Below are 128,919 nucleotides of genomic sequence, written 5' to 3'. Positions count from 1 at the left end.
ATGTATTTGGCAAATTCTAATGGAGATCACTTTTTAACTTTTTTTCTTTTGTCTTTTTCTTTTCAATTTTCACAGATTAGCTATAAATGTTACTATGTTTGATTGAGCTGAGGCAGTCTAAGGTTTACCATTTTTTTTTTCTTTTTTTTTCTAGTGGCCCCCAGTGGAAACAATCCACTAACTATAGGTTTTTGTGATTTTCTGGGCTAGCCACTTTAAATATTTATTATTATTATTTACCCTAACTGTAAGCTTAGTTAGCTATAACTTAAAAATCTTTGTTTGCACTTGCATTATCAAAATTCAGATATCGTTTTTGAAAAACTGTCATGTTTATCACTTAAAACGCAGTTATACTACCTCCCAGTATTTTAGAACAACCCTTACTCCCTTCTCCAAAAATCAACTGCAAAATACTGAGCCTGTTGCGAAAACCACAACTTCCCTAAAAAGTTGTTCATGTATGTCCAGGACGGTTTGTTGACATGTACCGTGTGCTCATTTAAACTAGAATCAATGAAATAAAATTTTTACAACTACATGAACCTAGAACATCTCCAGGAAAGTGAAGAGTATCCTAGAAATTTAATTAGAGGTACATCAGATGTAAATAGACAACTTCATGTTTCTTGCGACATATTTTTTTTTGTAAGATTTCAGGACTAAATTAGCCCAAACATTGCCCTTGCTCCCACAATGCAAACAAACACGGGCGTTTGTTAAGGTATAGCTATAAATTTATATCAAAATGTGTTATAAATTTTTAATGCAGACGTTTTTCTACACACAACTAGCGATTTCAAAACCTTTCTTCAGACACATAGTTTTTATATGGAACCTTTATCATTTTACTAAAATCTGTACAATATTATAATGCTACACCCCTAAATTTGGTCTCACTCCGGGATAAAATCGAAGACTCCGTCCCAAAACGCTCGCAGTAAGACTGTCTCCAGTAAATAATGGAGAATATCTTATACTATGGAGATAAAGGATTCTGCAACTTAGTTGATTATAGTAAAAAAATAAATTGGATACCATCTCCACAGTCGTTAGCCAATAGCGTTTTCGGCAGCCATTTCAACATGAATGAAAAATATGATTTGGAACACGAAGAGGGATTTGCAATTAAGTTTTATTTACTCTTTGAGCAATTCATACTACTGGTATAACTAATCATCTAATATTGTATGTTCATCTGAACTCCTTCCTTCATTAACATAAGGTTTCTTTGCTTTATCCCGCCAGGAAGTAGCAAAATTTGCCAAGAGTTAGTTGCTCTCCAAAATCCAAGAAAATATACTGTTGTTTGCACAATACTTAGCTGCAATGTATGTTTAGATGTTTACTTTAATAATTACATTTTAATTTTTCTTTCTTGAAATCTTAAAGAAAAAGGTTATTAGGATTATCATGTTTAAAACAAATAAAAATGGGTTGATAGGGGTGAGTATGGTAGTAATCAGAAGTAATAAAATAGTTGATAGTATGCAGAAAATTGTGCAAAGGAGTCTCTCAAAAAGGGTATATTCTTTACCTTGCCCTCCTATAACAAATATGAAAGAGGCCAAGAGGTTTTTTGTGTGTGGCATATTCTCTGAGCGGTAAACTTTAATAAGTAGTTAAGAATTTGAAAATCGAAATGCAAATCAATTTGCATAAGAGGATAGATAGACGTGTGCATATTCTACATGACTAGCCTCAGATAGAAGGATATAACCTGTCTTTTATTTCTAGGAGGGGCCATGGCTTAGATGAGGAGTCTTGGGTGTATAATTATCATATTAAGCTACACAGACCTAATTAGGATCCAGGCTCTACCAGACAACTACCTGTAACATCCAACAGACCACACAGTGTACCATCTTTCCCATTTCCCTATAACCCGGGGCAATGGTAACTCACTTGCCCATGTTGAATTGATGCTAAGTTCATGAATGGATTATATATATTCCACTGTAATGGAATGTTGGAATATATCTATAATTTTTACTCAAATTGGCATAAGCCCTTTCCAAACGTTTTTTCTGATTGAGTGGACAAAAATATGTTTAACCATAATTTGACTTTGTTCCCTGAAAGTCTGCACTTAATTGCCTGTTGATTTTATTAATTACTTATACACTACAGACCATATTGTGAAAGGTGTGTGATAAGTTTAGCGGTTAAAGTTCTCGCACCTTGTGCGGGAGACCTGAGTTCAATTCCTTTTGATAGGAATTCAATATGGGCACGTGAATGTTACCATAGCCCCAGGTTAAGCCAAGCCATGTGAGGGAAATTGGGGAGATGGCACACTGTGTGAGCCGTTAGATGTTGCAGGGAGTTGTCTGGTAGAGCGTGGACCCTAATTAGGTGTGCTTTATATTTTATAATTATATTTATTACAGGATCTGTGTTATAAAACACTAATTGTTAGTATTAACTTCTTATACCATAGTAACATGTGAAAGAAAGAAAGAAAAATAGTATTTATAAACCCAACTTAAAATGCTTAAATATAGAACTTATGTTTTCAGATGTTGAAGAGAGACAACCATTGACCGTGAGGCTTATTCACGAATGTGGGCATATTTTTACTGTACTATTGCTTTACCCGAATCCGCTGAAATGATCATACTTAAAGGGTGAGTGTGTGAGCCAAATATCCATATTCCCAAAAATGATAAAGTAGCAGGTGGGCATGGAAAAAATCTCAGGCTGTGTTTGTCTTGCACAAAATTCAAACCTGACTGGGCACTTAACATTGTTCACTCCATTAAACTTGATTATACTACACGTAATCGTCCTTTACTGCTTTTTTAGAAACATGGGGAAATAAACTTAAATAAATCTCCAAAACAAGATGTTTTAAAGCTTCGTTATGTTTTCTGTTCTATAGCTTTCAAAATGGGATAAAGCAAGCTTGAGCACTATTATGAGTACTTTGCGATTCAGTTAAAAAACACCTTTTACACTGCCTTAAATCTTACTGCTGACAGTGACCAGTATACCTCATTATTACATGGTGCTGTATGTATTTATTTTAAGGTTTCTATGTGTGAAAGTTTGTTTATAATCAAGATGTGTTATTGACATAGCAGTTAGACACACTAATTTTCTTTTTTGTTCCGTGTAAAATATGTGTAATTTTAAATTGTAATCTTAACTAGTGTACTTATATGAGGAAATCGAGTAAAAAATCAAGTCAACAACCGTGAAAATTTGTGGTGAACACTTGTAGCCATATAATGCTATACGATGGGAAAAAATTGCCATTACAAGAAAATTGAAAATTAAAAAAAGTTTACGCGTTGCAAAAAGAATTTAAAAAAATCACCAAAAATCATAATAAATAAAAAATTTTTTATTTGTTGATCTTTTTATACTTCACTATTCGGCGATTCGGTTTGATGTCATAACAATTTTTTTGGAGGTGAAAAAGAGTGCAGAGCTAAACACATATTGGAGTTTTAAGAACGATGTTAGGAAGTTTTAGCAAAGATAATTTTTTGGAGCAGAATCTGAAAATTAGTATTAAATGTTAGTTACCTTGAACAGAAAACAATTTCTCCAGTCAAATAATCCAAGTGAAAACAAACAATTAATTAACTCTCAATAACACCACTATTAATATCATTAACACGACGATTAGCAATTAACAATGTTCTCCAATGTAACCATTAAACAATATCACTGGTATAACTCAAGCTCCTCCACAGCTATGATTTGTTATTACTTTAATTAGTTAATATCTTGTCTAAAGGGAAAAGTATCAATCTCCCTTCTTTTCTTCTTTTCGTTGATTGTAAATTCGTATCAATTGCATTCACAGTATCAGGCCATAGTCTCATGGTTAGCTATCTCCCGAAAATGAATGTCAATCTCAATGTCCCTTTTACAACAATCTATCAACGAGATGTCTATCAACGAAAATCAACGTCTTTTCAATAACAAATTTCTATGAGCAATTATAACATAAATTTGCAATTTGCCCTTTTTTTTTTTTTTTTTTTTTTTTTTTTTAACACAAACAATGGTGAAATGTCTATTTTTCACCATCAATGACCGATGTTAAATCCCCTGACTTGAGAACTTCCATCAGGGAAAAAGGAGATGCCCCTTTCTTTGTCAGCACATCGGCCATTTGATGTTTTCCATCGATCCATCGTAGGGTGACTTCATCGTTGTTGATCATCTGCCTTAAGGCATTTATTTCCACTCGGAGTAGTTTGTCTGATACTGTCTTGGTTGAACCAGCACATTCGAAGAGTGATCTACTATCAGTTAAACATACAACTTCAGGTTTTTCGGCTAAAGACTCTTCAATCATTTTAGCCAAGAAGAATGCTGTGTCAGCTCCATTTACAGAAGCTAGTGACTCCGCTGAAAGAGTTGAACGTACTACATGACGAACTTTATTTGAGCTCCAGGAAATTGGTGATGATTTTCCTGAACCATCAGTTAAGAAGGCGATATGACCACCTTGACTTTGACCTCCTTCGAGATTGTTGAAGCTGGCATCAGTGAAAACCTTGATGCTTAGGTTATTCAAGGTAAGTTTTGGCACAGTAATGTGGCAATCTTGAGATTTCAAGAACTTTATCGTCTTATTGATGAGTTTAATATCAGCTAGAGTAGCTGTTGTTACTCTTGATGACACATCGCTTACGGTGAAGCTAATTTCTGGTCTTGACATACATGCCAACCAATTGAGCTTCCCAATTGATTGTCTCATTTTAGATCTTTCAACTTCATTGATTGGTTCATCCTTAGAGCATTTTATTCTCTCCATACTGAGAGTGATTGGCTCTAGCTCATTGATATAATCGGCTTGTTTGATGGTGATTGTTCCATCTTCATTTTGATCGAGGTCAATACCAATATATTTGAAGTGTCGTATATGTTCACTACTGGTCTTGAAGATACTCTTCAACTTTGATACCACATTAACGAAGGTAGAACTTCCTGCCCAAATCACGTCATCAACGAAACATACCAATATTCCGAAAATCAATGTATTTGAAGACCAGATGAATATTCCTTGATCTAGTTCAATAGGCTTTCCACCGAGTTGAATTAATTCACTTCGCAGTTTTAGGTACCAGCTACGACTTGCGTCAGCAAGACCATACACCGTTTTTGACAACTTCCAAAGGTTTTTGGTATTAGCCTCCTTCGGCGGCAGAACAATGACTTCTCTGTCAATCTTCTTTCCTTGAAGGAATGCTGTTTTGATGTCCAGAGAATTCAACATCCAATTTTTGGATGAGATTATCGTCAATGCTAATCTCAATCCTTCCTTAGAGCACGTTGGACTGTCTGTTTTAAAATTTTGGACTTCTTCAAAACCACGTGCCACAAGTCGTGCCTTAACTGAAGGTTGGCCATCAATAATCTTTGGTGTTACAACCCATTGTAGACTCATAGTTTCTTGTCCTTCATTAGGTATCTCGATGTAGACTGAATTGTTAATCCATGACTGTAGTTCTTTTGACTTTGCTGACAGTACTTCACTGCTGTTGGTGATCAGAGTGACTTCTGAAGGGTCATCATTGATTTCAATATCCTTGATGTTTGCAAAGTTTACTGCTCTCTTCATACCAGTTTCTGTTTCTACATTAAACCAGCCATCATGCTTGCCTCCAACTTTCCCTGCTCTTGATATGATTTTAGCCTTTTTCCATTCCCCACCTTTGTCCTTATACTTTAGACAAAGATTCGGTCTTAATTTCGGCTTCTCCCTCGGCAGCATGCTATGTGCTTCAGCAGAAATTGGCTGTGTCTGATGAGCTGGTGCATCATTGTTTAAAGGCTCTGATTTTTCAGACGATTGATCTTCATTTTCTGATTTTTCAGACGAATGATCTTCATTTTCATTGCCAGATCCTGATTCTGATTCTGATTCTTGAAATCTAGGTGGTTGTTCCTCAGTGAAGGTGTTGTCCCCTGCCTCTGTCGTTTTTTCTGATGAACCACAGCCGCCGTCATGTACCAATTTTACACGACAAGGATGGACCCGAACGTAATAGCTTCCATGTCTGATCAAAATTTGTTGGCCGTCCTGACCAAGCACAGTACCAGAACCTTTCCATTCGTTGCTATCGTTCCGTTTATAGTAAACATTATCACCTGTAAGATATTTGGTTTCTCCTGAAGATCTAATGTTGTGAGATAGTGCCCTTCTGATTCTTTCTGAGTGCTCACTTGCAATAAATGCTTCTCGAGCCTTGTGAAGGGCTTCCAGATTCTCTCTCATTAACTGCGTTGCTGGTTTTCCTGACAAGGCTGGTGGTTTGTCATCCATTAGTGATGGTAGACGTGGATTCGTTCCAATTGCTAATTGATATGGTGTAAAACCGTGTGCATTATGTAGTGAATTCTTTGCATTTACACACCAATAAAGAGCAATATTCAAGCTGCAACTTGTATCATTGAGCACCTTGTCTAGCATGTTGGATAGTGTTTGGTTGTGTCTCTCAACAATACCATTTGACCAAGGGGATTCCGCGGCAGTTGTCTTAATTGTGATGCCAAATTGTTCTGCTAGATTGATGAGCTCTTCGTTAGCAAATTCACCGCCATTGTCGACTAAAAATTTATCACACAAGCCATAAACAGATATCCATGTCTTTAGTATTGCTTCAATAACAGTTGTCGGGTTTTTGTCCTTTATTATTGTTGCAGCAGATAGGCGAGTACAGAGATCGATTAGGTGAAGGATGATTTTCTTGTCGTAGAATTTTTGATCCATCGCAACGGTTTCAAGGAACTTAGATCCCATGGGTAATCCTACTACAGGGCGAGGTGGTGATCGTCGGTAGATTTGGCATGTTGTACATTCTTTATCAATTCTTTTTACTTCTGATATCAATTCTTTATTGTTGTTCCATGGTGGTCCTGCCTTATTGATCAATGACATGAGTTGATTGAGAGATGGGTGAGCAAACTGTCGGTGAAGTTTTTCAGCGATTACAGTCATGTTGTTATCTTCCCTTGAGATAAAAACAAAATTGCATTTATAAGGTTTGTCGATTGATGCAATTACTTGACGCGGTCGAGTCAAAGGAATGGTATAATGTCCACTTGAGGTTGTGGCCAAGTGAACAGTTTCTCCCAATGCTTTTGCAGTGTCACTCTGGAAGTCAAGAATCATATCGGCCCTTTTCATAAATGATTTTGATAGTAACAGGGGTAGGACTTTTGGTATCACATCTGTATTTATTTTTACCTTTGTGTTGCCAATGATAGCAGAAATAGATGCTCTTCCACAAGCTTGGACTTGTTCACCGTCTCCGAAGCGATATAAACTTTTGCTATGGTGATGTTTTACTTCCCTCTTTTCTTCATCAGATAGAGAGCTTATGTATTGATCTAACCAAACATCCCCACAAACGGTTTTACTGGCACCGCAATCGAGTAGGCCACAATTCCATGTTTCTGATACTAGATGTTTGAGTTGACCTGGTTTATCGCTTTCGTTGAGAAGGACGATTTCATGAACCATGTATGTATCATTTTGCTTTTCCGGACAGTCTTGTTGCCAATGAAAAACACTTTCGCATATCGCACATCGAGATACACGACCATTCCTGTCAAGTGGGTTTTTAGTAGGTTTTCTTGTGCCATCTGCTTTGGGTCGAGAAGCATGTTTATCTTGGCGCCATGTATTCCCTTTTTTGTTGTATCTTGATGATGATGCAAATCTTTGATTTAGATTACGTTTGGTGTAATATATCCCTTCTTCATCTGATGATGATTGTTGACACTCGTCTGGGTATGCTTCATTAGCATAAAACGATGGTTCTGCTTTGATTTTGATGGAGGACATACTACTGTCTAAGTCACCATCAATTGATTCTTCGGCAAATACTTTTATCAATTTCTGTCTCACATCATCATAAACTAAGTTTGTTATTGTTGCTTTTATGAGTCTTTCATGAGAACTGTCAAGATTAGCAGCCTTTAATAATCTATAGGCTAGCAGGTCATCTGGGTAATTGATGTAAGCCTTTATCTTATAGTACCTCTTTTCAAACTCTGTTAAGAAATCTCGAATCTTCTTCTCTTTTGTTCGTTTATAAGTCTCAAATTTTTCAATTGCATCAAATTTTTCTGTCAGTTTATCCTTTGCATATATCTTATCGAGCCTCTTTAAGATATTCTTAACTCCGTCTTCAGATGATATTTGTTCAGATGGAAGTTCCAATGCAGCTTCCTGTGATTTCCAATCAAGAGTAAGTACAAGGGACGGTCCTTGTTTCTTTTTATCTAGTGTTGTAAGCTCCGTCCAAATTCCAATTAATTTCTTCCAATCCTCATATTTCTTACTTTGGGATAGCAGAGGAGGAGCTTTATTGTATGACACCGACGTTGCCATTTTCCTCTGCTACCATGAAAATTAGTATTAAATGTTAGTTACCTTGAACAGAAAACAATTTCTCCAGTCAAATAATCCAAGTGAAAACAAACAATTAATTAACTCTCAATAACACCACTATTAATATCATTAACACGACGATTAGCAATTAACAATGTTCTCCAATGTAACCATTAAACAATATCACTGGTATAACTCAAGCTCCTCCACAGCTATGATTTGTTATTACTTTAATTAGTTAATATCTTGTCTAAAGGGAAAAGTATCAAAATCTACACACAGATTTTTATTGTGGTTACTTTTTGTTAGCTAATTATTCTTCCATTTCCACATTTTTAGCATACTTCCTCTTACGAACTAGGTTTGTTTTCACTCAGGGAAATTTTAGAAATGGTTGCTGTAGCACAAAGTTAAGCAAAGTTTCAATCATCACTACGGCAACAAAGCTGAATCGAATCGCCAAATATGCAGGTCTGGTCAGGAATTGGCATGTGTGTTCTAACTGACATTAGTACATGTTTGAATTAATTTTGGTGTGCTATCTTTCACTTGCCTCGTCAAAAATGGAAACATGTGAATAAAAGTTGTGCCAACGTTTGTTTGAAAAGATCGCATCATGTTTCCTCATACATACAATGTTTCTTCATGGGCTTACCATAATTGCTTTTAGCGTATGCACGTCTCATTCTTCTGAATTAACAAAAATGTTTGACAGCAAAATTTTCCAGGGGTTCAGGTGAGCTTTGACAACAAAACAAAAATCTTGATGACAAAATTGTATCTCATGCAAGAAAGAAGGAAAAATACAATGAAAAAAAATTGGTTCTTTTTAGAGAATAGTTCAGTTACCTCCTACGGAAATGCATTAAACATTAAAAACATTAAAAACTCTTGACAAAAATAAAGTAAAGTATTTTTCCGCTTAATCTTCATCTTTTGCACTTCAACTACATCATTAAAAAACAGTTTATAACCATTTTTTGTTAGGCAATGGTGTGGTTATAAAATAACTCGAAAATAAAGGAATTAAAGGAATTTTGATACTCACGTTTTTGAATTTTTTTTGGAATATTTTTATTTTAGGGTTGTTCACGCTTTTAAAATTATTGAAGCTTGAAACGTACGATTTATCGCACACCATAGAAATCTCTATGGTGCGTGATAAATCGCCCTGATCACTCACCATTAAGGTTTTGACATGCAAAGGGCTGCACACAAGGACATTTTTACTTCTGTTCAAACCTGAGTAATTTTTCCTTGATGGAAAACGAAGATATACGCACTTAAATATGGATTTTTTTCTCAATCAATCAACTGAAATGCAGGATTTTTTGTTTGAAAATGTGAATACAGCAATTGATGATAAAGTCAACAAGTGCTGAGTGCCGACGTAAATTAAAAAGGTTATATAATCTAAAAAGTCAATGAAAATAAGGATAGCACCACAACAACATGCTTTTAATTCATACATACATTCTTATTTTATTTTAAGTAGTCGAAAATGCCAAATAAATGGAAAAGGAAAGAAAGTATAGATAAATAAACCTGCTTTTTTAAAGGCTTGTTACAAATGTACATGCCTGATAAGTCTGTTGTTTAAATTTTATTTTAGAGTATAATATATGCATAAGTACACAATTATAATTTGCGGAACGAATAATAACTGGTCGTATTATGGTATTAGAAGAAAAAGGGTCTAAAAACTATACAACAGGTATGCTTGCATGTATTTTTAATCACCAAACCTTTTTCTGGGTATGACAAAAAAAAACAACAAGTTTTGAACTGATGTTCCCATGTTTCCAAGAGTCATATACTGAACTCTGATGCAGCTACAAAACATCATGGAAGTTTGTTATAATTTGTTTTGATGTCCTGACTTTAAATCAAGGCAACTCACATGTTCATGTTTTACAGAATTAGGTACAACACAATGTTTTTACTGTTTAGGCAAATAAATATCAACATGCCAGCCCATGGTCCACCTCCAGCACCTGGAGCCAACAAGGATGCTGGTGGAGCTGTTGATCCATTTACTAGGAAATCTTCTGTAAAGAAAATAGTTAAAGGCCAGAAAAAACAACAGGGCTCTTCACGATTTCGTAACAAACCGAATGTAGAAATACAGCCATTAGCGTTACTAAAAGGTTGGTTCTTTATTTTTAAAATTTATTTATGTGTCTCTTAAAAAAAATTAGGCATGTAGAAACGTCCTGTAACTAAATAATGGATGCTTTGTATAAAAAATGATTTTCATACTTATGTAGCAACTCTGGTGAAACTTTTTAAGGGACTGCAGGGCTTGAAATCTAATGTGAGTCCTTGACTCTAAATTGAGCTGAGACTTACCTAGTTTAGTCATGCAAGTTCATTTTAAATTGCGTCAAAAGTTTAAATTTACTTGCGTAAAAAGGAAGCCAAAAAACAACCAAGGTAAAAAATTGTCAGGCCATTTCGCACGCCCCCACACACGTGCAGATTTGTTTAGGCGTGCGATTCATCGCACGCGCAAAACGTTGCTGTAATTAAAAATTATTGTATTTAGAACAAAGAAAATTTATTAAATAAACCTTAAAAATAAACGATCATTCTTTTACTGAACTCTAAAAATAAACGATCAGTCTTTTACTGAACTCACAATAGATCGCACGTAGGCAGTCTTTACCAAATGTTGATAATGTGAATTTAATTGCTACCATTTGCTTTCATTCTTTCTTTTTGCCAACCAAGGGGTATTATGCAGAACAGATATAGGTCGCTAACGACCTAGTGTGTGGCCGCTATCTTTTGAAGAATTTGTTTCTTTTTCCTTTCAAATTTTGCGAACCAATGAAAACATTGAGTTAATGATGGGATCGTCGATATTTTATTTTGTTTGTTCAGTTTGGGTTAATGTGGAGATTATATCAGCGCTATAATTTTTTTTTAAAAAATGTCTGAAAAAAGAACGAAAGGAAATAAAGTTGAATTAAAAACTTTTGAAAGTTGGGGTAAATCAGATATTCTTGGTTGGAAAACAGAGGAAAAAGATGGAAAGGTTTTGGTGAACTATATTTGGTGTAAAGTTTATGCGAGGTATAAAACGGAGAATACTTCTCGATTAAAATGAAATGCGAAGACAGCTGCGTTCGCGTTATAAACGGTACAAATGTGGTAACAAAATACCAGGTGAGAGATTTTAACAGTAAAAGGTTGTTTTGATTTATTTTTATTTTTCCTAATATTTTAATTGATTTTATAAAAAAAATGCAACAATATTTTAATTTTTGTAAGGTCGCCTTTTAGAGAATTTAAAAGAAATTCAGCATTATTTAAGTTGAAATAATATAACTAATAAGAAAAAAAAACTTAATAATTTTAATTGATAATAATTTTTTTGATTCATCGAACATAAGGTTTATTAAATATTATTATTAGCGGCCGTTCGACTTTCCGTAATTTAATTTAATTTAAATATCTGTTTGCCCCACAAGTAATAAGAAAGTTTAATTAACGAGTCTGCTTACGACTTCTTCGTATATGGGTTGAAATTCCTTGCCGTACATTGTTGGAACTTGCACTTTGTTTGTTCCTTACGCTAAAACAGCAGCCCCTGTGTGGTGTACAGGGGTAAAGGAAATGTTTTTGTAAAGTTTTTTTTTGATAGCACACGCATCGCACGCGCAGAATGTATGAGGCGTGTGATCTACCGCACACCTGCCTAAAATCTTACAAAATGGCCTGGTAATGCACAAAGCATTTAACTATTAAAGAAGCTCAAGTCAAACCGATTGTCATATATTTTACGCTTCGCTTTGCTGTTTTCGCTTTAGAATTAAGAGTAGCCAAAACATAGAAACCTGTATTTCACAAAAAATATAAACATTACACCAAAGCAATATAAAAATCTATTTTCTGAGTCAAATATTTTTTTATACTAGAACTAAAATCATGATACATTTAGACAATGTAAAATAGGTTTTGTAACATTCCTTAAATCTCAAAACAAACTCGCAATTTTGAAAGAATTAGACTCCTGAGTTATTTTTAGACTCGCCCAACTCAAATATTAGCTTTTCCTTTGCTCTATCCTCTAATTCAGGATTAGGGATTTTGTTTCATTGTGATACAACATTGCCCTGCTGTTTTAGATGCTGCACAGCAAGAAAGACAAGAGTTGTTTATTAAAAAATTACAACAATGTTGTAATGTGTTCGACTTCATGGACCCTGTTAGTGATTTAAGGGGGAAAGAAGTAAAACGTGGAACCCTAAACGAATTAGTTGACTACATCACGTCTGAAAGAGGTGTGCTGACGGAACCAGTATATCCAGAAATAGTTCGAATGGTAAGCTAAACTTTATTGACAACTTAAACATTTTTTTGAACAGTTACTATTCTAAAATATTCTAAAAATACCTCTGCAGGAACAGTTTTCATTCTATTCAGGATAAGAGAGGAGACCTGGTAAACATTTTTCCATAATTTACTTCTCAGATTTCTGTACATTATTTTTACATTCTATATCATTGGCAAAAATCTGAATATGTAAAATATGTTTAATCTACCTAGTATAAAAGACTGCGGGATAACTTTATTCATTTTATTGTTTTTGTACTTTCTTTAAGGTTGCGAATAACTGTTTTCGGACACTTCCGCCCTCAGATAATCCAGACTTTGATCCAGAAGAGGATGAGCCAACATTAGAGGCGTCCTGGCCTCATCTTCAAGTATTTATTTATTTTTTAAATTTAACATTCTTATTACTTTCAAATGTTTTAAAAAAATGCATAATTTTTTGTTTAGCTGGTTTTTGAGTTCTTCTTACGTGTATTGGAATCACCAGAGTTCCAACCAACGATAGCCAAAAAGTATATTGACCAAAAATTTGTGTTGCAGGTGAGTGATTGCAACAGCATACCTGTACTTGTCTTCACCTTCTAAAAAAGGGATCTTGATATGTATGCATCATATATAATTTGCTACAGAGGTAAAAAAGACGACAAAAATTTTGTCTATGTCAGTTTCATAAATGTAGTATGGTCAAGAAGGATCAAAGAAACTAACTGTCAATCAACATGTAAAACAAACTGTCAACAAAAACTAGCAAAATATTACTTAGAGCACAAGCATGATTCTAAAATACACCACACGCCCCACGCCCCCTAAATTCCCCCAAACTCAACATAATTATAATGAAATGAAGTGTTGATAGGTTAAGTGTTCTGACACCTGATCCGTCAGAAATTTAAAGTTCTGTTAAGTATATAGTGGCCACTCACGGCATGGATGAATAGCTAAGAAACGCCTTATACACTGTACCAGGTAAACTGTGCTGTTAGTTGCACCAATCATATTCTGACAACTAAAACAGAATGGATCTATCTTGGACAGCCAGATATGCTTGAACATGGCATAATTATTTGTAGAAATGTCTATATCCCAGGGTGTTAGCTAGCGTAAATATAGGCTGGTAAACTGCCTCTTCCCAATCGAAAGTAGCTTACTTCTTCCCAAAGAAAGATTTTGAAAAAGCTACAATGTTCTTAAAGAGCATGTATAATTTGAAATTTCTAATGTTGATAAATGCCAGGAAACACCAAAACTACACTATTCACTCTTTTGGGATAGATACTTTACAAGATTTCTATCAATATCTATTTCTATCTCAGAACATGGAATTTTAAATTTTCCCTATGGATGCCACCATGAAGATCCTCAGGAAACTCCCAATTGAGGCATAGCGGCCTCAAGTAAGAATTTCTAGCTAACACACTGTATCCCTAAATGATAAATTGTTGAATCGGTTGAAGAGCAATTGGATTAAGAAGTTTGTCACGCTTTGTGCCCTTGTTTAATGGCCAAGGGACTAACCATAACAAAATGCTGATATGAGGCAAGACCAGCCACATGTGGGTGCTAAAAGCTTGGGATTGAAAGTATTGTGACTGAAGGCTGAAGGTATTGTTTGAAGCGACAAACCTGTAGTTGAGAGAGAAAGTCAGTTGCAACATCGGGTGTCCTTGAATAGGTTAAAGCATAATAATAATGTGCATTTAGGACACGCATATATGCCATGATGTGCTTGAGCGCCACACCTGAATTATAGAAACATTGTATGCAACATGATATGCAACAGGCCAAGGAGCACAAAAGACTGCACCAAAGCCCATTCCAGAGGCATTTGTAGAAAAACTGAGTGCCACTGCTTGGTCACTTAGTATAAAACAAACGCTATTTCACCGGGTAAAAAATCCACCATGTCTCAATGTAATATGATGACTGAGTGAGGCTGATAAATAAACCTATGGAGTAACATCCTGCCATGCTTTTTCACTTTGGCAGGAAAAGATAGTGAGGCAATCAAGGAGAGCGATTCCTATTTAGTGCACTTCAGACCGATTATTATTTTAGTTGCCTATACTTCGTCACTGGCAAAGGAATGATTTTATGATGAGAGTCAATCTCGACACCCAGGTAAGTTACATGTGTGAGGGTCTTGAGATTTTTTCCTGAGCAATGGTGACATCTAATTCGATGCATAGTAATTGAATGGATTCCATGTAATTATCGCAGACCTCTAACAGATAAAAGAATCTTCTAAATAATTAAGCAAAAATAGAATAGCTAGCACATTAAGGAAAACACAACATAAATCTGCAAAACAGTTTAACAAGAAAGGCAATAGACAGCTTCCAAATGGTAGGTGAGTGTCAACAAAATAATAACCACATCAAAAATAGCCTAGTAAACCCCATTAGGCTGGTTTAACATGTCAAAGTTAAGTGTGGCCAAGAAGTCAGTAAGCATCAAACCAGATATTAGTTTTAGGGCATCATCAGAAGTGGAATATCACACTGAAAACTTTTTTCACATATGCCTTTGTTAATAGCATTAATATTATCCTGTAAGAACCATCCTTTTTTAATACTAAACCTAAAGTGATCGATGCATAATGTAATCAGAGGACTGAGCAGTGGCCATGTTTTATTTCTTTAGCAATTTCCTCCCGGACTGGCCATGAATTTAAGTGCGTTGATAATAGAGTTAGATGGTCAGGTTGCTTGCTGTACACGGGCCATGAACATCTAAATGATTTCATGAAAAACCTGAGTTCAAACCGTTTAATACCCAAAGTTACTATCATAGTTGACCATGTTGTAAATGTGAACTGAGAGTCAAAGTCACACATGTTGGACTGATAGTGCAAGACCTCGATAAGGAGAGAAAAAGATGAGACACCAAATATAATTATTCCATGCTAACATCCAAGATGAGAAATCACTAGGGTAGTTGGATTGCTTGGGTACTAATGCAATCGATGGACTAGACCCTCGGGGCAAACTTGGCAGAAGAGGAGGCGGAAGCAGGCAATAAGAGATAAAAACAACACACCTTTTTTATTATGTCTAAAACAGACTAAGGGAGTGCAGGAAAGGAGGCAGGGTGTGCTGTGGTTGTGACAAAAATCCAACCTGGGCTGGACAAGGAATACCCTAATTAAACACCCTTGAAAAAAGGATTAGACATAATTATTTCCAGCTAGTAAATTATCAGTAAAAGTGGAGTTTGTATTATACACATTACCTGCCACTTGTCTGTTTGCAATATCTGCACATATTTTACCAAAGTGTTTATTATGCGCATTAAGAAATCAACAGATACGGCAAGTTTTCAAGAAGGTTTCTATAAATTGTTTTTATTAAAATCATGTTTAACAGTAATTTACACATGAGATATATTGCTGTCTAAACAATTTTGTATACGTGTGACGTTTCGGCGTAAAGCCTTCTTCAAAATATCTTTTCTTATGTACACTTCTTGTCTCTATAACTATACAATTTTTAATTTTTTTTTAATTATCATAAATTAAACACCCTCCTCCTTGTTAAGCTCGTCCGGGTGAAGAGTCTTAAGTTGGTACATTCAAAACTGCTCTCTCCTCAACAGCGAAGCTCCGTCAGTTTTATCGATTAACGTAATTTCACCGTCGGTTTCAATACCAGAATGACTCTACCTTAAATAATGTGCATGTAAATACGCTTGTGAATGCTTTTCTCCTTGGAAAGCTTTACGGAGCCTTATAATTATTCCATCGGAAGCGAAAACGCTCTGTGGTTTGACCACATATTGAATTTTACAAATTCTACAAGTGATGACATAAACAATACAATTCCAATAACAATTAAATAAGTGGTTGATATAAAATATATCACCTGTTTTACTGCCAGAAAAAGAATTCGTAACCATTATGTTGTTGCAGGTTTTACACCGTGAATATCCGCAACGTTTAACCCTTCTCAGTCTCTCCAAGGGATATGCTTAAGCTCTAACAAGATGACTACGAATATTCCTTACACTGCGAAATGATACAAACAGCTTAGGGGTGAACACTTTTTTAACCGCTGGATCAGCATAAAGAAGAGGTAAGAGTTTATTGGTAACAAAGGATGGAAAGTCACCACTAGTGGAACTCCATCCTCCTTTTTAGCTCCATTCTTAACCTCCAGAGTTTCATTCTGGCCTACTGCAGCACACCTACTGATCTGAGATTCTACAACTCCCCTAGGATAACCTCGTTTAAAAAACCATTCAGATAATTCGCTCATTCTTTCCTCACATACCTTATCATCCGAACATAATCTAATACGTAATGCCTAACTATAAATACAAAATGTTTTCATATGGAAAGGATGACAGGAATCGAAATGTAATTACTGATATCCGTCAATATCTTTACAATACAAGTCTGTTTTAAAATATCCATTTTTAAGTTTCACGTTAACATCTAAGAAGTTAATACTGTCCGAAGACCTTTCGTGGGTAAACTTAAGATTAGGGTGAAACCGATTATTCAAAAACCCGTCAAGTTCTTCACTACTGCCGGTTCAGATGAAAAAAATGTCATCTATGTCCCGTAAGCAGGGGTTTAAGTAATTCCTTTTCAAAAAGTGGGTTTCAGCCTTAACCATAAATATACACGCGTAAGGTGGGGGCAAACTTAGTCCTATAACAGTACCAGAAAGCTGATGAAACCTTTCCGAGTTAAATTCAAAAAAATTGTTCCAGAGAACAAACTCTGCCATTTTCGCTAAGTCGTCGCTTGGGACAGCTTCAAATTCTCACAATTCCAGCCTTTCTCTAAGAGCTTTGAGACCTATGTCATGTGGGGTACTGGGATATAGGCCTACAACATCTGCAGTTACCATAATATATATATACTAGTCGTTAGCCCGTGGAAAATCCACGGTTTCGCCCGTCCTTTTTATACCGCATTGCGTGCTTCTCGCTATTGCGCAGCTAAGCTACCATTTTGCGTGATAGACAGACAGACAGACAGACGTATACAGGTATTATAATATAGATACTTTATAAATTTTTCCTTTGCTCTTGCTTTAGTTACTAGAATTATTTGATAGTGAAGATCCAAGGGAACGAGAATTCCTGAAGACGGTACTACATCGTATTTACGGCAAATTTCTTGGACTTAGGGCGTATATCAGAAAACAGATAAATCACATATTTTTAAAGTAAGTTCCCATATTTTTTTAAGAAAAGCTCACACCTGTTAATCATAATATTCTTTCAGACATACTGATTGTTTAAGAGATCTTAATTTACTTTTACAAGTTTTAATCGCCTAAATGATTTGAATGAGAATTTTAACACTTTTTATTCAGCTTTTACAAAAGTGATATTTATCTGTTAAGTACTTTTCTTCAACACACAGTGGCCACTTTCAAAGAGATTAAAAACTTTTTTTGCTCCCGTCCATTTTAACTAGTGCTGTTTGTTGCATGCTACTTAAAGCTGGCCTCTTATTCTCTAAATACTTTTAACATTACATTCACTAGAAAATTCTTTATGATAAAAACAAGCTTACAAGCTTTTTTTCCTTTATTTGTTTATTCTTTATTCTTTATTCTTTATTATTTGTTTGTAAATTTAAGACATATCAGTTAGCTCTCAAAAGTTGGAACCAAAAAATAAAAGCAATCGCAAAGGTCTGAATTAAAGAAATAAAGTCCAATATACAACTGTATTAAGCAAAACACATGTTTAAAAAGTTCTGTATGAGTTGGATGCAAATGTTTATTGTGCAGAAGGATGCCTAAACCCCTTTAAATTCTTTATAAAATTTTCACTTTTTTTGCATGTGGATGCTAAGACATGGCTCTTTTGAAAAAGTTTTTTCTAAATCATTTTAAAGTTGATTATTGTAATTGGGTTTATTTAGGTTTATATATGAAACTGAACATTTCAATGGTGTTGGAGAGCTATTAGAAATATTAGGGAGGTGAGTGAAAAAGAGCTTGAGAATTATTCACATATTATGTTTAAATGTACACAGGCAATATATTTGATCATGTGCAAATTTGCTTTATCATTTCAGTCTGACAAATTTATTAATTTCTAATCTTAAGTGGACCGCCAAAAAATTAAATGAATTAAGGATATCTTTCTGGTAGCCAACATATATCTTGAACAGAAATTTGTTTTTATGCTTTTTCACATGACAATTCTCCTTTTTTAGTATTATCAATGGTTTTGCATTGCCATTAAAAGCCGAACATAAACAATTTTTATTAAAAGTTCTTATACCACTGCATAAAGTTAGATGTCTATCTCTATATCATGCACAGGTAATGTTTAATTTTTATGTGCCACTTCTCTTTGTATTTTGTATTAATAAGGCAGGTAAACTGTTTGTCTCTAAGATTTTAAAGTCATGCCAAGGACAAATAACAAAGCATAAAGGATGATTGACCTCATTGATTTATCCATGGGCTACCAACTGGTCTATATTATAATTACCCGTTGTGTTGCGAGTAGCGAAGAATTTTTATGGATTTTTTTGAAGATCAATTTTGAAGAATAATTAAAGAAGTTTGCTGTTATTGCCTCCCCTACCCAAAGAACTCTTTTAAAGTATGTAATCTGCTCAATGGGTGAAAACTTACCGCACGTCACTCTTACCATGAAATAGTTTTCTAAAAATGGATAAATTTTATAGCTTATTTCATTTCGAAATGATAAAAATAAATTAACTTGTCATTTCCTTATAAAAAAACCCAACATGTTTTATAGAATAAGCTTTTTACCATTAGTACAAAAAATAATAAACTTTTATAGAATTACTGGTAATTTTCTTGTTTTAGCTTCAAATAACAACAAATGTAAAAAAACCTTAATTTTTTATAATGTCATCAAGCTGTACAACTAAAGCTAAAGGATAAATAAAATAAACATCGTGTCAATTGCCTTATCAACACAGTTGATAACAATCGTGAAATAATTCCATTGAAAAAAAACCGAATAATTCCAGCAACACAACTAAACTTTGAATATATAAACCCCTAAGATGCTTTCTTTATCCCATTTGCTTTTTCCTTTTAACTGGTTATGTTAAATTGCAAAACACAGTGATTTTCTTATTTCCATTGCTGATGGGGGTAGCATTGTGTTTGAAAAGATTTTGATGTATACTAATATTTTCTTAGCTGGCATACTGTGTTGTACAATTCTTAGAAAAAGATTCCACATTGACCGAACCTGTAAGTACTGTTGCTCCACTCAGTTTATACATTTGTTAGTTTGATCTATTTGATATACTCTACCAATCTGTTTTGTGTGTAAAAAAGGGATGTTCTTTAATTTTTTTGTGGGAAAGTTAAAGAAAATATAACAATGTGGTATATCAATTTCGCTTTGCTATTGATACTAAATCAGTCAATAGCTGTTTATTTTAATGCATGCTTACCTTCACTTTTTTAGGTTATCATGGGTCTTTTGAAGTATTGGCCTAAAACAAGTAGTCAAAAAGAGGTTCAATTATTATTATTATTTATATTTTTTTTTATTTTTTCTGGTCTACTATGAATTGCCCTAGGACCTTTTGTTGTTTGATTTTACTGTACTGATATTAAGGGTGTATCAGTGATAATGAAGGCTGCCTTTCTACTTAGGTTATGTTTCTTGGCGAGGTTGAAGAAATTTTGGACGCCATTGAAGCATCACAGTTTCAGAAAGTTATGGAGCCTCTATTCAAAAAGATAGCGAAATGTGTTTCAAGTCCTCATTTTCAGGTAACATTGTTTGACTTTAATTTGTTTTCGTCATTCAGTTTACGTCAAAAGATGTAGTAAATTTACTATTGTATTAATAACCTAAAAATTAAAATCAAGTATGCATTAAAATAAGCAGCCATTGATTAATTTAGTATCAACAGGAAAGCTTAATTGGTAGCATTGTATAATTGTAGCGCATTCAGCTTGTAATCGTATGGTTTCAGGTCCAAATCACCACCATGGCGCACTTTAAATGTAGTGTTGTCAGCCTATTTTGTAACATCTACTGACCACTAACTGGCTTGTGTGGCAGGCAAGCAAGTTATACGTATCTCTGACAGTAGTGTAACATAGTTACAGTCAGAGGAGAAAAAAGAGCCAGCCATAAGGATGGAATCCCTAAGAACATTTTAACTTTCCTTAAGTTAGTTACTATTAACATTTTGTTGTTTATGTATAGGTGGCCGAACGGGCATTATATTTTTGGAATAACGAATATATTATGAGTCTTATCGATGAAAACTCAAATGTAATCCTTCCCATCATGTTTTCATGCTTATATCGAATATCAAAAGATCACTGGAATCAGTAAGTTTTGACCTCATATTATTCTTCCTAACTTTTAATTTGTACGCCCTGTAATTCAAGCCAAGGCTAAATTCTTGACATATCCAATGTTTAAGCTTTTTTGCGTCCGGAACGGATGAAAGAGAAAGAAATTCGCACTGTTTGCAATTTTTAAAAATTTGATTTTAAAGTTCCTGAGTAAACATTTTAGGTCATCTAAGATCATCAATTAAAAGGAATCTAAATAAAAGTTTTAAAGTTATCAGAGATTCTACGTTACAGGTTTTTTTTCAGGAAAATACAATATACATCCGTTAAGTGAGGCCTTCAGGGGAACTACCCAATTGTTTCACTGAGCAGATGAGAAATTGTCCAAAATAAGAAAATAACCTATGAAAATAAAAATTTGCTCAGAGGGACACGAAAAAGTGGTCGATCGTCCGAGCGTCTTAAAGCAAATGAAAACCAGTAAATATTTTCTTCGATGTAATTTTTGAATAATAATAGTTCTACTTGGTGTCTATGTTACAATAGTATTTATTACAAGTTATTTCTATTCCATATTTGTGAATTAATAAGCATATGTTCACAATGGGTTTTGTTAAAAAATTGAAGATGGACTTTCAAAAACTATGGGCAGTGTTTATAAAAAAAAGCTTTGTTTTTAATGTTGAAATCTCTGTGTTAAATCCTCTAAGAGTGAGAGCTGTGAGTCTTCGTATTACCATGTGTTATGCCATGCATTTGTTGCTTTAGGACGATCGTGGCTTTAGTTTACAATGTGTTGAAGTCGTTTATGGAAATGAACAGCAAACTATTTGATGAACTGACATCTTCATATAAAGCAGAAAGACAAAAGTATGTTCTATTTTTACTTTCTCAACATGTTACCTATTTGTAACTTAATTTTGAGGTCAGTGCCTTAGCTGATGTGTCTTAAGCACGGGATAGGCACTCTAAAACAATAGACGACAACAAAAGACGTAATATAGTATTTAATTATCTCTAAATTTATTTTTGTATTTTAGGGAGAAAAAGAAAGAGAAGGAGCGAGAAGAATTATGGAAGAAATTGGAAAAACTTGAAATGGACAAAAAAGTCAACGATGGTAGTAATATAGCCGAGCCGCAATGATAAAATAAAGTTTTTTCGAGCCTCATGAAACACGCAGCTGTTAATAACAACAACAACGACAACAACAGAAACAATTATTGGCGTAGTGTAAACTTGCCCTGCTTGTGGTTTTTTTCAATCAGCGTATAATATAAACATTAATTAAAACTCACTTAAATCATGACTTTGGTGCCATTTTGAAATAAAAAATAAATAAACAAATATACAAGGTGTCACATTAGTAAATTCAAATCTTTTTCAGAAATCTCTGTTCGGTATGCTTTTTCATAATTATTTTTATTTTGTTGTTTGTTTTTGTGCCTCCCGCTGAGAATTCTACAAAATTATGTGACAAGATCTCGTGACTTTTCATGAATTTGCGTATTTTTAATTTGACTGTTTTGCTACCATTGTTGCGATGTAAAGTCAACGTCGGTCTTATCTAATAGCAACAGAAAACTCTCTTTTTGTCGGTCAGCAGGTTTGCAAAGCGAGGAAACCGCGGGAGGTATTTTTGAATTACGAAACTCTTCCTTAAAATAGAGAACGAACGAAGGATTAAGCTCCTTTTTGTTTGTATCGAATATGTGATTTAATCAGTTCAACATGTAAATATAATACCATTTGCGTAACATGTCGGTTTTTTTCTCGCGAACACCCAAATAACACCGTGAATTACGATAACGCAGCGGCAGATGTCACGGAATGTATTAATTTATTTTTGTGATTATGCTGCTCGTAAGGTTTTTAGTATTTAATTATTTTTCAGTGGTATGTATGGTTTTTTTCTTGCAGAAAATCTCTAAGTTTTGTGACGTGCATAGCAAACGTAATTGCTGAGTTAGGTTCACGACTGGTAGCCTTGTGATAGAGCGTTCGCTTCCAGTGCGGGAGGTCTTGGATTCAAACCCTGGCCGAGTCATGCCAGAGACTATAAAAATGTGAATCTATCCTTTTCGCTTAGCGTTCAGCATGAGAATAGGATTGATATATTTGGCGTTTGTCTAGTTGAGTGGTTGTTGTGTTTGAAAGACTTTCGTACTTTAAATGGGAACTTTAAATGCACCAGGACACCAGAACATCTCTTTATTCCAAAATATATATTCTTTTTTTCAAAAATAGATGTTTTATGGCTCAAAGTATTTCAACGTCAAAGGATTTACCTGTGGAAAGAGAGGGTTATTGCAAAACCTGGACAATTGTTTAGTGCTAATTTTAAGGAAACTTGAAATAATCAGGGATTTGTCGAATACATAATTCCCCGTCATAAAATCGTTACCTTATCCGCAAAAATAAGTCAACAAAATATAGCAAATTTTGGCTCATTGTTTATTACGTTGTGCCGTTGTGTATGCTTGCAGAAATTTCAAAAAATTAGCAGACAAAACTGAGCATGTTGGCAGATTTTAGGTGAAAAGTGACTAAATTTTCTGCAACGATTATTTCTGTCAACGATTTTTCTTTTTCGCCGACTTTTTTTTCCGATATGGTAGTTACTTTTAAAACCAATAACAGTTTTGATCGGAGTTTTTCGATAAATTTCAATAAAAAAATAACTTTGAAAGTAATCGATTACTTATCAAAGTTATTTTTTTTGCATGCATGAAGAGTAAAACACGCACGATACAAATCTATTTTACAATCGCCAAATTAAATCCACGATACATTTTCTCTAAAAAAGGCAAACAGAGCCATGTAGATATTAAGGCTAAAAAGCTTTTTTTTAATTTTGCGAGCATAATTTTTTAAGAGGCTTTAATCGTGGGATTTTTTCAAAACAACACTATTTCTTGAAATGACCAAAATAATTTAAAAAAAATAAAAGATTAAAAAACTTCTTTATTAAAGTAAAACGAATCCTTTATTTCTTCGTGGTGTTTCTTCGAAAATAAATGGAAGAATCTAAAAAATGTTTTAGTAAATCTAAAAAATTCGCGAGCATTTTACCGCGTATTTGCCATAAGATCTGTTTTCCAGGCCTTTTGTGAATTTTACGATATGTACACATAAAACCTGGTTTACATCATTTATATTTTTTTCAAATCAAATCACGTGTGATCTATATTCAAGCTATATCACGAAAAAAAGTAGCAAATTTATTAAGTTTGCTTTGCGCCGCAATTTTTATACAGCGCAACTTTTGATTTGTTATCAATCACTACTACTACAGACAGGCGGACGTTTTGGTGGAGATCATTCAGAAATAATTTAATTTATATTTTTGTTTGTTTCAAAAAAAGTTGTTAAAACGCGCGTTGTTAAAACGTTTCGGGAAATCGCAGTGAGTTGAAAAAATAAATGCGTGGTTTCGAGGGGAAGTCAAAATCTAGAAAACGAAAGGCAATTAAACTTGCACGTTATCAAAAACTCGCGCAAGTGCACAAGTCTGAAATGTGTTTCTTTGCATGATTTATCCAGGAGTCAAGAAATATTTTTATAACATTAATTAACGTTGGCGAATGTTATAAATGTACATATATTTAATGTTATTTTTCTTTAACTAACAATATTCATTTTTCATTCTGTAAAAAAATGTCATATCTTTTGTCAGGTGGCATGCTTTTGACCACACTTAGCAACACCTGTGTTTATATGTTACCCCCGTCATGCAAACAATTATGCTATTAAACTGATTCATAATGGAAAAACTAGAGCTCGAAGAATTCCCGGTCAACGTTTTGTACCAAGTATACGGTGGCTGGTAAAAAAACAAGATTTCAAAATTTATTTTGGAACAACTAGCTGATAATTCTATGACTTGAAATGCAAAATTATTATTCTGATTATGGAAAGGACATTACATCCAGTAAAGATATTTATTTAAGAGGTGAGTCACAACTTTTTTCTTAAGTGTGCTTAGCTAGGTAGGCTGAAAAAACAAAAAAGTCACGTATTTGTATGCCTGAGTTTTTAGCTATCTAAAGTTTGAAAATCTCAGGGATTGCGTTAAAACTTACTATTTTAACTAATGTACCTTTAAGAGAATATAACTTAGCTCACTCTTTAAGCTTCTGTATCTAAAACAAAGCGTACATAAATTAAATCAGCTAAAAAACTGGCTAGCCATCTAGCTATAGCCTAGCTGGTTAAAAAAAATTTATAATAAACACCTAAAAAACCTCTTTTTTAATGTTTTTTATTGGTATGGTTTCTCCACTTAAATTAATATAGCTACATTAGCATTTTAAAACATGTTTAGTTCAACTAGCTTTGCTAGAAATAGCAAGGTGGAAATATTAGCTAGCTGGTGTAATTCTCAGCAATGTTGCTGCATAATTTTTGAGGTGGATAATCCACAGACCAGAATAAGTCTTCAGAATGGTTGTTTTATTCGGTCGTATTATAACGCGTAGTCAAGTCACAGTCTACGAAATTTAATATTTTTTCTGGTCTGTACAATGGAATGCCATCTTTCGTTTATTTGTTGTCTGCAGCTTAGCTTTATTTTTTTTAAAGAAAAGAAACTTTGCAATTATAATATATGCAGGAAATACTTTTTTTACTTAAAATGTTGTGCATCACAAGCTGTTAAATTAGCCTGATGTTTTGACCTGCACATGCAGCTTCTTCTGAATGAACAAATATAAGTTTTGAAGATCAGGGGGTCAGCTCAGGTACCGGGTGGATTTGCAAGCTGCAGATTTTAGAAAGCCTCAACATATGTTGAACTAACGTTTTGCTGAGGAAGTTACAGTTTGTGCATGCTGCATTTGTTAAACCATATTTTAATTTGTTAAAAAATCGTCTATTTTAAATGGTCATTATATATCCTGAGTATTTTTATTACAGTGACTTTTAACGGATTACTGTTCACATTTGTTACTTGTCTTATATCACATGGTTTTAACTAACTAGTTATTTGAATGGTTCTATAATATACTTGTGTAAAGAAAATGGCTGGAAATTTAAACAATGATCTGTTGTTAAACACATTGGGAAACTTTGGCAGTAAGCCAGTGTTACATGGAGATGTAAATCAAAATTTTGTAGATCAAACTAAATTGTATCAGGCTGGTTTGAGAGGTCTGAATAATAATAAACCAAGTCCAGATTCTGGCTGGACATTTCCTGGTTTAGTTGCTCCACAATTGTTTCCTGGAATTTTATCACAACAGGGAAGGACAGCAAGTTTAGTTAATGGGAGCTCAAACAAACTTTTACCTGATTTTAATACTCTTACTGCAGAGTTTAGGGCTCCATCAAATAATGTAAATCGAGCTAGTACTGTTTACCCCAATATGCTTCCTGAAGCATATCAAACTAAAGTGTTAAATCCTTTAATGGAGATGAACTTGAGGCACCAGCAACAGCAGCACATGCTAGAAACAGCTATGCTTTCCCAAAGCAACAACGCATACAACTTCATGTCAGTAAAGGGGTATGACCATAGTAATGCTTTTGCTGCCACCCAAAATAATGTCTCATTCAATTCAGTTGGTTCAACTGCAAATACAAATATGATAAGTATGAATGTTAGACAAGGACCAAATTCAACCGAACAATTTGGAAAGGCAATAATAAACAATAACGAACGAAAGTTGTGGACAGATAGAAAATCCTCTGGTTCCCTTACTCCAGCTGTGACTCCAGTGGAGGGAAAACATATGCAAGATTCCCTGATGCAACCATATATAGGAATGGACAATTCTCAAATACAAAATGCATTAGCTGCAACACAGATGCATAATTATTTATCTCTGCTACGTCAAACGCAACTCAGTGTTCGTCAAAATGAAAAGCAAGATGTGGCTAATGTTAATGGAGCTTTAAATCTAGGATTAAATTTACAAAACTTGCCTCCAACTCCAGGAAATTTTCCTAGTAATGCTGTTTTAACACCAGGATGTAATCCTAACACAGTCGTACTTACACCAGGAAGTAACCCAAACAGCGTTTTTACTCCTGGGTATATTTCTAACACTGTCTTAACACCTATTCTTACACCTGGTGCTCCGCCAAATGGTTTAACACCAGTTTCTTTACCCATGAAAGAGCCTGGTGACTCCTCCAATGTTGCTGAAGTTGCCAAAAGACAGAATCCAGAAAAACTTCATTCATTGCAGTCTCAGTACTCTAAACCAGTTGCTAATGGTACATAATTTCGTGTTTCAAAGTGTATATACATACAGAATTTCACAAAATATGCTACATATATTTTTCCTGATTACATGTTTTTCATTATTATGTTTTTCCTGATTATATGTTTTTCCTGTACGGTAAGACTAATCATGTGCTCCAACACATTATTTAGGTGGAAGCCATAAGCATGCTGATGTTGTCAGGAGTCAGGCTGATGCTCCACACCATGGTTTTGATGCGAGCCAGTATCAAGCATCATCAAATACTTCTTTGGCACCACCTGCATCAAAGCATGATATATCTCCAGTAGATTACAGCAGACCAATGAAGACTTCACCACATCCACAGAGGCCTAATCACTTGGGTAAGTTTTGTAGTTATTTTTTTATGCATTTACAAATGCATTTTCAACAGGCAAGGGAGAAAATGTTTGTGACAGGGTGTGGTTATAATATTTTGTTGATTTAAAAAGCAAAGCCTGGAATTGGGCATATATATTTAAAACACTATAGAGTCTTGGAACAGTGAATCACACATCCCAATAATGCAGAACTATTTGCTGCAAATGAGTAAATTGCACTATTCTGCTAAAGCTTGATCTTTCAGCTTAATTCATTTGTTTGCAAAAAAGCAGCACCTTGTTTAACTGCAAGGATCATTGCACATAAGAGGCTTGTTTTATTAATTATTTGCAAGTTAACAACTCCCTCTTGTAACATAGTATATCTGTACTCTATCCATTCTCAAAGTATATTTTTACCTTAACAAAGCAAAAATTCCTTGATGATAGTAATCAATATATATACTAATAAATATTTTTATGAGAATTTAAAAATTTTAGGAAAAATATTCGGTCAGCAAGGAATCAAAAATGTTTTAATGTAAACTTGCAAATTCTTTGTATTTTTCTTTCATTTGGTAGGACAAGCCAAAAAAGTTTCTTTTAGGTCCATGCCTAGGTGAACAAATTTTCAAATGGGAAGTCGAGATATTTTTGCTAGTTGTATAGAAAAACTGTAAGGTTACAAATACAAAAGTATTGCTATATTTGTTACAAAACTGTCAATTTAGAAACCCAGTATGTTTTGAGAACAGCATTTATACTTTACGTTTGCTACTATTTCTTATGCTATTTCTCGTGTTGTCTACCGATAGTCTCCTTTAGAAATAATTTTTTTTTTATTCAGAAAAGAAAAAAAATTGCAGTGAGAAAAGCATACTTCTAAAGACAACATTCACTTAGGCAACTGCCTGAATTTCTAGACTAAAAACATGCAATAAAATTTGTGCAAAAATAAAGGACACCTTTCAAATTTAAATCCTAAATTGTATTTTGCCTCAGTTTCTGCCCACCAAAAACTAGCCATGACCTCAAAGTTGGCATATCTTGTTTTTAAGTGTCATTTTTAACAAGAACATTTGAAGGTAGGGAGTAAAATGCTTTATTCCTACATTTTATTCACCAGATATATTAAATGCAGCCTTCCTAATTCACGTCAGCACATGGCAATTGCCAACACGAATTCCAACGTGCTAAGGCTAATCATAATGATTTTTCATATATCGCAAATCTTGCAGTGCATTTTAAAAATCATATGTTTTCGGGCCATTATGTTTAACTTTCTATGGTTAAATCGGTTAATGTTTTTAGACAATCAGAATTTAGAAAACTAAAAGTGAACATGTTTTTATAAGTTTATATCTTTTGCAAAGCATGTGCAGCCATGTATTTTTCTTAAGAGTTATTGCTTCTCTTAAATTTGATTTTGTTTAACAATACTTGCCGCAACATAGTTTTCTGGGCTTATTCTCAAATAATTTTTCTGCATCCCTTTCTCTAAACGTAGCTTTGTTTTCTTCGCAGCCAAGTTTTAACCCATTCCTTTCATTGCTTTGTTGTTGTTTTTGCTACAAGTTGCAATAATCATTGCTTCAAGCGCTGTCTTTTTATTCGAATTTATTTCTTTTTTACTTTTTTACTTTACCTTATAAAAAGTTAGATCTTTTTAATACATCACGTGAGTATGAAAAATCCTAGGATTAATCATGTAGTGTAATATAGCCTTTAAGCAGGGAGATGTCAATCTTTTGCATGCCTGCAAGTATAATTGCCTGATGAATGAAATTATATTTTACAAGTGTTATTGCACCAGTAGTTGATCACTATTGATCATTTACTGATGGTAAGGAATGCAATGCTGAAATAAATCTCTCTAAATGTGGCATTTTCTGTAATTGCTGTAAATCCTCTTGTACTCCTCAAATATTTGAAATAGTGTTTGATTTGATGTAATTTCATAAGCATAAATGTGTTATAGTATTTTAATCCTTTATGTATTATTTTATTCTTATTATGGAGACATCGTTACACCACTTTTGTATGTGTAAATGTGAAATATGAAAAAGAATAAAAGAATAAAGAAACTTGAAAAATAAAATAAAAATAAATAAACTTAAAAAATGAAAGAATATAATTTTTTAGATAATTTAAGAGGCTTGGTGTTCACATGTTGGAGATTATACCCCAGAATATACGTTATAAAAAATTAATAAAAATATTTATAGCCAGTGATTTGTGGGCAAGGATAGTTGTTTGAGTTCTTTGAATGTTGTTTCTTAGCACTTGCATGCTTGGTCTTTTTAATTTTATCATATCCCAAATATTTAGTCACTGTTGTTACTTGGCAACAATACAGTAGACAGTTATCACTTGCATTTCTATGTCAACTTTTGTATCATGTGTTTAATCTAAGCAAACATTAGGATACTTCAAAGTTCAGAAAAAAAACATTGTTTCTAGGAACTTTACAACCGTATTAATTACCATTTTATTTTAATGAATTTACAGCTGTGAATGTGAATCTAAAGTGGAATATGAAAATAAATTTTAAAATATTTATGTATCTCTATTCATTAATTTGATTTTAAATTGTTATGGGCAACGTAAAAAGGACCTTCACTGTTAGTAGTTAGCTAGGGTTTTAGTTGTGGAAACACATGATGTTTAATTACCACTTGGTGGCTAATGGTAGGGATCTGTTTTGGTAGTTTTCTAGTAAACTACAACTAAGAGATTTAAGAGTATATCTATAAGAAATTTCTGTGTACTGTATCTGCATGTGTTATGAGCAAAACTTATTTTTTATAATATAAAAGATATTTTTTACAGAAACCAAATTTTTTTTCAGGTTCGGGTTTCATTCCACAAACTCAGTTTTTAACTGTCAATGTAAACCACGGGACGCCAGGTTCAGACAAGGAAAGCATTCACTCTTCATCAATCAGCCCAAACCATGCAAGTCCTTACTCTTTGTCAGGTCAGCGCAGTCGAACTCCCAGTCCACATAGTGACAAAGCAAAAGGAAAGAATGACAACACCTGCTCCCAATGCGGAAAGCAGTTTAGCAGTTCGAGTGCTTTAGCAAAACACAAACTAATTCATAGTGATGAACGAAAATATGTATGTCAAATCTGCTCAAGAGGTTTCAAGAGACAAGATCATTTGTAAGGATGTTTCTTGTTATCATTTTTGTGTTCTTGTCATGCAATGTTTACTTTAACAAATCCTTTATGAATAAAATGACATTTTTTTACCTCTAAGGTGGAGAGCTTTAATCTTACTCTAATGTGTATATAATATCTTGCTTATAATTTATAACACAAAAAAAATTAATAAAATGAACCCAATTCATCAAATTATAATTTCAGGATTATTAAACTATTAAAGGGTTATAAAGCATCTTAAACTATTTTTGACCTGTCGACCTTTTATTTACCTTTTCCATGGACAATTTAAATTTAGCTTAAAACTAAACGTTCAAAAAAAGCTTTAGCATCTTGACAAAGTAGAAATGCTTACATCATTATTATTATGATGGCTTCCTGTTTCTTTTGTTTTATTAATTAATTAATATGACACTTTCTGCTGTGTTTTTACTTCACCTTTAGTTATGGATTAGAGCTTGCTAAACCATAGTTCTACATGAAACATTTTAATTCCTTTCACTTGTGAAGGTTAATGTTGTGAATAAAAACAATGGATGTATTGTGCAAATGTGATGACATTATGTAAATAATAGACATTTACTTGGTCTGACTGCTTTATTCATTTTTACACTGAGATTTAAAGCATTTTTAAGTTTATGTTTTGAGGACACTTTCCATGTAAATAATAAACTTGTGAAAGTGGAAGTGAACCATACATGCCCATTTCAGTGAAAATTACAGATAATATGAAGATTGAATTTCCTACAGTTAGGTACATAGGAACTTTTTAAAGTTATGTGATTTTTTTTTGTTTTCACAGACAGCATAACTGTTTATTTTTAAAAGATTTTAAAATTTTATATTTTTATCTTTGGATTGAGTTTCATAGTTGCACTTCATATTTGTTACAAATTTAGAATATTAAGTTTACAATTTGTTTTAGAAATGGTCACATGATAACACATCGAGATAAAAAGCCATACGAATGTCACTTTACAGACTGTGCAAAAAGCTATTGTGATATGCGTTCCTTGAGAAGGCATGTTGAAAATCATCATGGAAGTCCGCCAGGAGGAGCAACACCAGCAGGTTATATGCCAAAACTAATGTCTTTATATCCTGGATATTCGGAAGAGAATATGAAAGCACACATTTACCGCACTGCACAAACGCATGAACAAGATGCAAATAGACTTGCCATTCCAAATGAGATACCACGGCCGTCCAGTGCGCCATTAGTCCCACCAGAACCTAAGAGAGTAACACGTACTAGAAGAAGTAGCAGTGGAGAAGAAAGTAGCATGCAGCTTGACCCTGCTATGGCACAGGAACTTGAAATGAGAAGAGCTTATGCTTACACGAGACACAAGCACGGTTCCTCTGATGAATACACAAATAAACCAAAGGAGGAGCAGATTGAGTCTTCTCGATCTGTGTCATCTACACAAATGCGTCCTTTAAAATCGATACCAGTTTCAAGCCTTGCTGCTACCGAATACAATCAAAGAATGGAATACTCTAGACAAATGTATGAACGGCATGAACATGAACGACAGTTAAAGGAAAGTAATCAGGCAGAATTTGAACGCCACCACCCCCATCATGAAATAAAGCAATCACATACAGCAGAAAGACTTTATAAGGACTATGAGAAGAGTGTTAAGAAGCCAGAGTTTTCTCCACCTGGTGTTCCACATCCAGCATATCCTGCTGGTATGCCATCTCACATGATGAATTCGAGATTCCCTTGGGGAACTCAATATTCTCAACCAGGACCATCTCCAAGTTCGGCAAATATGCCATTTTTATTAAATATCAGAAATCCATTTAGCTTTCCCCAAATTTATCAAAGCCAAAAAGACATTCCAACCAGCGAAGCCACAAAAATCTCAAAAAGTGAACATGAAGCACGTCAACAAGCTATGAACACTTATTACCAGATGTGGGCCAATGGACAACATGGAGGATTGCCGGAACCTTTAATGATGCACCACTCTCGGATGCTACCTGGACAAAACCATCCTACACCTACCGATCCTGCTGCAATAGCTATAGCTGCAGCAAAGGAACCAAATGATAAACCGTCTTTTAAAACAAGAGATACTTTATATGGAATACATCCTACCAATGCTAAGTGGCAACCGGTGAGGCAAATTTTTAGTTCTTTTTTTGTAATTATTCAGAGATTTAGAATTGATGCTTCAACTTTGTAGTAAATGTTAGTAATAAAAGTCCTGGTTAAAAAAAGGTTTCTGTCTCCTACAACTTTGATCTAGTGTTACAGTTCTTTGATAATATTTTTGGGGTATGTGCATATGTGTTATAAATAAGGAGAAACATTTTTTTTATTACATATTGTTTAAGGTTTTTATGTCAATTAGTGGTAACGACTTTTTAGAATTTCTTAATGGCAAATTCTAATGAGGTCTGCACTTTGTTTAAACAGTCTGTAATTAGTGTTGTTAATTATTATGAATTCTTCGTTGCTGTTACCATATACTCTCTTACTTCTATAAGCATTCAGTTTACATAGTGTAATTTTAGTCTCTTGTGTTTTAGTCTCTCTGCTCTGATACCACGAAACATGGGATGTTTACCTGCCTGCGTTAGTCATATGACCAGGTGTCTTACATTTCCCAATATCACTTTTGTTTCATGTGTTTTTTGTGTTCATAGTTGATACTACATTGGTATTTCCCTTTTTAAAACTTTTAATGCCAAAATGACTCTAATTGATTGTTAAACTTTATTTTTTAATTCAAGTTGCACTTTTTTAGTTGCGGGAAGCTACCTTTGTTCCCTTTATTAAAAATTATTTTATGTAGAATACAAACTGTAAAATGATTAACTAGAATGATTTACATTAAACTTTGTTATCGAAATAATGACACATAATTTTGTGCTGTTGCGTCTCCATAGTAACTGTTTCCGTGGTGACTTATAATATAATGGTTTACGCTGAACTGTGCAATATAAATAAACTTTTTAGGGAATTCAAGCTATAGTGTATTTTTGCATGTTGATAGCTGATCCATTGTTTGTGAATTTACTACCTATTGTGCTGTTTTTCTGCATCTTTTAGAAACAATATATCTAGATATAAATGCTGAAATGCATAATGTAGTTGAAATAAGTACATGGATAACAATATTAATTTTCTTTTGAATAGTGTGCAATACCTTGTTAGTAAGGTACGGTGATGGGATGTTGGAAATACTTTAACATTGTATTTATTTCGCTATCTCACAATTAACAACTCATTTCAGGTTATGCAAGATGATTCTGTCACAAGAGAAAAAGAGCCTAAACCAAATTATTATTCCCATCCTGTGAGCACAAGCCATGAAAGCAACTACTTAAAACGTCCAACCAGTCACGAGTCATTGCACACATATCCGCCGCAAGAGAGAAACATCATAGATGAACCATTTAAGCCGAGTGAAAGCAATCACAGAGAGCATTATCGTTATACCCACAGTCCGAAATCGCATTATTATGATCGTAATCGTCCAATAGAACAACACCTTCATCCACAAAATAGAGCAGTGACGTATAATGTGCCAAATGAAAGGTTCGATCAGAAACACCCTTTTGATCAACAAAGGCATTTAAACATTTCGCCAAACCGATTCGATCCGCGTACACCACAGCGAGAGCATCCATCGAAAATGTTTGAAACACCCCTGCTACGTGTGGAAACTCAAGAAACCTCAATGCCATCAATTATTTCGCCTAACAAAAAACGACCAAGACCAGGTCCAATAATCATTCCACCAGCTGTTAATAGCAGAACAATGCCAAACTCGACATCTCCTTTAAAAAACTTTCCACGGGGCATCTACACTCCGCCAGCTATGCTTAGTCCTAAGAGCATATTTTTTAATCCACCTGGTTTGACACCGCGTCCAACAGCAGTTCCAACAACCCCAGCAAGACTACTATTGATCCGAAGAAACAGTAAGAAAATAATCATTTTTCTGTAATTCTAAAGAAATGTTGTGGTCCAATAGCAAAACTGAAATCCTGTAATGCAATTTTTTTTAATGCACATCTTAATTGTTAGGTAGCGTGGATCAACGTGAAGCACCACTTCCAGCGACCGTATCAGCATCTTCTGAAGAGCAAGCGTCTACAGAAGTAGTCGTGCCTGAACCGTAAGTGTTTGTTGTATACTGTAGTAGACGATGTTTTATCCTTTCCATTCTAAGCGCAGTGTAATGGAAACATTACATATTGATGTTTGTTATTTTTTTTAATAAAATGGTAAAGCAAGCATGATGAAATTATATGTTTGACTAACACCCTTACTTATTTTATTTTAGGAAAATTAACGTGGGTCCACAATTCCAAGCATTTCTACCCAACCTTGGTAAGTCCAGCCCTCGAATAAAATGTTTTTTTTTGCGTTTGCTTTAAAATGTTGTGATTAATTTTAACTTCTAGGATGCCATGTTATTGTAAATAAATCTAAGTGTTATTTGGATTTCCTTTTCAGTGGACATATCCGAAGCTCACAAGGACATTCACCGTGCAAGTTTGATGTGGTCTCCTTTGAAAGAAGATGAGCAGAAATACGTTGAAGGTATATAATTGGAGATTTTTTTAGCCTTTAAGTCGCACTAAGTAGTACATGCATATATTTACATTCCTCGTCGTCTTAGTGAATGCGTACTTGGACATGGCATGTTCGTTAGGATTGTATGGTGGTTCAAATAACAAGGAATACGCCTTACATATTCTACAGAGAACACGTGGAAATGTGAAAGTAAGCTCAACCTACATTGCAGTCTTTTGTTTACGCTGAGCTCTTTCTCGATGCAAAGTAAACATGGTTTTTTTATAGGAAGCTGTTCGTTTGTTGCTTTCACGTCGCCACATTCTTCGAGCAGATGATCCCAACGCTGATTATCATTATTCTGGTTCGGTAAGATGGACCGCTAAAGAACGACTTGCATTTAGACAAGCTTATAGAACAAAAGGAAAAGTGTTTAACGATATACAGAAAGAAGTAATACACTTTTTAGTTTTGTTGTCTCGAGCAATACTTATCGAGGTAATTTATACCTGTTGTCGCAATGATTGAATAATTATTTTTAGGTTATCACCAAATCCGTCCAGCTATGCGTCGAATTCTATTACCAGTGGAAAGCTATGCATCCTGAAAGTTTTCGCGCAAGAACTCGAATGGTTGAAGTCGAATCTGAACAAGTAAGGCAGACTTGCGTAACCAGTCCGTGTCACCCATGTGTTAGAACTTTAGTTTTTAGCACGAGTTTTTTTTGTATCATTGAGTTATTTGTATAACTCAATGAAACAAACAAGATATTACAAAGTTATTTGGCAAAGTTTTTGTATCATTGAACATAAGTTGATTTACAACCGAGTCGACCAATTTTTATTTACTCTTTTTCTTTATTGTTTATCCGCAGGACGATGAAGAGGTGCCACCGACACCAACCGCTGCTGTTGCGCCGCTTAGTACGCTACGTGAACCTGTATTCGAGTGCGATTATCCCGAATGTCGTGCAAGATTCGTTTCAAGGCAAGCCTTAAACGGTCATATTCGCGTCCATGGTGGAAGGTGAGTTGCAAATATGATGGCGGAAACGTTTGTCTCGTTTATCTTGAGCAATCTTTGTAAAGATCATTATTATAAGTTCTGGGTAATCGATATAAATACAAATAGCGATCTTTGTGTTTCGTATCCGTGTTTGTTTGTTTTTTAACATGTAAAATCTTTCAACCTGTTTTTCAGCTTCTCTAAGCCTCTCGACAACCGTCGATCAAAACCGAAATCCCTGATCAGCCCCGAGTTGGAAGGTATCTCCATGGCAAGCCCAGCAAAAAAGAAACGCCCCACGGTTCCAAGTTCTGTTATTGTAACCAACACTAGCGATGGACCGCAGCTTCAGTTCCAATGTAAAGTTTGTGGAAGGTATGTTGTTCTTCTCAGCATCCCCCCCTTTTTTGGCATGAGGGACGAACTGGTGTTCTTGAATACACATGGCTCTCCACCATTCTCAATGTTTCTTACATTATAAAGCCAACAAACATTTTTACCAACTCAATCGTCCTTTATTTAAGTCACTACTCTCGGAAGTTACGTATCCCCTTCGCAAGCGTTATTTAACCATAGAGTATTGTATTGAGCGTTTGTTAGCAATTTTCTGATGTTTGAATGTTTTGTTTATACAGAGTCTTCAGCAAAGTGAAGAGTCGGTCAGCACATATGAAAACTCACGTCAAGAGAGACGACAACAACAAACCAATTAAAAAGCAGAAACCGTCCAAACAAAAACCTTCTCAATCCGCACCACAACCGGTGCCACCGATAAATCCAATGACCGTTTTTGCGCATGCGTGATAACGCCGTACGTCATTAAAATGTTGGCTCTGTTATGACGTTAATCTAAGCCAACAAATTCATGTTGTCGACGTATTTAACTATATTGCACATAAAACCGAAATTTTTCAACAATCCACATTTAATGTTTATTTGGAATTTTATAATAATTCATTAACGCAGATGAAACGATTAAGTTATTGTCCTGGACACGTGACCTGGAAAAACGGGCCACTAGCTCTACATATCTATCATGTCAGCGTCAGTCTTTACGTGAAAATACTACTCATGTGAAAAAATTAGCTTGAATTTTCGGGAAGTCATGATGGTTGAGTGCCGTAGTGTTATTTATTCCTTCAATGGAACGCCATTTTGAAAACAAACTTCACCTCATTTTAATAAAGGAAATATCAGTCTTAGCCACTATTTAATGTTAAGACAAAAAATTTTTAGAACTATTTTTTTTGTTGTTGGTTTTTTTAATACTGAATAGCTTATAAATTTTGTAGATAGTAATTATATAAGAAAATGGATATTAGTTGTAAATTATTCCGTTTTATTTGCACAGTGATTGAATGTCGTTTATGTCTCCGCGTATTTAATACTGTTGTAGCCATGAGTTAACTTCGTTACCAGGCTTTTTGTTATTTGCTAAGGTTTGAGTTTCAAACTTGGTGTATTGTTGACGTTAACGTGACGTCACAAAGAATTATTTTTTACTCCTACTTTATGTCTACATAATTATCGAAAATAATTTTTATATAGCCTCGTTTTAGATTATAAACGTGTATATATAATGAAAGCGAGGTTGCTATCAGTCCAGACTAATTGGGTCACGTTGTGGTTTTGTGTGCCTTACAAAGTTGTCATTTATACAGAATAAATTATTTCTAAAAAATTTTTTATTTTTCCTTCACTCCTTCCAATAACCGTCTTTATAAGTTCAATTTCCTAAACACCCCTAAAAATCTTGTTAATAAACTAAAATTTGGGCCTATAATATTGATTCCACCTAAAATATCCTACCATTATTGGTTCTGACGTGATTTTTCTTTAAAGGTATTTTACCTACTTGCTTGAATCTTTATATTGCTTAACTTTTTTCCGTGAATGCAGAGGTTGTTAACTACCGCTAGAAATAAGATTTATGTTCTTTCATTTATTTCGAGACTTATTCAGTCAGTATTAAGAACTTTGTATAATTTGTTTATGAAGCATGAACTCGGTCTCAAAGTTTATTATTTTTTTAAATAGCTCTGTTAGCAACTTTACCTTTTTAAGAAATTACAGGTACGAGATTGGTTATTCTTTTTTAATTGTTTAAGGCTACACTGGGTGAGTAAATTCACGTAAGCCTTCAACGTTTCTAAGTCATTTTATTGTATAAAGTTTAATCAGATTGTTTCCTTTCTGGTGAAAAAGAACATAACAATTTGTACACCTTTTTTGTAAAAACCAGCAACCTCTTCCCCAGTGCTTTTTATTCTATGCTGACCGGACGGTTATACGTTGATATATTGGCGAATCGTTAAAGAAAAAACAATACGATTTTTCAAAACAACTTCAGACATGCTTTCGACGTAGTACACATTCTGATGTCGTATCCAAGCATCGTACGTCGTATCCAAGCATCGTAGGTACAGATATCTTTTGTTTGTCACACCAATAGCACATAACAGAATAATATTGTGATTTTACTCAAAGAAGTTCCGATTAGAAACCCAGTCAATGCAGAATGTACAGACCATATAAGCAGACCAGCTTTTCACGATTTGAAAGACAAAAAAGAAGCAAAAAAAACAAAATCTTTAATCCAATTTTGGAATAAATTATTTTAAAACGTTAATTATATAAATATATAAAACTCTTTTATAAATTGCATAAATGCTTAGTCAGCAAAATAAATGTCTGTCTAAATTAATGTACACCATTCACATTGTACATAACATTCTACAGCCAAACTCGACCTTTCTGATCTGTTGTTGTTTTATCTGGTCATTTTATTGTTTTATTGAATTTATTTAACAGGGCAGTGTTTTAAATGCAAACTTCCCAAAGAGAACAAACAAAACAAAACTCGGATACACAAACAAATAAAAAAAAAGAAAAAAATCACATCAGTTTGACCATAACTGGTGCACACACACACACTAAAATAACTACACAATACAGTTCACATTTTTTGTAAAAATAACAGCAATAACTCTGGTAAATTTTCTCTGTCAACAGAGTATATTAAAGTCACAAACTTTATCAAAATCTAATCGTGCCTAAAACAGCTTTTTTACTAGCAGTCAGCTTTTTTAGCGAAATACCGTACTTATACTAATTTGAAAAAAATAGTACAGCAAAATATACATGAAACTAAATCTTATAGCTTTATTTCATTCCTTTTTCTTGTTTTTTATGTTATTAATGGAGTAATTTTTTCTCTCACTAGAATGGCAGAAATTGATTTTTATTAGAGGACCATTTGAATTAGAATAATTACGGTATCACATGCGTCACGCTTCACAGATAAAATATTATTTTCCGTACGAAAAAGGCTTTAAGACAAAATGCGTTTATTTTATTCCAAATCTTTAATTTTGCAGCCTTTGCATGAAGTTTCGTCTCAGGACTAAATTTAAGTTAAAAATATCCAGTTCTGTCTTTACGGGATTTATCGGAAATAAATGTGTGTGCAAAACTATGGCGCATGTGCAAAGTTATAGCGCATGCGCAGTTTGCACCACCTCAGCAGTAAAAGCTTCATGTAAAGGCCACACTGTGCACGGAAGTTTGAAATCCCATATCGGGCTTACAATAACGCTGCGTTTGTTATTTGTGTTTTCTTGGAATCCAGCGTATCCTTTTAAATGAAAAAATCTATATTACAAACTAAAAAACCCTATAAATTCACAATTTAAAACCATCTTAAACCCACGTATTCTTTCCGTGACCTGATAGTTGTTCGTTTGTTATCCATTTGCGAAAGTCATTTAGGTATGACGACACGAGTGGGAAGTCAGCGTTGAGTTTAAACTCGATTAACGCGAAATCTGGATGACCATAGAGCTGTGTTTTTAACTGAAGCACCAACAGAAGTTCACACTTAAGTTTTTGTAAGTCACGAATACGATATTGTTGAATCTCCGTCCACGAATTTCCTGGCTGAACGACCAACTCCAACTGGTTCGAATGAATATCCAGGTCCTAAAAATACAGAAACACTGAAATAAAAACAAGTAAGGGATCGTCCACAAATTTCGTCTAAATTCGGCTCATTTTAAATCGTCTTGTAAATTTGTTTTGTTCGTCTTAACTCTTTCATACGAGACGATTTTTTGTGATAACATTGTAGTGTCTTAACCGTCTTAATTCGTCTCATATCGTCTCCTGATAGTCACAAATTCGTCTCCGAATATCATATTTTAAAAACAAATTCGTCTCCGAATCGTCTCATTTCGTCTATGAATTTTCTTAATTCGTCTCAAATCGTCTCAATTCGTCTCTGCTATAATAAATTCGTCTCAAAAGTTGAAAAATATTTTCGAACACTTCCGTGAGTTTAACACGAAACTTTAAAAATCTTGGCCAGGAGACCCAGCGTGATTTTGTTCCGTGAAAAAGAAATTATTCCATTGTTCTAGCGGAACGGCAGTGGCATAGCCTAGTTAACTAAGCTTTCTTCTTCAGTTGATAAAATGAGTTTCTCTCAAACTAAAGCTTAGACGCGAACGAATGACTCAGCGGAAACCCCGAGTTTAAATCGAACAATGTGACTAATCGCTTCGGAGGACATTTTAATTTATCTGTGAGTTGTTTACCAAGCTTGGTCAAATCTTACTTTGGTAAAAACTTTGTAGAATACTAATGTTTGTTAGGGTGAGTGAAACCACTCGCTGGAATATTCGGGATGAAAAGGGCTTTCCCCGATAATAATCACGTGAGCAGAGAACAATAGAATTAGCCAATCAAAAAGCGCGGCCAGATTTTGGCCGCAGAAAAATCGTTTGAGACCCAGCGTAATTTTCCCACCTTAACTACTCCGATTTCCCGGTGGTAAGAAAAATTACGCTGGGTCTCCTGGCTAGCAGTGGCACAGCTACTGATTAACTTAAGCTACATTGTTTGTACTCGTTCGATTGTTGAATGTTACGGTCTGTATATTTATCAAACTTGGCAACATTTTATCACAGCAAACTTCGTCGTTCGAAGCTGGAACTATGTTGTGGAAAAGCGAAACAAATCTCACAAAAAATATTATTATTGGTCGTGACAGATGGAATCTTGAGTTATTTTCGATATTTACTGGTAAGTATATCTGAAACTGAATTTAGCCATAAATATTCTTTAAGATTAGGATTCTTTAAATATGTTGTTAGGAAGGAATATATAGATATTAAATATAGATAGTTAGATGCGAAACATAGCTCGTCTTTACTGGGAGATATATTCGAAATGGCTGGCGTTCCTCCGCAAACGTCACATCATCGAAAAACATTAAAATTAGCCAATCAAAAATCGCCGAAAATTTTCTTGAGGTAGAAAATAGCCTTAACATGGTATTCATTAACTAAACGAAACCAGTACACAGATCAGGGATAAAAGCAAAATTTATGTCAAGATGTTTGTTCTCAGGTGTATTTAGGTGTATTTAGGTGTATTCTGCCTGTAATGGTTCGTACATTTCAGTATATTAGCTCTTTTTAACTTAATACATTTAAATGTTATGTTGGGGAGCTAAGAGAAACCGTCCTTTTCGAATTTTTCAAGAAGAAAAATGTAACAATTTTTATCTTCTGCTCTGTGTTCGAATCGTGATTCATTCATTGGTTTCAGAGGGTCAGAGCACACGTGCGAGTGAGTTGTCGTTTTTTTTATCAGTTTGATTCTTTTTTTAAGTATGTTATGAGAAACATAAACATGCTGAACCTATACCCGAAGAAAAGTTAAAATAGGGAGTTAATAAATTTTAGATATTTCTATTAACTATGATAAATCATAGTTAGAAATATCTAAAATTTATTTTGTAAGACATTTTATTTTGTAAGGGAATAAAAAAAGTGCGAGAATAAAAAAGCGCGGAATAAATTAGAACAAATTCTTTTTCAAACAATATTAAAATAAAAACTTAAAATACGAAGACAAGTCAGAATAAGGAGCTAAAAAATTTTATCTGAAATTTCCACGGTTTTAGGAAATCAATCATCTCAACATTTTACGTTATGCACGTTTTTTTTATAAGAAACCAGTCCATAAATACGTAGCTAAATACGTATGCAAAAACACTTTTACTTTGACCTTTCTGTGCCTAAGGTTTTTTATAGAATGCGAGAAAAAAAAAGTTCGGAACGTGAGAATTGACCTAAATAATTTCGTCTATTTATTTTATCAATCCGTGGTGTCCCTTATTTTCTGACTTGCCTTTCGACATTTTGAGTTAATGATTTCATTTAAATTGTTTTTTATATTATTTTCAAATTCCTCCTTATGCTCCTTCCTGGCCTTCTGCAAAATTATTCCCATTCTTCGTGGTGAACGCTCTTAAAAACGCAGTTTTTATAAAACAAATCGCGTATTGAATTGACAAAATTGAAGGCTAAAGGAAAAAAGTTTATCCATTTGATTTTTTTTTGTGATAGTTTACAAAAAATGATTCAAATCTTAATCCATGGGCACTAGGCTGCTCAACTGAGTGTCTAAACAAGCGGCTATCTAATTTGTCTGAAATCATTTTACGTAATGCAACCGCACGTCACACAGTTTTTTTGCGGAACATTATTTGCTTCTGACAAGCCGTTTCTGTCACATAAAATTGTTAATAATTTTTTTTTTGCAATGTGCAGCCCACCATAATCAATTGTATAAGTATAATTATACATTAAGTTAATATAACAGTGCAAGTTGACAAAAATAATAAAGCAAAAATAGTTTTTTTTCGTAATTTTCAGAAGCAATATCGCAACAAACTTCAATTGCTATTATTTACTTCTTATGCTCACTAAGAACAAAACGAGACGAATTTTTTTTAACTTTTTCGTCTTATAGCGTCTCGTTAATGGGACGAAATTTGTGGACGATCCCTAAGAAAATGCCATCTTTATGAACAAAATGGCAGCAAGCACGCGTTTCCAACGAAACGTTTTATTGAGCTCTAGTAACTTCAAGTGGTATGTCGGTAGGCTTAATTTTTTTTTATATTTTATATTCAACATTTGCGAATGATAGACCCTGATTTTTTGACTTAAAAAGTTATTACCTAAACGGTAAAAAAAAAATTGGCAAAAAGTGACTAAATTTTTGCCGACTAAAATTTTTGTTGACTAAAATTTTTGCCAACTTTTTCATTAACGATAAGGTAAAGCCCTTTTAATTTAGTGTTAAAGTGGTACTTGTTATTTTTGTGTAGGATTCGAATTACATTCTTTTCAGTGTTCGGTTGGTTTTATTGCAGTAAAAACGATACTTTCATAACAAGGTTTAGTTTCAAGAGAGGTTGTAAAATAAAGAAACGCTACTGAATTTATTGTCTTAATGTCGCGCCCTCTTTCACGTGGATGTTTGTACTGGACGGTTTCACTAACAAAACATCGTCTAAAATCACCTAGTTTGGAAATTCGACTATTTGAAAAATAAATAATTGGCTGACTTACAGCTCCGTTTAATAGTTGAATTTCGTGTATTTGTATAGGCACTATATTTCTGTTGCACACGTGGACATTGACTTGCAACATGTTGCTGAATTTTGAAATATATTCCAACTTAAAAACTAGATTTTCCTCTTCTCTTTCGAAGACTTGCGGATCCGGAGGCACTATAAGAAATTTAATCAACTTTAACTCAAATACAATACAAAATACAAGTAAAGGGAATTTTTCCTTTTCTAAATGAAAAAGAAAAATCAAACATTCCTCTTACATAAAAAATTATCTAGATGTGAAAACATTACATACAGCAATCAACATAACACAGCAATCAATAAATCAATCAAATCTTACTTGTAGCTGCGCACCACTTGTCGGACCTGTCATGCCATAAGTTAAAATTAGCACGTGTATCAATTTTACACGTCAACCGGCAGTCACCTATGGTGTCGGATTCAAACACTGGTCGCTGTATTACATGTGGGTTGCCATGTACAGCTGAAAAATAAAAATAGATTTAAATACTTCAACCAGAGTGACGATAGTGTGGTAAATCTAGATTGGCGAGAATTACGGTCGTAGTGGTAGATATACAATCTGATCTGCAAAATTCTTTTGTGTATAAACAAGGACACTTTTTTACCACAATTAACATCCATAAGGATATGTTCTATCCTTCGATCCTCTTTGATCTTCTTCAACAGTTCCGTCATGTAGACGCCGTTTGTTTGCATCTGGCTCTCAAACGCTGGCATCTGAGATTGGCTAAAAAATAAGGATAACTTGAAGACTAAAAAATAAACGCGATGATAATAAAGCATGGCTTAACACAATAAAAAATATTACCAGGACCAACGACAAAACAAAATCAAGAGCAGAAACGATCATCACAAAAACACAAATTTTGAAGGATTCTTTCAGTCATAGTCGTAAAATGGCGAATAAACTGTTACACAAATATACATACCACGAGTAGGCGATTATAGTATTGCCAAGAGCCCCTTTTCGTAAGCCACCACCACCGGTTTTGCCTTCACCAGTTATACTACAAAAAATTATATTAATACAAAGCTTATTACAAAGTGAGGTATTCTGTGACGGCGTTAAGTATTCTGTAACAATGTGAGGTATAATGTGACAATGTGAGGTATTCTGTGACAATGTGAGGTATTCTGCGACAATGTGAGGCATTCTGTGACAATGGAGGTATTCTGTGACAATGTGAGGTGGTACTAAATGAGGTATTCTGTACAAAGTGAGGTATTCTAGGACAAGAAGTGAGGTATTCTGTAATACTAAGCGATGTATTCTCTAACACGAAGTAAGATATTGAGTTCAAAAAGAGAGGTGTTATAAATCAATTCATATACTGGAGAGTCAACACACAAAACAGCGGAGAAAAAGGTTGTTTCTACTCCACAATGAAACATCGTTCAGATGGTTTCAACATTTATTTCGTACAAAGGGTGTATCAACTATAAGCAGGTTTCAGAAGTTCTAGTTCTCCGTTTCGCTGCGAAGTGAATTTATTGTTAAACTTACCCTTTGACTCTACACGCGTCAATTATCTGCAGGTTTAAAGCTGTTTGTCGGAGCTGCATCTCCTAAAAATTAAGTAAATTCACTCAGCTGAGATTGTTACAAAACTATTTGCATGAAAGATGTGAAAAGATAGTATGGACTAAACTACTGCATGACAGGAAGAGGTGTTGCTAGTGCGAACATTCACTTACCACAAGAATTTCTTGTGCAGCAATAAATTCATGCGATGATCTTGCAGGCGACGCATCGATAGGCATGAGGTAATTCTCTCCATTTTCCTCGTAACCATGACCAGCAAAATAGAACACCGCGAACACTCCAGGGCCTAAAAGCTTGCAAAAAGCGAGCATCACCGTTCGCATTTCCGTTAAGGTGAGATCGACCAGCGATAAAACCTTGAATCCTAGATCACTCAATTCACGACTGAGATCAAAGACATCTTTGTGAGGGAATTTCAACTCCTCTTCTTCCAGTTTCTTGTAATTCCTGTTCCCAATAAGCAATGCCAATTTATCACTTGCTGTAAGAAATAAGAAATCGAAATCTCCGTAACCCTTTTTCTACAAACATAGGGTGAGTTTGAAATAGAGGCTACATACTGATGGACACTTAAGAATAGCAGTACATAAGACATCGGAGTTGATTAGTACTTTATTCATTTACACACACGGGAGGAGGGTATGGGGGGGAGGGGGGAGGGAGGAAAGGAGGGGGAGGGGGCGTGTTGTGCCAAAAGTTTCTTATCCTCTACCCCAATTTCTACAAAATAGGCATGCATTCCTTTTAAGGATAAAACAAATGTGAAATTACGGTTTTACAATATGTTTTTTTATAACAAAAAAGTGTAACTCAATCCATATTGTTATATCATAGGCTAACAATACTTACCTACGATGGGCGGCTGAATAAACGTTGGAGCTGGATCAGCTGCCATAGGAGATGTCACTAAAAAATAACTTCAACAAATTAGAAGCTTTACATAAACAAGTTGTAGAGAAAAAGGATTCCATCACTTACAAATTGGAGGTCTGGGATGAACATCCACGCTGTGCACTAAGTAGAAAAATGTATTATTGATGAATGAATCATTTTCATACATCAACCTCTACCAAACTTGGATTAACTAATTTGCTTGCACTTTAAATCATAAATATCAGGCTAGCTTGAGCTAACTTCTCTCACGTAAACAACATTTTAGAGGAATCAATTGAAGGGTTGGGATGTTGTAACTCAAAAACTACCTGAGATTGCATCTGTTTGCATGCCAGTATCAACAGAAACACTACCTGATTTCGTGGAGGTGCTTGTGTATGCTGAAGTAGTTAAAAATCTGTTAAACATCAAAACAACATTGGACTAAATAACAGACAAAATACTGAAAAACTTAAACCACCCTAGACATGTAAGATGGTAATTCTTCATATGTTTGAAGTGTATGCGCTTAAACGATCAGAAGATGTTTTAAGTATACATTCAATATCATTCTTTTTCAGCTAAGAGTCCCTTCAAGATAAGGATTTAAGTCGAAGCAAGACTCACCTGAGCCACCTGTTGAAGTTGACGCATTTGATCCTTCTCGCTTTCGAAACTGGTACACAGGGTGACATGTTGAGTCTAAAAAAACAAGTAACTTTGTAAGATATCTATACATTTTACCGAAGGTTTAATGAATTAACATTTGAATACCATCTGTTGTCTCACACGGGCCAGCACCCATAGCTTCCATCTTACGGTTAAGTTCTTCATCTAGAAATTATTTTTTTTATATACATAGCGTATAAATGATAACTGTGATGCATTTTCAAAACTTTATGTTTTTTAAAGTAAAGTTCTGAACAAATCAAAAGCTTTTTACCTGTGTCATATCCATCAGCACACACTGTTGAACTGTCAGATGGATTGCTGCTGACATAAGATGCAGGTGGCTCTAAAAAATGCATAAATAAGGTTTCAGAATTGTTGTTAATTGTTGCTAAGAAATAAAAAGTCTAGACTGGAAACAACATGACAGGAGGTTGTGACCAAGAGGCTTTATAGCATTGATTTATTCTAGACCATATTATTGCCATAGAAGTTAGAATTTACAATATCATTAAACACAATAAAGTAACAAATAATTTTCAACATTATACCAACATATGACGGCACACTGCTTCCAAAATCATTGAATCTTGGGTATCGTGATCCATCATCATCTAAAAATTTTTAAAGGTTACGTAAAACAAAACACAAAAAGCTAAAAGTAGAACAGTGAATTTCATTAGATCACATACCACTAATACAATAAGGTGATGCGTCTGAAGATTCGTTCTCACATGGTTCTTTTGTGGAACTGCCAGACATTGTAGATGCTGGCCTCTGCAATCTCTGTTTAACTACAAGGTAAATAAAATTAATTGCAAAACCAATAGATGTATCAAAGAAAATTAACAACAAAAATTCAGAAACAATGTTTACAGTTTTAGAGCATATAATTTTCTCCAAAAATTACTTTGGAGAACCTTTCTATACTCTCCTCCGCTAATACTAATTTTGATTTGGAATTGAAAGAATTCTGTTGTTCCGTAGGAACAAGCCAATTCCCAATAGAAATATTGCGTCTTTGCCATTATTTCTATTCTCTGATAATTGACTTCCCCCTTGGGGTAAGTTTTGATTGTACGATATGATCGTACCATGTTATTTATTTGAACATATCATACTAGGACTTGTGTGCGTGAAAATGGCCATCGAACCCCTGATGCGTTGTAAAGTGTGGTGATTATTGCTTGTTTTACTATGCAACTTGTTTATTAAACAAGACAAAACACTCCAAATCGACCAAAACCAGTCAGCTTTGCATTCACTTTGGATAGTTGGTCAATCTGTACTTCATGAATAATTTTTGCTATGCGTGTTCTAAGAATCTTATTAATGTCACTTCTTATATTCTGTATTACATACAGTAAACATAGATGTTAAATTTTCGGTCTTTGGTTATCAGCAATCATTACCATAACCATACACGCACTTGAGGAACACACAAACAGCAGCACAACAAAATTTATTTACCTGTGTACTCATGTTCTTGGAGTAGATTAACTGCATCATAACGTTTAATCTGCTTTAAAAGATCAATCAAATCTGTCACAAATTTTGAACCTTCACCAGACAGCCAGTTTTGGAGTAATTCCTCAGTAGGGTTCTCTTTTCTATCTAAATTTTTGACAAACCAGAAATTCATGCCCATTTTTCCGGCTAAAGATCTGTAATCTTTTGTTTGCAGTATGGGATTTAACATGAGACATAACTGCTCGATTACATCATGACAGAGATCCCTAAACCAAAAAAATATGCAAACAACATTGAAACTAAAAAGTATAGTGCAGCAATAATTCCACTAATATTAGCTATAGTTTATCAAAAAATGGTAAATACAAAATTTTGTCAAACACAACTTTAGGGTATGGTAATTTTTTTATTGTTATGTAAGTTAAAATGTTTCTTTGTAATGTCATTCTTTATTATTTCTAAAAAAAGGTTTTACTGACCAATCCTACAAGCTCAAGGAAAAGCTATGCAACAAGCACAGAGTGCCCACCATAATTATATCTCTCATTTGTAGGAGATTGTAGGTAAATTCCGGTTCATTGGTCAAATTGATAAAAAAGTAACAAAAAAAGTAGGAGATTGTAGGAAACTCTTTTCAAACTTTCACTTTAAAAGTTGCTAATTTTGTACATACATGATTCATGTAAAAAAGGAAAGAATGGATGAAAAGTATTTCGAATTACATTAAATAAATATCAGGGTTTCTGCCAAGTGCCAGAGACTAATTTCCTTGATTTTCCCAAGAATTTCCCTGACATTAAAATATTGGATTAACAATAAAACATGATGAGTCAAGACATTGGAATCTAAAAACGTAGGAGTTTGTATGAGAAATTATATTTTCAGGTAGTTTTGTATGTGATTGTAGGAGATAGGAGATTTGTCATTTTGTATGAGATTGTCTATTTTGTATGAGGGTGGGCATCCTGTAGCGTAATCAAAATGGTCCACCCAAGTGTTTACGCATTATTATTATTATTTATTTTCACATAGATATGATAAAATTAAAATTTGAAATTAAGTAATACCAACGTGTTAGCAAAGTGGACAATAATATATGGCATACTTTTTTTTCTAACAGGCACAAATTTTAATTAGAAAGGATGTAAAGTAACAAATGCTGCAAATTAGTCAATGTTCACGCAGACCTTTGCAAATTAGGATCTTATTGTTTTATTGACCCAGATGCTAACAAAGTAGAAATTTTGGCCTATTGATACAGGTACTTTTCTTATTATGTGCCACTTGATAGTTATTCATTAAGTGAATCATTTTTGATATGAAATGAAACATTGTTCATTGTATGGAAATCACTTTATTATTTTTTTTGCATCATATCATAAAAGGTATCGTAAAATAAATCAAATGTTTCATATTTTTTACAAAACAATTTTATAACAGACTACGAAAAATGAAACGATTTAATACAATTGTCAAAATATTATTTGTGATACAATGTAAAGATGTTATGAGGATTTTTGAAAGCAGTTTGAAACAATGTTAAACAAATTAAAAACCAATTAACTTTTTACACATAAATTATAATTTTGTAAAAGCCACCATATTTTGTTCTAAAATGATAGGAATATTTCCCTACGAAGCTGAAATATGGCTGTAATGCCTTCCACAATGACTAGAAAACATCCTTGCGATGCTCAAACAAAGAAATGCTCCACTTTGCCTAAAATATATAGAGCAACTGAAATTTCCATTTTTTATTTTTTTTCCAACACAGTTGTGAAATACAGGTATTATAATAAAGATGTATTGAATATGCCAATGCAATATTTTTACCTTGTCAGGGTTTTCTCGAAGCATGGCTTTTCTGGGCCATCCAAATGAACATATGCCATCAGCTACGAAAAATGAAATTTATACATTGTAAACTGTGAAAATAATTTTTTAAATAGATAGAATAAATTAAATAACAATAAAATATTATACTTACGATGAAAACATAATTTTTACTATTTCTTTATTTTTTACTATTTCTATAAAAAAATACCAAAAATATATTTCTAATTAGGAAAACCTGTAGCAACAAACACATTAGTTTGCCATTCCTCTGCAAGTCTGACTCACACCTAGATTCGTATAAAATACTTAATGTTCTTATTGGACTAGCAAAAAAAATAGAATTTGTTTTGTTTTTTCAGTAAAAAATACTATAGTTTTCTATGACGTATGGTCATTAAGACGTTAAATGTGCATATTTTACATGCCTAGCCTCACAAATATCGACGGATATACCCTGTCTATTATTTCCAGAAGGGGTCATGGCTTAGAAGGGGAGTCCTAGAGTATTTAATGCTCATTTTGAGCTACGCACACCAAATTAGGGTCCGCATTCTACCAGTCAGCTCCCTGCAATCCAACAGCCAACACATTGTGCCATCTTCCCGATTTTTCTCACATGGCTGGGCTATGGTACCATTCACTCGCCCATATTAAATAGCAGCCAAGGGGAATCGAATCCCAGTCTCCTGCACAAAGTAACAGAGCTTAAACCACTAAGCTACGACGTAAGTTAATTAGACAGCACAACCCGATACTTTGCTCTGGTTAATCTTACCACCACAATTTTATTCAACAAACTGATACCAGACTTTTCTTATTAGCTGGTCTTTAACAAATTTGACAAAAAAAAAATCCTGTATTTCTTGTTAAAATAATTGTAATAATTTGATGTACAACTTTATTTGCAAAAAAGATTTAATTTTTTCAAATGAGCCAGTTTAACAGTTTTTGCACATACAGAATATAAAATTCTAACAAGTTTTTGTTTCGCCAAAAAAGAAAAAAAACCCAAAAAAGCTGTTTAGAAATGAAACAAAGCTTTCTTCCATGAAACTTTATGCCTATTTTTTAAATTTTGTTCAAATTACTTGTATACGAATCATGTTTGTAAAACGAATAGTAAAATTTATAAATTTCTCTCCTCTCACAAAACATTTATATTGTTATAATGGTATCAGTGACGCATGGCGAGTGTATTTGCTACTACTTAACCAGTGTATATATAATACTTTTCCAGTTTGAAAAGATTACTTTCTTTACATTACTTTGAATCCATTGTTTTAAAACTTTCTATTAAGTACTAACAAGTATTCGCCTGTAGAATTTGCTTTTAAGTGTGACTGTTTTGTAAAAATTATTTTATTTTGCATAATGTCTCTGCCCTACTCTAAAGAAGATATAAAGGTAGACTTTCTTTGCAGCCAATCTTGTTGGGAATTTTGATCTTGGTTTGTTGCATCTACATAGATGGGCAAGCTACATTTTTTTCAAATAACAAAGAAAGTTGACCATATAATACAGGATTATTGCTACGGGACACATGTTATAAAAAGGATCTAGCTGCACTAGCAGTAAATTTATTGTCATACATGCATTTTACACCCTTTAAGCAAGTGGCATGCTGAAAAAATTCTGAATAGGTTTTTGAATTATATATATATATAATGTATATATAGATAGATAGATGTGCATATTTTACATGGCTAGCCTCACAAATATCGAGGGATATACCCTGTCTATTATTTCCAGGAGGGGCCATGGCTTAGATGGAGAGTCCTAGAGTATTTAATGCTCATTTTGAGCGACGCAGACCCAATTAGGGCCCGCGCTTTACTAGACAACTCCCGGCAACATCCAACGGCCCACACAGTGTGCCATCTTCTCAATTTCCCTCACATGGCTTGGGTTAACCCGGGGCTATGGTAACATTCACTCGCCCATGTTGAATCGCCGTCAAGAGGAATCGCACCCCGGTCTCCCGCACAGAGTACGAGAGCTATAACCACTAATCTACGGCGCCATATATATTTTGGATTCGTTAAAATGACATATCAGGTAGACATTTGGCTAAAAAGTGAAAACAGCTTCAGCTTTACGTTAGAATGTGCTTTCTAGTAAAACATATAATTGCATTTTTATAGCCATACATTTGTGGAAAAGAGTTGTTGGTAGCTTTAAAAGACTTAGTTTGACAGCTTTCTTACTTAAAATATTCTGCATATATATAATAACATATTAATAATAACAACTTTAGTGTCAATTTCTTCAAAACATTGTCTCATTGTCTACAAATACAGACATAATTCATATAAATCTAGGAATAAAAAGTTGCAGACACTAAATGGAGCAAGGCTATTCTTGGTTCATTTCCTTGCACATATTGTTAGCACTTTATATGAAATGAGCATGACTTTTTAAATAATGATATTTTATTTGAATTAATTTGATATACGCATGAGAATGTATGCACATTTTATACATTTTTTCACAACTTTTCGATTGCTTTAACAGGGATTTAAGAGGGATGTATATAAATATATATCGAAATTGAATATTTTTAATTGATATTTTCTTAACCCCATAAATTTTATCTGCCATATCAAAGCAAAGTTTTTGTTGAAATATTTTCACAATAATGGATTTCAAAACCAATTTGTGTTCCTAGCCTGGCTCAACAATTGTTTAGTTTGAACATGCTGAGACTACTGTGACATTTTTTCTTAATCCAAAAAATAAAAAGGTAGCTAGCCATAATTGTTCTATTCAAGCCCTTATCAAGTTATAACACATGACTCCATCCATATGTTTTATAAAGAGATTGCATTTATTCACAATCATAAAGTTATTAAGCGTATGCAAATAAACATACTTCAAATATAATTTCAAATTAAAAATTTTACATTTAAAAAATTCTATTTTTATACCCATCTAAGCTAAGGAAATGACAGTTTGCTTAAATAAGCTGACAATGCTTCCCCAATAAGAAATCCACAAAAAAACCTCTCTTGAGCAAACTTAATAATCTTTTCGCATGTCAAATAATAGCAAAAGAAAGAGGTTACTTACTTAGAAAAAATCACGCTCAGGCTTTTTACCTAGCTAGCTATACTGCATGTAACATTAGGCTTTAATTCCATGTAGTTTGTCACTTGCTTATTCTACGTCTGCAAACTAAAAAGGCTTGAAACCTTACGGATATAGCTAGCTATAGATTGTGGTAGCTTTAAAGTTCAATGCAAGAGAAAGACAGAGAGAAAGGAAAACTCATAATTAAAGAATTGTTTATAAACAGAAGGAGATTAACCTTATATATTTAGCATAAGGCTAGGCGAGTTTTAGAAATAATTCCAACACGTGCCACATTAATAATGCCAGGCATTGCTCTTTCATCTGCACGGCATCATCATTGACCATCATTTAAGCTCTAACACATTTGCTAGATAAAAGTTTATCCACTCAAATTAATAAACATTTTATGGGAGTTGTTGAGAAGTTCAGCAATTATTAAATATGATTCATTCGTCTACCCCAATTTCCAAATTACGTCAATTGCATGATTTTCCATAATCAAAACAAAGAACGAACCGCAATATGAAAAAAGCAACCATTTTAAAATCAAATTTTTCGACATGAGTATTCATCCCTGGGGTCTGTTGACCCTTGACCTGTTATTACGGAGCATCAACCTTCTTCGGTTTTCCTTTTTGGAGAGTATATGGTACAGTTGACTCCTGGTTATTCGAAACTGCACTTATTTAAAATTTTCGGTTATTCGAAGAGATTTCATTTCCCCCTGGACTTTTTAACAGAATCCAACTAAAATTTCCCTCAGTTAGTCGAACTTCAGTTGCTCGAAATTTTAGTTATTCGAAGCTGTTTCCTAACGCTCTTGACCCAATACTCCCCCTGTTATTCGAAATTTAAAGCAAAAATAAGGTTTTTTAACCTTAAAAAATTGAAGATGAAAATATTTGGCTTTTTCATAAAAATAAACTATGTAAAAAGCAACTTTTTTTAACAGCTCAATCATTTCTATATTTCCAGAAAATTTGGGCAAAAAAGGAATCCCCATTCCTTCTATTTATATCTTTTCTTTTGTGATTTTCGCTACACAATTATTAAGTGGATCTAATTTGAAAAAGTGGAATATGGCCTCTGCGTATTTGGCACTTGTTCCTTTTGGCCTGGCCGTTAACAATATGGATAGATACTTTTCGCGAGCAGAATCGTACTGCGGCGAATTTCATGAAAAAATGTTTTGTGATTCCAAGAAGTTTATTTTAGCTGGAAAAACTTTTTTTAGAAGCTTTCATATTGGCTATATTACTCGAAACTACACCTAACTCTATGTAACTCTTGTTAGGATTATCTTTAGAACTTGAAACTTACAACAAAACTTGTTTCATCAATCAGTTTGCATATTTTGGACACGTGTTAATCCGATGTTTTCGGATTGTACCCGAAAATCGTAAAACACCGGAGTTTCGATCAATTTTTGACAACTTTTATGCGATCTATGTAAAAAAGAATTTTGAAAAAATTTCAAGCTTTTGTCACTGAAAATGTGCTGACGCAAGCAAAAATTTACTGCTGCTATTTTGTTTCTTTTGTGACGTGCTCTAAGTGTTGCAAGTTTGATTCAACTTGAACAAGCCTATGAAAAGATTCCGCCCGGTCATAATATGTTCGGAAAACCCCAGACCAAACAGGGTTAGCCTCATTCCAACAGCGCTTTTCTTTTTTCTGATAATGTTGACTTTAGAAGATGCTCTGAAGATCCAATTGAAATGCACCCCTTATCTGACTGTCAGACAAAGGTGACAAATATTCAACATTTTGATGTCACCATCATGATTGCATGTCCTTCTTAATTGGAGATCTTTTACGCTTCTTTTTTTACCATCCACTGAGATGTCCAAGTGTTCCATGTTGTTTTGAATCTTGAAGGCAGTCTACATTTAAAAATTTAAAAATAAAGCAGACAAATGATTTCAACATTGCAAAACGTCCACAGAATTCTATACTGGAATAAGTCATCAAAGGACGTACGAGTAAAAAAATTCATCAAATTTTATCCACTGTTTACACGTGGTAGTACGGTACTTTGTAGCCTAACTTTGTGGTTGAATATATTTATGATATGAATTGAATAAAACATTAAAAAAAAGATTGAACAAAGGGAGTCGCTGTTCTTGCTTTTACTCTAATATTTTTTTCAGCAAGCAGTGTTGAAATTATCCTGAGCGTCATTTTAAGGTTGAGCAGTCTAGGTGTAGCTGAACAAGACAAATTCTTCTTCATAATAGAAAACATTGGAAATAATTTTTTTGCGCATGGCAAGTAGTGTTTACTGATAAAAATTTTATTACATCATCAACGTGAAACAGATAAATCAATCAACAGAAAATCAACAAAAAAAAACCTTCCCAGAGTCCTTTGTCTCTTGTTTCACCAATAAAAGAAGAAACAAAGAGCCCTGGAAACGAGGTTTAAAATTATATAACCCAAATATACATTTTATATGGTGAGAAATAAATTCAAATCAAATTTTTCGGTTTTTTGATATAAAAAATCACGATGTGCACGTAGCTATAAAAATACTAAAAAAACTGGAAACAAGGTTAAGGTATTAAAAGAAGTTAGCTTGATCTAAATTTAAATTTTAAAAAACACAGAAGTTTTATGGTCAGTAGTTAACAAAAACTTATAAGGCCTTCACTTGAATAAAACGTATTAAAGTACAAATTAAAAAAATATTTTGTGCATCCATCGTTATAAATTAGTTGTAAAAACTCTTAGTAAATGCTTGAAAAACTTTCCACAATCAAATTACAAAACCACAATAAATAAACTCGCTGTAAATTATTAACTCGATTACATATGTACACAACATTCTGTCCGGTCATGTGACGTAATGATTGAGAACTATCACGTCGTGTTTTAAAAATAAACACGCACGGTTAATTGTGCGTCTTTTTGATAATATCTTTAAATGCTCTGAATCCGCAGTTTTCTTTTGGAGGTGTAGATATTGTTCTCTGTGAGCACACACGTGTCTCTTTTCGAGCGACTGATCGAGTCAAAACATAAACACGCAGATACCGCACACGCGATGTGACGTAAATACCATGCTTACTCGATTAGAGTTTCTCTGTTCTTCATCTTAGAGGCTATCATATCAACAAGCACGTTTGAATACTTGTCAAGCAAATTAAACATCTCTATGGTGGAACCATCGCCCGTAGTAGCGGTGGTCACAGTCAATGTGTTTTGGAGGTCTTTGAACGTTTCAGACTCAACGAAACCATTACTGTGATTCGAAATGTCGTCTATACCTTCGAAATATTTTCGCTGTGCATTCATACTGTTTTCAATGGATAAGTATGTTCTTGATACCAGAGAAAGAAGCTCCTTTCGCAACGCTGTGGAAGGCTGGTTTAGAACCTGAAATAAAAAAATATATATATCATCTCGTAAAAATCATAGCAAGTATAATTCTTTTGGATAATAAATCCAAACCAAACCACACCACGCCACACCACACCGCAACGCACCGCACCGCAAGACAACGCAACGCAACGTACCAAACAAACACAGAAATAAACAAAGAAATTTAAAATCTAACTTCCTACTTGCGATCACTTTACGCCGACAAAAATCTTTTATTTAGCGACGCATCCCAAAACTTTAGTCGCCAAATAAAATCGCTCCAAAAAAGTGTAAGAACAGAGGACGAAAAGTTCACCGGCAGCTGGTTAAAAGTGAAAAGCCAGCCATAGTGCTGCGTCATTCACTGGTTTCCTAGTCTGTCCAAGTCCCCTCTCGCATGCTTTTCGTGCTTGTCAGTAGTTTTCACAAACAGTCAAAGAAAACACGTGTCAAAAAGTTGTTCTACAAATATATATTTAGAAACCAGGAATTCCGCATATATATTTATATTTATTCTGGCAGTAACGCATAGCAACTATTACATGCATGGTCCCCCCTCCCACGAATTGCACGTGGTATTGCACGACCCCTTCTTGTACATTTACCTTAGTGTGAAGCTGAGTGGCTTCGCTGTATGATTGAACCAAATTACGCATGGCGGTTTGGCAATCGTCCATCGTCACCACTGAAAAAAAAAACAGATGAAGTAAAAATCATAGTTTTTCATAATATAGAAAATCCAGGTACAAATACAAACAGAGCGCAAGGTAAAACTTTGGTAAAGAAGCTAATATTTGCTTTCAATAATAACGAAATATTAAAACTCTCACCACCATTTGGAAGGTTGGTTTGTTGAACGTCGTCATTAATGTGATTTTCATTCTCGTCCTGTACAGAATTAGCAGAATGCAAAAAGGTGAAAAAGTACTTAAGTGGAACTGAATTGAACTCGCACCCATCGTGATTTTTTTTTTGTGATTTTTAAAACATCCCTTCCCCTTAATTTAATTATTACTTAACCATTTTATGACCTGATTTCAAAATGCCACAGAAATGCAAACGCGATACTGAAGCTTTACTACGGACCTTTTAATTTTGCATTTCTCTGACTTGCTGGACCCTGGGATGCTGCAAAAGCCTTCTAATAAGTTAATCAATCGTGAATTAATCATGCGATAAAGAAAAAATGGTGTGAAGATTTTGTGCGCATTAATAGCATATCACAGTATTAATGTAAGAAGTTTATATATAAGAAGAAAATATATAAAAATATATATATATATATAAATATATAAAAATATATGACATTGTTGAAGCTGTCTTGACGTTGCATAAAAAGAATGACACGTGTTAGAGGGGCTACAAGGAAGCTGTGCATTAAAGGCCAGGGACGTACACGATAATGGTTTGAGAAGACATTCTTTTATTATAACTATAAAATCGGCGCGCACACACAAAAACTAATGTCGTAGTCACCAAAAACATAACCAGAGAAACTTACATGTGACGAAGATGATTTTCGCATCGGAGGAGGAGATTCTTGATGTATATTACCGTTCATTAACACTCCTGACTCATAGAGTTGTATCAACCTCTTGCTTGTTCCTGCGTGAGGTTCATCACCGCTAGCATCTCCATCTGCGTGCTGTTTAAGCGCTTGCATAGTAAGTGACGTCATGTTTGAATTAATTTCCGCCGCCATTTTGCCAATATTTGGGGCCTTACTGTCGTATGTGGCGTCTAGTCTCCCGGCCATTTGTTCATCTATATCGAAATTACGCACAAGGGAACGTACAGGTGATAATTCTGGGCTCGGTCGAGTGTCGTTTGCGTCCGTAAATTTGCGTAAATTGCTTTTTATATCAATTTCGTTATCTGAATGCGAGGCTTCCTCAGCTTTCATCTGCTCGAAAAATTCCCGTTCCGCCTTCGCGTCTACCATTAACGATTTCGGTCGTGGCCGATTTTTATTTTCAGATCTTCTAGGCACACCGTCATTGTATTTCTCCGATAAAATATTCTCGGAGGAGTGTCGAGTTTTACTGGTTAGGTTATTATTGTGTTTACTTGGAGAATCTTTTCCTTGTTGAGATTGCGTTCGGTTGTAACGTACCGGCGATGCAAGCGGTGACACGACAGGACCACGCACCCACGCATTAGACGCGGAACGCCTCTTATTTTTATCGTCTCTATTGGGAGGGTTCTTGTGCAAGGGAGTGCTACTTCTTCGCGGGTCGTAAGCACCTAAATCTTGAACAGAACTAAGTGATGGACTTGACAGAATATGGTTTTTAATGTGATTACTTCGCTGTTGATCGAACTCTTGACCGAAAGATAAATTTTGACAACTTTTACTCATTAGCTTGGATTTTTTTAAATTCGACGAAATCGTGTCTCTAGCCTAAACGCAAAACAGTGTTTTTCAAACGGTTGAATCAAATGGCCTATAAGAATAAGCCCTTCTCACACTATAAAATGTAACGGGAAAAATGAAACAGACGAAGAAGGCTCAGTCCACACTGTGGAAGTCTGATTACCAAACAGTTTTGTCGTTGCTTAACAAAGAGCTTAATGATGCAATATTAATTAGCAGGAAGATGTATTGACCACGTGTTCGATGCGTGCAAAAATGTGCATGTGTAGTGAACAAAGAAATCGAGATGTTTCTACCTTGGGTTTAGATGGCAAAGGATCGTCTGCGGATTTCTGATGTTGCAAGATGGTACCCTTGCTACGACTGGTATTAGTTGATTTGTTAGTAGAGTTACTGTTTAGTCTGGCTTTGAGCTGAAAATTAAATTGTGTTCAAAATGTAAATAGCTATAAAATATTAAGTTTAAACACCTTGCGCAGAAAACCAAAAAAAAATATTTTTTTTTGCTGCAGCAAATTCTAAAACGTTTATTATACGTTATTGTCCCAAACGTGGAGAAACTTTAATCTGTTATTACACACTCTCCTCACGTAAAGTAATTAGATTTAGTATTTGACCTTTCTGTTCATGATAGTGACTTATTCATGCTAGACGTGAATATATAAAAAATAACGCTCATTAATTACCGCTTCAATTCTTTTTCTCTGATCTTCAGCCGTCACGGTGGAAGCAGAATTTCTAAATAAAAAGAAACAAATCAGAATCAAAGAAGTGCACATGAAGTCACAACAATATTGTAGAAGAGTTGATTGGCATTAAATCAGTTTTATTATTCTCAAGAGTAATTGTTCATTCACGCAATGTTAATAAAAATACTTATTTTTAAGTTATCAAGCTGAATTTATTAATTTCAAAATTGCCAACCAACGTCAATTTTTTTTTACTTTCACGAGAAAACTCCCACAAATATAACGCTTATTGTGCTAACTCTATTCAGGCGGGGGTATAGGTTCCGGGTTAGGGTATTGTAGTTCCGGGGGTGGGGGGCAAAATGCCCTACCCCATAACTTCCCTTGTATTAGGTTATAACTTATAAAATTTGGTAGGACGATGTCCGTCATATGACAATCAAAAATCATCTCTCAAATGCTGACTGTCAACAATTTCTTTTGCTGATGTCAGCATTTTTTTTTTTTTGAATTTGTGTAGCTTTATTACAGATTTTTATTTTTTTTTTTATTTTTATTGAAAATAATGTTAGTTTTCATAATTTACTAAACATTTTAGCTATTTTGACTTAGTTAAGACCCTTTGAGGCGCCAACGTATATTAAATATTACTCACATTTGAAAATAAATTTTTGGGGAATTTATTAGTTTCTTTCTTGTTTTTATTTATTGAGAAATGCTTACAATCAAATGAGAAGAGCATATCAAAATTACTGACAAGCAACGCAAGTATTGAAGTTTTAGTGAAAACTAAAAAAAACACAAAAAAAAGAAGAAAAAAGGGCGTATGTAGTAGTTCCCTAAGAACAAAATATAAAGCCAATGGGCGTCAAAGGGCGGTAAAAGCGACGGGCACAAGTTACTTAAACAACTTTAGACATATAAACCGAAACGTTACCTTTTAAGTTCATTATAATATCAATATACCAAAATGCTAAAAATAATCGGAACAACGCCTTTCAAAATGAGCGTGGCATGCCACCTGCTGTAAATTTTTTTTCTCCATATTTCTGATCCAAAATGATAAAAGGTCAGCTAATAGTAGTTGCAGGGTAAAAGGGTTTCACACTTATCATTGAAAGTATGCCAGGTAGGGCATTTTTGCCCCCTCCCCCCAGCCTGAATAGGGTTAAGCACCTGTTCTGCCATCTTGCTTTAATAGCATCATTTATATACACAAATTTTATAAGAACCTTGAACAAGATAAGAATTTAGTGGCTTTAAAGAACTTTGAAGAATTTGTAGTAAATAACGTCTCTTTTTTTAGAACAAATCTGTCGCAAATTTAGATGCAAATATCTAGAACGGGTCGCAGTACTTGACACGACATATTTCGTAACTAAACAAGGAATACTTGTAGACCTATGATTTCAAAACTCATGCCCAGTCTCTTTTTTATCACAGTACAATCTGTATTAGGACGTAAATGAACATGATAACAATCTCCTTCTTACAATGATCACTTTTAACGTGTGTTGTCTATCCCAAGTGCTGTTAAACATCATTACAATGTACCATGGAATATTAAAGTACTTGGTTGTTCTAAACCCAGCGAAATTTAAGCTTTTCTAACAAGTAGGAAATAGCCAAATTTTGCATACCATTTGAGCTGGAAATTTGGAGTTTTTAATATCAATTATTGTTTTTATTCCATCGCGATCTAGATCTGTACAGCTAGCAATGAGATTAAAACCTTAGTAGGTATAAAAAGTTATCAAAACCTGATATCTTGTTAAACACTATTGATATCTAATTTAGATATCCTGTTGTAAACAAGAACATCATCAGCCTGTTGACAAAACATTTAAAGTCTTCAAAGCAAAGTAGATGATTTTTGAACAATACCTGTTAAGTGAACTGTCTATTACCCAGTCCTCTTTTATGCACAGCATTTATGATTGCACACTTCAAATTTTAAACCGTCAACTTATTTTTAAATTCCGCCATATTACTTTAAAACAATCTAAGGCCAGTCGAAAAAAAATCTTCCAGTAAATCAAATTATCTAGTATCTGTACAGGATGTATTGTAAGCGTTTGTAATAATATTTTTATTAGCGACATTTTAATAATTTACTAGTTGATATGAAAAAGTATATAAACTCTGACGTAAATTTAATTGTAAGGAGTAGATTAAGAAAATTCAACATCTAAGCTGAAAATACGATTTTTGCATTTACTTTACTCATCATCGAGGTCTCTATAGAAAACTATTTTCATTGAAAACTTGCAGTATATATTTACTCGTTCTTTAGCCCTTAAGAACATTTAGGCTGAGATTTTCTAAACATTAGGAACACAAAAAACATCCCGAGACTCAATTTGTTTTCCAGCTATGTACTTTTTTACTTTTGTTAATACAGAACTTCTAAATAATGAGTACTCATATTTAAGTACTCACATTGAGTACTTGATAGTCCAATAATGTAATACAGTGACATCTCAGTGGTATATACAAATGCACAAAGTAAACGGCGAATTCCCAGTTAAGAACTTATATAAGAATAATCCCAGCCTCGATTTCTAGAAAAAATTAACACGAACATCCTTAGACAAAACTTAAACTTCTTATAACAAGCAAGTTTACCTCGAACTTCTCTGAGATCGGGACAAAAATTTCGCAGAGATACTCGCACGATGGCCAGGTTGAAACGGTTTTTCTACATCGTTTTCCCCGCTTGAATTTGTTCTTTGTCGCGATAACAATCTTCCAGCCACAGGCGTGGCCAACTTTTCAAAGTGCTCCACCAGAGGTGAAAAAGCTTCATCCTCACTATCCGCGTCAGGACTTAAAACGCCTTCAGAGGGAGAGTCTTCATCACTATTAGATCCTACAATAAAAATGCATGGTCACACTTACTTTACTTAACATTCGGAAAACAAAAAAAATCTATAATACAGTCTCGACTTTGACAAAAACTAGCAATATATATTGCATTTATACTACTCTAATGTTGTATCAAAAAGTTGGATGGAAACTAATATGTAGGAGACGTAAGAAACACACAAAATGTTTGAGATACGCATAGTGCACAGACTCCCCAACTTCCTGTTAGTTCATGTCTCACAATTTTATAATTTCCACCCCTGTTAATTCTTAGTCAAATTTAGAAAACGTAAGACAGGGTTGCCACTGTAGAGTCCAATTTGATAAGATATTTTTTGATAAAAAATGTTAGAACCACTACAGTCTAAGGCATTCGTTCAGCAACTTAATTACCAGGTCCAAAAAAATATGGTGGTTAATCAAGATGATGCTTTTCTCCGCCTGTGATTTAACAACTACACCCTTTTATCAGGGAAGGTTTCGACAGGGTGAGGAACCAACGAATGTCAGACGTGTCTATAATTTTAAAAGGTTAAAAGGTTTAGTTTTGAGATAAAATTTGAGCCTAATACCCGACTAAGTAGGTAATAAAACAGTCTTACCAAAAATAATACAAATAAAGATGAAAATGAAAATAAAAAATCTCACCATTCCCATTAACACCATTTACAATTTCACTCTAAAAATAAAATACATCTATTTATCAAAAAAACATCGAGCTGCGGGTAAGTTTTTCATACTTTTCTAAAGGAATTCAGTGTTGAAATTTTACTTTTATGCCTAAAATACTGTCTCATTTCTTAATCCTCGTATTTTGTGTTTAAAATGTGCAGCCTTTTTCCTGGTCCCCGTAGAATAAATAATTTGCTGACCGGCAGACCCGTGGACTCTTCCACAGTTTAACGTCTAGTATCCTTTATCAATACTAGTATTTTGTTCGAAATGGTAACCGAATCGCTACTTTGTTTGCACGAAATATCGATGTTCGAGATATAAACAACGGCAAAACTTTAATCGCCGAAATATATAGGATATAACGGATAGTACTTAGCAATAACTAAGCAACCATTTACCTTGAGGCTACAAACATTACAAAAAAAATTATGATTCCATCAAAACGTGTTCTGAAATACAAATCCATGGTAAGTTGAAATATAAAAGAAACATACCTGTTCCGCCAGATTATGAGATGAAGTTCTGTCGCGTTGTGTTTCCGTTACACGAAACGTTCTATGATATGCATACAAAAATACAATAAGAAGAGGAGATGTGCGTAATTTTGCATCGACAGAATAAAAAAAAGACATTGTCAACAGTAAGGCATGATGGGTAATTAGTTTAGGAGACACACAGTCACATGTTGGCTGTTGCTCATATGTTCATGTGGCATATGTTTTAATGGTGTTATTTATTTGTGATAAGTCATCTATTTATACTATATTTATTTTAATCACAACTTTAATCTTACATCACAATTAAGAGAGCTGAATAAATGAAAATCTTATTCCAACTAATTTCCCAATTTCTACTAACTTCAATATTTTGCATAAGACAGCTCCCAAACATATTAATTATTAAAAAATTTTGCGGATAAAAAAATATCAAAGTGAAGAGGGACCCAACGATGAAACTATTATGATTTTTCTTTATGAATAATTTAAGTAATAAGGGTTAGTTTACACTGCAAGTTCATTGCAGTTGCTAATACTTTAAAAATGACAAGTGTGAAACATGACTTAACTCTTTAAATTTTAAACTTATGCGCTTATGAAAACAAGCTCTAAGGTTTATTCATATTCTTGAATTATATCTATTTTAAATATATATTATATCTATATTTTATATTTAAGTATACATTACAAAAAATTTCATTGTTAAAAATAAAAACTATTTAAAATTAAAGTTAAAACTGTTACAAAACATAAGATGACAAATAAAAACTTTTTATCACAAAAAATATTACGATTTAAGCATGAAGCCTCCCTTTGTTTATGAACAATAAAACCCAACTCCCTTCCGTCTCCGTGAACAGAAATTTTCACAGCTCTGCGTTTGGCGCCTTCCATCATATTACTAACATAGTTATTCAAAGTCACAATCAAACTATCTCGCTTACTACGGTGAATGTTAAACTCGTTTGCCTTATAAAAACTCCCATCTTTCTCTTCTTTTACACTATGTTTAGTTGAACAATCAAGTTTAATAGCTTCTATGTTTAAGGGATGGGTTTCGTTAATGTCTTTTAGTGAATCCATCCTTGTATATACTACCGGGTTAGGGTCTACGTTTTTTTCATGTACAGGCGTTTGGAACGATATTTCTTCTTCAGTGAAGGTTGAATTACAGTGAGAAGCAGTGATAGTATTTTCCAACCTGTCTGCCTCAGCTTGTAGGCTGTCATCGGTTACCAGTGGATAGATAATATCAGCTTGTGTATCGTCCTGTAAATAAATTCAACAAGCACGTCATTGAGAACCTCTAGGCATTCGACTTAAAACATTTGAACGCGCACATGTTTGCGTGAGAGAAAATTTTGAAGAAAAACAAAATTAATGAACCAATCAAATAAAGGGCTTTAACTGCAATGGCATTTTTTAAAAGCAGTGTTTACAGAGTTGAACAGTAAAATAAAATGGGACATTTACATATAGGCCGTTTACATGGAGAGCATAAAAACAAACAAACAAACAAGCGGTTCTCACGTAAAACAAGCAAGCAAACAAGTGGTTTACATGTTAAAAAAATAAACAAACAAGCCTATACCTTGCCTTCGTGACAATTACTTTTATCGCTACCCTAGAAAACAAAACAGTAAATAAACATGTAAGCTTCTTTACAATAAAATTGTTTTTTTTTTAAATAAGAAACATGGTTTAAAAGAACGTGTGTGCATCGTTAACGTTGTGTTAAAAGAAATTTTTTCTGAAATATAGGGACTATCCGTACTAATTTTCGCGCGTAAAATCTTTCGCGTGTAGTGAATTTCGCGCATTTGTGCAGAAAATCTCGTATTTTGTGAAATTCAGTACACAGATTATTTTGCGCTAAAAAAGGTGCGAAAATATATAAACTCTATAGCTAGTTTACATAAAAAAATGAATCTACATTTTGTTGAAACTCTAGGATTTAATATTTTTCCTGGTTATAGTTCTTTTATGCTGCGCGGAAATTCGTAAGCGCGAAAATTAGAACGAGTAAGATATTTAAATACCGAGACGAAAAAAACTTAAAAACCTAAGACGCACCATGGATTCTGTGGAGTCTTGAGAATTTGAATATTTTCGATAATCTGAAAAAATCAAAAAACAATGTAGAAAAAAGACACAGTTAAAAAATAAACAAACTGCAATCATGACGTACCAATTTTGTTCCCAATCTCCTGCACAGTCGTCAAGCCTCCTCCTTCTGTTCTCTAAAATAAAAATAATAACAACATTAGTACAGTCTACTTTATGTGACCCACTATGATATTTACTGCCATCACATGCTTTTTACATGCATCCCTGACATATGCACCATCTATTTTATGCATTTTACACCCTAATCCCTCTGAATGAACCTACCTCTCCCCAACGCCCAAGAGGCTGGGACAAACCTTTATTCCCGCCGCTAACGTCATCTCCTGCTCCAATCTGAACAACAAAGACAACACGGAGTAACTAGTCGCTCAAGTTAACAACAATACAGATTCGATACAATGCGATCTACTGCAGCTGCATACCTGTTTTTGCGCCCACAATGGTAACTGACCAACGCTAAATCGATATCCTACCGGTGATTTCCCAGGAACTAAAGAAATAGTTAACATCACTGAACGGGACAAAATTTAAGGGTTTTTATCTCGAAATAGTGACAAAGTCATGCGGGTGTGGAATACCAAGCGATCACATACTTATGTTACACAGGAAAAAACAATCTTTTAAAAATGAAAAGAATGATAAAGAAAACTGACCGTTATCTATAACTTGTGTCGCATCAGAAAATTGCTCAGAGTAGTCCAGTGAACGTGATGCTGGGACAACAAACGTCTTTCTTCTCAAATCGCTACAAGAACAAAAACACACTATGTTTTAACAGAATAATGACGTGAATCCTACCAGATGGATCAGTACGGACACGACAGTTAACTTGGTGGTAGAACGGTCGTTTTCGGTATGGCAGGTCATAGGTTCAAACCCTCGCCGAGTAAAGCTGGAGACCATAAAAGTGTGGTTTTGGTTTTCTTACTGCTAACGTTAACCAAGAGAATAAGATTGATATCTTAGGTATTTGTCTAGTTGTGCTTGAACAAAAGCTTCTTTAAATGCAAGAGTCCTTAAAGCGGGAAAAAGATCCAAATTCCGGGAGATCCAAGAACTCGGGATGGCTGAAAATGTTGGTCTTGGTTGTGTGACCACCACTTATCATCATTCATGATGACGAGTAGTGGCTACACAACCATTACTGTCATCATGAAGCTGGTATTTTTGCATTAAATTTCTGCATAAATACCAAAGCATAAAAATCATGGTTATCAGCAAACTATTTTAGTATTTTAGACGAGTGATATAAATGGTAAATGTATACAGACACAGTTCTTACTTGTTGTCATCATTGACACTTTGTGGGATTGGAAGATGTAAATCATGCAAACGATTATGAATATTCTAAAATACAAACAATAACCATCCTAAAGAAAGATGACAAAACAGAGGAAAGCAACAGATGAAGATTGAATGACAAACCTCAGTAAAAATAGATGGTAATTTCCACACGAATATGCAACTAAAAAGAAAATAGTTCATTAAACTTTTAAGATACTTTTTCCTTATTATTCTCTAATATTTAACCTTTAATAGGTCATATTGATAAAAATAGTGTCCTTGATTACCACTGACACAGAATTAGCACAGAAAAGATTGCACGAAAGTTCATCTAGCATTTAAAAAAAAGGGTTAGCTGGAGCTAACCTCACCCCACTCTCAGTTTTCTTATAAGTAACAGACAGGAAAAAAAAGTAACACAAGATTTGATTGGTATTATAACAGGGTATCTGAGTAGCAGTAGCAGATGAATTGTCAGTGACGTTTTATAAAAATGCAAAAATTATATTCAAAAATAAGAAAAAAATAGAATTCAAAGTAACATTAAATAATGTACCCATCTCCAGACACAGATATCATATGCTCCCCATCAGCTGTGAATTTTAAGCCAGTGACAAGTTCTAAACATAAATAGGAGGATTATAGACAGGATGTTTATGGAAACGGTTATTTGATGTGAAAACTTGTATGGGATGTTTTATGAGCGTGATGTATTGTTTTATCGAAACCTCTGGCGATATGCTTATTATTATATTTTTTGTTACTATTTCAAATTTAAAATTTATTAATCTTTAAACTAAATTTCTCCTGCGAAGGAAATTAACAGAACGCAACGCCTATGCAACGGCTTGTGTCCCAGTCATTTGTTTTCGATAAATTCTTGACTTAAAAAAATTATCTTGCAAAAGCATTAATCCAGCTCCAAAATATGCTTTATTCAATTAAATGTTACTGAATCTAAAGTTATGAATGAACCTTATGCATCAAAAAGGGTTTATACATGTAAAAAGTGTTTACACATATAAAAATCAATTAGATAAAACAGGACAAAAGTAGAATGAGACTAGTATTAAAATTATTAATATTAAAACAGGATGGTGATAGCTTAAAAATTTCAACCTTTTAGCAATTTTTAGAAGAATTTAGATTTGAGGGTCCAACACTAAAAACGTATAAAAGGAATTTTGTATTTTAGAATATTTTGCAAAACTAGTCGTTAGCCCGTGGAAAAATCCACGGGTTCGCCCGTCCTTTTTATACCGCATTGCGTGCGTCTCGCTACCTGCGCAGCTAAGCTACCATTTTGCGTGACAGACGTATACGGGTATAATAATATAGAATTTTAGGAAAGAATGAACTAATAAACATTTGTTCCCCGAATGTCTTGCAGTAATTAGGAAATTATAATTCTTATATACTGATCATCATTAGCATGCTAATTTTTAAAATAAATAATCGCAAAATACAGCTACTTTGAAAAAATGCATGCCCATATAAAAATAATTTTAGGAGATTTTAGAAAGTATCAATACTTTGAGTCTATATTATGAATATTTAGGAGATTTTAGATGGTTTGGCCGTCCCTGTATGAAGTGACGTAAACAATACCTGAATGTCCATAAACTGCAGCTTCACACTCTCCATGTTCAAAATCAAAAATTCCAATGGTTTTGTCTGAACAGCTAACAGCTGCATATACACCTGCTGAATCAAGTTGGAACTGAAAAACAGAAATTATATTGGCAGCAGAAGTTTTACTATGGCTTTTCTTTGTTTGAATGTTGGCTTAGCACAAGAAAGTTCTCCTAGAAACATTACTGATAGAACAAACAACCCTAAAGTGAGATTTAAGAACCAAAATGTTAGGAAGGCTATGACAGTGAGAAAAATGTCACCAAAATAGCAATTCTTAAAGCTAAATTGAGCTGGAAATTGATACACTTGTTAATTTAGTCATGTTAAAAACATGTTATTTGGGAACAGTCAGTCGTAAACATCTCATATCTATAATAATAATACCTATATTTACATTAGTGTTCTGGGTGCTTAAGATATTTTCTTGATTTTTTACATGGGCACTTAATCAAGAGGGGCTTTTAAAAGAAGCAAATGCTTATAAATTTTCTAAACATTAAACTGAACCACAGAAAGAAAGACATATTTGTTTGTTTGTTTGTTTGTTTGTTTTAGGATGTACATACAAAATTTACCAATACACAGACAACATAAATCTTTAATGAACAATGATAAAAACAAAAGATGAAGAAATTAAATTTAAATAAAAAAAGGTTTAAAAAGTTCCCAATTTGTAAAAGTTAAACACGTTGCGGAAAATGTGGAAAACCCTTACGAATAAAGACGTAATTCAAATATTTAATGCCTTCACATAAGCGCTTATTTAGGAGGTGTGCTTGAAATATGATGGTCGTTAATCCAAATCATAACGCTTAGAACTTCAAACTACAGTCATATATATATTAGACACAATTGATATATTGTCGAGTAATGTTTGCATTATGTACCTTGATCAAATTCCCCTCCTCACTGATGGATCCTTTATAACAATATAACTGCTTTGCTCCTTGAATATCATAGATCCTAAAAATAGCAGTTGATAAAATAAGAGATAGCTAATAGATGTGTAGAATGGACGAAAATAATAGCTCTCTCTCTCTCTCTGATATTTCCAATCAACATAACTCACTTATTTTACTCAAATATTAAATCCCCTTTTTTAATTGAGAAAATAAGTTTAGGAAAAATTAAACTAATCAAAACATCCTTTTCTATATACTTATATGTTTCGCGAGACAGACTTGCTCATACGAAGATATATCTAAACTTAGATCAAACAATAATGAGTCAAATCCGGCCAGTTATCTTATCACCTTTTCCTAAGGATCAAAGCATTTTCTTTCCTGCAGGTCAAAGTGTGTGTTATGCCCAACTATTAACTTATTTGCCAACATTAACAACCATTTTGAAAAGAAAAGTCTATACCTTAAATTTCTATCTTGACCAACAGTAGCAGCATATTTCCTACAACAAAGTTTTAAGATTTAATTTCAAGCTAAAAATACAATAACATTCTAACAGTGACAAACAAATACCTGGTCGGTTCAATCCCCATATCATAAAGCGTTGCTTTCCCAGGAACGATAGTGTTTCTGATAAAATTTATATTGCCATTATCACTCTAAATGAAAAATAGTATTCCCTTTTCTTCTGCTTTGTCAAGTTTTTTATCATAAATCTATATCATGTCACCAGTAGATTGAATTAGTGAAAACTAGTTCAGCAAAAATTCAATTTCAAGGACACTACATTTAGGTTGATTTTCTCTAGGAGTTTTACTATTTTACATGCTTCGTACTTTTAGGTTTATTTATTTACACAGACATTTACAACACATTGGCTTGTTTGATTTGTTTTTATACAAGTTATCAATAAAATCCAGCTACTTTGTTTGAACATTACACCAGTTACTTACCACCTGAGCAGTATGAAACATCACAACTTTATCTGCACCACAACTTAGCAACTGCAACATGCCCAAGTCATCTAAACAAAAAATATACAATATGCAGTTCCCCAAAAACGTCTAGTCTGATTTAATCTCCGTCCAAAAATTAATTGGCAAAATCGCTTTGTTTGTTCTTTGCCATATTGTATAACAGTGAAATGACTGAACACCTCTTTTATATATTATTTTTCTCTTCCCATAAAATTTTGTTGTGTATCATAACAAAAGGTTAATGTACAATTAACACAACACATTAGCTTCATGATTCTATTAATTCTATTAATTTCCAACAAAGTACTTTGCAGAGGATTGGATGGAAGAGAGTAAAAATACAAGCAAGTCTACTGGACAGTACACAATACCTTATATCAAATTAATAACGCGTATTAAACAAAGACAAAAGAGAAAGCTCAGAAGGTTTTCATAAAATGTTGCAGTCATATTTATTTAAATGTTTGCCTGGCATACCAACCTTAAAAAACAAACAGGATAACCAGAAGATTAAAACAATCAGTGTAATGGCCTTAGCCTTAACCTATTATTTAGATGGCTAGAAACATATCTATTTTGATTCAGGAAATTCTTCATGGTTAATCTTATTCATTATGGTCATGTTGCACAGAAATATACAACATATATATGTTTATATTTCATGTACAAAAACTTCATTTGCATAATTCATGACAATTTATTGGCAGCATACTTACAATTAAACCTAACAGCTGTAATTGAAGATGAGTGGTCATCAATAGTTTGAAGTAAGGTATAATCGTTTCTCATATCAAAAATATGTACAAGTCGATCACGGCTTGACGATGCCAATAAATTAAAACCTACAAATGAGGAATGACAATAAAGTAGCGTTGTTAGCATTATCCAAAGAATAACAACGAATAAAATATAAATAAAAAGATTAAAAACTTACCTGAATCAGGGGTTGAAAATTCAACACAAAGAATTTCTGATTCGTGTGCTTCAATGCGAATTAACTCGTCGAAAAATTGCATATCATATAACCTAATAAAGAAATAAAAACTTAGAAGCTTAGAAGAGCTTAATGAAAGCATAATCTACCAACATTTTGTTTACACATTATCCTTCCTTTAATCAATAAATTAAAATGTTCCTACCTGATATTTCCTGAGCGATCACCGGTAGCTATAACTTGACCATCTGGGCTAATCTGCATGCATCTTACCCCATTTTTGCTGTCAGAATCTTTGCTGAAGGGAGCCATGGACGTGTCTTGGAGATGTGTTAATCCTTCATCAATATAAACAACCTTTAGCAATTCCTATGAAACAAAAAGAAGGATTTCGACAAGTTTTGATCCCCCTATTGGATTCCCTTATTTTTCAAATATAGTGCCAACTAATCTTATTTTTTTTTAATTTTTCATCACTTCTCGCTCTTGTGTGTGTCTTCTTCAACTGTGTAAGTTTGATCATCTGTCATATTTCTTAGAGTTACAAAACATACTCCTAAATTCTTGTACTACTATTATTGGACGCACAAAATATGTCAACAATACACGAAATATTGGCAGAAATAAAATATACTGAAGGCAAATTTAGTTACAGGCTAATAACTAGTAACGACTGTAAATATTTTTTTCAATTGAAAGTAAGACAATCACCTTGCTGTATAAATTTCGTGGGTAAACTTTATTGGTAACAGAACCTAGAAGAAAAATTGTGTGCTGTAGTATTTGGATTAAAACAATACAAATATTCAACTCTGTAAAAGACAAACCTGATTCTAAATTCCATATTCGTATTGTATCATCAGATGAACAAGTCAAAAATGAACCAGAAGGTAAACATGGAGAGCTGTGTTCATCAAATACAGGGTATGTCTATGAAATAAGGAAGCTTCAGTAATCTTGACTAAGATTGATAGAAGCTGTTTTTAGCCAATTCCAAAATTCACAAACAACATGTTAAGAATTTGCCTTTTACTTTTTCACATCTCCATCACAGAAAAATCTAACTTACAGAATTCTAATCTAATTAAATAATTTAAGATCATAAGACTACCCTATAAGACATAAGACTGACAAGCTGTATGAATCTAATAAAGAAATACACAATTGTTATCTAAACATAATGAAAATTACCACATTTGAAATGTTTAGTTAAGAGTTATGTTTTTTTCTTCCTGATCAATACATTAGGCTTTTGAATAACCTGAAGGTTTAACAATAACATACCTCAACACCCCATATGCACGCACTATGATAGAGAAATGATGCGGTTTTACCAACTTTTTTGACATCATGCACATCCCATATATACAAACTGTGATCATTGTAAATGCTTGTTAACTATAAAAATCATTATCAACTTGATGAACACAAATCTATCAATATGATCCTGGAGGTCCAAGTAATGATAAGTTATGTCAAGCGCTTCCCAGATGATATGACCCTATTCTACCCCAGAATATGAATAAAGGAATACCTTAAAATGTGCTAAATCCATAGATATGGCCACAAGATCAGGGCAATGTTTGGTATTACCAGGACTAACGAGGTCACTAAAATGAAAAAAAATCGAATTGCATTTATGAAATGGACATAAAATCTTAAGAAGAAAAGAAATCTAAAACAAGAGCTAACCCAACAGTATAAACTACTCTGCCTAACATTCATCTGAAGATGAGGCTGACAATAGTGATGGTAATATATGCATACATACTTTGGAGTTACTCCATCAGATACGTTTACTCCGAGGTTGTGTGGACGTGGTAGGGTAGTAATAAATTTTAAATTCGTTGGGTCGAAGACACTACAACAATAAATTTAAGTTAGAATTATTTTACGAACATTATAACTAAAGTTAAATCATGGCTGGAAAAGTAACTCATTTGAAATATAAGAACGTAATGCTAAAAAAGTAAATTAAAACCATTGACATACCGTACAAAGCCGTTAGAGCAACCGCAAAATATATATTCTTCAGTAACCATTAAACAATTTGCACTACCAGCCTAAATACAAGAATATATAAATACACTCATGAAAAAAACAATGTTTATATTCTTATGTCACAATGAAACTTAGACTATGTACATATCATAGTTGGGGTAGATTTAGTTGAAACCCTGATTGGTTTAATTTTTAGGAGTGTGATATGCAATACAAGGTGTGCTTTAAAATAATTATCACTTGAGTCCTATAGAAATAACATCGAAGAGTTTTCAAGGATACTTTAGTAAACTTTATTAGCACAAGTCAAACAGTTTTTTGCTATTATAGCCTTGAAATATATTCCTAGGTTCTATAAAATTTGCTAAAAAACACTGTCTTCAGGGTTAGGAATCTATTTCCTAACCCTGAAGCTATTTAAATCTATTTAATAAATTTATGTAAACAATCAAAGTTACCTTTAATTCTACCCATTTGTCAAGAATTCTTTTTTCACTAAACATACACAACAATCCAGATTTTGTAACGCAAAATGTGAATTTCGAGCCTCTCCCACGACCACACATGACATCAGTGAAACAATTATTACGCTGTTCTCCAAGTATACCAGACCTTCCAGTGATTGGTGTAATTGGAACATTTCCCTGCATAATAAAAACGCCACACATTGCAGTACAACAAATTTTTGTAAACAAATAATTTTGAAAGTGTATTTTGGTTACTTCTGTATTTCATTATCAAGCTTCATTCATATATCTAGGGCATTTATGTCAACATCAAATGTGTAACTACCAACACACGTGTTGAGTTTTTTTCGAGAACCTTCATAACTTTTTACCTTCGATGATGCCTCCGCATCAAGGTACCAAAACTTCACATGTCTATTACCAACTGTAACAAGGTACTGACCATCTTCTGCAAATGAAACAGCCCGGACCTAAATATAAATATAATAAAAAGAGTTATACAGTTGAAACTCTGACAATTGTTCATACTTGTACTACAGGTTCTAAATTATTATTCGTTCTAAATTGCTATTTGTGGTCAGTACATGACCAAAAATAGTGATATAGACTATTTTTCTACATTAGTTTTACACATTTTGAACTTGTTAAAGTTCATTTGCCAAAGCTTACAGTTGACTTAGGAAATTTGGTTAAATCTAAACTTTTAAGCTTTTCGAATATTTTGGCATGAAACGAATTATTCTGTAATTCTGTTATGTTAGAAAGTGCAACTAGTGCATTTTACAAAAAGTCAATATGTCACCCTCCCTTGTTATAACAACATTGATTTCTTTTCATAAGCTCAAAAGAAATTACTCACACGACAGCCAGATTTGTTGCATGCAACTGTATGTCCAAGCTAAGATAAGAAGGAAGACATTTAACTATATTTTTAAAATACTTCTGATGTACAATACTCTAACATCATTGATGGCAGATAAATAATGTTTCACAATAATATTACACAGACAAAACATATACCTTCCAATTCCATACATTGACAAGCATGTCATGTTGGTCGCCAATTGAGACAAGAAGCTTTTGATTCGGTGAAAATTCCTGTTAAAAAACAAAAGGCAATCATGTTAAGTTTAATACAATTAAAAAACATAAAAAATCCATTTGTCATGTAAAAGAAAATTCAAAACATATGTAAACACATGTTTTTATTGTTTCGAAATCTTACATGGAGATAACACAAAATAAAAAAAATTAACCCTTAATGTTTGTAATTTTAATAAGTTTACAAATTTACAAAAGCAAAAAAAAAAAAAGAAAATATACTTCCTTTCCTTCAAACTAACCTCTGTAACAAACAAGAGTGAAGCTTAAAAGTTGGAACAATTTTACAATACTTACAACACAAGTTATGCCAGATTTATGCCCTCTTAACTCAGCTACTTGTGCAATTGATTCACCCAATTCCCATACACGCACTGACGGTTGCTGCCCAGACTAAAAGCAGCAGTGATACAAATATAAAAGGTGACAAAAAATATTGCTTCAACACAACCTGTAATGATCACTACAAATGCATCTTTACTTCAAATCAGTATGCATAAAGCATGTATATGTACTTGTAATATATGGCTATAAATGAAAAGAGATTTAGCAGCACCTAAAAATATATTACCAGGAATACCTTTCTCTTTTATTGAAGGTAGTCAATATTCTTAAAACATAAATATTTGAATTATTTTAAAGCCAATATTTAAGTCTAAATTATGTTGAAGAAAAGAAAAGTGTGTACAGCTTTACAGCTAAAATAGTGGCAAAAATACCCTACTCTTTGGTTTTTAGTGTGTAATTTCTGATTGCCAAAGGAAACTTACTTTAGACTTACAGTTGGTGAGTTTTAATTTCTACAGTGTTATAAGTAATGATTTTTATTTGTTATTCCTTTTATCTTGCACCCCTATTACGACCACACCCCTAGAGTTATAGTTGCACTCTTTTCTTTATTTTGGATTTGAGAAACAACTACAAAGTAATATATATATTTATGTTTGAATGTTTGTAAGCATACACATTTGGAAAAGATTGTCATTTTTGCCTATGTAAAACAGCTGTAATAAAATTTGGACAATATTTCTGTTTATTTTTGTCCCTTGCAAGCCTTCAAGAAGGTTAAGGATACTCAAAATACAAGTAAACCACCAGGTGGTCACAACAAAGTAAGTAGTCAAACAAATTTGTTATTTCATGTAAAAATAAAACAATAAATAACTTCGGATATACTATCTTTTAAGGGCTATGAGCACAAAAATAATTGTACCATTTAAAAAATCAAAATTTAGCTAGAATTCTGGCATAATTTTTTTTTTTGTATTTTACAGGTTCCATAGACTTTTCACAAGTTTTGTTAAAACATTTTTCCCCTCATATACCTGGACCACAAATTTAAAACGTTTTGTCAACTAAAGCCACTGCAGTAACCAAGCAGGGAATTGAGCAGGGTTAATTCTACCCCACTGATACTAGAAAATGAGCACATTCGACTGTACCTCTACCGAGACTAGGAAATGAGAAGTTAACCATACCTCCCCTGAGACTAAGTACCTTCCATCACTTGAAAAAGCAAGACATGTGATGGTTTTCCTAAAAACAAAGATTATAAACATGAACAGACATGATGTTAATATTGAACATTAAATTTTTACAAGAATTTTTATGATGTTCAATATCATAACATCACATCACAAAGTGATGAACTGTAGTACACAATAACAAAGTGTCAGAAAAACACCATCTGCCCGTAATTTTTAATGGTTTTCATAACTCTCTAATAGGACTTATGATTCTCGATTGTGCATCTTTAACTGAAGTTTTGTCTTGCTAAGATGGCAAACATATTTTTCCAATTTAGTTAAATATCAGTACACATGCTTCACAAAATATCTATTTATAAACATTTATAGAATAGATGGATACTTGTCTTGTAGACATTTTTTTAAATATTTCTTTATTTATATATTTTTATTTATTAATTTCTTTGTTATTGTTTTTGTTGTTTTGTGTATTTACTGATCTGTTTACATTCATTATATCTCAAACAAACAAGTACTTACAAGAATAGAATTTGTTAGTTCGAAGAAATTTTTTTTAAAACAACCATAGGGTACCTTTCATGAAAAAGGTGAAGAACAAAAATAAGAAAAAAGCAATGTAACAAAAGCCTTATAAAAGTTTAATGAGCTGGGAGTTTAGCTAGGTAGGAGATAACATATTAAAGCATAGAAAAATTTTTTGTTATTATTCAACTCATTTTTTACTTTAAATTTCGAAAAGGGGAGGGCCCGGGAAAGATTTTTTTGTGCAAACAAACATGAGAAAAGTAAAAAGAATTCAATAAAAGTAGGAGGGTTTAGAAAGAAACAAACAAATAGATAAGTACTTTGTATAGTCAGGAAATATAAAAAAAAAACTTGGGGATAATTAACTTAAATCCAATGATAATTTTAGCTTAAATATAAACTGTAAAACAAAAACTACCAACAAAAGAAGATCAGAAAAAAGTAAATGCTTAAAATAAAAAAAGTTAAAACACAAAAGTTTGTTGTGTAAAGCTTGAAAAAATTTATAAGAAAATCTTCACATGGGTTTCAAGTAGGCAAAACTGTGTAAGGTCTCCCAACATGTTGGTGTAAGGTAAAGTTAAAGGTATTATTTACTATTTAACCACCTATGAGTCAATTGGCGAAGGTCTACATTATTTAGTGCAGATATTCTCAAAATATTAGGAAAGTTTTTATTTCAATCTTTCTTTATGAATAATTCAAGCTAAATACGACTCCTAGTATGTTTAAAAGAACTTATTTTTTTTAGTAAACCTGTCTACTGATAAATTTAAGACACCATCTGCCATTTTCATATAATCTATTTATTTAGCTTTTATATATTAGTAAAATTTAGACAACAATAAAAGATCCAAGATGTCTACATAAACTTGATTATCAATAACAGTACAGCAGTATAAACATATTTTATCCTGCTTCCAAAATACAAACTCATAAACCTAAGATGCAGTGAAACAACTTAAAAATGTCGAAGAACTTTGTCAAAGGGCTTCGAAGGTGCTTTCCAAAGCAAAAGAGCCCTTCCAAAGCAGTTCATTTAGCGAGCTTGTGCATAGAACACCAAGAAATCTTACAGAGAGTAAATAAATCAAAACATTTAAAAGAGGAGGAGTACATAGATATGGAGATCTTATCATTTCTGGCACACAGCATGAATTCTTTACACACTGCAGGCTCAGACGATGTTTACATTTACATAAGTAACTCAAATAACCAACTACACGAAGATATGGAGACAAGTAGCCACAAACATGTTTCCAGTCAGAAGTACTTCAAGCCAGAACAATGTAGTAAATGTATCGAAAATGCATTTTATAATTCAAAACAATACTTAGAGCCTGAAAGGAAAAGTCCCTCTGCTCACAATAACAATGCAGCCTCTCTGAATAAATCTTCACCAATTAAGAATGAGAGCAGAAGACTAAAAAGCTACTCAAGATCACTTACAGCAGATTTTACCCATCAAGATAAAGAAGAAGTTCTATCCTCGAATCGCCTCACACCAAATAATGAAAAAAGGAAACTGACCCGCAGAAAAACATGGGATGCAGAATCATTAGAAAACACAAACCGACCATTTCATAGGACTAGGACATATAGTGAATGGAATCATGATCGTAGAAGATGGCAATCTTTTGCAAATCCCTTTGAGAATGTAATATCGTCTCCGAATTTATATCGAAAAGATGAACGAACAACTTCGATGTAAACCTTTTACGATATAGAAGAATAATGTCCTGTTTAACTATAATCTTTATTCAGAACTTTTAAAAAAGAGAACTGTTAAAAATATGCCCTTCCTAATTGTTATAAGGTAATCATTTCCTATCTTTGTGTGGACAATTTTAAAAATTAAAAGTAAATTTTCATTCAAGTTTTAAAGGTGATACAAGATAAATATGTAGCTTTTATGACATTAAAAAAATCGAAAATAAAATAAATCTACTTACTTGTCCGGATTAAATATGTGACTTTGTTTTTTCGTTTTTGGGTTGTACAATACAATAACACATCTAAAAAAAGTTGATTTGAAAAAAAGAATTGAAATGCAATTTAAAAAAGCACGATGCCAAGATTAAAAACACCTTTGAAATGAAAAAAATCTATTAATGAATAGATATTTTAAAATTAATTCTTTTAAAAAAACGATAGCCTGCCATCAAATTTTAATTTAGTATATACTTTGCAGGTGTTACCCATATATACGTCTTAACGTTAGTGCCCGTCATGTTTTGTGACACAGCACACCTTTTCCATGTAGAAGTGGTTATTAACTGAAAGTTATGACATAATATTTTATAGAGATTAGCTAAAGATTATTTTCTTATATAAATCTATGCACAATCCTTACAAACTTGACTACATAGAACAAAAACTACAAAATATATTCTTCTTCAGTTAAATGCAAAACTTAGAAAGAAGTAAAATATTTTCCCTTTTTACTTAATTGACAACACACTTTCACATGGAGTAATTAAACAAACACTCTAAGACATCAAATCTTTTTATTGGTGGTGCTAAGCGTAACATTTTTTTTTAAACTGGTGGAAGTTAATTAATTATATACTGGACTTAAGTGGTTGAACATTGTTTTTTGTATATTAATTCAAAAACAGAACTTACCCAGCAGGATAAGCGACGACACCTGATACTGGATTGCTAGCTAGTCCATTTGTGTTTGTGGTGGTTAAGCCTAGTACTTTGGATAATGATACCTGTAATATTAGACAAATACAAAATGTTAATCTATATGTGTTTGGAAATAGGCCAATACAAGTTCATTGCAGCCCTTTTAATAACTGCCATTTGCCAAAAAAATGCAAAATCACAATAAAACAGGTTTTTAAACAAAGACATGATAAATATTCAAGTCACTGTGTCTTTTACCTTTTGGTTGTACAAAAACCTTTTCAAGTATATAATTTAGTGAATGCAACAAGCACATCTTTAAATTAGTTTATTTTTGTTGAATTAATCAGTGCATAATAGTCCAAATTCAAAGATTGAACCTGACGTTCATTCTTCTAGAAATAATTTTGCAGAATTGCGTTTTTCTTTTTCTTTATTTTATTTATATAAAAGTGCAGGGACCTTATGCCCTTTCATACTTACAAGGCCCTAAAAATCCAATGCTACATAAGGCTCAACATGTTGACGAACAAAAAGTTGAAAACCAAAGTGTGGTAGGTATACAGTTCAGGTATATAGTTTTAGCCTTGTGAAACCATGGGACACAAACCTTTTATCCTTTTACATAGTAGCAGTTCAAAATTTGTCTCGGTTAAGATAAAAAAAAAATGTTCTTGACTTTATAACAAAAACACTTTCTCAGAAATCAGATTTATAAGCATTTTGGACAACAAGCATAATTAATCGATACAAAAAGACAAAGATATGAACTACAAAATATTGAGATCAATTTAGCATTTTCATCAATTTTTAAATATGAACTAATCAAATGGTCAATGCTTTGCAGCCAGAGAGCTACAGAATCACTACTTTTGCACTCGTGTAGGCTAGGTAGACAACGTTTAAAATTGAGTTGCATTTGCCAGTACTCCCACAAAACAAAATAATGAGAGTCAGGTCCACAAAAGCCTTGAAATTTACAGAAAAAATACAGGAATATGATATAGCAATAGTCTATGCAATTTTTCTGGTGATGAACTTGGAAGTGAGCTGTCTTGTTTAAAATAATATTTGTTTAATAAAAAACATAATCTTATTGTATAAAATTTATCAACGGTGCAGCATTCAAAACAAAACAAAAATAAATGGAAAATATAACCATATGTATTTTACAAAAACAATTTCTGTGACTATAAAGCCGCATTCACATGTACTTAAATCTTCACGTAAGGGCTTATGGACTGGCCGGTGTTCATTCATTCTCTTACGTTATGCAAAATATTTACGTACATGTGACATGTTTAACGGAAATTACGTAAACAGTTACGGAGTTTCGTAAGTGCTAACGTATATTTTTTAGCTTGTAAGAAACTGTGCATAAGCCAAAAGAAGACAAAATAAGAAAAAAATTGTGCAATAGGATTCAATTCTATAATTGAACGTCTACAATTTAAAATCTTCAGTCAAAACAAAAACTAAGTATAATCAAAATAATGTCTTTGTACAAGAAGAAAGAGCTCTCGACTGTCGTTTTTAAATATGCTGTTTTTTACAAGAGCCACACAAATTGACGTTGAGACAAAGGCAACACTGCGAGTTCTATCAAGATTTGTGGTTCTAATCATTGACCTCTTTTTAAGACATGTTTCATTTGCTTTTTTTAGACGACCTGGCTTAAAAAAAGAGCAGCTAAAAAAACGTGATATTTCTTGAACGCTGCCATGTTGAATGAACCAAAACAAAAATCATGAAGTATATTTACGTCAGTTATGTAAGAGATTTATGTATATGTGAACAAAAACCTACCTCACATTTGAACAAAACCTTTACATAAGGAGAGATTTCTTACATAAAATTTTTCGTAAGGCCTTAAGTAAAATTATACATACATGTGAATGCGGCTTAAAGTTGTATAAAAGTTAAGAAAGGTTGCCAAAATTGAACAGAAAGCAACAAACAGAAGAAATATACAAAATGCATAAGCATTCCTCCTTCCTTCTCTGATAAGGTAAAATATTTTTTACATATTTCTGCTGTTTTTTAGCAATTTATGGCTACGTGCATTACAAAATTCTGACCTACACATAATAATAATACACAATTGAATATATGTTTAATATACTTGACATATCACAGATATAAGGAAATTAATACTAAACATTTTAACAATACAAATAACAAATACAAAGGAGAAATTGAATGTTGGACTCCATGCAAGATACAGAATAATGTAAAACATTAAACAAGCAAAACAATAAAAAAACGTTATAAAACATCAACAAACAAGGCAAAAATAACCAACCTTTTCACCCAAGCTACGTAGATCTTGGCGACTTGCGCTTTTTCTGTTTAGTTTTCTTGTCGGTGTAAGTTTACTGAAAAGGCCACCACTCGATTTTCTCATACTTTCTTATACTTTACAAAACAAAACATAAATTATTGCACTGTTTAAGCTTCATTAAATGATGACAATAAAATATTCAGATCATTTAACCATTGTTAAATCAGTGAAAATTACATATTCAATAATACATATAGTTTGTTCAACATGCAACAACTAAATTAGCAGCTGTCTTCCCACAATTAAAATAAACTTTACTTCCAAAGAAAAGCTGATAGCATAATTTTTACTATCAACACTGTAAAAATAACATCAAATCTGTAGGTTAAATATTGATATGTACTATATAAACAAAGGTGGTATAGTAAACTGTACAATTAACATGCTCTAGCTTCACAATATAGACATAATCGATTTATACTTAGTGGTGTGGGAGTAATTAAAAAACAGGAAGTACTCTTTCCACAACTTCATTGAGGAAGAATAGTGTAGTTTCCTTAAGTTCGTAATGTCAAGCAACTTTTCTATAAAAAGAGAACAAATCTACTTCTGTTGCCATGACTTTGTTTTTAAACTGCCTAGCTACAAAAAGGTAGACCTTAAATCATCAAATCTTCTTCTTATAATGAAAAGTTTTCCAGACATTTTTTTAATATTAAATAATTTGGGAAAGTCAATTTAAGCTTTAAAAGTATAATTAATTGAAGTTTTTTACTTAAGTTTCTTCTTTGAGCAAGACGTTTTTGCAAAAAGGAGATTTTAAATAAATAATTCAACTTCCATTGTGAGCAACACAAAATACAGTTTCTTGGTATGTCTGGTATATATAAGCTTTTATATTAAAACAGAAGTAGGCATACATTATAATCCTTGGACATTTAGCCTAATATGTCACTAAAATACAGCATTCTGCTTGCAGAAAAAACAAATACAATTTTGATATAAAGTAACCTCTACCACATAATAAAGTATCGAAAGTATATATCAGATAACATAAATATATAAAAAAAAGTTAAATAAATATCAGATTTTTTTCAGCTAAAAAAATCATATTGTCAGTCTAATTAATCTTGTTTTCTACTGTATAGAAACTGACTTAACATCTAATTTATGCTTTCATAATCAATGACAAACAAGTGCTTAAAATGCACCATGACTGCCTTTATCTTGAATTAATAATCCCCTTAGCACCAACAACACAATATTCATAACAACATAAATGATTGAATTTTTTCTTATAATTATAAAGAATTGTTTTAGAACAAATTAACAAATCGTAATTAAACTTTAAAAAAGGTTGAATTAAATAGAGATTCTCAACAAAAAACGTTATATTAAACAATCTACAAGTAACTTACATTCCGAGGGGCTATTTCAGAATACTTAGCTGCAACAATGTTTTAAGGGTACAATGTTGATTCTCAATTGTTCAAAGTAATAAATAAAGCTGGAAAAAAATACACTATTTAAAAGCAATACCTTATGCTTACAGCTTACAACAGGGGCAGAATAAAATAAGGAAATGTTTCATAATAAATACAAATGTGCAGCTTCTGCCTTTTTTACTGGATTTTATATTAAAAAAAAAAAAAAAAATACATATATACAGAAGAAATAAAAAATGAAGTATTCTCAAATTCATTTTTTTTAGTAAAGTGGTTCTGAAGGACAACCTTTTACTATGCAATTAGTAATTCAAACCATGGAATTTATCAAGTTATATCAGTAAAAGTTAATTAGTTTTAAAGTTTTTAGGGAAAATGTCTACAAAACAAGTTTGGCTTTCAACACTCTTGGCATGGAACGCCTTAGGAATTGTTTCTACCAATTTAAAAATGATTATCTCCACCTTATAACATTATCATTACGCATTATCATACGTAAAACCTCAAAACAAATCTTTTCTTTCTTGGGACTAAGCAAGCGTTAAGGTTAAAAAAGCTGCTTGCATGCACATCCAATCACAATCTGGAATATAGCTCTCACAAGGAGATCTAAGCATAAAATTGTAAAAAATCATTATAATTACTAATAAAAAATTATGGTAAATATTTAAAACATCAAATTGAATGGCTGAGAACATTAATTTTCTATATACCTATTCATACTACTTTATCATAGTGGAAGTTGAAGCCCAAAATCGTAAGAGCCGATTAAAGCTCTTTCATATAAAATCAACTTATTTCAAAGGTAAGCTTATCCTAGCAAGTCTCTTCAAAAAAAGATGCACATAAAAATAAGTTAAGTGAGTCTAATTTTTTTTGGTTATTACTTTACTTATATTTTACTTATATGCTCAAATGAAATGAAATGAATAATCTCTTATAATAATACCGAGCTTCCGTGTGTCTGTGTGTGACTTTTGCAAAGTCTATTATATTCTTCACAATTTTCTTTGATAAAGTCTCTAAAACATCACCTATAAATTTGTTCTGTAATTTACCAGACTTTAATATTAAAATAATATGGACGTCAAGATCTATAAAATAAAGGCACCAGGAATACAAATTTCTGAAAAAAAATTTTGTTTGATGACATCAGCAAAATTCTTAAACCCCTATATCTTCTTAGGCATTCGCCAAAATCATATAATTCTATACATCATTTTGATCAGCATCCCAACCTCTACTATACAACCTCTACCTTTTTTCCATTGTCCTTTTGCCTAAGTGGATTTCTCCACAGGCCTTATCGACTAGTAATAATTAATCTGACTGGAGTTTACATTATGTGATTTAATTTCTTCCCTTAATTAAGATTTCCATGCTCTTTCTATAACACAATCCTGAAAAACATTTTTTCTTTTGTGTTGAATGCTATTCTAATCTATTTAAATCTGTGCAATCTCATTGAGCATATTAGAATAGCAATAGAGCAATATGGTATCATTTCTAAGTTTTATTGAGATGTATTTTATAACTTAGTGCTAAGGACTTTTGTTAATTGCTGTTAAAAATATTGAAAAATGTTAAAATCAAATCTAAAATATAACATTATTTTTTCCTTTTTTTTTCTCTTTCCTAATCTTCACTTTTTTTAACAACATTTGGCCACTCAAAATATGGATTTTTTTTTTTGTATTTTGAATAGAAACTTGGGTATTATATCCTCTTCATTCTTGTTTTTTAATGCTCCAAACAACTTTATTAACTTTCAATGATGGGCACTGGATACCCAGCTTTCAAGTATTTTATATGTATATATTTTGTTTATTTTATCTTCGAAGTTATAAGCGATTCTCCTTGATCCATATAGCTCACCTCTTGTTGCATTTCTTTTATATCGTTTTGGTCTTTTTGAAATCCAATGGACTAGTTTCGTTTCTTTCTTAAATGCTATTGTTTTCAGATAGAATTTGTGTGTCCAAAAATCTTTCCAGATTAACTTCTATGTAAATTTCATATTTATGCGGCAATTGTTTAGTTTTGAGAAGACTAAATCAGGATATTGTTTGTTTCTCCTAGTGATAATGTTATCAACAAATTGTTTGTAAAATTTTAGTTTTAAAGGCTTTACAACATCGGCTTTAACTTTGTCATTCAAATATCAGACAATAACACAGACAAGGGGCCTCAATTGTGCATCCATCTGTTTGCATGTAAAATTAATTTGAAATATAAAAAACTTTTGTTTGTCAGCTTTAACATTAAGCGTTTAAGGATCAATCAAATGCATATATATTTGGGAATTTGTGTTTATCATATATTTTGTCTAGTATGTTCTCAATGGTCTCGTAACTGGGATGTTGCTGATAAGTGACTCAATGTATTTTTTCTTCCAGGTATAGCAATGGCTACACTTTCAGAATATCAGAAAAGTCTTTCTAGTTTATTTACAAAGCAGTTTCAGGTATTTATCAATGACTTGTGCAGCATTATATGTGTAGGTACGTATCGTCGCTTTAAAACATAGTATTTGGGCGATGATAGGTTGAAATTTTATCTTTTTTGTTGTTATCTCATTGATGTGTCATGAAGCTGCACTGGTTGATTTGAAATTCATTTCCCTGTGACAAAATAGATTCCGTTTTCTATCTTGCAATAGATGTTTCCATGTTTTTTAATAATTTGGTAGACATTTGGCATTGTTCTGTTATGTCTCAATATAAATGTCATATTTGCTGGGAAAACTTTTTTAAATTTATTTTTAGGAGATTTTTGCAAAGAATTCTTGTAGCCTTTGCTTGAGAAATGTTTGTAATAATTGATAGCAGTTTTCTTTGGCATTGTTAAATTTTTCAAATCCATCATGCTTGACCGAATATAATATTTCTTTAAAGATGGTGGATGTTCTATTTTTAGTGTATACCCATTCCACATTTTTTTGTTTGTATGTAGTGAGTCCATAACAGTAAACATTAGTAGAAATTGTGGATGGTCTTTTCTCCAGGGATTGTTTAACAGCTTTTAACATTTGTGCGGTGTATATTAGTATAAAGTGATCTAACATCTATTGAGATTAGGAGGACGTCTTTTGAAATTTTGGGTTGCTGTTCAATTTTATTGATGAAATCGATAGTACCCTTGACGTAAATTTTAATTCTTTAACGTTATTTTGTTAATGGTAATCAGTGAATAATGATATGTTACTTGTGTGAGTGAATACCAAACTTATGACTGTCTTTCCAGGATTATTTATTTTTTGTATTTTTGATAGTGGGTAGTCAATGTGTTCTCAGTTTGTCGAGAAGATGTTTTCGATCTGTACTTCAAATGCTGATTGATTTGAGTTAGCATATCTAAGCCAGCCAACAAGACGCAAAACAGGTGTGTGATCAGAAATGTACGATACGAAATGATCAGTTTTGAACTCATTTCCGCACCAGATTCATTACACTGTTATTCATGTATATATAAATTGCCAATGCAAAACACAAATTTGCTGATATGAAGTAGGTAAACCGTAAATATTTTCTTCTAGTTGACAAATGTCACGTGATACTTTTAAACAAATTACAAATCCGTATTTTTCAGGGTGGCCATTATGATTTGAGGGAAAACACGCCATTCACCCGTTCACCTACCTATCATAAAAAGGGGCTAAATTTTCCATAGAATCTGAATGTTTATTAAACGTCCATATTTTTCCTCAACTGAAAGTTGTACCATGTGACATTCCAACTAGGAGAATAACATTTTATTTTGGCAATTTTTTGCTGACATAAAGTATATAGCTAGGTAATACATAATAAATTGAATGCTGAGTTAGTTTAGCCCGGACTGCTTGTGAGATTCAAATGTTGAATTTAAAATTAAGATAGAATGTGAGTTGATAAGGAGAAAGGGCCTACCACAGTATAATCTCTAAGCTGCTGTAGCGCTACCTAAAAATTTAGCTAGAGATATGATAACTAGCTAGCTAATGGTTAGTAATTAGGAAATCAGAAGTTTTTATACAAGAAATAAAAAGTCCAAAATCAAAACTACAATGAAAGCAAAAAATTTACACCACTGCGGCACACAAAATAGAAGAATTTGTACATTATAAACATTAATAATTGAGTGCACTGCCCTTTTATTTTTTTGTGTTTACCTTTCATTTTCAACGGCCACCAAAAACATGACTGTGTGATCACGTTAACAATTTACGAAATAAATTAATAAATAACAATTGAACAATAAGACACGGGAACTAGGTTGATCACATATCCCTCCTCGCCGTCTCCAGGGCCTCTTAGCCCCTGAGCCGTTTTCTCATGATATTCAAATATTTAATAAAAACGGAAAGATTCTCCGGAAACAAGAATGCACCATGGGACACAAGGTCGGTTGTGTAAAAGAGAGAACTAGGAGACTAAAAGCTTGGCAAAATGCAGCTATTCATCAAAACTCAATACCACCGATATCTCATACAATATATAATAACAACGCAGTCCTTTTTGTGTAGCAGCAACTGCCGAAACGATTCTGCGTTCTTACGGCCTGTAACGATAGGACAAAAATATTTACGTTAAATATATGATTAACAAAAAACAGAAATGTGAATTGACCATTACTATTGCGTGTTCTATAACAAAATAAAGCTTTTGAATTTTCTCGTATTAAGCAAACCTTCCCCAGGGCATGCGTCTCCGGGGATTCTTGTCTTTTTGACATCGAAACCGGCGCGGTGAAGAAACTTTTTACCCATTAAGTAAGCGCTACACTGGCTTTGACATTAGGCAACAAAGCCTGGGACGAGGATGCGTATTAGGAACTGTTCACGTTCACGATTACGGCTTGGCCAGGTAAAATAACCGGAAGAATGAATATAATTCATAAATTTCTTTTTAATTTTGTATATTTTGAAACAACCTCTTTTACCTTAGAACTTCTTTGTACATATAATATAGAAAGCAAAAAAGGAAGAGCTGAAACTGAAGTTAATAAAAAAAGGTAGATTACACTTGGTAAATTTATTTTCCGTAAGCAAATTACACGCTAGAATCGAGTATTATAAAAGCGTTATATTTAACACGTTATTGAATTAAATTTAGGATCACGAAATCCCATCAAAAATAAGGGGATAAAGAGAACCTCGTCCCAGGAGTTCTTGCCTTTTTAACATCAAGAACAGCGGCAAAGCTTCTGAATTTTTTCGTATTAGGCAACAAACCTGGAACGTTGCATTTTCCTTTTTCATAAACTTATGGTCTGTTTGCATGAGAGACGGAGACAGGACAATTGCCGGGGCGAGACGTTTTGTCAGGACCCTGCTCCCATCAATAATTATACTAAAATCATGGAAACATTTTTGTCTCAGCACAATTTTGTCTCGTCCCGTCCTGGCAGAGCTAAATTCCTAGGACGAACGGGGTAAAATGTATATTTCAATGGAAAGAAAAAAACGGAAAACCTTTTTCCACAAGAAGGGACAAAATCCTCCTGAAAAACCGGCTGTGTAAATTCAGAAAAACAAATTTACCCTGTAAAAGTAATAACATAGAAAGAATAATTTTATAATTTTACTTGACAATTTCGACAATAACTCAGTTACGAAAAGCTTCGTGCTACTTTATAAATTAAAAATAAAATTTTAACATGTGTTTTTAAAACTTTTCTTATTTATTTGTTGGCTGATTTATCATAAATAACTTTATACATATGGAAATTTTAACTCTAAATATGGGTGAGCCATACTTCATGCAACAACTTAAGTTGTTCCATGAAGTATGGCTCACCGTAAAAGTTGTGAACACAACAAATAATTTTTCGTAGTATTTTCGCTAAAACAGGATGTTATCAATAGATACACGTGAACACACTGAATAAAATACAAAAAATCTTTAAAAAAATATTTTCTTGTACCAGTTTTTATACAAACTATAATTTCGGAAAATTCTCTGTTAAGTCTTCCTGCACCAAAGCGTTTTTTGATATTTTTGTCTTCTTAAAGAGAGAGGGTGCTCGGAGAATTTATTGTAAAATATAAAAATATACCTTCGACAAAATATACTGTCTAAAGAGTGCATGTAAATTATATATACAAAACAAGAAAGTGAACGAAACAATGCTGTTGTGTGAGTTGTAAAATTTGAACACTGTAGAGCTTTTCAATTATTAGACAAGAAAAAAAAAACGGTTCATTTTTTGTTATATTGTAATATAAAAGTTAAACCAAAACAAGTACCAATAAAAATAGCATATTACCAGATTGACCGTAAAATAGTTTTACACTGCCTTAAAAATGAATATATACAATTCTAAAATATTAAAAATGTGGTGACTTTTTAATATTTCGGTTTCAAACCCAGCCTTTCTAATTCACGTCAGAACACAGCAAGCAACGAGGTGAATGCCGAGGTTATTTGGGAAAAAAAGGCAAAGTTCTGCCAAGGAAAATTTTTTCTTCAATTTATAGAATTCTTCGATTGCCTTGAATCTATCGTAAGTATATAAAAAGTATAAGTAGAAAAGCGATAGAGAGTATTCCTTAAATGCAAGAATCAATCAAGATCATAAAGTGGTTGCTAAAGCATTTTGCTTATTACCCTAAACAAAATTAAGTACTTTCAATGTGAACAAGCTGATTTGGAAAAGAAAAGCTCGAATTTAAAAGGTAAATTGCCGATGTCAGACACCAAAATTAAAGTTCATATCACAACGTAAAACTGTGGATTGCCAAGGTGAATCATAAAAACGAAAATTCAAGGCGACATTTTTTTAAAGACGTGAAATGGGTAAATGCTGGCTAGAAAAAAAATTGAATTAGAAAGGCTGAAACCAATACCACAAACGTTTCAAATGTGCTAAATTTCTTTTTCTTTTTTTTTTAGAAAAACCTGATTTATAGAAGTTGGAAGTTACGAGTTTGAGCTTAACAAATTTCTTTATAACTTGATTCAGGTCTTGGGAGAATCAACCAGTAAACTTTCTTAACAACTTGATTCAGGTCTTGGGAGAATCAACCAGTAAACTTTCTTAACAACTTGATTCAGGTCTTGGGAGAATCAACCAGTAAACTTTCTTAACAACTTGATTCAGGTCTTGGGAGAATCAACTAGTAATCTTTTTTAACAACTTGATTCAGGTCTTGGGAGGATCAACCAGTACTATTAAACGTCAACGGCGTTATTATCTTCTCTTGGGGTATATGCAGGCGGAAGTCCTCGTGGTACTGACGTTAAAGTTCGTTCACTGCTCAACATACCTAAGCACAGTAAGATTATAAGACGCCTTGACATCTGTTAAATCTAGGAGAATTTCTCCTAATTTAATGAAATTAAAAAATATTTTATGTTTAGAAAATTAAAGTCTGTACAAAAGCCACATTACACAGTGCTCATGCCCATGATTTGACTTTCCATCTTTGGAAAATAACACAATACAAGGATATTTAGGTATTTAGGTTTTGTAGATCTTGATGTGAAAATTAAAAATAATAGACAGATTTTGTATTTTATGGCCCAAAAATTAGGAAAAATGATGCCTTCTTTTATATACAGTATTTTCTCTAATTTACCGACACTCCAAAACGCAGGTACCTCTGATTAACACACAGATTTCATTACAACGCTGAATTTTAGTCATAAAAACTTTCTAAAAAGCGGATAGATAATTAGCGGACCTATTTTATACACGAAATGGGTATATTTTACCTTTTTATCTTTCTAATTAGCGTAGCATCTAATTAATCTGCAGGTAATGAAGTAACTGCTCTTAAAAATTGTTTTTTGTAGAGAAATATAATAAAGATTTATATGGTCGTTGCTATTTTGAAAATTTAGAAATAACACCATTTAGCACTCTTTCCGTATTTACAAAAAACAAACAAACCAACATATCTTTTTTTTTTTTGAAAAATATGAAACAAACCCAGTCCTACAATCCTCCAAACAATTCTCGAAAAACACAAAATATGCTCGCTTTACCAAATATAAGCCTTAAAATATTAACGTTCTAAAAGGCAGATCACCTCTAATTAACAGATAGATTTCTTTTTTGCACCAATGGCGCCCGCTAATTCTTACATCTTATTCGTCCTAATTTTCGTACAGTCGCGCAAGTTTGTTATTGTGCAAAATTTAGAACATAAATTACAGAAAATTAAACACACACGAAAATATAATTTCATTGTGTGCATGAAAGTAAAACATGTAAAAAGAGAAAATTTTGTTCTTATTTGCAGAAGTGAGATTTGCGCGAAATCATATTGCCATCGCGCGAAAATTTACACGCACACATCTATACGATTGGCTAAAATTAGTGCGGGTAAGGTACTATACACACGAGTGGATATTTTTTACATTTTTTTATAAAGTGCATATAAAAATATTCCGAATTAATTGGAAAACACACGAATCTATCATAAATATTTTTTAAGAAGAAATAAGACGAAATTTAATTTTTTTGTATTTTTTGAGGATTTCAACTTGAAGTTCACAACAAGTACTTACCAGTTTCTGCTGACTCAGCAGCATCATGCTCAAATATATCTTCAAACGCAGGCGGAGGCGTGGTCGGTTTGTCTTGTTCTGACTGGTCGTAGCTGGGTAAGATTAAATTGATCGCCTCATTGCGACAATTCATAGCAACCGCTCCTCTTTCAAGTTCAAACCGAGCGCGTTTGCGCTGAACATAAAAGACAGCTATAAGCAGAACGATCATGAAAACGATCGATGCAGGTACTACGGTACCAACTACCAGATTGGTTGAATGGTGGCTGCTCTCACTTAAAGCTGATGATACTATAAAATAAAACGGAATTAATAAAGTTACTTATTAGAAAACAATAACCAAGATTGGTTCAATAAGATTAAAACTTCCCTCCCTCTTTCCTAGATAGACTAAAAACGCAGGTCCCTGTCCCCCGGCAGTCCCTTTAAGCCCCTCCTCCCTCCCTCTCGGCACATACAACCCTAAACAACATTTACTATACACACCTTGCTTTTCACACAGCAGGTAGCCATCTTGGATGCCATGATACAACACGTTTCCACCAACTTTTCCGCACTGCTTTTCGTACTGCGTTTTACTTAAACACTCCCGGTAATAGTTACCGCTCCACCGTAGAGATTTTTCACAAGAAGTGCTATTTGAACCCCACAAGTAGAAGTGTGACGATGGCCAACAAGTTATTTGAGCAGTAACTCCAGCTGTACGCTTCGGTTGACTATAGTTCACGATAGCATTTCTAAGATTTAGTTTTGGACAAACTTGACCTAAAACACGAAGTAAGGATGTTTTTCGTATGTTACGTGGCTTGGACAAGCTTGTGCAATTTCATGCACAATATCTACAAAGCAATCGGTTAAACAAAATGTTTTCTTGTAGTTGAAATTATGAAAACACGTGTAGGCATTTTCGCGGTTTTACCTCAAATCAAGAGATGCATGAAGCTTCAAGACACGTTGGGGCACAGAATCACGTAGGCAGAGAAAAGTCAAAAAAGGGTGAAAAGAAATGATGTGAAAAAGAACGCATCTGAAATAACTTACAGAAAATATTTAGTATATTGCCAGTTTAACTTCTAAACAAAATGTATGGTATAACGTAAATAAAATTGCAACAAAAATTTACAAAAGCTGTCTATCGGATTGTGATATCTGTTACGAATTTGGGCATGACATATTTTGCTATTCAGATATGCAATAATATTTGTTACGCACTACACAAAAATTTTTTAAAACGAAGAATACGCCATTTGTCCCCCTTCGTATCTCATTCAGACAGAAGACGATCGGCTTTCATGATGGCTGATGAAAGGGTAGTTAGTGTTAGTGATTTTAGTCTTCCCATGCATAGACCCTTAAAGAGGTTGCAGTTAATTCAGTAAACTCAGTGTGCCTAAGTATGCGCAATACAGCAGGTTGACTATAATATAGCTTTGACTGTAACCATAAACGCACTATGGCAAAATAATGTATGAGTTTGTTATGTCCGATCTAAATACGCGTTTAGAGAAGATTCCCGCTGTTATTCGGCACAAAGAAACTTTTGCATGAAAAAAATATAGAAAAAAGTACACTGAAAGCTGACTGGTATTTTACTGACCAAAATTGCTTGTAAACAAAAAATCATTTTAAGACTTAATATAGAATCATCCCTACCTTTACACATGGGCCACCCTGGCGACCAACGCCCTTTCACACTGCCACCCTCTGCTTCAAGACATTGACTTCTAATGAGAGCGTGACCATTAGAATTGATAAATGATGTTCCATAGGGACAATAAAAATCCAGCGTCTCGAGGATCAAATACTTCTCCTGATGAGGCTTGTTATTCGCGTGAACTCGATTGGGCGTTGGATTTAACCAGTGTTTTTTCGATTCTTTGGTCGCAGAATACTCATTGATGCAAGTTACGTTTTCACTTTTACCTACAATAAAAACTTGACATTTAACGTGTGGAGAAATCCTTTATATATCGTATTTCGTGTTTCCGTAACAGACAGACAGACAGACAGACAGACAGACAGACAGACAGACAGAAAGACAGACAGAAAGACAGACAGAAGGACGAAGGCTACTATTATAGAGATAGTCGTTAGCCCGTGGAAAAATCCATGGATTCGCTCGTCCTTTAAATTTACCCGTCGCAACAAAGTGGACAAAAATATATCGCATTTGATATATTTGATATTCGTGTTTCTTCAGCATGATTTTTTAACTCAACGGGGGGGAGTCCGAGCAGAGACTACAAACACAAAATACAGCTATTATTAAAGAGACTAGTCGTTAGCCCTTGGAAAAATCCACAGGGTCGCCCGTCCTTTAAATTTACCCGTCGCAGCAAAGTGGACAAAAATATATCGCATTTGTTATTGGTGCGCATTTTAAAAATTTCGTGTTTCCGTTACGGGACGCGGCTTTCGCCGACACACAGACAAAATAAGGCTATTATTAAAATGAAGTGATTTCGACTCTCTTGGGAAATGCTTATCGACACAGACAGACGAATGCGTACAAGCACATTCTCAATAACTGAGACTCCTAAAAGACCTACGAAGAAGTGCGATATATCGAGAGTTGGCAATTGAGAAATGGGCGCCAATACGCTCAGATTATTTTTTAACTAAAAAATTATATTATTAGTTCTTATAAAAACAACCTTTGTTGTAATCTTTTTGAATGTAGTGATTCAATATAAAAACCTTCAAAACCTTTTAGGAAATGTTTAAAACATTCGTTAAAATATTCCCCCCACCTCCTTACCTCTACAAATCGGCCAAGGCGAGGTCCAGGCATCGTAATTTCTGCATGTACTGAACTTTCTTTTTTCTCCACTTTCGAAATTGAAACCGCTTGGACATTGAAAGCTGACGACCTCATTCACTTCATAAAATGTGTTTTGTTTATAGTGGGGATATATCCCAACGTAGGATTCGCCAGTAGCAAGTGCGATATAGTAGTCATTTGTACACCTGAACTCCTTAGAATTTGACCCTAAAATTAAGAACAGTTTGGTCAAGACGTTCTTTATTACTCGAACAAAAATAAGCTCAAGTCGTTGACGACACTGTGGAAACATCGAAATATAACAACAGGGAAACCCATATTTATCATCAAAAAACACACACACAACGTTATGAAACAAACATCACCGCGAATAAGTGTACCTCTAGTCGTGAAGTAAGATGTTTTTTCTTTCAAGCCTTGCTTATTCAAACTACTGTAGACTGTTATTGTGTACACGTACAACCCGTTCCAACGAAGCCGATCCAAAACTGCGTACGTGTGACCACTCTTTTTTGTATACAAGCAAATATGTCTCCTTAAAGACAGCACAAGACAATATTTCACGATATATTTTAATTTATCAGCATCGTTATTGTTTAAAATAGAAGGTGGGGTCCATGATAACTTCCAAGAATTTGCCACACGTGATACAATCTTATCGTTCTCTACTGGACCAGGAAGACCAATCCGAGTCGCTAAAACCGACAGCAAATACTTTATCTATCTTACTTACTAAATAGAGCATGCCGTTGTTTCATTTAGGGAAATTAAAGTCTAAACAGAAAAACAAATCAAAGTTTTCCCTTCCTTGTGAGTGTTAAATAGTCAAATCTAAAAAACAATTACCTTTGAACTTCCAAAGACCTGGAACACTAAAAACTACACGTAGTTGTCATAGCAACCAACACTGAAGGAGGTTATTTAACACCCCTTTAGCTCTGCAAATAATTATTTCACATAAATTTCTTACTGGTTTCAGCTGAAACTAGCGACCAGTGTCCCCATCCGATCGCATTCAAAGCACGTATCTGTACAGTGTAGTTCCTCATCTTCACAAGGTTAGTAAAATTTGCCTTGATGTGTGTTTGTGACGTATTGTGATAAAACATTTTTGTCACGCCCATTCCTCTTAGGTTCACTTCGTATTTACTCACTGTCGCAAAAGATAATTTGCGCCATTGTACTGTAATGAACTCGTCACCAGTCTTCAAGACTTGCAAAGATATTGGACCTGGCACATCTGTTAAAACAGAAAAAAATAAAATTGTTTTCTTCGCCATAGGGATTATTATATAAAAAAGAACATATAAAATTTACAATAAAATACACAAAGCTTTTCGTAAATAAAACTTTACATCGTGAGGTAAGTAATACTGCTAATACAATAAAGCCACTATATATATATAATAAAATTTTTTGCTGAAACTCTCAAAGGAAAATTTGAAAATATGCTTTGTTCGTAACAGCGGCAAATGTTGTGTTTGGCTTAAATGATCACCTTACCCTCGGTCCCAGAGCAATTTTTTTCCTGGGATTGAGGTTGTAATTATCTTAGTTTCATTCCAGGACGTCTTGCTTTTTTCGTTTTTTTACTATCAACTGACAGTTCCATAGAAAATATTAAATCTCCTTAAAATCTGAGGATCCGTGGATTCTTTTACAGGCTAACGACCGGTTTGCTCTGAATATTTGTCTGGAGTCTATGATGGGTTTATAAAATGGCATTCTCAATTGCTTGTGGCTACAGCTTTTAATTTTTATATATCATGTCCAGAACATTACAGCACCTCTGGGTCCCTAAATTCAGCTTTACAGGTACGCGGCTTAAAATCTCAAACTAAATTTATTTGCAAAAGGACAAATATCCCCAGGATTACATTCAGAGGTACACTTACTGCAATTAGCCCACTTGTTTTCATCTGAACTATCTGCACAATCAACCACTCCATCACACGTTTTTAAAATATCAATACATTGATTGACATTTTCGCAAGAAAAAGAAGGGCAGCTATCTAGAAAATAAAAAAAAATGATATTGAATAGATTAGGTGACAGGTTAAGGAAAGAAATTTTTGAAGTAAAAAATTTTTGTGAGTCATTAGTTTTGCATTAGTTTAAGACCCTAATGGCAAAATTAAGTTCTGCAAAATTAAACTTAGAGCAAGATCACAAAAAACAAGTTCTGCAAAATTAAACTTAGAGCAAGATCACAAAAAAACAAGTTCTGCAAAATTAAACTTAGAGCAAGATCACGAAAAACAAAGTTCTGCAAAATTATTAAACTTAGAGCAAGACCACAAAAAGCAAGTTCTGCAAAATTAAACTTAGAGCAAGATCACAAAAAATCAAGTTCTGCAAAATTAAACTTAGAGCAATATCACAAAAAAACAAGTTCTGCAAAATTAAACTTAGAGCAAGATCACGAAAAACAAAGTTCTGCAAAATTATTAAACTTAGAGCAAGACCACAAAAAGCAAGTTCTGCAAAATTAAACTTAGAGCAAGATCACGAAAAACAAAGTTCTGCAGAAATATATATATATATTTTTCTTAATTTTAAATTGACAGAAATATTCGAAATTCTTTCAGATGATGCTGTATGATTTGTTGTGGTTTAAAAATATGGTGAATTGTTCAAACATATTAATGTACTTTTAAATCTACAAGTAAACAAACTACTACTGATGGCCAATGTTGCTTATACTAAACGAACATGTGTTTATTTATGCTGTGCTAATTTCAATTTTGGAAAATCCAGAAATGCCAAACCATGCAGTCATCCTTTAAATTCAAACAAAAAACAAAGTAATATTTCTAACCTCTGTATTTTGTGTGAAAGATTTGTTTTTGGGACCTCCACAAATGTGATATGTTGTAAAATCTAATATGCATGCTGTAACTAGAAACATATATAGTATAGCTGTATGTTGAATTAGGTTGCAAGTTTTTCAACAGAGAAGATCTACTTCTGTGAACCGTCTGATATTTGCACCCACGCACTCCACAAATACTTATGCGATAGAGTGGTTCAAAGGTCTTATTCTTTACAACAATCTCTGGCATGGACCAAACGACTTTCCATGTTGTTGATTCTGCAAATTTGACTGGTGCAATTTTAACATTCACCGGCACAAGTGCCCTAGAATATGTTTGCCCTAAAGAATAACATTACATACATAAATAATTGTTTTTCTAGTAATAATAAACTTAAGATAAAATACGTAATATGTTAGCACAAACAATGTTTAGATTAGGCAACTGAAAGCAGAAGAGAATTGAGCTGAATTCCCACCCAAAAAAAACAGTTTGTATCAGAATAGAGCAAAAAATAATGCTAATTGCTTTTTTGTTTCAACAGTTTTTGTCGCTTTGCCTCCAATTTTGGAACAGGATGAAAAAATTTATCAACCAATCAGACTTCAGAGAGTGCGATTGTTTCAGCTGACCTGACTTTACAAAAAACCAAATAATTTACGATTTAGTGGATATCTATTGTATGTCTATTGTATGTCACTCTCTGACATGTTAGGTTTGATTCTGTAATAAACACAATATTTTAAAAGGTGCCTAGAATGGAAAATGAGGTTGAACACATATTGTAGAACTTCGAAAGTTATTATGGGGTACTTATCCAAAATTTAGGAAAATTTAGAAAACAGGCCATTTCGGCATAGGTGCTATGATAAAGTTTGATTTTCATGTCACTGCGCAGGTTTGATAACAGAAAATGTCAAAAATTGCTCTTATTTAAATAAAAAGAGTCTCTAAAAGACTTGAAAGGGTGATGTTTAAAAAAAGGTGGAATTTATCACACAATGCTTCACTGATAATTTATCAATTTAACAGGCCAGTAAAATTAGAAGTGGATGTCTACTTGAAGAAAAAACACAATGCATGTATAGTAACTTACTCCTCTGATATTTTCCAATTTTTGCTTTGACAATAGGTGACCATGCACTTGGATGGAATGAGCTGAGAGCTCGTACTCTGAAACTGTACACAGTGTCACGCGTAAGGTTTTCAAACTGTTCGAAAAAGATAAGAGATCTAAAACCTTTGTATTTATCTTTCATAACCACTTTTTTCTGACTTGTTTCTAAATTTTCAATTTCATAGCTGTAGATAGAGAAACTAGGTTCTTCCAGTGCAGCCCATTGCAACGATATATAAGATATCCCTTTCTTGACAACATTTAAAGTAGTGATAGTAGGAGGACCAATGTAATTCCCTGTGAAAATATACAAATAAATTATAATTACAAACCCAATTAGCAATGCTATTAAACACACAAGTGCAGGAGCAGTAAAAGCAACATTAAAAATTGAGAATGAAACATGCAGTGAAGAAAATAAGGATTATACTGACAACTAGAAAGTATGAGTTAAACAGACGAGAAAAAAAATACGAATTAGACTAACAAAAAAATAAATATGAATTGAACTGAACTGACAGGAAAAAAAATGAATTAAACTGAAAAATAAAATAAAATAAAGTAAAAAAGTAATAAAGTAAAAAAAATGAACGTAGCGGAAAAAAAAATAATAATATGGAATGTAATAGCAACAAAAAAATACTTACAGCATGATCTACCTTTTCCTAGCGAGTATCTTGTACAATCTTGTACACCATGACAGCCTCTGCTGCATGTCCTTGTCTTACAGAAAAACGTTTGAGTGCGACATTCCACTAAATCAGATAGAAATACTGCAGAATAATATTGGTAGACAGAAATAGATCTAGTATTATTTAAGCTTTTTAGTACCAGAATTAAAATGCCATTTGACATTACAGCATTATGTGAGCAATGTATTGCTATGTTTTGTATCATATTACTGAATGCTGCTTACAGTATACTTTTAGAAGCTCTTGTTGTCTTTCTCCTAATTAAAATTCTTTATTTTGTTTCAATGAAACCATGTTCAAAAAAAAGAGAAATTTCTCTGCAGGATTTTCTAAAACAAAATTTGACTTAAAAATATGTAGTAGTTATTGCACAGTGCTGAGAAAATTATTGTAAGTATTTTTTATCTTCTTTTGTTCTCGTTTACATATTTCGTTTACATATTTCTTTAGGCCAGTGAAATATATATGAGAACAAAACTGTTAGTCATGGTTCATGCAGTTTTTTGTTTAACAGTAAATAGAGTTATTTCAAGACAAATATGTAGATTGGATAATTTAATACATGACAAATTTCCGTATTTTGACCGATCAAATTAAACACAAATCTCCTTCAACGTGTTATAAATCTCTCTAAAGTCATGGCCAGACTAACTATCCAAGCCGCAAAGAGCACCTGGCAACTGATGACTATTTGCAAACAAAAGAACAATTGAACAGCGAATATTTATGTTTGTTTCATAAAAATTATGTTTTATTTGAGAAGTAAATTTTACACTAAAACAAGTGCGATAACTAGTTTATTATATGAGCCAACATAAATTTTACACTATTAAATGTCCCTACTGGAAGACTATTTTAGTATTATAATTTTTGGCGTGAAATTTAGAAACAAATTATAAAAAACATAGCTTTCACGTTACTACTAATTTACTAAAATACACAACAGATAGAAATTTAACAACATGACTATGTACCTAGAGCTTAAAACGCTGATAAAAAAATTGTATAGGATTATGTGCTTTCACAAACATATAAGGAAATGTAAGGGTTTGGAAATTTTGCTGAGGTACACCCGTTGCCTCTGTTGTAAAAATCTCTATTGTAGGAATAAAATCAAGTACTTTTGACTTAGTTTTAATTTTAATATTAAAATTAAAAACAAGTTTAGTCTTTTTTCCCAATTATAAAAAAACAGATGAATTATTTAAAATAAAACTTACAAGCTCGTTCTGTAAACAACTGTTTTCCACTTCGCTCGGTCCATGACAAAGCTCCGGTATCTGAATATGCGTAAATTGTAAAATCATGATCAACATCACGAGTCAATCTGGTTAACGTCACAAAAGGTGTTGAGAGAAGAAAAGTCGTTTTGCAGTTTCCATATAAACAGTATTTAAAATGGTAGCTAATTAGTGTCAAGTTTTCGGTATTGCTGACATTATAAAGAAATGGTGGATCCCAAGAAATACTCCATGCGCTTACTCCAAAGTATGAAAGTGGTGATGCATATACTCTATATTGAGAGGCATCTAAATAGATACAAGATGTTAGCACTACCACCTGCAGGATAACAATCCATGAAAAAAAAACATTAAGCAAATAGTGTCACAAATAAAATAGTTACCTATGCAAGATGCAAATGAGATGACAACTAAAAATTTCAGATACTCCATGTTGCAACAACATCGCAACTGCCTGATGATTGTTTATAGACTGAAAGAGTGAAATATGTAACTTATTTGGTTTGTGACATACAAACATTGAAATTTACAAATTTTCAAGCAAAGTATTACCATTTTTCTTGTCCTGTATTAACCATTACTTTAGTTGAAGTAAAACATAACGCCTAATTCAGTAGGTAAAGAACTACCAGAATTTTATATTTAAATTCATTAAATTTAAAGTTCTACATTAAAAACAAGAAATCAGCTGTATTATGTTGTCACAGAAACAATTGCGGAAGGTTACAGAGGAAAGAAAATAGGCTTGCGTAAGAACAGATAGAGGATAAATAAAACAGTATTTAACTATGGGTTAAACACAAACTGGTATCATTTCTACATTGGTTGCTAAAAATAAGATCTATAAATCCTTAAAAAAACACCACACATTTACTTTTATAATATAGACCGATCAACTAGCATTTAGAAATAATCAAAACTAAAAGTTTTAAAAATCAGACTCACAAAATTAAGTCAACACAAATTTTAGGATCTTCTTTAACAAAATTAACACCAAAATAATATACCTTAGAAAGGTATAAAATATTTTATATTTGAAAAAGTGGGTGTCCTGTTTTTCTTGGTATCTGACTTATAAAATAAATTTACACACAAAAATAACTTTTCTTACTAAAATATACAATACTAAATTATCTAAAAAAGACTAAATAACTTAGGCCGCAATAATTTTTTTAAAGCTTAGACATATCTTTATTTAAAAGAGACCTGGACAAATTCAAACTCCACTTGACCAAGAGAACTTTTAAAATGTAATTTGAAAGCTGGTAGACAGTAAAGAAAAGCTATTCGAGGAAATCATTTCTTCCATTATTGAAAAATTTTAAATACAAAGTGTTAAAAATAATAAATTCAATTACCCAAAAACATAAATTGACAGGTGTACAAAAAATTATTATTTCTTGTAAAATACAAGTCATCCTTACATATATATACAGTGAATCTGGAATGTAAGTTTGTGTAAACATGACACAAGTCATTAATATGTCTCACATGTTTTTAGCGATGCTGTTATAACTTGTTTCCTAAAAAGCTTTGCTTCTAGTTGATGATTAGGAAGTGACTCTAACAGAGGTTTAGTATCATAAATACTTAATTGAGTCACAAGGAGCATTTACCATGAATGATTTTGAGAGTGGGGCTTATTGGAAGGAGGCAGAGGATAACAGCAGGGCGACTTAATAAATTGCCAACTTGTAAGCCTTCATTTTTAATGTCACAAAGTAATAAAGCATTGACAGTATGAGATATATTAGAAGGAAAATTCAACATTAAAATATCTTAATTAGGAAACTTCTCTTTAAAACGAGTAAACCTTTTCCTTATCTTTTATATTGCTGGACAAAACGGTTAAAAGAGGTAAGCGAGTGTTACAGTAAAATGTTTTTTCTCTTTAAAAACAAATATTAGTTTTATAAGAAAAGCTATGCTGGACAATTTTAGGTTGCTGTTGATAAACTATTCAATAGGAAAAGTACTGTACACAGTGAAACTGTACACAGTGTCACGCGTAAGGTTTTCAAACTGTTCGAAAAAAATAAGAGATCTAAAACCTTTGTATTTATCTTTCATGACCACTTTTTTCTGACTTGTTTCTAAATTTTCAATTTCATAGCTGTAGATAGAGAAACTAGGTTCTTCCAGTGCAGCCCATTGCAACGATATATAAGATCTCTCTTTCTTGACAACATTTAAAGTAGTGATAGTAGGAGGACCTATGTAATTCCCTGTGAAAATATACAAATAAATTATAATTACAAACCTAATTAGCAATGCTATTAAACACACAAGTGCAGGAGCAGTAGAAGCAACATTAAAAATTGAAAATGAAACATGCAGTGAAGAAAATAAGGATTATACTGACAACTAGAAAGTATGAGTTAAACTGACGAGATAAAATAAAATAAAGTAAAAAAGTAATAAAGTAAAAAAAATGAACGTAGTGGAAAAAAAAAAAATAATATGGAATGTAATAGCAACAAAAAAATACTTACAGCATGATCTACCTTTTCCTAGCGAGTATCTTGTACAATCTTGTACACCATGACAGCCTCTGCTGCATGTCCTTGTCTTACAGAAAAACGTTTGAGTGCGACATTCCACTAAATCAGATAGAAATACTGCAGCATAATATTGGTAGACAGAAATAGATCTAGTATTATTTAAGCTTTTTAGTACCAGAATTAAAATGCCATTTGACATTACAGCATTATGTGAGCAATGTATTGCTATGTTTTGTATCATATTACTGAATGCTGCTTACAGTATACTTTTAGAAGCTCTTGTTGTCTTTCTCCTAATTAAAATTCTTTATTTTGTTTCAATAAAACCATGTTCAAAAAAAAGAGAAATTTCTCTGCAGGATTTTCTAAAACAAAATTTGACTTAAAAATATGTAGTAGTTATTGCACAGTGCTGAGAAAATTATTGTGAGAATTTTTTATCTTCTTTTGTTCTCGTTTACATATTTCGTTTACATATTTCTTTAGGCCAGTGAAATATATATGAGAACAAAACTGTTAGTCATGGTTCATGCAGTTTTTTGTTTAACAGTAAATAGAGTTATTTCAAGACAAATATGTAGATTGGATAATTTAATACATGACAAATTTCCGTATTTTGACCGATCAAATTAAACACAAATCTCCTTCAACGTGTTATAAATCTCTCTAAAGTCATGGCCAGACTAACTATCCAAGTCGCAAAGAGCACCTGGCAACTGATGACTATTTGCAAACAAAAGAACAATTGAACAGTGAATATTTATGTTTGTTTCATAAAAATTATGTTTTATTTGAGAAGTAAATTTTACACTAAAACAAGTGCGATAACTAGTTTATTATATGAGCCAACATAAATTTAACACCATTAAATGTCCCTACTGGAAGACTATTTTAGTATTATAATTTTTGGCGTGAAATTTAGAAACAAATTATAAAAAACATAGCTTTCACGTTACTACTAATTTACTAAAATACATGACAGATAGAAATTTAACAACATGACTATGTAAAGCCAACAGTGCATATACAAAAAATATTGCCAAAATTTGTTTATCCGTTGCCTAGAGCTTAAAACGCTGATAAAAAAATTGTATAGGATTATGTGCTTTCACAAACATATAAGGAAATGTAAGGGTTTGGAAATTTTGCTGACGTATACCCGTTGCCTCTGTTGTAAAAATCTCTATTGTAAGAATAAAATCAAGTACTTTTGACTTAGTTTTAAATTTAATATTAAAATTAAAAACAAGTTTAGTCTTTTTTCCCAATTATAAAAAAACAGATGAATTATTTAAAATAAAACTTACAAGCTCGTTCTGTAAACAACTGTTTTCCACTTCGCTCGGTCCATGACAAAGCTCCGGTATCTGAATATGCGTAAATTGTAAAATCATGATCAACATCACGAGTCAATCTGGTTAACGTCACAAAAGGTGTTGAGAGAAGAAAAGTCGTTTTGCAGTTTCCATATAAACAGTATTTAAAATGGTAGCTAATTAGTGTCAAGTTTTCGGTATTGCTGACATTATAAAGAAATGGTGGATCCCAAGAAATACTCCATGCGCTTACTCCAAAGTATGAAAGTGGTGATGCATATACTCTATATTGAGAGGCATCTAAATAGATACAAGATGTTAGCACTACCACCTGCAGGATAACAATCCATGAAAAAAAAACATTAAGCAAATAGTGTCACAAATAAAATAGTTACCTATGCAAGATGCAAATGAGATGACAACTAAAAATTTCAGATACTCCATGTTGCAACAACATCGCAACTGCCTGATGATTGTTTATAGACTGAAAGAGTGAAATATGTAACTTATTTGGTTTGTGACATACAAACATTGAAATTTACAAATTTTCAAGCAAAGTATTACCATTTTTCTTGTCCTGTATTAACCATTACTTTAGTTGAAGTAAAACATAACGCCTAATTCAGTAGGTAAAGAACTACCAGAATTTTATATTTAAATTCATTAAATTTAAAGTTCTACATTAAAAACAAGAAATCAGCTGTATTATGTTGTCACAGAAACAATTGCGGAAGGTTACAGAGGAAAGAAAATAGGCTTGCGTAAGAACAGATAGAGGATAAATAAAACAGTATTTAACTATGGGTTAAACACAAACTGGTATCATTTCTACATTGGTTGCTAAAAATAAGATCTATAAATCCTTAAAAAAACACCACACATTTACTTTTATAATATAGACCGATCAACTAGCATTTAGAAATAATCAAAACTAAAAGTTTTAAAAATCAGACTCACAAAATTAAGTCAACACAAATTTTAGGATCTTCTTTAACAAAATTAACACCAAAATAATATACCTTAGAAAGGTATAAAATATTTTATATTTGAAAAAGTGGGTGTCCTGTTTTTCTTGGTATCTGACTTATAAAATAAATTTACACACAAAAATAACTTTTCTTACTAAAATATACAATACTAAATTATCTAAAAAAGACTAAATAACTTAGGCCGCAATAATTTTTTTAAAGCTTAGACATATCTTTATTTAAAAGAGACCTGGACAAATTCAAACTCCACTTGACCAAGAGAACTTTTAAAATGTAATTTGAAAGCTGGTAGACAGTAAAGAAAAGCTATTCGAGGAAATCATTTCTTCCATTATTGAAAAATTTTAAATACAAAGTGTTAAAAATAATAAATTCAATTACCCAAAAACATAAATTGACAGGTGTACAAAAAATTATTATTTCTTGTAAAATACAAGTCATCCTTACATATATATACAGTGAATCTGGAATGTAAGTTTGTGTAAACATGACACAAGTCATTAATATGTCTCACATGTTTTTAGCGATGCTGTTATAACTTGTTTCCTAAAAAGCTTTGCTTCTAGTTGATGATTAGGAAGTGACTCTAACAGAGGTTTAGTATCATAAATACTTAATTGAGTCACAAGGAGCATTTACCATGAATGATTTTGAGAGTGGGGCTTATTGGAAGGAGGCAGAGGATAACAGCAGGGCGACTTAATAAATTGCCAACTTGTAAGCCTTCATTTTTAATGTCACAAAGTAATAAAGCATTGACAGTATGAGATATATTAGAAGGAAAATTCAACATTAAAATATCTTAATTAGGAAACTTCTCTTTAAAACGAGTAAACCTTTTCCTTATCTTTTATATTGCTGGACAAAACGGTTAAAAGAGGTAAGCGAGTGTTACAGTAAAATGTTTTTTCTCTTTAAAAACAAATATTAGTTTTATAAGAAAAGCTATGCTGGACAATTTTAGGTTGCTGTTGATAAACTATTCAATAGGAAAAGGAAAAATTTTTTTGCCAGCAAAGGGAAACACAACGCATAATAAAAAAGCAGGTACAGAAGTTTACATGTTAACAAATTACACTAGATTTACTTCTTCAGAATTATTCATAATCAGATAACTGTCTACAGATGATACCGACGATGTGCTTTCATTTGAAATTATTAACTCATTACGATTTCTAGGAACAACTATGTCTTCTTCATCACCAGAGACCTGCTCCTGATATAAATTCTGACTGTTGAGATTGTTGCAAAGAGATTCTGACACTGATGGTGCTGCCATGTTGGAATCTAAAACAAAAGGTAAGAGATTTGTCAACCATTTATTTTTTTTAGCATTTGTTGAGACAAATTTGCTGATAATAAAACTTTTTCTATAAAATTCCTATTCCATATGTGTTAACAAACCCATTAATTGTGCGATCAGCATATATTTTTACAGGAAATCTGAAGTATTTGAGCATTTCAATACGAAAAAGGTGATAATACTGTTAACATCCTACTGTCTGACTCTAACAATGCAGTTCATTTATGTTTATTATATGTTTGTATATTTATAGGTATTAATATATAGTGGTGGGTTTATCTATCTCTATTAACATTTACGAGTTTTCATGGTAGCAGACGGTAGTTAAACAATGGCTAGTGGATTTTTAAACCCACCACGGTGGGATGAAGAAAACAAAGAGTTTTCATTATGGCTCCGAGAAGCCAAGGCATGGAAAGTTGCCACTTCTGGTGTAACTGGACTGAAAGATGTTCATGGTTTGCAATTAGCATTGCATCTTCCGGATGGAAGCGAAATACGTCGTCAACTATTTGATACCCTTGATACGGAGAACATGACAGGTGATGACGGGTGGAAAAAGGTGATAGAATTGATAGAAACGTACTATAGTAAGGACGATAACACGTCAGCCTTTGACACGTGGAAAGACTTCCGTATATTATGTAGAAAAGAAGATCAAAGTATTGAACAATATATCATGTATTATGAGAAATATAAAGTCCGAATGGAGCGCTTCGACATGAAACTTGGTGAACGTATTCATGGACTTAATTTACTGTGTGGTGCCAATCTTAATGATTCTGACCTTCGTCTAGCAATGAGAGAAGTTGATGGGGATCAACCAAATGAAATGTATAAACAAGCCAAAAAGGCGCTTAAGAAATATTTTGGCAGTGCTGCTGTCACAAGTACTCAGTCATCCAACACCGCTGTAGCCTCAGTTCAACCTGCTGTCAAACAAGAGCCTTTTTTTGCCACACTAGATGAATACGAAACATACGTTGCATGGAGACAATACGGATCGAAAAATGGTAATTCATCAAATAAAAGTTATCGTGGACAAGGTCGTGGAAAATTGCAACATCGCAATCCCCTAAATGCTGACGGTAAACCTTTAACATGCCGTGTTTGGCGTTCAATTGCACATTTTGCTCGAGATTGCCCACATCGTTCTGAGAAACAACAAGGTTCGGAAGACAACCAACAGCATGATAGTTCTACAAACCGCTCCTGGGTTGCTTCTGTTAACTCTGATTTTATTAAATGCCAAGCATCTGATGCGTCTATGGCAGGTGGTGTTGCATTTAACTATATGATTCTCGATACAGGTTGCCCACAGAATGTTGCCGGAGTAGTATGGACACAGTGTTTTCTTGATTCCATGAGTACTGATATGTACCAAAATGTCAAAAAGCTTCATGGTAATAACAAATTTAAATTTGGTGGTGGACGTGTCATGAAATCTATGTATACCATTATAGCTCCTGTTTTGGTTGCTGGGGAAATCACTTCCTTAAAATTCGATGTTGTTGACACCGATCTTCCTCTTCTGCTTGGAAAGGAAACTATGAAAGCATGGAATCTGCTCATTTGTACAGGAAATGACACTGCTGAAGTTACAATAAATCGTGTGAAGAAAAATGTTGAGCTCTTCACATCCCCTACTGGACACTGGTGTATAAATGTGCAGCCAGGTTTTCCTGTTGAAGTACTGGATGTTATGTTTTCTGTTAGTGAATTGTCCAAACATGACAAAGAACTTGCTGCTAAACGCTTGCATCGCCAATTTTGTCATCCTCCCTTTGAGTTCTTAAAGAAAGTCCTCAGTGTCCTGGATAAGCCTGACAAGGAATTTTTGGACATTCTGCATAAATATTCTCAGAATTGTCTAGTGTGTAAGCGATACAAACCGACCATTCCAAGGCCAGCTGTCGGAAACTTAATGGATCCAGATAAATTGAAATTTAATGAAATAGTTAGTATTGATTTGAAAGAAAGGAAGGGTAAATGGATAATTTACCTCATCGATATGGTTACTCGATACACACGTGCTGATTTCATACCATCTAAAGAAAAACGCATCGTTGTTGCAAAGATTATAGAACTTTGGTTGCCCATATTTGGAGCAGCTAAAAGTTTTCACATGGACAATGGAGGGGAATTCGCTAATGATGAAATGCGGGAACTTGGCAATCAATTTGGGATAAACATCAAGCACACTGCTGCTTATAGTCCTTGGGCAAATGGTCTGAATGAACGGAATCATGCAACTATAGATATTATGATGGAAAAAATGCTGGAAGATCACCCGAAGTTATCAGAATCACTGGCATTGCAGTATGCTATATCTGTACGAAATTGCTGTATGTTTGTAAATGGATTTACACCAGCACAGTTAGCAATAGGTCAAAATCCTAGACTGCCATCAGCTTTCCATGATGAACTCCCGGCCTTGGAAGGCATTACCACCAGCTCTGTAATAGCCCAGCATCTTAATGCCATTGCTGCAGCCAGAAAAGCTTTCGTGCAAGCAGAAATAAGCTCAAAGCTTCGCAAGGCATTAAAACATCCTGTTCGCGAGTATGCAGATATCCTCTATCAGCCTGGTAACCAAGTCTTCTATAAACTACCAGACGATCGGCGTTGGCAAGGGCCTGCTACTGTCATTGGTGCAGATGGTAAAGTTGTAATGATTCGTCATGGCAGTGTTCTTCGTCGTGTTCATCCATGTCGTCTGCAACTTGTTAATGAAATTAGTCACTCCTCGTCACAACCAGATTCCTCACCACAAGCAGCAGGAAATAGTCAGTCAGATATTACTCAAAATCTGGAATCAGGGTATGAACAGCACCACATTGCAGAAGAAGAAACTGAACAGGAAGTACAACATTTTACTGAACATGTTGCAACTCACCAACCAGAAAGCTCAATTCAGCAACCAGCATCTGGTCCTGTTGCCAGATCCAAGATGTCCCTCCCAAAAAGACAACAGACAGTGCAATACAAATATCCTGATGGAGAATGGAAAGAAGTAAAAATTCTAGGCCCTGCTGGAAAAAAGGGTGGGATCCACAAAGATTGGGTAAACGTTCGAGATCACTTTGACCATGAGTATTCTATGGATTGGAGTGATGTATCAGAATGGAAGTTAGTCGAAATTGAGTCAGACCCAACAGGAGGTGATCCCTCTACTCCTTCTAATTGTGAAGAAGAGATGTGTGTTGCAGTATGCTTCAACGCACCAGATGAGTTCAAGAATGCCAAGAGTGCAGAACTTGAAAAATGGAAACAGTATGAAGTTTACCAAGAGGTTCCAGATGTAGGTCAACCCAGACTAACTGGTAGGTGGGTATGTACCCGAAAAATTGTTGACGGAAAACTTGTACCGAAAGCAAGATATGTCATCCGAGGCTTTCAGGAAAATATTAACATACCTGCTGACTCACCAACTGGCAGTAAAGAATGTATGAGACTAGTGCTTTCTATAATTGCCAGCAAACAATGGACACTAAATTCTATTGACATAAAAGCAGCTTTTCTCCAAGGCAAACCAATACAACGGGATGTCTTTATTGTTCCACCATGTGACGTACCCCTTCCAAACACACTCTGGAAGTTAGAAAAATGTGTGTACGGTCTAAATGATGCTGCTCGTATGTGGTATTTTGCAGTATGGGAAGCATTACAAAATTTAGGATGTCATAGATCAACTATTGATTATGGTGTTTTTTATTGGAAAGATAAAAATGATCAATTGTCTGGTGTGTTACAAGCACATGTTGATGATTTCCTTTAGTCCGGTACTGATGTTTTCAAAGCTGATGTCATAGATAAGCTTTACCAAATATTTCAAGTTGGTCATTCAGCATCATCACATTTTAAATATGTTGGTATTAATATCAGCCAGAGTGAATCTGGACAGCTATCACTTGACCAATTGGATTATATTGAAAAGATCGATCAAATTCCAATCACCCGAGAACGTCAACTTCAGAAAGATTCCATTTGTACCAAGACTGAATCTTCTCAATATTGCAGATTGGTTGGTCAGTTAAACTGGACTGCTACACATACTCGCCCGGATATTGCCTTCGATATTTCTGTATTGAGCTCGACTATGAAAGCTCCTACTGTGTCTAATATCTTGAAAGCAAATAAAGTGCTTCAAAGAATCAAAGGTAATCCATTAAAGATTCATTTCCCTAGCCTTGAATCATTAGAAAATTGCTCCATCATATGCTACAGTGATGCATCGTTGGCAAATTTGTCATCAGGTCAAAGTTCAGGAGGATATGTGGTGTTCCTCTCTGATAATAAAGGGAAGGTGTGCCCATTAGTTTGGAGTAGCAAAACTATTCGACGTGTTGTTAGAAGTACACTTGCTGCTGAAACAAGTGCCATGGTGGATGCTCTTGATGCTACATACTTTATGTCACAAGTTCTTACTGAAATGATTTCCATACCAAACACGCAATGTAAGCACATTCAGATTCATGCATTAACTGATAATGAATCTCTTTACCGAAATACTTACTCAACAACAATGGCTGCAGAGCGCCGACTCAGGGTTGATATTTCTGTTATAAAAGAAATGATTTTGAGAGAAGAACTATCCAGCGTGAAATGGATTCCTACATCCATGCAACTTGCAGATCCATTGACAAAAGTTGGTGCAGACCCAACAAAGCTTACAGCTGTTTTGGAAACTGGAAACGTCGAATAGAGACACTATTTACACACTTCTGTTATGAACCTTTGGTTATGTTTTGATTTTGTTTCGGGGCATTTGCAGTGTCGCTATGCATTTGCAGCCGTATGTTTATATTATTGGTTGCGAGAAAAGAGAGAATGGGAATGTTAACATCCTACTGTCTGACTCTAACAATGCAGTTCATTTATGTTTATTATATGTTTGTATATTTATAGGTATTAATATATAGTGGTGGGTTTATCTATCTCTATTAACATTTACGAGTTTTCAAATACAAATACCAGGCACCAAGTGAGTAAGTTTACATCAAGTTGTAAAAATATGCTACAGTGTTAAAGTTGTTAAAAATGTTTCAAAACTTTTTTTCCTGAATTGATTTTACAGTGAGGGTTAATGAATATATTAAGTTCTTTGGCAAAAGTAATAAAGTTCTGAGAAAGAGAAATATTGCATTGTGACACCTTCAGTAAAGTTTAAAGTAAAACTTAATTTTTTTTTAATATGCAATCAGTTGGATTTTTTAGTAAAAATAAGTTAAAATTTTAAAAAAGTAAAGTTATGACTGCAGTAAATTTTCGATATAATAAAAAAATCTACGCATGTGCTGAAAAATAAGAATTTTTGAATCCTGGGCACCACATTAGTGGCTTTTTAATAATGCTTGCAATGGATATAAAAAAATTGTCAGATCGTTGGTTGTTGTGATAATGTAACTGTCACACTATCTCTTCCACTCACATAGCCTCTCATCAACTGTCAACAACAAAGAAACTAATCATACATTTTTGCATCAAGCATTGTTATGGCTAACCTTATTCTTAGTAATATTTTATAGTTCATATAAAGAAAAAACCTTTTTTAAAATAGCACTATATTATTTTTATCCATTAAAAAGAAAAAAAAAGAATAGCTGATCTGTACTCCTTTTTGTTCTTTAAAAACGTCTGGATAGTAGATAAATTCACAAAAGGTTTTTACGCTTATTAAGGTAGGTTCATGTAATAGATTTACTTTTCTCCCTTAATTTTAACTACTTGCAAAATTGTTCAGATTATTTAATAATCTTTATGGAATTCTTCTACCACACTCTCTCTTTTTATAAAGAGTATATATAAGCCAGCTTTAAAAGGTTGGAAGTCAGCAACAAAAATGATAGCATAGAAATTTATATCAATTTTGAGAGGAAAACAAAACTACAATAGCGGTTAGTATTCTTAAAGTAAAATACGATGTATAAAATTTCTTGAGCAGCTAAAAAATTTTTGCATGAAAATATCTTGGCATGATTTTAAAGCCATTTTTGCTGAAATGAAATTTTTAAAACAAAAGACAAACAAAAAAAACAGGAACAAAACATGACGCAGTAAAAATAAGTAGAACAACTAAAAACAAAAAAAGAAATAATAAAAAATATAAAAAAGAGATCTTTTAGAAAATGAAGAAGTTAATAACACTTATACCTCCTTCGTTACGTTGCATAGCAACAGTCTGCATACTTTCTTCGAAGCTTGGTGGTGCTGTGGTAGGTTTACTTCTTAGTGCTTCGTCATATGAAGGCAACAAAAAGTTAATAAAACCCTCCTGGTAACTCTCACTAGGGTCGTTCTCCGCCATTTCTGCTTCTATACGAGCCCTTCGTATTTGACGTAATATTTGTCTTCTTTGGAAAGCTACCACAGCAACAATTATTAGAAGGACACCAAAGATAGCAACTGCAATGGCAGTTACTATGGTTATAGTTTTTATTTGCGCTTGTGCAGCAGCGTCACTTGCAGTCGCAGCTAAACAAGAAAAAACAAAGTCGTACTGCATAACAATAAATGTGATGTCTAAGTAATTTAACTATAAAATACTACTTACCCTGATAGCAGTAGGGTACCCTTTCATTAGGATATTGTGTGCTCTGTCTAAATTTTAATTTTTGGTTATTTATAATACATCGATTCCTAAACACATTTAGAGTGATACATTGTGGTAAGGCTGGTGACCATTGTCCTGATTTTTGACATGTGCTTTTTTCTTTACCCCATAGATAATAACCGCTACGACATGAATACTGAATAACAGTTGTTGGTGTAAATAAAAGTCGATTGAAGGGAGTGATGATTCCGTCGGTTAGCAGAGGTTTCTCACAGAATGTGCCTAAAGTAGAAGAAATGCTTAAAAACTGTTTTATAATAAGCAGATATTGTCCATTTTATTGAATATTTGTATTAAGATTTAATACTGATGTAGCCAATTCAATACTTTATGTACCCAAGTAGAATAATTGTCTGAACAAGAATGTATAAAATTGATATTGAACAAGACATGGAAAGCAAAATCTGTTTTCTTATACCCAACTGAAAGTCTATGTGCTTAGAAATCAAAAACATGTTTTTAAATGTTCACAAAGTCCCTGCCTTTATTACTTTAGAATATTTTTAACCAATTAGGTATACACAAATGATGTTGGACTTATATTATAGAGCTTAAAAAGTTGGTTAACAAGTCTTTTTAATTTTTTAAAAAGCTCTTTTCGTTCTCAAAATATTCAAATTTGAAGAATTTCTGATTTTAATATTTTATGCAGCATAATTTATGTAATAGCAAATTATGAAATTTTCTGTAATCAGTGATTTTAGACCTGTTAAGGGATGTGCATCCAAACGTAATCAATGCATAGATATTATAAAGGTGAATTGATTGACATAATTTTTTTTGCCAAAATGACACTCGTTACTCGTTTCGGATCTCTTAATTCTTTTTCAACGAAAAAAATCAAGTGTCCCCTAGTTTACTGTATTTGCTTTAGACCAATGAATTGGTGTTGTGTCTATACATAAAGAAATAGCAATTGGACATTATTTTAGCTGTAGAAATTTCTGCAATTTCTACAGCTAAAAAAAAGTTTCAAAGTGAAAAAAAGATTAGTTTGATACAGCCAAATATTTTTTTAAAAAAATAATCATTACAACTCAATTTTAGTGATGTTACCTTGACAATATTTCCATTTTTGGGACCATGTGCCATCTTTTTTACATTTGACCAGCATTTGTGTTTGTCCCTCTGTGCCCTCAAGACTTGTCCCATAAGGACAATTAAATCTCAATTCAGTACCAACAGAATATTGCGCTTTTTTTTCATAACTTGCCTGTGTCTGTATTTTCTTTTGTTCCTGAGCATAAAATGAACTATACTCATTTTTGCATACTGTTTCGCTCGTTGGTCTGTTCTCTAGAATAGACAGAGTTTTACTGTTATATTTATTATTCCTTAGCCTGTAAAGAGATCCACAGGAATTCGAACATTCTGTGCATTTCTGGGATTTCATACCTCCTTGGAACAATGTAGAGATTTAACTAAATATTTTGTACATTTTGTACAAAAATCTAAAAATTTATTATTCGTTTTATGATACAAAAGGAAGTAAAACGTTATTTTGTGTCTTTATTTATGTAGCATGACTCCTGGCTTTATGTTACAAACAGGACACAATATGGCTATTTGTACAAAAAATTTTACGAAAATGGCAAAAAAAGGGCAAAATTAGAAGCTTAAAAACTGCCAAAATTTTCCAGGTAATGATTCAGGTTGATAGGTTGGATAAAATAAATATTACATTTTGATTAATTGATTTTGATATGCAGAATCAAAATAGCAAGTTAATGAATGAATTAATGAATGAATGAAAGAATAAATGAATAAACGAATAAGTAAATATATATTAACATTTAAAAATATTTTAAAATGGTACAATGCAAAGTACAAAATGAACTAATAGTAATTATGCGCTGGAATAAAATGACCATACTTACGCAGTTAAAATTTATTACACAATGCAGTTTCTTGTGAAAACCCTTTGTCATTAAAGCAACCTGTGACACAAAATCCTTATGCAATACATTATACTGTGGTTTATTTAGCCTCATGACTTCATTAGTGAGAGTAAGGAAAAACAAACAAAATCAGCTATTTCCTACTAACCTAAACATAATGGAGGGTCTGTATTAAACTTCCCAGTGCTGGTGCAGGTCAAAAAGTTTCCTCCTACAGCCCGAAAGCCTTCTCTACAAATATAGGAGATCACAGTTCCTTCAGTATATCCACTCCCAATCTTGTAGCCCTTACTCCCTTTAAGAACTAGCATACTGTTTTTGACAGCTGGTGGATGACATAACACTGAAAAAAGGAAAAAAAATATGACACACGTGACACACACAAACATAATGATAATTTTCATTGCTATAAAATCATCTATAACGTTTGAAAACATTATAATTATAATAAGTTAATAACAACTTAATGTAATCCAAATTGTCACTGTAAAACTTTTCTAAAAAATAACGTTTACCCAATGATCTATCAAAATAAAAATTGATTTGCGCAATAAATTGTTTCGTTTGAGTTAATAACAAGTTTTCACTCATTTTGAAACTAATTTTTTTCAGAATTTAGGTGAATTTGGGAGGATTTTAGCTGTTTTTTAGGAAATTTCTCTGATAAGGTGAAACTATACACACAAATTAGAGATTTTAGGAAAATTCAAATTAGTGAAAGCGTGACTTACAGAATAACAAAAATTCCCATTAACTGATGCAGTCTAGATTTTTCTTAAAAAATTTAGAAGATTTTTACAAGTTTTTCCCCAAAAATCACAATATTTTTTGGATTTTTTGGGAAAACTTTATTAAAATTTTAATGTTTTGTGAAAAACAAAGGGCACAAATTCGGATTGGGTTTTCCTTATCTTTCTTTCTTCAGGGATAAGATTAGCAAATAAGAAAAATAACAAAAGGTATCACAATTGTGGTGGCAATAAATCATGTCTAGACATCAATGATGAATCATAAAAACCATATACCCAACATAAATTTTATAAAGGAATATTTTTGTCTTTTTTTTTACTTCAGTCTTTTTTTTAAAAAAACACTAATATTTTCTTAGCTATATCAAATCACTGAACTAGATGAAATAGGGGTGAGAAAATAATGATACAGCTATTATCTTTTTTTGTCAGAATTAGGAACATATTTGGATAGGCAAAAACGACTCTTGCTGTAACAGTTAATCATACTCGGATTCGAAATATTTGTCAGACAAAACTTTCACTACACTTCCAGCTCCTGTCGGACAAAAAGTCCACTAAATTTATGTTTGTGTAAGGAAAAGAATTACTGAAGAGCCCTGAGGAGTGCTTTGATCTGCTTGCATCCTTTTTAATGGCCAACCTGACCATCTTAGCTTATTTACCAACTCCTGATTTGTTGGCAACCAGGTCTTACAAAAGAAATTTACTCATGCAGCCCTTTTGTTATGTTATTAGCCAATATTACCACCATTTTGTAATAATAATTTACTTGGAAGTGTAAATTTATTTTACTGCTATAATGGTAAAATGGACTTATTAAGTGTTAATTTCTTTTGTTCTTTGCAGCAATATAGCTTTACAATTTAACGTTAATTTTTTGTTATTAAATTCCCCAGTAAGTGTGACATTTGGAGACAGTTAATGATAATACAACCATCTTTGACCACATTACAGGACGTATATTTATACCAGTATTTTTTACTGACATACTCATTCTGTATATAAATTCGGAAAAAAATAAATAAATAAATATTCCTCAATAGTTACAAAATTTTGCCATTTTGAGATTTGGTGGAATTCTTTCATGGTTGAGCAACTTAGGCATGTTTTCTTTCCTAACAAATTTGTACTCTAATAAACTTAGTTATTAAAAATCTGGCCAAACTTTACCTGTATTACTAAAAGTTTGTTCGTTTCAAACAAGTGAATTAAATTTACTATCTAAGCTTAAATTTATAAAGAATCAGTATATATTTGTAGCCTAAAGATATGCACACCTTGTTTACAAAAATTAGTGAAATTTTAATATTTGAACATTAGTAAATTTACTCATTAAGAAGTGTGTGGAGGGCACTTTAACTGAAACATAATCGACACAGATACTATTGTACTCAATGTTGAAGTCTGACCATGTATCAAACTGTGAAAATCGTGAAAAAGGAAGGAAGATATGCCTACTATTTCAAACATATATGAATTCTGCACAAATGAAATGACCAAAATTTTTAAAGAAGTTGGAAAAGTTGCAAGTGAAGAGAAAAAATTCTTCATTGACCATAACTATTCAAAACCTTTGTAGGTGTTAGATTTACTTGATTTTGTTCTTTTTAAAGCACTTTTTATTTAAATAAAAAAGTGCATATGTTGTAACCTCAGTATGCAAAAATGTAACTATTTGAATTTTGAGGTGAAGCATAATATTTGCTAAACGCTTTTAACATTACATTTACAAATAATAATATTACAAACTTGAGGTTTAAAGTAACTAAAAATTATTTCGTTTTATTTTCTACTTTTCCTTTAATTCACTGCATTTTTACAATTTAACTGGCTTATGCATTTGTAATAAAGCAAGCAGCCTTAATCTATTTTTTAATGGTCCATAGCACGTTATTTCTAGTATGTGACAGCACATGAGAACAACACAAATGAAAAACAAATAATAAATTAGATAGTTTTCATTGGAATTTCGAAGTGCAAGTTTTAATTTTCAATTTTGGAAGATATGAAGATACATATTCATGCCCTATGTCTAAGCACTATTTTGAGACCTGACAGCAATTTAAAACAGTCCACAAGTGATACAAGACTGTTTGAAAGGATCCGGTTAAGAGTCGAACATTGCTTATTCGCTTAGATTTTTTGGTAGTTATTTGCCTAAATGTTTATTTGTTGTGCTAGGAGTGTTTTTTGGACCGTTTTAATAACCATCAATATTTCTTTCTCAGTTTCATATCTTTCTTTTGCATTTCTGTTCTTGATTAAAATGAAACTGTTAATATTTTTTGTTTATCTTGTTTTGTTTAATTTTATAATTGTAATTTATATTTGTATCCTTTGGTGATATCAATAGGTTATGAATGTGCAAAAGTGTTTATTTGTTGATCCTTTAAGAAACTACTTACAGAACTGACAGTATCTGCCACCATGATTAAATGAGCACAAACATTGACCATCTATACAATATCCACCATTGTTACATGCATATGGACAATCTAAAAATAAACATTTTTATTATGATTCTCAAAATATAAAGAGAGTTACAATTCATTCCCATAATAAATTCACTGTTCATTACTTGCACAGAAAAATTAAATGCAATGTACATGACAGACCTCAATATCATTGCCCTTTTTATTTTTGATGCAAAATAACTTGGAAATGGATGGAAGTAACTGCTTCTCTTCTCCTATTGGGGGTAACGAGGAACAGTTTTTGACAAAAATTGAGGTAATTTCCCTGAAACTGGGACAACCCAATAGTTTCGTAACAGACAGGTTGATGATGTCATCAAAAAATCATTTAAACTTTAATATCTCTGTAACCAGCAATCTACACAACAAAAATTTATAAGCTATATGGTATAGTTACTTAACAAGCACCCCCAAACTAAATATATTAAAGAAGGCCTTATTAAATATATATTAAAATACAAAAAGTTATTTTTATATTTTTAACAAATTAAAAAAAAAACAGTTTAATTTAGAAATTTTAATTGTCTGAAAATCCTTATCAGATACCACTATTTACTACAAATATTGTAAGAGGCTGGAATAGTCAACTATAATAGGTTTTTTTCTAGGAAGTTGGCACAAGTAATTTTTTTTATATATAAAGCAGTCTTATCCTTTTAGGGTGTGAAATTACGCACATACTTCATCGTTAGCACATTTTCAATTTTCAAACAAAAATATTGTTTGAAATTCTTTTTTATTTAATATATATGGGGCAAAAAGAAAGTTCTGATCTAAGGCTTCACTTTAAAATATTTATGTTTGCTGTTGCTGGGTTGTGGGATTCAATGCTCACCTATTTAGTAGGTAATTTAATTTTCAAAGCATGCCAATCTACAACACATATATACATAATTTTTTCTTGGAATATAACTGATAAAAGTTATCTCAATGAAAAAAATAGTTTCGGCGTTGAAATTAATGGACCATGAATCGTGATTCCCAATTCATTTCTTTTTTTTACATATCAAATTTACCTACTAAACATAAAATTTGCAGATCAGAAATAATATCTTAAAAATATATAACATCACACATCTTCATTGAAAAATAATACCCACAGAAGTTCGTTTTTCTACTTCAAAACGTGATCATATACAACGCGGTACTTTGTTTAAAACTATGAAAACTTGATCATATGAAACTTAAAAAACCCTGTAATTTGCCCTCAGTCCTCAAAACAGGATGGTATAGGACATAAACAAATTTTATTCTAATATCAACTAAACGTGAGCGTATAAAGCTTAAACAATGTCGTATTTTGCTTAGCGTAAACTTCATGGGCAAAATTTTTTTTGCAGATCAGTTTTTATAATTCACTCAAATAATTGCTGCAATTTATTTTATCATATAACTATTCGGACCTTGCCAAGAAAACTGAAATATTTATAAAAAGACAGAGACAACCTTAGGTTAGCAACCAAAACCTAATTGAGAATAAATTTTACAACCTTTCATCCAATTAAAATATAGCGTATATATATTCTTTTATGTACGTAAAAAAGTTGACCTATTAGACCTATTCTTTTGCACCTGTAAGGTCACATAAAGTCAAGTCTAACAATCAATCCATGTGATAATCACATGACCTGTGATATATTAGAGAAAGTCAGGAACTATTTGCACATGCACATTCACATTGTCTGCCATTAAAAATTTATTACAAAAGCCAGGTGAGAGTTAATTACCTAACATTTTAAATTAGAGCTTATACCTCCTGTAAAAAACAAGTTGGTTTCATACAAAAGAGCTTTGAGTCTACGAGTCTTAAAATTGTCTAAAGTCTTTTGACCTTTTGGTAAAATCCTAATTGGTTTCTTCGATTAGGCACTAAAAGTTCAGCTAAATATGCCGAATTATGACATTATTAGATTATGTGGAACAATTGCTTGCAAAAATCAAAATCAGGATAACTAAATATTAATTCATGTACATATATATGTTTAAAAAATCAAACTAAATGGATAAAACATATTTATGTCATATATACCTTGAGAAACACTTAAACAGCACCTCATTTGTAACAAAAACTTGTAAGTCGAAAATCTTAAAAACTGATCAAGATTTTTCAAAAAATTAAAATTAATCAAATAACATTTTTCAAGCTCTTTCAACTTATTTTTTTCACAGGAGGTAAGCTCAAAAACTTTACTAAAGTTGTAAGCCCATGAAAATCCACATGAAATACACTCGCCAGTAAAATATTTAGACTGATGTGAAAGCACATTATTCAGTAAAATGTCAGTTTACTTCCTCTAAATAACAACATTTTTTAGCAAAAAATATGCAAACATTGTTGAAGAGTTTGTATTTGCAGAAATTGATGACAAATTCTTGCTTAACTTTTCCTACATGACACAATTACTTAACTTTAAATATAAACTTCATAATACTTTTTTTTAAAATATATATATATATTCACAGTTATACATAGTGCTATTTTTTGCGTAAACTCCCACATGGCCCACCAGGGAAAAGGTTCAAAACAAATGACCAAAAAAAAATATTAAAGTTGCATATAGCAGTAAAATATTTTTTTATCAATTCCTTCTAAAGCTTTTAAATTGATGTTGTAAAGTTCTAATAGGTTATTCTGCTGCATCAACTCCATCTGACATGCTATAATTATTGTGATGCTTAGAGCAAGGATGATGTTAACCCAGATCCGAGAGTATGTAGCTATACACTTTTTAAGTTGCAATTCGTAAGCCGTGACACATTATCCCTAACATTATTGCCAAATTTCTGTTTAGGATGTAGCATCTAAACGCCAATGAAATTTCCTAACTACAGAGAGCTGTAAAAAGTACAATTTCAAACTTTTCATAAAGTATTTAAAAAAAAAACAATACTTTATTTTTCAATACTTTATCCTGAGCCATTCATTCCTCATTGAGGACCTTCGAAGAAAAATTTTGGGCTCCGTTAGCAGAATATCGCCGCTAAGGGGGGAGGGGTCTGAAGTTTGAAAAAAAATCCGCTAAGCATTGAGAAATTTCAAATATTTGTTCGTTGCCTGAAAATTCTTCGTCCTTCACGAGCGTAATTCCTCTTGTCATCAATTCGGATAACTTTTATCTACAAAACACGCCCCTGAGCCTTCCAAGATTTATGCAAATGCGTGTATTCATGGACGGAAATCCGCTAAAAGAGGGAGTCCGAATCTTAGCGGCGATATCCCACTAATGGGCCCAAAAATAATCTTCAAAGGTTCCTTATCAATACATTATACCTAAGCTGTACATCAAGGATTGGCAGCTCAGTTTTGGGATCAGTAGCACACTCAGTATTAGGATAAGTAGCTCAGTAGAAAACTTGACTCACATCTGAAACGTTGTGGGTTCAACCCTCTTTTTTATAAAGTCATTGTCCATAGTAGTTGGGTAGAAATTTAAAAGTTTTTTTGTTCTGTGTCTTAATTGTCTGCTTTAAACACTCTGGAACTGCCTTAATAGTCACTCATGGAAAAAGTTGACAGGGTATAACCCTCGAAATTAGTGGGGCTAACCACATAAAATATAAATCCCTACTATGACTAGCTAGCAACAGACATGACATGATTATAATATGGTCTGTTGGTAGGTGGTTTTCACTTTACATCTGACTGACAATAACATCTAGCCAGCTTCCTTGTTAAGGTAAATCATACAAAAACTTACTCTTTGAGGGTAGACTCTGTGCGGCTACAGAAAAAATGTATATTGCAACATAAATGAAAACATATTCTACTAGTCGTCTTTTCATCTTGTTTTTTCTGTCTATCCTGTTGAATTTGTTCAATGTTTTTACACTGCCGTGAAGAGTCGATGATGTAATGATGATATATAGACTCTGCGACGGAGGGCTACGACGATGTCGTTGTGGCGGGGGTAATCAGGAAATCGAAACATTTTTTACGTGACAAGAATGAAAGTTCGTTGTTTACTGTCCTATTATGAACATTATTCAGCATCATTAAAAATGCCAGGGACTAATTTAACGCTCGGGGTACCGGGAGGGAGGAAGACAAAGTTGTGCAGCCTCTCCAAATGACTTAAATTACGAAAAAAAGTGGCTGAAATTTTGTGACTTTTCCCAACTTTTATTTGGACTTGTGATAACAAAAAAAGATTTGGAGAAACAAAATATATAATTTGCGAGGGGTATTGCATTTTTCGTATTTTTTTGTAAATTTTAGATATTGGTGACTTCTATGTAGGTACTAATTGTGTTGTGAGATGTCAAGTTCGACCCCAGCACCTTTTACCGTACGTTAGAACTGTCAAAAAGCACAGTGCTGTTGAGATCTAAATAGTCATTGAGACGAAGTTGGTGAAATGTTGTATTGGATATAGCTATGTCATATTTACCAAAGTGTTGCTAGGTAGATGCATGGCGCTAGTGATACAATTCCAATAAAGGAAATGTCAATCCAGCGAAATGGCGTCATTACTGATTTTAATAGCGTGATTATATTTTGATCAATTTTAAATGCAATATTTTAAACATGTACCAAGTTTTAATGGCATAAGCATCAATATGTCTGAAAAACAGATTTTTTCACCTTTTTAGTAATAAGAAAAACTTTTTTTTGACTTCGTTAAAATTATTTTATATATAAAAACAATTTTTTTTAATTGATATAATAAACTATTAAAAAGAATGAAGAAGTACTAGTACCGTGGGCCAAATTCAAGGACAATTCTGAAATCTCGTCTCCAAGCCTTCTTTTTTGCTTTCTGATATGTGACATATCCAAAAATTAAAAAAAAAGCTCTGGGAACAAGATTAATCTACATACTCCTAGGTGAAATTAAAAAATGGCCTATTTTTTGTTGTGTGACGTCATTTCTAACCTTTTTAATCTTATCAAATTATTCTTTAACTGAAATCTGTTTCTTTAAGGCATTAAATCTGAAAGGTTTGACCACCTAAACATAAGTATTTCCAGTCCAGTACTTTTGGTTTATGGCCCGCGGGCACCATATGCACGCTCCCCTGTCCTTTCTCGGTAGTACACTAGACCAAAAAAGGCCAGTGTTAATAAAGATGTTTTTAGAACTAACAACCAAGGGGTTAATTTTTATTAATAAAGCAAATTGATGATGCTGCTATGGAATATTAAGAATTTGATACACGCTTAACAACGCTTGTTTGTGTTTTCAAGGAATTCAAGCTTATATAGTATCAAATGTACATTTTGGCTCTATTCTTCATGTAGACCACTTTTCATTTAAACATATTGAAATAGTTTTTCCCTCCAACATATCTTGCAAATAACGCAGAAAAAAATAAAAATTGATTTCTTTCTTGTATTTTCAGCAATGTCAATAGAGTGAAGCCAACCTCGTTCCCAGCCCCTGTTGTCGCCGTCCGATGTTGTAATGATACAAGATCCCCTGGAGACGAGGTTGGGGTGGAGCCTGTTGCTTTTTTTTAAAAAAATGTGTGTTTAATATAAAGACATTGGTTCCAAAAAATGCCAAAACTATGCCACGTGTTCTTTTTCCCAGGGTCATTTGTTTAGTGCTGCTTTTACATGGAGGCAATCAAGGTCGTTAAAGCATGAATAACGTTGCATAATTAAAAAGTGCAGCTGATTGACGCCGAGAATTCAGAGAACACGTTATTGTAAAAAAGTTATATGTAGGAAAGTAGAGTCCAACCCTTAAGACAGATCTGTTTATTTCCAATAACTTTTGTTTTAGATAGGATGTAGGCTAGAAGATTCCGTAGTAAGTATGTAGATCTCTAGAAAACATAATGTTACTTTTGCTGCAATATGACATTTTGCAGGAACCAGTTTGGCCTCGATGTCCCAATCTCGTGTTCCTTTCCTGTTAGTGTCTCTCGATTCTGCTTTTCTTTGCCGTCCTTTTCAACCTCGTTCCAAGAGCTTGTTGTCTCTTTTTTAATTCGAAACTAAGTAGAAATCAAAAAGGAGACAAAAAGTGCTGAAAATGAGGTTGATCCCTTTTTGTTTTGAAGTTATGATAGTATAAATGCAGAATCATTCCACGTTTCGAAAAAATATTAATAGAAAGTAACTGCAGTAACGCTAAAACAAAACTCCTCTCTCATCTTTGTCTGTACAGCTTTTTATATAAAAAACACTTTGTAGGAAATGACTTGGCGCCTTTCTAAAAATTAAGAAACTTTTACAACTTGTAAGATTGTAAAAACCTTAAGTAAGAAACTTTTTTTCACACATTTCTCTCATTAATTATTGTCATTCAGAAATGATCACCTGGTATAACAAGAAATCTGAGGAATTGGAAGACTACTAAAAAATTGAAAATGTCAACAGGACAGTCATCATTTTAGATGATGAAGAAAAGACAAAACTTGCAGAAAATCTTGTAGAAAATCTTATAGTAAATCTTGTAGAAACTTGTTAATAAACTGTTTCTAATAAAAAAATAAAATTTGGAAAAACTTTAGCTAGTTGGCCGTTTGCTTGGTTTCTTATAGAATACAAACCGTGTATGCATTTTTTACTAAGACGGTCTTGTTGAAGACAATATTGCAAGCGCTTGGGTAATGGAATTATAAAATTAGTTAAGTCTGCTTTTCATTCACGCGTTTTTGGCTGCAGTCCTAGCCTTTAAATTCTAGTGTTCCATATCCTTAATCTGTATTACATTACAGATGGCAACGATTTCTAAATTTTTATTGTTAAACAGGTTTTCGGTTGTAAACGCTGGGAAGTTGAATCTTGTCAACTTAATCGATTAAGGTTCTACTAAATAATTTTTTCATTCTTGCTGTTTTTCTTAGGTAATAAAAAAACTTTTTTCATAGTAGTGCTCTTTTTACATGGAATATCCATTAAGTACGTGCTTTATTTATTTATTTATTTAAAATCATCCTAACATTTTAAACCATTGTGCATCCTCAAGTTACGTAAAAACATTGTCGTCCCAGAGCTCTTTAAGATAAAGCTCTGAAAGAGCTCTGGGAACGAGAATGATGTGGAAAACAGTGAGAAGATGAAGAAAATAGTCGGAGAATATATCATTTTAGTAGACATTATGAAGCAACCTCGTTCCCAGGACCACTTGTGCCATCAAGTTATCCGAAAAGCCACTAATTAGCCACTTTCATTTCTCTTGTTAGATTTTAAAAAAAAGGATGTCGAGGACAGCAGATAGCTTGTGTAACAAACTTTCTACGATAAGAAGAATGTGCGCTTCTTGGAGCACGACAACTGCATTGACAGGTTCGCGATTTGATCAAAGTTGACGGAAGACAATTTCGATAGCAAAGACACCGGTTGGCATAATGTGTTCTTTTTGGGCAGGTTACTCGAGCACCTCTGACTGTATTTGATACTTTCACTTGAAGATAACACAGATTGTAGTTGACCAAAGTTGGCTTCAATCTGTAGCAGCGATTGTTACGTGGGCACCTGTACTTGTGTTGGCACCTTCGACCAGATCGTCCAATTGGGCACTTGCAGTAACCAGATACAGGGTCACATCCTATTCCAGCAACGCAGTTGCATGTTGATCGACAATTAAGACCAAACTTTCCGGCGGGGCATGGTTTCTCGCATCGTGTTCCCTAAAAGACATTTTAATCGGATGGTAATATATGATGCACACCCAGAAGCCAAAAATCTTAAGAGGGCTTAAGCGGTTAAATAACGAAAAAAATAAAGTACTAGATCCTAATTGACGAATGTTTTTTATGTCACGGGGACATACTCCCTGGCATCATGTATAAGGGTTAGGGTGTTATTATGCATAACTCCTGAATTTATCACAATCTCCGTAACATATACATAAAACAACAAAAGTAAATATAAAAAATAGCAAATATTTTTGTAGTTAATCAATAATTAAATGCATTATGTGAACGGGGTTAGCATTTAAGCTACAAAAGCGCATAAAACACCACCGATCAGTTTACTTTACTACTATGTGATAATTTTTGCTCATACTTACAGTTCGTCCAGCTAAGCATTTACACGTGGCAGTTCTAACATCACAATATCCACTACCAAACACGCAGCTCCTATAAAAAAAGTCGCAAGAATAATTAGCCGTACTTACAAACGAAACTGTTTGTTTTTGGCGTGTTCACGTATACAGGACAGGGACTATTGTAATGTATTTCTTTCTTTATATTCGTGGGATTCAGGATATGTAACAGCGGTATTTATCAGAAAAGATACATGCCTTAATTAAACGCATAGTAGGAAGGAAGACATAGAGACAGAAATATTTATGAAAAAAAAACTATTCAATAGATAATGTAGACTTACCCTGTTCCACACGTTCCTGTATGTGTAAACGGCCGTGGACAAGCTGCCCCTCCGCAGGATGGTTGAGACACAATCCTTAGTGTCCTAGTTCTTTTGCCCAAACAATTACATGCCGACCATGGTCCCCAGGACGTCACACAATTCACTGGATGACATCTGTGACGGCGCCGACGTCGCCGACGCCAGCATTCAACGTTTGCTATCAATGTAACGACGATTAAAAGTAGAATAAGTTTCGATGGCGACATATTTTGACGGATTCTTGCTTCCAGCTGAGGTCATACGGCACTTTAGTTGCAATGTAGTGATTTGAGAAAGTTTAGGCCTCTATTTATATGCGTTATTACGCGGAAGCGTAGAACTTCTATAGCACTTTATCGCGCGGACATATAAAAACAAAAACAAAAGGGATTGTAGGGGAAAGCTAAGGAAGTTGAATTATCTTTTAAAAGTTTGTTATTTGTAGCCATTGTTGGTAACTATGTTTTGCCAAGGTATTTTCTTTAAAAAAGGGATTTTTCTGTTATCAACACATTCCCCAGCCAAGTTCCTTAACCACTTAAATCACTTGTTTTGTCAAGTAAGATAAATTCAACCCACTGAAAGATTACCCACATCAACATGATAAGATCGGCAATTTTTAAACTTCCTAATTTCTGTAGCATTGGGTTTAGATTTATATAGTTGTGGTAATTTAGGAAGTTTAACATGATGTACCTATGTGTTTTAATATTCATCCCTTTTTCTTTAAGAAAGCTCTGTATAAGAATATTAAAGATAAAGTTAAACAAAAAGTTTAAAGCATCCTATGAATATGCTTATCTTAACATTTTGCTTGGGTGATTATGAACGTCTGGATTTTACATTCTCATCTCCAGAGCTCTTTGAGAATAAAACCCGAGGTTCATCTCAAAGAGCTCTGGAGTCGAGAATGGGTTTTTTATTCTTTGTTAACTTGCATGTTATTATTGATGACTTTTCTTATGTTCCATTTGATTTTCCCACGAAATCTAGTTAACTATCTATCGATTGAATTAGGCTGCTTAAACAACAGCACTTTAGAGGTTATTTTTACATCAGCTTGCATTCTCAGACCTTTCAATCTTAACCAGGAAGCTCATTTGTTTTATAGAAATATAATAGGAACAGAAGCAATTACAATAACTTTGTACTCCAATTTTTTTTTTCTAAGTTATGAAATTTCAATAAGGTGACAAAGATTTAGGCTGACAATAAGTTTAGACGTAAACAAAATATGACTTATTTTTTCTCAGTAAATATTCACGAGGGTCTAGCCCAACTGAATATCATAGACGTAAACTAACCCTGGGGCAAGGGTGTGAAGTGAACTTACAATTTGTTGCGCAAAATAGTGTTTTTTTGCGAATTTTGCTGCGCGAAAATTTAATATGTGCGGAATATTTCTTTTCAGAAAGTGCGAGAAAATTAGATCGCGTGAAACTAAAGAAAACAAAAAAAACAAATACTGAGACTAATATATGCATTCACGTGAACATACAACATATTTCAGATTGGGTGGAATGCGAGCATATCATGAGGAGGTTGAAGTGACGAATATTTTGTTCCATATCTTTCGCACGATAACTTATACCAAGACAAACTCCTATAGTTTTGTAGTCGCAGAGAGTTTGGAAGATTTACCTCATATAAGACACACGTTTCTTCCTCATGCGCGCGACTATTTTAAGCTTTTCTTCGTAATACCACCATTTTAGGGTTCTAATTTTATTTATAGAATAATGATCCCATTTTCCGAAAAAATTAACTTTAACAACAAGTTTCGTTAATCCTTTTTTAATACGATTCTCCAAAAAATGATTTACATCCGAAAATTACTTGTCTGAAACCTTTCGATTTCATTTTTTTAATACCTACCCAAATAATAAAACGTTTCAAAAACTATAATATTTTTAAATCAAATCACAGTTTGCGAAATACGAAATATGGGCAGCACTTCATTTTAATAAGTTAGATTTCCTCTCGCAAGAGAAGTTGTAACAGTAATTACAACATTTCTCATTAAAAAACCATTAAGGATGGGATGTAAATCTTTGTGACTGATGCGGTATCCGATCGTATTAAAATAGGATTAACGGAATGAAATACTTGATGCTAAAGTTAATTTTTTCGGAAAATGGTATCATTATTCTATAAATAAAATTAGACTGTTTCAGAACTCTAAAATAGCGGTATTGGTAAGAAAAGTTTAAATGTAGAAGTATACACAAATCTACCCTTTTTCCATGGTCCTCTTGA

The 128,919-nt window shown here is 33.1% G+C and overlaps 8 protein-coding genes across 10 annotated transcripts; 2 read left to right on the top strand and 6 right to left on the bottom strand.

Moving 5' to 3' along the window:
• Positions 1-9,965: 9,965 nt before the first annotated feature.
• Positions 9,966-22,718, top strand: LOC130658010 (serine/threonine-protein phosphatase 2A 56 kDa regulatory subunit epsilon isoform-like). Its single transcript, XM_057461032.1, has 14 exons — positions 9,966-10,073; positions 10,310-10,506; positions 12,490-12,686; positions 12,967-13,068; positions 13,145-13,237; positions 17,738-17,868; positions 18,576-18,635; positions 18,873-18,981; positions 19,840-19,893; positions 20,114-20,164; positions 20,305-20,424; positions 20,867-20,994; positions 21,730-21,831; positions 22,002-22,718. The coding sequence occupies exons 2-14, from the start codon at positions 10,326-10,328 to the stop codon at positions 22,105-22,107; spliced, it is 1,434 nt and encodes a 477-aa protein (XP_057317015.1). The 5' UTR covers positions 9,966-10,073; positions 10,310-10,325; the 3' UTR covers positions 22,108-22,718.
• Positions 22,719-24,741: 2,023 nt separating this feature from the next.
• On the top strand, positions 24,742-38,290 carry LOC130658006 (uncharacterized). Of its 2 annotated transcripts, none has more exons than XM_057461027.1 (14): positions 24,742-24,913; positions 27,338-27,529; positions 30,354-30,669; positions 31,595-32,795; positions 33,918-34,608; positions 34,715-34,805; positions 34,974-35,020; positions 35,147-35,233; positions 35,313-35,416; positions 35,495-35,659; positions 35,749-35,859; positions 36,081-36,232; positions 36,407-36,586; positions 36,847-38,290. In XM_057461027.1, the coding sequence occupies exons 1-14, from the start codon at positions 24,850-24,852 to the stop codon at positions 37,013-37,015; spliced, it is 3,570 nt and encodes a 1,189-aa protein (XP_057317010.1). In that variant the 5' UTR covers positions 24,742-24,849; the 3' UTR covers positions 37,016-38,290. The 2 variants fall into 2 exon arrangements, with proteins under 2 accessions (XP_057317010.1, XP_057317009.1); XM_057461026.1 differs by lacking the exon at positions 24,742-24,913 and adding an exon at positions 25,610-27,177.
• Positions 38,291-38,801: 511 nt separating this feature from the next.
• On the bottom strand, positions 38,802-53,594 carry LOC130658009 (mucosa-associated lymphoid tissue lymphoma translocation protein 1 homolog). The gene is made up of 19 exons (XM_057461031.1): positions 53,119-53,594; positions 50,204-50,246; positions 50,050-50,111; positions 48,217-48,482; positions 47,439-47,540; positions 47,298-47,360; positions 47,021-47,092; positions 46,852-46,911; positions 46,705-46,779; positions 46,407-46,478; positions 46,183-46,218; positions 46,054-46,110; positions 45,357-45,685; positions 45,166-45,227; positions 44,591-44,668; positions 44,267-44,388; positions 43,978-44,121; positions 43,633-43,793; positions 38,802-40,189 (listed from the first exon to the last, which is right to left on the bottom strand). The coding sequence occupies exons 3-19, from the start codon at positions 50,106-50,108 to the stop codon at positions 39,911-39,913; spliced, it is 2,037 nt and encodes a 678-aa protein (XP_057317014.1). The 5' UTR covers positions 50,109-50,111; positions 50,204-50,246; positions 53,119-53,594; the 3' UTR covers positions 38,802-39,910.
• A 1,777-nt stretch (positions 53,595-55,371) lies between these two features.
• LOC130658007 (mitogen-activated protein kinase-binding protein 1-like) lies at positions 55,372-82,103 on the bottom strand. 2 transcript variants are annotated; one of them, XM_057461028.1, is made up of 42 exons: positions 81,955-82,103; positions 79,647-79,738; positions 78,974-79,036; positions 76,488-76,545; positions 75,307-75,402; positions 74,929-75,006; positions 74,768-74,806; positions 74,280-74,378; positions 73,900-74,085; positions 73,433-73,503; positions 73,212-73,301; positions 72,975-73,050; positions 72,725-72,838; positions 72,268-72,370; positions 72,152-72,195; positions 71,646-71,809; positions 71,441-71,532; positions 71,223-71,348; positions 70,483-70,553; positions 70,103-70,188; positions 69,993-70,031; positions 69,515-69,590; positions 68,601-68,712; positions 67,549-67,612; positions 67,134-67,173; positions 66,991-67,055; positions 66,362-66,453; positions 66,131-66,198; positions 65,973-66,041; positions 65,770-65,821; positions 65,655-65,698; positions 65,173-65,205; positions 64,783-64,850; positions 63,579-63,639; positions 63,058-63,088; positions 62,170-62,413; positions 59,542-59,593; positions 59,152-59,268; positions 57,983-58,882; positions 57,312-57,369; positions 57,087-57,166; positions 55,372-56,496 (listed from the first exon to the last, which is right to left on the bottom strand). In XM_057461028.1, the coding sequence occupies exons 1-42, from the start codon at positions 82,054-82,056 to the stop codon at positions 56,185-56,187; spliced, it is 4,527 nt and encodes a 1,508-aa protein (XP_057317011.1). In that variant the 5' UTR covers positions 82,057-82,103; the 3' UTR covers positions 55,372-56,184. The 2 variants fall into 2 exon arrangements, with proteins under 2 accessions (XP_057317011.1, XP_057317012.1); XM_057461029.1 differs by lacking the exon at positions 59,152-59,268.
• Positions 82,104-89,256: 7,153 nt separating this feature from the next.
• LOC130658008 (uncharacterized) lies at positions 89,257-101,659 on the bottom strand. Its single transcript, XM_057461030.1, has 14 exons — positions 101,065-101,659; positions 100,896-100,984; positions 100,492-100,800; positions 99,227-99,334; positions 98,559-98,876; positions 97,468-97,803; positions 96,545-96,661; positions 95,620-95,889; positions 95,030-95,344; positions 94,626-94,856; positions 93,521-93,790; positions 92,354-92,632; positions 91,868-92,158; positions 89,257-90,621 (listed from the first exon to the last, which is right to left on the bottom strand). The coding sequence occupies exons 2-14, from the start codon at positions 100,942-100,944 to the stop codon at positions 90,527-90,529; spliced, it is 2,988 nt and encodes a 995-aa protein (XP_057317013.1). The 5' UTR covers positions 100,945-100,984; positions 101,065-101,659; the 3' UTR covers positions 89,257-90,526.
• A 139-nt stretch (positions 101,660-101,798) lies between these two features.
• LOC130658013 (uncharacterized) lies at positions 101,799-105,488 on the bottom strand. The gene is made up of 5 exons (XM_057461034.1): positions 104,894-105,488; positions 104,725-104,813; positions 104,321-104,629; positions 103,005-103,112; positions 101,799-102,737 (listed from the first exon to the last, which is right to left on the bottom strand). The coding sequence occupies exons 2-5, from the start codon at positions 104,771-104,773 to the stop codon at positions 102,469-102,471; spliced, it is 735 nt and encodes a 244-aa protein (XP_057317017.1). The 5' UTR covers positions 104,774-104,813; positions 104,894-105,488; the 3' UTR covers positions 101,799-102,468.
• Positions 105,489-105,627: 139 nt separating this feature from the next.
• LOC130658012 (sushi, von Willebrand factor type A, EGF and pentraxin domain-containing protein 1-like) lies at positions 105,628-122,252 on the bottom strand. Its single transcript, XM_057461033.1, has 7 exons — positions 122,057-122,252; positions 118,290-118,379; positions 115,281-115,475; positions 114,291-114,530; positions 113,175-113,456; positions 112,775-113,095; positions 105,628-106,605 (listed from the first exon to the last, which is right to left on the bottom strand). Exons 1-7 carry the CDS (start codon positions 122,139-122,141, stop codon positions 106,391-106,393), a joined length of 1,428 nt encoding a protein of 475 aa, XP_057317016.1. The 5' UTR covers positions 122,142-122,252; the 3' UTR covers positions 105,628-106,390.
• A 2,928-nt stretch (positions 122,253-125,180) lies between these two features.
• LOC130657349 (platelet endothelial aggregation receptor 1-like) lies at positions 125,181-127,828 on the bottom strand. Its single transcript, XM_057460328.1, has 3 exons — positions 126,643-127,828; positions 126,323-126,392; positions 125,181-125,939 (listed from the first exon to the last, which is right to left on the bottom strand). The coding sequence occupies exons 1-3, from the start codon at positions 126,888-126,890 to the stop codon at positions 125,496-125,498; spliced, it is 762 nt and encodes a 253-aa protein (XP_057316311.1). The 5' UTR covers positions 126,891-127,828; the 3' UTR covers positions 125,181-125,495.
• Between the last annotated feature and the right edge of the window lie 1,091 nt (positions 127,829-128,919).

The sequence above is a fragment of the Hydractinia symbiolongicarpus genome, chromosome 9 (assembly GCF_029227915.1).
Source record: "Hydractinia symbiolongicarpus strain clone_291-10 chromosome 9, HSymV2.1, whole genome shotgun sequence".
NCBI lineage: Eukaryota > Metazoa > Cnidaria > Hydrozoa > Anthoathecata > Hydractiniidae > Hydractinia > Hydractinia symbiolongicarpus.
The sequence above is the reverse complement of the archived record's forward strand: the minus strand, read 5'-3'. Positions and strand labels throughout refer to the sequence as shown.

What these genes read in the sequence shown, in the direction of transcription:
- LOC130658010 (XM_057461032.1), top strand. Translation starts at nt 10,326, where the DNA reads ATGCCAGCCCATGGTCCACCTCCAGCACCTGGAGCCAACAAGGATGCT. An exon ending in ATCCAGAAATAGTTCGAATG is followed by an intron (nt 12,687 to 12,966) that starts GTAAGCTAAACT and finishes ACTTTCTTTAAG; the next exon opens with GTTGCGAATAACTGTTTTCG. An exon ending in CTATTAGAAATATTAGGGAG is followed by an intron (nt 18,636 to 18,872) that starts GTGAGTGAAAAA and finishes CTCCTTTTTTAG; the next exon opens with TATTATCAATGGTTTTGCAT.
- LOC130658006 (XM_057461026.1), top strand. Translation starts at nt 25,980, where the DNA reads ATGGCTGGAAATTTAAACAATGATCTGTTGTTAAACACATTGGGAAAC. An exon ending in CTCTAAACCAGTTGCTAATG is followed by an intron (nt 27,178 to 27,337) that starts GTACATAATTTC and finishes CACATTATTTAG; the next exon opens with GTGGAAGCCATAAGCATGCT. An exon ending in GAACACGTGGAAATGTGAAA is followed by an intron (nt 35,417 to 35,494) that starts GTAAGCTCAACC and finishes GTTTTTTTATAG; the next exon opens with GAAGCTGTTCGTTTGTTGCT.
- LOC130658009 (XM_057461031.1), bottom strand. Translation starts at nt 50,108, where the DNA reads ATGGCATATGTTCATTTGGATGGCCCAGAAAAGCCATGCTTCGAGAAA. An exon ending in ATCACCTTATTGTATTAGTG is followed by an intron (nt 47,361 to 47,438) that starts GTATGTGATCTA and finishes AAAAATTTTTAG; the next exon opens with ATGATGATGGATCACGATAC. An exon ending in TATTCAGCCGCCCATCGTAG is followed by an intron (nt 45,686 to 46,053) that starts GTAAGTATTGTT and finishes TATTTCTTACAG; the next exon opens with CAAGTGATAAATTGGCATTG.
- LOC130658007 (XM_057461028.1), bottom strand. Translation starts at nt 82,056, where the DNA reads ATGAGAAAATCGAGTGGTGGCCTTTTCAGTAAACTTACACCGACAAGA. An exon ending in TGCAGTTTATGGACATTCAG is followed by an intron (nt 67,613 to 68,600) that starts GTATTGTTTACG and finishes ATTTATGTTTAG; the next exon opens with AACTTGTCACTGGCTTAAAA. An exon ending in CTCATAATCTGGCGGAACAG is followed by an intron (nt 63,089 to 63,578) that starts GTATGTTTCTTT and finishes TTTTATTTTTAG; the next exon opens with AGTGAAATTGTAAATGGTGT.
- LOC130658008 (XM_057461030.1), bottom strand. Translation starts at nt 100,944, where the DNA reads ATGGAGTATCTGAAATTTTTAGTTGTCATCTCATTTGCATCTTGCATA. An exon ending in CTCATTTGCATCTTGCATAG is followed by an intron (nt 100,801 to 100,895) that starts GTAACTATTTTA and finishes GTATCTATTTAG; the next exon opens with ATGCCTCTCAATATAGAGTA. An exon ending in AATTGGAAAATATCAGAGGA is followed by an intron (nt 97,804 to 98,558) that starts GTAAGTTACTAT and finishes GTTATTCTTTAG; the next exon opens with GGCAAACATATTCTAGGGCA.
- LOC130658013 (XM_057461034.1), bottom strand. Translation starts at nt 104,773, where the DNA reads ATGGAGTATCTGAAATTTTTAGTTGTCATCTCATTTGCATCTTGCATA. An exon ending in GTTGTTTACAGAACGAGCTT is followed by an intron (nt 103,113 to 104,320) that starts GTAAGTTTTATT and finishes TATCTGATTTAG; the next exon opens with TGGAATGTCGCACTCAAACG. An exon ending in AGGAAAAGGTAGATCATGCT is followed by an intron (nt 102,738 to 103,004) that starts GTAAGTATTTTT and finishes ATATTTTCACAG; the next exon opens with GGAATTACATAGGTCCTCCT.
- LOC130658012 (XM_057461033.1), bottom strand. Translation starts at nt 122,141, where the DNA reads ATGAAAAGACGACTAGTAGAATATGTTTTCATTTATGTTGCAATATAC. An exon ending in ACAGAGTCTACCCTCAAAGA is followed by an intron (nt 118,380 to 122,056) that starts GTAAGTTTTTGT and finishes GTTTATTTTTAG; the next exon opens with ATTGTCCATATGCATGTAAC. An exon ending in AGACCCTCCATTATGTTTAG is followed by an intron (nt 114,531 to 115,280) that starts GTTAGTAGGAAA and finishes TGTCTATTCTAG; the next exon opens with AGAACAGACCAACGAGCGAA.
- LOC130657349 (XM_057460328.1), bottom strand. Translation starts at nt 126,890, where the DNA reads ATGTCGCCATCGAAACTTATTCTACTTTTAATCGTCGTTACATTGATA. An exon ending in ACAGGAACGTGTGGAACAGG is followed by an intron (nt 126,393 to 126,642) that starts GTAAGTCTACAT and finishes CTTTTTTTATAG; the next exon opens with GAGCTGCGTGTTTGGTAGTG. An exon ending in AATGCTTAGCTGGACGAACT is followed by an intron (nt 125,940 to 126,322) that starts GTAAGTATGAGC and finishes AATGTCTTTTAG; the next exon opens with GGAACACGATGCGAGAAACC.